At 42.9% G+C, this 144,179-nt stretch overlaps 1 protein-coding gene and 2 pseudogenes across 1 annotated transcript; 1 reads left to right on the forward strand and 2 right to left on the reverse strand.

Moving 5' to 3' along the window:
• Nucleotides 1-1,607: 1,607 nt before the first annotated feature.
• On the forward strand, nucleotides 1,608-33,882 carry LOC134609483 (protein kinase C delta type-like). The gene is made up of 8 exons (XM_063453150.1): nucleotides 1,608-2,147; nucleotides 2,410-2,580; nucleotides 3,471-3,562; nucleotides 9,384-9,446; nucleotides 11,074-11,212; nucleotides 11,331-11,525; nucleotides 13,457-13,585; nucleotides 33,721-33,882. Exons 1-8 carry the CDS (start codon nucleotides 1,608-1,610, stop codon nucleotides 33,880-33,882), a joined length of 1,491 nt encoding a protein of 496 aa, XP_063309220.1.
• Nucleotides 33,883-41,284: 7,402 nt separating this feature from the next.
• On the reverse strand, nucleotides 41,285-59,901 carry LOC134609484 (patched domain-containing protein 3-like; annotated as a pseudogene).
• Nucleotides 59,902-103,233: 43,332 nt separating this feature from the next.
• Nucleotides 103,234-131,780, reverse strand: LOC134609485 (patched domain-containing protein 3-like; annotated as a pseudogene).
• Between the last annotated feature and the right edge of the window lie 12,399 nt (nucleotides 131,781-144,179).

The following is a 144,179-nucleotide window of genomic DNA, read 5'->3' on the forward strand; positions in this document are numbered from 1 at the left end:
CTCCTCATATAATGCTACCCTTACCTCCGCCCTGGATGCTGCAGCCCCGCTCCAAAGATGCACCTCAAGGAAGATGCGCCTCCAACCTTGTTTGTAGCATCATACAAATATATTCGGGGCCAGTACAAACCATTATCTGAAAATCTCTTCACAAACAGGACTATACATAGGACACAATGTCACGCATTAAGGCTGGAAGAAAGAAGATTTCATCTAAGGCAAAGAAAAGTGTTTTTTTTTACAGTAAGAACTATAATTCTCTGCATGAAGAAGTGGTTTTAGCAGAGTGCATACAGATGTTTAAACAGCAATTGGATGAATACGTCCAAAAACAAAACATACAGGGATATCATTTCTAATTAGTGGGGTAATAGCTGCTTGACCCAAGGAGATATCTGACTGCCATTTTGGGGTCAAGAAGGAAGTTTTTCCTCTTTGTTGCAAAATTGAAAGCACTTCAGACTGGGATTTTTGCCTTCTTTTGAATCAAAAGCAAAAAAAATGTGAGGAAGGCCGAACTTGATAGGCACAAGTCTCTTTTCATCTATGTAATTATGTAACTATGTCACATTTATTGTTACATTTCCTGCCTTTCATAATATTATATAGAGCTGCAGAATTAGTTGGTGCTATATAAATACCAATAACAATAATAATGATGGATTTGGCTAAATCTGATATTTCACACGCCTTAAACTTTGCTTTAAATTACCCAATTTTAATTTGGTTAATTTTAGCCCCCACAGAAAATAAATAAAGGGCAAAGGAAATATACATTACTATAAAAAATTCAGATATGATGATAAGTTGCGTTTCTTTCCATAAATATACTATTGGCCTATATATAGAAAAACAAACAACTGAGAAAGACGGGGAGAGAAGAGAAATAATAAATATTACCATCTCTCCTTTTCAACACTACACAACCTCATCCTCATTTCTTACACTAGCTCCCCTTTCCTTAAAACTTTTATTTTTCTTTTCACATCACCTTTTGCTATAGTGATTGAATTTGTTGTTAAATATAGAAAAATATTTTGAATAAAAATGTGAATTATTCACAGATTCCAAAAGAATTCAATACATTTGATGATTAAGAGTAAAAGTTGAACAATTAATAAAAATAAAATTGGTTTATTGGAAAATAAAGACATGGAGACACCATTGACTGGTTTCTCAGATGCTGTTGTCTCGTGTGCTTGTATTGTGCAGACAATGTTTAATTGAGGGAGTAACACCAAATCTAACATAAAGTAACATAGATATCAGATTAATTACAAAATACTGCTAGTTAGTAAAGCATTAAACTAAATCAACAGTGTTAAATATGTAGCCTATATATAAGGCCCTAAGTAGCTGACTATGACATAGAAGCGTCAATGATGTCATGATGAATGTGGCATACATAGCAGGGTTAATGATGTCATGATGAATGTGGCATACATAGCAGAGTTAATGACATCACAGCAGGGTCAATGACATCACAGCAGGGTTAATGATGCATTAATGAATGTTAGAGACACCTGGGCTCATTTCTTCTCAGCTGCCAAGCAAGGAGAAAGCTTTGAGTAGTTTGAGATACATTGCTTTGTCATATAGCATCTAAAATGGGACGTAAAGTCTACAAAAAGAATGGAAGAAAAGGCAAAAAGAGATCTATGCCTGAAAATAATGAATGTTTAAGGAAAAGACAAATAATTAGCAGTTCAGCAACTTCGCGGGAGAATCCAATGGAGACATCAAGACAACATCAGGTAGCAGACAAAAAAAGTCCACTGATGCCACCCATTGACTTCCTATGCAGACTGCAATTGTTCTGTCAAACTGTTGTTGGAAGAATAAAAACAGGATTTAACTATATTGGTGAAATAGGAAGAAGGGGCAAGAAGAGACCTATCTCTGAACGTTATGAATGTCCTAAAAAAAGAATAAAAAGGAGCTCTCCATCTAAAGAGCAACAAAGGGGAATGCTCCCCAAAAAAGCGAAGAGATCTTTCGATGAGGTCGACAGCACCGAGAACGCTCATCCATGTTCAAAGAGAAAAATGACCAAAGTTAACTGCTCCAAACACTCGAGGGTGACAGCCCCTACATCTCTGGTCAGGTTTTCCTTTCATTGTGAACTTGGAAGAGGAAGCTTTGGACAGGTATATATGGCATTCCTGAATTAGGTTCTATTATCAAGCATAATTATTTATTATAGAAATGGGAAATACAAATAGGGGTTTCATGGATAGTTGCGTATGTAAGATTTATAGTGGTTTCCAGATATGTATTTGCATTTACTATTCTATGTAGCTCATTCAAACATGTTTATTTTATAAAAACACCCTTATAAAGCAGGCTTAATCTAGTATACTGCTAACACTCTGCTTGCCATGACTCACCTCTTATTTATGTCTTTTCCAGGTCCTACTGGCCACAGATGTCATCAGCAAACAAAAGATGGCTGTAAAAATGGTAAAAAAGAGATGCCTCTTAAAACAAGATAAGGAGGCTATTCATGTTGAGCGTCGGGTGCTGGAGGTCGCTAGTGGGAGTCCATTCCTTACCCATGCGTTTTCCACATTCCAAACCAAGGTACTAGAGTGACTTATCATCCAAATTATCCTCTTTGTTGCTAGTTAATAAAGCTAGGCATGCTATAATATTACTAGTCAATCTGTAAACATTACATAATTTGAATGTAGAACTAACCACATGTGCAATCAACTATTTCTTTTTTAATATTTTATATATTTTTATATGTATTTTGTACAAACAGAACAGCATCTGCACACACAATAGCACAATAGCACAATAGTGCAAAAATGACACTTGGCTCAACCTGACTTTATTTTACATGTCATATAAAGTACTAACCTGACCAGATTAGACTTGCACATCCTTAGAGAGAAGTCCCTATCTTAATGATATCAATGAAGACTATTAAAATCAAACTTCCCAGCACATTTAAATATGATAACTTAATAATACAAAAAATCAAAAAAATATATATTGATGAGTCTATTCATATTTGGATTATAACTCTATCACATACGTGTATTCTTTAATACAATAGCTAAGCAGCATTGCCGATTATTATTTTGTAACCGACTGAGGCTTTATTAAGTTTAACATATCATTCTGCATTAAATACATTTTACAATGAAAGTAAATAATCACTCTTTCAATCTCCACACATAGCTAGAAGAATATCCTATCTCCATCAGTGTGCTAAACTGTCTAATCTAATCCTTACCAATCCTTGCCTGTTATCATTTCACAATTATCTCTCCTTGCTACCTGAAAGGGCTGCATTAATTGACACAAGGAATATGTGCATTAAAGGGCTTCGATACTGCCCCATTGATCACAGCTTTTTACTAAGTATTCCTAATCACATTTCTAACCCAATCACCTAGGAAAATAACATGACAGTAAAAATCAACTGTGCCCATATTGTAAACTGTACTTTTTTCCTCAAACAGGACTATCTTATATACGTCTTGGAGTATTTAAGTGGAGGAAATCTATGGAATTTAATATCTGAATATAGTCCACTTATAAGGAGCGCCACAAGGTAAGATGTTAAAACTGGAATATATAATTGGTATGAGAGGTAGAATGAGAGATCAAGACCTCATGTTCAAAAATATATTTATTCCTGGCTAATCATGGCAGCATCACTTATGGGTAGCTCCTCCCTTAGCAGTCACAGGACAGGAATTAATTAGATTAATTAATTAATTAGACTGATAGGTATAAAGAGTCCCTCCTCCCCTTACACCACAGTCTTTTTTCCTGTCCTTAGCAAGTTCTACAGGACTTTTTACTTTTTATTTTATGGCCACCTTCCTGCGTTTGTCGTGGGTTCGTTCCAAATGAAGTTCAGCCTCTCTTCATTTGAAGGACCCAGTAAACAGCCTGCATGAGCAGGACTAACTGGGTCAGGTTCAGAGTAAGTACTGAACTGCTGCGTGGGATGTATATCTAGTGTTTGAGGGAGACACTGTTCTAAGCTTCCTGGGGTTGGTTATCCTTAAAAATTTCCCCTTGTTCTGGAAGTGCCCCTAGTAATTGGGGTTGAAATCCCCCCTTACCTTGCTGGCAGTGCTTTGGGGATCCATACTGCTGTCTGCCTAATGAAGGGTGCTGTTGTGTTCTATTGGGAGTTGTGTTTTCTTGCCTGCACGCCCTGGGTTGCCCCTGAGGGCTTTCTGGGAGTTGCTGTCCTTGTGGGGGCTGTGTTCAGCTCTTCCTCGGCCAGCGTTGCTGTTTTGCCGAGGTGTGCGTTCCAGCCGCGGAATTGCCGAACCCGGAAGTGCCTCGCGCCGGCCGCGAGGCTTGGAACGCATGGCGTGCGTTCCAGCGCTCTGCGCATGCGCGGACCGGGCGCAGAGGTATTTAAACAGGGGAATACTGACACTTGCCTGTCAGCTGTTCGGAACTTCTGATTTTCGGTCTGTATTTCGCCAGTTCTCCTTCTTGCTGTCTTTTGGCTGCCTGGAGTGTGTTTTCTGCCGTTATGAGGTAGGATTGCCAGTTTCCATGGTTATTGCTGGGGGCTTTGGGTTTGCTTTCCAGTTTGCACTTTTGGACTTATTAGGAATGTGTTTCTGATTTGCCTTTGTTCCTTTTATAGTATGGATTCTCCCTCTGCCTCTGCTAGATCCCTCTCTAGAAAACATAGGTGAGCCATTTATTTTGTTCAGGGGGGGGTTGTTAAAAGAGTGCCATGCTGAGCCTGTAATATATGTTATATATGGCTTTATTTCAGCCCCAGCAAACAGTTGGATTCTCCAGCGAGAAAATCCAGAGAAAAGACCAACAGATGCATCAATTGTTCATCACCTGCTCCACCTGGAAGGAACCTCTGCAGGGAATGCTTGTCGGAAGCGGCTAATGTCCCCAGTAAGACTTCACCGCAGGACGACCTTAAGCTTTGGATTTCCCGTGCAATTGCTGAGGGCTTTAAGTCTACCACGGGATGTGGCGGCCCTCCTAAGAGACGCAGAGCGGAACCTCAGTCTTCCAGCTCTGAGGAGGATCCGGACCTGTGGGAGGTCTCTGATGAGGGGGAGGAGGAGGCTGACTATGCCTCCAGGTCTCTGGACTCTAAGTCTGTGGATCGGCTTATTACCCTCCTCAGAGACACTCTTAGCCTCACGGAAGAGAAGTCTGAATTGAGAGAGGCTGACAGGTTCTTTGAGGATTTGAAACCTAATAGACCAACGTTCCCAGTGCATTCCTCTATAAAGGACATGATCCTTCAGGAGTGGAATAAGCCGGAGAGGAAGTCCACCTTGAAAAACAAGTTCGCAAGGACTTATCCTTATTCTACCATGGACTGCTGCCTTTGGAATTCGGTTCCCAAGGTTGATGCCGCAGTGATCCATATGGCTAAAAAGACCACGCTTCCTATAGACTCCATGGCATACTTAAGAGAACCTATGGAAAAGCGTATGGATGGTGACCTAATTAAAGCCTATCTGGCGCTAGGCTCTGCCCTTCATCCGGCAGTGGCGCTGACCACTCTCTCCAGGGCCTTACGAGTTTGGCTCGCTAATTTGGAGGAAGATATTGATCAAGGTGTCCGTAGAGAACATCTCCTGGGAAGTCTCAAGGATTTGTGCCTTGCTACTGAATTTTGCTCTGAAGCCTCCCTGGACATCACTCGCATGATTGCCAAAGGTATGGCCCTATCGGTGGCCTCCAGAAGGGCTTTATGGCTTCATTCCTGGGGGGCGGACTATGCCTCCAAAGCGTCCTTGTGTGGTCTACCGTTCCAAGGGGACCTCCTGTTTGGTAAGATCCTGGAGGATGCCATTCAGAAAGCGGCTGATGGGAAAAAAGCGTTTCTTCCACAAGTCAGCAGAAAGGGTTTTTCCTCCTCCTGGAAAACCAGGCGATTTAAGGATCGGTCCTTTCGGGACAGTAGAAGCTACAAGCCCGGAAGGGAGTATTCCAGGAACTCTTCGTGGAAGTCCTTCTCTCACTCCTCTTCCAATAAGGCTTCCAGAGGTAGAGGTGCCAGGACCTCCGGGAAGACCTTCTGAAGGTCCTCGGGCCCATCCGGGTACGGTGGGTGGAAGACTGCAGTTCTTTTACCCGGTGTGGGCCGCAAATGTCACAGACGAGTGGGTCACCTCAATCATAAAAGAAGGCTACAGGATAGAATTTTCCTCTCGTCCACGTGCTGCCCATTTCAGAAAATCAAAAGTGTCAGAAGGTGTCAAACGAAGGGCCATGAGGACTTGCATTTCCACTCTGTTGGGACAGAAGGTGTTGGAGGAAGTCCCTTCTCACGAAAGATTCCAGGGGATGTATTCCACTGTGTTTTTGGCCCCAAAGCCCCAGGGAAAGTGGCGTCTCATCCTGAACCTAAAAGGAGTGAACGCCTTTCTAGACGTAAGGACATTCAAAATGGAATCCTTACAGACTATCCTAAAGTGCGTAAAAGCAGGAGATTGGATGACCTCCATAGACTTAAAAGACGCCTACTACCAAATCCCTGTAAACAGCAATCACATGCAGTTCCTTCGGTTCTGGGCTTTAGGAAGACATTTCCAATTCCGAGGGCTTCCGTTTGGTCTCAGCTTAGCGCCAAGGACTTTCTCGAAGGTCCTTGTCTCTCTGATTGCCGTCATAAGGATGAGAGGTATCGAGATATTCCATTACCTGGACGACATACTCATCGTAGGGCCTTCACAAGGAATAGTGGAGCTTCATACATTAATGGCAATGAACATCCTGCAAGATCACGGGTGGCTTCTCAACATAGAAAAAAGCTCCCTGATTCCATCTCAGACCATCGTGTTCCTCGGAGCGGTGATAAATACAATTTCTGCTCATGTGTTTTTGTCTCCAGAGAGGGTCATGAAGTTACAAGACAAAGTCAAGAAGCTCCAGGTTCTAGAAAAGGCCTCGGCAAGGGAAGTCATGAGTCTCCTGGGTTCTTTGACGTCTACGATAGGTTTGGTGAAGTGGGCCCAATGGAAGTTTCGCCCTGTACAGAGTTGTTTTCTTCTCCAGTTCGACAGAGAAAAAACGGATTGGGATCAGGAAATTTCTCTGCCCCTGCCAGTAAGAAGAGAGTTGGACTGGTGGAGGAACGGGAAGAACCTAGCAAAGGGTTTTCCCTTGGAAGAACCTCCGTGGACCGTTATTACGACGGATGCCAGTTCTTCTGGTTGGGGTGCCCACCTCGATTCCTCATGGACTCAAGGGTGGTGGACTCGAGAAGAAAGTCGGCTTCACTCGAACCTAAGAGAACTGCGAGCTGTTTCCAAGGCCATTCAGGTGTTCCTTCCAAAGATCAGGAATTCCTGGGTGTTGATCAAGACGGACAACCAGCGGTGGCCTCTTATGTAAACAACCAGGGAGGCACAAGGAGCAAGCGGCTCTTAAAAGAGCTAGCTCCTCTAATGGTGATGGCCATGACCTATCTCCAGGGACTGAAGGCTATCTATCTCCCAGGCTCGGAGAACGTAGCGGCGGATTTTCTCAGCAGATCAGAAATTCTCCCGGGAGAATGGAAACTTCACCAGTCAGTTTTTGCTTGGATCACCCGTCGGTGGGGCATGCCCCAGATCGACCTGATGGCCTCGTTCAGGAATCGCCAGGTGGAGAATTACTACTCCCTCCACCCAGAGAGTCAGGCACTGGGCCAGGATGCTCTATCTCTTCCTTGGTCGTTCGATCTGGGGTATGCGTTCCCTCCCCTACCCATGATACCCAGGTTCCTGAGAAAAGTTTGGGCAGAAGGGAAAACGGTTATTGCCGTAATCCCGATTTGGCCTCGAAGGCCGTGGTTTCCCCTACTGTCAACGCTGAGCCAGGAACAGCCTCGGCCCCTGCCTATATTGAAGGATCTGCTAACGCAGGGTCCAATATCCCATCCTCATCCGGAACGCCTCAAATTGGGGGTGTGGGTCTTGAAAAAGAAAGACTTCAACAATTAGGCCTTTCAGAAGCAGTGGTCAATACTCTCTTACACTCAAGGAAGGCTTCTACGTCTTCATGCTACCATAGAATCTGGGATGTGTTTCAGGAATGGGCTTCGGCCAAGCGAGTTGACTTCATACGCCCTCGCAACACTGAAATCTTGGAGTTCCTGCAAGAAGGTCTGGATAAGGGTCTTAGCATCAGCACTCTTAAAGTTCAGTCTTCGGCCCTGTCAGCTTTGTGCAACACCTCTTGGTCATCAGACCCATTGATCTCCAGGTTCTTCAAGGCAGCTTTCAAGTTGAGACCACCTTCGAGATCCACTACCCCTCCTTGGGACCTTCCGCTTGTTCTCGACTACCTGACTGAGGATCTATTCGTTCCTCTTGAGAATTTGGATGCTGTCCTCCTAACTTACAAAACATTGTTCTTAGTAGCAATTACTTCCGCTAGGAGAATTTCAGAGATCAAGGCCTTCTCCACCCTGCCTTCTTGTCTCCAGTTCTACCACAATAGGGTGTGCCTGAAACCTAATCCTGCATTTCTGCCTAAAGTGGTCTCTCGTTTCCATCTATCTCAAGAGGTGGTCCTGCCATCCTTCTACCCCAATCCTTCTTCACCAGAGGAGATCAAGTGGCGACGTTTGGATGTCATGAACTGCCTGTCTATGTACCTTGAACGTTCTGCTCCTTACAGGAAAACTCACCAGCTTTTCGTTTTGCCTTCAGGGGCCAGGAGAGGTGAGGCAGCTTCTCTATCTACATTGAAGCGTTGGATTGCTCTTGTAATCAGAAAGGCTTATCTCAATAAAGATCGCTCTCCTCCGCTGAAGATAAAGGCTCATTCAACCAGAGCATTGTCAACTTCATGGGCTAATTGGGCAGAGGTTCCATACGATGACATTTGCAAGGCAGCCACCTGGTCTTCCCCGATGACGTTCATGAAACACTACAAACTTGATGTGGATGCTCCTTCCACCTCATTTGGGAAGAGTGTCTTGTCTACGGTTTCTTTGTCCCGTGGATATTAAATTCAGTCATAGCATAATAATTTGTTCTGTGTGTTTTTATCATAATTTTATTCCCACCCTAATTTTGTGAGCTTGGGTATTACCCATAAGTGATGCTGCCATGATTAGCCAGGAATAGAGAAAATTTATGCCAAACTTACCGTAATTTTCTTTTCCTGGCTATTTCTCATGGCAGCATCAGGGTTCCCGCCCATTTTTTATTTTCAGCTTTATAATTGGACTGTGGTGTAAGGGGAGGAGGGACTCTTTATACCTATCAGTCTAATTAATTAATTAATCTAATTAATTCCTGTCCTGTGACTGCTAAGGGAGGAGCTACCCATAAGTGATGCTGCCATGAGAAATAGCCAGGAAAAGAAAATTACGGTAAGTTTGGCATAAATTTTCTCTATTTGTCACCATTTTCTCCCAATTTCTCATTCTTTAGGTTCATAGCTGCAGAAATAGTTTGTGGGCTGAAGTTTCTCCACAGCAAAGGCATCCTCCACCGGTAAACACTTAAATTCCTTTCCTTAATTCACGTTTTCTGAACACTCTTATTGCTGATGCTTGTTTTCTGTCCCTATTGTTTATTTATGACCTATAAATCCAACTTTATCCTCTCCATGGACAAAGATGGACCTCTTATTAAAAGTGGAGTTCTCATACAACGTAGATGTCCAGCACTCAGTTTCTCACAATCTGTCTCCATTTTTAGCATATCTATATTAGTAATCAGTGCGCCATTAGAGTGGTATAGCTGGAACCCCATATATAGAGCTTGTCTGCATGGCCTGCACCGCTGGTATGTCCAGAGGCCCTCAGGAGATGAATATAAGCAATATGCATTGTATCTCTCTATTCACTCTGTTGTAGAACAGCATTTGGGGAACACTACAACAGATGCCAGGATAGGTACCTATTGGCAGGGGCCTCATCATTACTGTTTCAGCATGCATTACCGTGAATTAGAGAAATAGGAATATCACTGTGACAGTAGTCACCATCACTAGTGGACGAAGATGGACACTTTGTGTAGATCCCCAGATTACTCTTATGTTTATCATGTGCCCATTATAGGTGCAGGGTGTGCACGATGTAAATTGTTAATTATTGAATTTTTTGAGCGCTCTCCTGTTCTGCTGATTCTCTCAACCAGTTAGGTGGATTTGGCTGGGAAGCCTGTACATCGCCATCTGTTGGTTGTAAGTATCCTAAAACTGCGATATGCTGAATAGCAAGGCTTGTTCATTTGCATATTCTGGTAGATTTGTATATTATGAATTCTGTAGGCAGAGGAGATATTTCTTGTTAGTTATTGCCTTCCATAGCCTCTTAAAAATATGTTTATGTGTTGTGAGTTCCTGTATGTTTTTTCCATGTGATTTGTTATTTGTATTACATTGAGTTTGTCACAGCAAATATAATGTTATGCACATATGGGCTAGCCCAGAGTAAAAATTAAGCTGTGAGTTAGTTCCTTTTAGAACTGTGTGACCTGGTTGGTTTACTCAGGGATCTCAGTAACAGAGTTTTCGGACCTGTTGGCTGGGTGCTTGGTCCCTGAATCCCTGGACAAGTTAAAAAGAACTAGGCCAAAGAGCCACAAGTGCCTTTGCAATGGCAGTAGCTGGTCATAGTACAAGCAGAGTTGTAGATACCTGCCGAGGAAAAGAGACGAATGGCAAAGGCAGAGACGATGATATCTGCCTGGAAGGAAAAAGCTGCAGCCTGATCGGGTGAAAGAGTTCCTGAGAGAGCCCAGTCAAGCTTTGGCGGCTGGGTCTGAAGTGTTCCAGAGTCCCCTATGGCAGTGAGGAAGTGGACTTGGCTGAGGCATTCGGTTGGACTATGGGAGGTCTGTCACAATTTTCACCACATATCCCTGCTCCTCTGTCAGACAAAGCCCTGCATGCCTATGGTTTTCGTTTGAATGAGCATTTTCAGTCCTCGTTTTTAACATCTTGCTGTGGTACATCTACGGGATATGTTGGGTAGAATGGGGAAAGACATAGCTTTCATTTAATTTCTCTATTTTTAATTTATATTATTAATATTATTAAAAACTGTCTACACTGATGTTAAGTCTTCTGTATTGAAATCAAACTATAATGAACATCATATGATTCTCTTTGCAGGGATATCAAGCCGGAAAACATTATGTTAGACGGAGAGGGCCATGTAAAAATTGCTGACTTTGGGTTAGCATGGACAAATGTGTTTGGTGAGAGCACAAAGAGTAGCGTAGGTGGAACCATGGGATATGTTGCGCCAGAGGTGAGATACAAACAGTAGAGTTAATGTCTATTTGTCATTACTCTCGTAGTCTCTGATACTATCATGTTTCTTTATGGACAGTATGACACTTTAATTTCTCCTACTGTTTTCTTGGCAGGCATTCTTAGGCAGGAATCTTAGCGCCTCTGTTGACTGGTTTGCTTTTGGTGCGGTTCTGTATGAAATGTTAACAGGCAATTCACCATTTGATGATGGAGTCACAGATGAACGTAAAATTGTAAGATCAGTGGTATATGGCACGCCAAAATATCCAGAATGGCTTACTGCAGAGGAAAAGGATATCTTACAAAAGGTGGGTATGAGCGGGCATTATACAGTTAAATGTTTATTCATCCAATTAACAGTGTTTTCATAAAAGTTGTTTTTTTAATGAAAAAGTAACTTTTTGTGGCATGTTCCCCCCCTCAAAAAAAAAAAAAAAAAAACGATAAGAAAAGGAAAAGAAAAAGGGAAGCAAAATAAACTTACCTGTGATCCGGCACTGAGTTCGATTTCTACCTGCAGCCCAATCCTACTACCTGCATGGGGAGGGATATCCATGAGGACAGGCAAAGGGAGAACTTGGGGAGGGGAGAACATGGGTGGTCTGGAGCGGGGGTCATGCTTTATTGATTGACTATTATTCTGGGCTGGTAAATGATGCTGCCAATGGTGGAGTTACAAGTCTGGTAGCAAAGGACTTTAACTCTGTATGTGCAGCATTTCAAACTGAAACACTGCACATACAGGCTTCAAGGTGATATCATAAGATGAACAAAATATAGTAACAAAGAGAAAGAAACAATAGAAGGTATAGGAGTTGATGTTATCTGAGGGCCTTTCCAGGTAAGATTACTAGAGCCTTTGCCCTTTGTACATGAAGATATATTAGAAAATATATCTGGTACAGAAGTGGTAAATAAACAGGATTTATTCTTTACAAATTCCATGTAAGAAATTATTTGTATCTATATCAAGGACATATGTACTATATAAAAATATGATAAAAATATGCAATTTCTGGAAGTACAGAGGTTGTTGGCAAACTAACACCATATTGGGCACCACCGTAGAATGTCCAAGGACAGGGGCAGCAAGTAAATAATAAAAACCATAATGTCATCTGAAACAAAAACTGAAGAGTGCCCTACTCAAATGCACTTACAATCTAGAATACTATGACCCAACTCTTGTTATGTACACCAGTCATGCTGTTAGTACATGTTCTCTTATTACTCTATTAGAACAACATTTGAACTTTGTTTTATTAATGTCAGTGTTGCACAACAAGACACTACTGCAGCCCGGTGTCTGATATCATACGCTCAACTGTGGTTTAGCATGATAGTATGCAGCCTGATAAATAAACAGACCAGTACTTTATATATCTGTTGGAGGGTATAGAGTACATTGTGTGGAGCTCATTTTAGAACACCAAATACCCATAGGCTAAGGCTGTTTTGGCTTATAAGTATCATCTACACCACATCCAACCAAACATCACTATATACAAATTATAACCGGATTCATATATATGAGCATTGAACTTTTTAAAAAATATAAAGCTTTCTTAACCGTTACTTTTTAGTTGTTCAATATATAACTTTGTTTGTATGTATATGTACATACCAAAAGAGTTGTGGTGGGGAAAAAAGTGTGGATGTACTTCACTAGTAATGCCAAGCCTCCATAGCAAGCCAGTAACCAACCTCATGCTGATGAGTTGCATTAACAATGAAACAGCTGTCCATGAGTGGTTCACTGGCTTTGCTCCTCTTCCTGAGTTGTGTTTCGAAGCTGTTGTATACAGCAGACACATACTCCAAGGAATCCATGTATGAAGTATTAAAAAATATATCTGGTACGAATTAATAGGCTTGATTCTTTACAATTTATATATATTTATAATTTGTATCTATATTAATGTCATATGAACTATAAAATGATAAAAATAAGCAATTTATATATCTGTTGGAGGGTATATAGAGTAAAAAGTAAGAAGCTCATATTAGAACTCCAAGTAACCCTAGGCTCTGCAGGGACACACAAACACAGTGGAGTAAAATACATTATAGCTAATCCACAGAAACGTGAAATCATTATGAATTATTTCAGTGATGAATATCGCACCTTGCTGCCTTCTGTTTTCAACTGTATTTTTAGCAAATTATATTTTTCAGTTTATTTCCCCCAAAAATATAAATCTTATATTTACTAAACACTTGCTATTATTTCTTTTTTTAGCTCTTGTGTAAAGATCCGTATTTCAGACTTGGAGTGGCCTCTAAAATTGAGTCACATCCTTTCTTCAGCTCAATTGACTGGAATGAAGTTCAGGCCCGGAGAGCCACCCCCCCACCTGAACTACAAGACGTGAGTATATACATAGCTACGATATATCAGAATGGTAGAAAGGGCCAACAAATTCAGGATACCTTCCTAAACAGCATAACGTGGGACAGGATCGTTTAATAGACTATCAGGGATATTTACTAAAGTGAGAACGTAAGGTGAATTTAAAGTGAGTATAACATTTAGGCCAGAGTAACTGAATGGAACCCATTGCTGATTTAGAAAATTATTTCCAGTCCGGCTACTTTGACTTTAACTTTGTAGTTCAATCCACCTTAAATTCTCACGTCAGAGAATAACCCCGTAAGTCTTACAGGTCACTAAAGAGAGAATTTAAAGTGAATTCATAGTGAAGTTCAAATTTCAGGTCAAAAGTCAGCTGTGATTCCAATTCAGCTACTTTGTCCTTAAATGTGAAATGTACTTTGAATTCTAGCTGTATTGAATAACCATGCAAGTTGACATATATACGACCTCACACATAAACACACACATCCCATACAGGCACACGTTCCAAGAAACACAGACATACGTTGGTGAAGTAAGAGCAGGAATGATCAGCATCCGATCGCTCCCATGTGTCTAATTGCATAAAATCAGGTATTCACATAGTGAAACAGAGCTGCACCTATAGAATCCACCCTTGTCTATGTGCGTATTGTTTTGTACAGTACCTTCTAAACTTGTTTTTTACATTTTTTGGTTTTCAGTTTTGCTTGGATCTTCAGACGAACGGCGCAAAGAAATTCAGTGAACATATAAAATCACCGGGAGACTCTGCATCACAACCCATGCTTTCTGGAGACCAGTGGCTTCTCAGTGACTTTTCTTTTCAGACGTCTTTGCCACTCACCACTCCTACCCCTAGAAAATCTCCATGTAAAAGAAAGAGAGAGTGCATCGTTCCTGATAGCTGTACTAAGCCTCCCTGCAAAAGAAAAAGAGATTGCGTTGTTCCTGATAGCTGTACTAAGCCTCCCTGCAAAAGAAAGAGAGAGTGCATCATTCCTGATAGCTGTACTAAGCCTCCCTGTAAAAGAAACAGAGAGTGCATTGTTCCTAATAGCTGTACTAAGCCTCCCTGCAAAAGAAAGAGAGAGTGCATCGTTCCTGATAGCTGTACTAAGCCTCCCTGCAAAAGAAACAGAGAGTGCATCGTTCCTGATAGCTGTACTAAGTCTCCATGTAAAAGAAAAAGAGAGTGCATCGTTCCTGATAGCTGTACTAATCCTCCCTGCAAAAGAAACAGAGAGTGCATTGTTCCTGATAGCTGTACTAAGTCTCAATGTAAAAGAAAGAGAGAGGGTGTTGTTCCTGATAGCTATATTAAGTTTCCCTACAAAAGAAAAATAAATTGTTGAGATATAAAAGATAGAATAATTATTTTATTTATTAATAAACGAGAAAACATTAACAAAAGTGTGTTTTGTTGTGATCATTGGTTTGAAATGCTATTACAATCTGTTGTACTCTTAATAAACCTTCACACATCGTGTCTGTCTGGCCATTTACTTGGGGACACTTTACATCTGTCCACTCACCCTAGGAATTTTCCCATTCAGTCAGTCTGCCTATTCCCTCTGAGTCTCCAAGGATTTGCTAATTCAGTCTGAGAATAAATCCATTCAAGGAATGCTGAGATTTCAACATCCCGTCTTTGCCCCCACATATCTCTGTAATTTGCGCTTTCATCTCTCAAGGCCTAAGAACCTGTGCAACTCTCCTGGAGCCAAGCAAATCTGTCTGTCCAGTCTTTTTTAGTAGCCACAGAAGATGCCAGGCGCCGCACAAACGTTAAGGTGCGCGGAATTCCCGAGGACATTCCTAACGGAGAGCTCCTGCACCTTATGAGAAGGTTGGTGGAATCCCTCTTACAGCCCAAGCAAGCGAAAACCATAACCTTTGAGGGTTTTTTTCGCATACCGAAGCCGAGAGGAGCCCCAGCATTAGCGTCTAGGGACGTAGTGGTTCGCTTCCACTCCCTCAGAGACAAAATGCTGCTACTTACGTCACTGAAAGGCGCCTCACCCTATGTCTTAGAAAACTTGACACTCTCGTTTTATGCAGACCTCACCGGGGACACCATGATGTGGAGAAAGTCCTTGCAACCCCTCACAAGCCAACTTAGAGCCCTGGACATTAACTACCGTTGGAGATCACCGCGAATACTCCAAATACAAAGGGGTGCATTACTTACCAGGTGCAAACCCTGCAACAAGCAGTTGACCTACTGGACACCCTAGGACTCCCAAGAGACTCTCTCACACCACCCGCAGCGAGGGGGGGCTCCGCGACGCAGCACCCGCGGAACCTGACTCGGACCAAGCAGGCAACTTCAATCAAGACAAGAGACATTTCAGCAGCCCCCACATGCAGCATGGAACCAGCCTAATGGGCATCAGACTGTTGCCACCACACAATTTTACACCTTCAAAGGCAGCCGACTCAATGGTGTTTAGCGCCATACTACCTGGCTAAATACCTATGTTCATTTTTATGTTGTTTCTGTTTGGGCATTAGGATCCCACAATACTTTAATGTACGTTTTGTTTTTTACTTAATCCTCCTGACAGGTGGAATTAGCCCGCGTACAATCCGGCCCCTAACCCCCGCCTCTGTACCACTACAGCACCCAAGGGAATCACCAGAGGCGTACCACTTCACCAGTGCTAGGTGCCCACTCACGCACGGAATTGCATAGCCTAGACTAGAATACCGGATAGGGCACGAGCATCCTTTTCTAACATATAGTCTCTTACGCGCGACCGCTCTTTAAGCGGCCATACATATTACCAACCCTCACGACGCCCACTCAATTATAATGGGTCTATTGGCCTCATAGTGAGGGCTCCCGAACACACATCAGAGCATTGACGTAGATGAGCCCCATCATAGGGGATACTCCCCTCACACATATGGGTCAGGCCCACACACGCTGGAACAATCCTGCGAGATATCCCCGGTTACTATCCACATAGACACTCAGGCACACTAGCCAGACATCTCTCCTAGGCTATTTAACTTTTGCTACTAAGGGCTGGAGCTTAGCTGCTTGTCAAAACTGCAATAACTAAAATGTGCGATCACTCATACTAACGTGTACGTATTGTCATTTGTATATGCTGTTGTGGCAAATTGTTGAAAATTTGTACCCACCCGCACAATAAAAATAAAGAATTAAAAAAAAAAAAAGAAAGAGAGAGAGAGAGAGTGCATCGTTCCTGATTGCTATACTATGCCTCCATTTAAAAGAAACAGAGTGCATTGTTCCTGATAGCTATATTAAGTCTCCATGTAAAAGAAAAAGAGAGTGCATCGTTCCTGATAGCTATACTAAGTCTCCCTGCAAAATAAACAGAGAGTGCATTGTTCCTGATAGCTGTACTAAGCCTCCCTGCAAAAGAAACAGAGAGTGCATCGTTCCTGATAGCTGTACTAAGTCTGCATGTAAAAGAAAAAGAGAGTGCATCGTTCCTGAAAGCTGTACTAAGTCTCCATGTAAAAGAAAAAGAGAGTGCATCGTTCCTGATAACTGTACTAAGTCTCCCTGCAAAAGAAACAGAGAGTGCATCGTTCCTGATAGCTGTACTAAGTCTCAATGTAAAAGAAAGAGAGAGGGCGTTGTTCCTGATAGCTATATTAAGTTTCCCTGCAAAAGAAAAATAAATTGTTGAGATACAAAAGATAGAATAATTACTTTATTTATTAATAAACGAGAAAACATTAACAAAAGTGTGTTTTGTTGTGATCATTGGTTTGAAATGCTATTACAATCTGTTGTACTCTTAATAAACCTTCACGCATCTTGTCTGTCTGGCCATTTACCTGGGGACACTTTACATCTGTCCACTCACCCTAGGAATCTTCCCATTCAGTCAGTCTGCCTATTCCCTCTGAGTCTCCAAGGATTTGCTAATTCAGTCTGAGAATAAATCCATTCAAGGAATGCTGAGATTTCAACATCCCGTCTTTGCCCCCACATATCTCTGTAATTTGCGCTTTCATCTCTCAAGGCCTAAGAACCTGTGTAACTCTCCTGGAGCCAAGCATTTCTGTCTGTCCAGTCTTTTTTAGTAGCCACAGAAGATGCCAGGCGCCGCACAAACGTTAAGGTGCGCGGAATTCCCGAGGACATTCCTAACGGAGAGCTCCTGCACCTTATGAGAAGGTTGGTGGAATCCCTCTTACAGCCCAAGCAAGCGAAAACCATAACCTTTGAAGGTTTTTTTCGCATACAGAAGCCGAGAGGAGCCCCAGCATTAGCGTCTAGGGACGTAGTGGTTCGCTTCCACTCCCTCAGAGACAAAATGCTGCTACTTACGTCACTGAAAGGCGCCTCACCCTATGTCTTAGAAAACTTGACACTCTCGTTTTATGCAGACCTCACCGGGGACACCATGATGTGGAGAAAGTCCTTGCAACCCCTCACAAGCCAACTTAGAGCCCTGGACATTAACTACCGTTGGAGATCACCGCGAATACTCCAAATAATAAAGGGGTGCATTACTTACCAGGTGCAAACCCTGCAACAAGCAGTTGACCTACTGGACACCCTAGGACTCCCAAGAGACTCTCTCACACCACCCGCAGCGAGGGGGGGCTCCGCGACGCAGCACCCGCGGAACCTGACTCGGACCAAGCAGGCAACTGCAATCAAGACAAGAGACATTTCAGCAGCCCCCACATGCAGCATGGAACCAGCCTAATGGGCATCAGACTGTTGCCACCACACAAGTTTACACCTTCAAAGGCAGCCGACTCAATGGTGTTTAGCGCCATACTACCTGGCTAAATACCTATGTTCATTTTTATGTTGTTTCCGTTTGGGCATTAGGATCCCACAATACTTTAATGTACGTTTTGTTTTTTACTTAATCCTCCTGACAGGTGGAATTAGCCCGCGGACAATCCGGCCCCTAACCCCCGCCTCTGTACCACTACAGCACCCAAGGGAATCACCAGAGGCGTACCACTTCACCAGTGCTAGGTGCCCACTCACGCACGGAATTGCATAGCCTAGACTAGAATACCGGATAGGGCACGAGCATCCTTTTCTAACATATAGTCTCTTACGCGCGACCGCTCTTTAAGCGGCCATATATATTACCAACCCTCACGACGCCCACTCAATTATAATGGGTATATTGGCCTCATAGCGAGGGCTCCCGAACACACATCAGAGCATTGACGTAGATGAGCCCCATCATAGGGGATACTCCCCTCACACATATGGGTCAGGCCCACACACGCTGGAACAATCCTGCGAGATATCCCCGGTTACTATCCACATAGACACTCAGGCACACCAGCCAGACATCTCTCCTAGGCTATTTAACTTTTGCTACTAAGGGCTGGAGCTTAGCTGCTTGTCAAAACTGCAATAACTAAAATGTGCGATCACTCATACTAACGTGTACGTATTGTCATTTGTATATGCTGTTGTGGCAAATTGTTGAAATTTTGTACCCACCCGCACAATAAAAATAAAGAATTAAAAAAGAAAAAAAAAAAAGAAAGAGAGAGAGAGAGAGAGAGTGCATCGTTCCTGATTGCTATACTATGCCTCCATTTAAAAGAAACAGAGTGCATTGTTCCTGATGGCTATATTAAGTCTCCATGTAAAAGAAAAAGAGAGTGCATCGTTCCTGATAGCTATACTAAGTCTCCCTGCAAAATAAACAGAGAGTGCATTGTTCCTGATAGCTGTACTAAGCCTCCCTGCAAAAGAAACAAAGAGTGCATCGTTCCTGATAGCTGTACTAAGTCTGCATGTAAAAGAAAAAGAGAGTGCATCGTTCCTGAAAGCTGTACTAAGTCTCCATGTAAAAGAAAAAGAGAGTGCATCGTTCCTGATAACTGTACTAAGTCTCCCTGCAAAAGAAACAGAGAGTGCATCGTTCCTGATAGCTGTACTAAGTCTCAATGTAAAAGAAAGAGAGAGGGCGTTGTTCCTGATAGCTATATTAAGTTTCCCTGCAAAAGAAAAATAAATTGTTGAGATATAAAAGATAGAATAATTACTTTATTTATTAATAAACGAGAAAACATTAACAAAAGTGTGTTTTGTTGTGATCATTGGTTTGAAATGCTATTACAATCTGTTGTACTCTTAATAAACCTTCACGCATCGTGTCTGTCTGGCCATTTACCTGGGGACACTTTACATCTGTCCACTCACCCTAGGAATCTTCCCATTCAGTCAGTCTGCCTATTCCCTCTGAGTCTCCAAGGATTTGCTAATTCAGTCTGAGAATAAATCCATTCAAGGAATGCTGAGATTTCAACATCCCGTCTTTGCCCCCACATATCTCTGTAATTTGCGCTTTCATCTCTCAAGGCCTAAGAACCTGTGCAACTCTCCTGGAGCCAAGCAAATCTGTCTGTCCAGTATTTTTTAGTAGCCACAGAAGATGCCAGGCGCCGCACAAACGTTAAGGTGCGCGGAATTCCCGAGGACATTCCTAACGGAGAGCTCCTGCACCTTATGAGAAGGTTGGTGGAATCCCTCTTACAGCCCAAGCAAGCGAAAACCATAACCTTTGAGGTTTTTTTTCGCATACCGAAGCCGAGAGGAGCCCCAGCATTAGCGTCTAGGGACGTAGTGGTTCGCTTCCTCTCCCTCAGAGACAAAATGCTGCTACTTACGTCACTGAAAGGCGCCTCACCCTATGTCTTAGAAAACTTGACACTCTCGTTTTATGCAGACCTCACCGGGGACACCATGATGTGGAGAAAGTCCTTGCAACCCCTCACAAGCCAACTTAGAGCCCTGGACATTAACTACCGTTGGAGATCACCGCGAATACTCCAAATACAAAGGGGTGCATTACTTACCAGGTGCAAACCCTGCAACAAGCAGTTGACCTACTGGACACCCTAGGACTCCCAAGAGACTCTCTCACACCACCCGCAGCGAGGGGGGGCTCCGCGACGCAGCACCCGCGGAACCTGACTCGGACCAAGCAGGCAACTGCAATCAAGACAAGAGACATTTCAGCAGCCCCCACATGCAGCATGGAACCAGCCTAATGGGCATCAGACTGTTGCCACCACACAAGTTTACACCTTCAAAGGCAGCCGACTCAATGGTGTTTAGCGCCATACTACCTGGCTAAATACCTATGTTCATTTTTATGTTGTTTCCGTTTGGGCATTAGGATCCCACAATACTTTAATGTACGTTTTGTTTTTTACTTAATCCTCCTGACAGGTGGAATTAGCCCGCGGACAATCCGGCCCCTAACCCCCGCCTCTGTACCACTACAGCACCCAAGGGAATCACCAGAGGTGTACCACTTCACCAGTGCTAGGTGCCCACTCACGCACGGAATTGCATAGCCTAGACTAGAATACCGGATAGGGCACGAGCATCCTTTTCTAACATATAGTCTCTTACGCGCGACCGCTCTTTAAGCGGCCATACATATTACCAACCCTCACGACGCCCACTCAATTATAATGGGTATATTGGCCTCATAGCGAGGGCTCCCGAACACACATCAGAGCATTGACGTAGATGAGCCCCATCATAGGGGATACTCCCCTCACACATATGGGTCAGGCCCACACACGCTGGAACAATCTTACGAGATATCCCCGGTTACTATCCACATAGACACTCAGGCACACCAGCCAGACATCTCTCCTAGGCTATTTAACTTTTGCTACTAAGGGCTGGAGCTTAGCTGCTTGTCAAAACTGCAATAACTAAAATGTGCGATCACTCATACTAACGTGTACGTATTGTCATTTGTATATGCTGTTGTGGCAAATTGTTGAAATTTTGTACCCACCCGCACAATAAAAATAAAGAATAAAAAAAAAAAAAAAAGAAAGAGAGAGAGAGAGAGTGCATCATTCCTGATTGCTATACTATGCCTCCATTTAAAAGAAACAGAGTGCATTGTTCCTGATAGCTATATTAAGTCTCCATGTAAAAGAAAAAGAGAGTGCATCGTTCCTGATAGCTATACTAAGTCTCCCTGCAAAATAAACAGAGAGTGCATTGTTCCTGATAGCTGTACTAAGCCTCCCTGCAAAAGAAACAGAGAGTGCATCGTTCCTGATAGCTGTACTAAGTCTGCATGTAAAAGAAAAAGAGAGTGCATCGTTCCTGAAAGCTGTACTAAGTCTCCCTGCAAAAGAAACAGAGAGTGCATCGTTCCTGATAGCTGTACTAAGTCTCAATGTAAAAGAAAGAGAGAGGGCGTTGTTCCTGATAGCTATATTAAGTTTCCCTGCAAAAGAAAAATAAATTGTTGAGATATAAAAGATAGAATAATTACTTTATTTATTAATAAACGAGAAAACATTAACAAAAGTGTGTTTTGTTGTGATCATTGGTTTGAAATGCTATTACAATCTGTTGTACTCTTAATAAACCTTCACGCATCGTGTCTGTCTGGCCATTTACCTGGGGACACTTTACATCTGTCCACTCACCCTAGGAATCTTCCCATTCAGTCAGTCTGCCTATTCCCTCTGAGTCTCCAAGGATTTGCTAATTCAGTCTGAGAATAAATCCATTCAAGGAATGCTGAGATTTCAACATCCCGTCTTTGCCCCCACATATCTCTGTAATTTGCGCTTTCATCTCTCAAGGCCTAAGAACCTGTGCAACTCTCCTGGAGCCAAGCAAATCTGTCTGTCCAGTCTTTTTTAGTAGCCACAGAAGATGCCAGGCGCCGCACAAACGTTAAGGTGCGCGGAATTCCTGAGGACATTCCTAACGGAGAGCTCCTGCACCTTATGAGAAGGTTGGTGGAATCCCTCTTACAGCCCAAGCAAGCGAAAACCATAACCTTTGAGGTTTTTTTTCGCATACCGAAGCCGAGAGGAGCCCCAGCATTAGCGTCTAGGGACGTAGTGGTTCGCTTCCACTCCCTCAGAGACAAAATGCTGCTACTTACGTCACTGAAAGGCGCCTCACCCTATGTCTTAGAAAACTTGACACTCTCGTTTTATGCAGACCTCACCGGGGACACCATGATGTGGAGAAAGTCCTTGCAACCCCTCACAAGCCAACTTAGAGCCCTGGACATTAACTACCGTTGGAGATCACCGCGAATACTCCAAATACAAAGGGGTGCATTACTTACCAGGTGCAAACCCTGCAACAAGCAGTTGACCTACTGGACACCCTAGGACTCCCAAGAGACTCTCTCACACCACCCGCAGCGAGGGGGGGCTCCGCGACGCAGCACCCGCGGAACCTGACTCGGACCAAGCAGGCAACTGCAATCAAGACAAGAGACATTTCAGCAGCCCCCACATGCAGCATGGAACCAGCCTAATGGGCATCAGACTGTTGCCACCACACAAGTTTACACCTTCAAAGGCAGCCGACTCAATGGTGTTTAGCGCCATACTACCTGGCTAAATACCTATGTTCATTTTTATGTTGTTTCCGTTTGGGCATTAGGATCCCACAATACTTTAATGTACGTTTTGTTTTTTACTTAATCCTCCTGACAGGTGGAATTAGCCCGCGGACAATCCGGCCCCTAACCCCCGCCTCTGTACCACTACAGCACCCAAGGGAATCACCAGAGGCGTACCACTTCACCAGTGCTAGGTGCCCACTCACGCACGGAATTGCATAGCCTAGACTAGAATACCGGATAGGGCACGAGCATCCTTTTCTAACATATAGTCTCTTACGCGCGACCGCTCTTTAAGCGGCCATACATATTACCAACCCTCACGACGCCCACTCAATTATAATGGGTATATTGGCCTCATAGCGAGGGCTCCCGAACACACATCAGAGCATTGACGTAGATGAGCCCCATCATAGGGGATACTCCCCTCACACATATGGGTCAGGCCCACACACGCTGGAACAATCCTGCGAGATATCCCCGGTTACTATCCACATAGACACTCAGGCACACCAGCCAGACATCTCTCCTAGGCTATTTAACTTTTGCTACTAAGGGCTGGAGCTTAGCTGCTTGTCAAAACTGCAATAACTAAAATGTGCGATCACTCATACTAACGTGTACGTATTGTCATTTGTATATGCTGTTGTGGCAAATTGTTGAAATTTTGTACCCACCCGCACAATAAAAATAAAGAATTAAAAAAGAAAAAAAAAAAAGAAAGAGAGAGAGAGAGAGAGAGTGCATCGTTCCTGATTGCTATACTATGCCTCCATTTAAAAGAAACAGAGTGCATTGTTCCTGATGGCTATATTAAGTCTCCATGTAAAAGAAAAAGAGAGTGCATCGTTCCTGATAGCTATACTAAGTCTCCCTGCAAAATAAACAGAGAGTGCATTGTTCCTGATAGCTGTACTAAGCCTCCCTGCAAAAGAAACAGAGAGTGCATCGTTCCTGATAGCTGTACTAAGTCTGCATGTAAAAGAAAAAGAGAGTGCATCGTTCCTGAAAGCTGTACTAAGTCTCCATGTAAAAGAAAAAGAGAGTGCATCGTTCCTGATAACTGTACTAAGTCTCCCTGCAAAAGAAACAGAGAGTGCATCGTTCCTGATAGCTGTACTAAGTCTCAATGTAAAAGAAAGAGAGAGGGCGTTGTTCCTGATAGCTATATTAAGTTTCCCTGCAAAAGAAAAATAAATTGTTGAGATATAAAAGATAGAATAATTACTTTATTTATTAATAAACGAGAAAACATTAACAAAAGTGTGTTTTGTTGTGATCATTGGTTTGAAATGCTATTACAATCTGTTGTACTCTTAATAAACCTTCACGCATCGTGTCTGTCTGGCCATTTACCTGGGGACACTTTACATCTGTCCACTCACCCTAGGAATCTTCCCATTCAGTCAGTCTGCCTATTCCCTCTGAGTCTCCAAGGATTTGCTAATTCAGTCTGAGAATAAATCCATTCAAGGAATGCTGAGATTTCAACATCCCGTCTTTGCCCCCACATATCTCTGTAATTTGCGCTTTCATCTCTCAAGGCCTAAGAACCTGTGCAACTCTCCTGGAGCCAAGCAAATCTGTCTGTCCAGTATTTTTTAGTAGCCACAGAAGATGCCAGGCGCCGCACAAACGTTAAGGTGCGCGGAATTCCCGAGGACATTCCTAACGGAGAGCTCCTGCACCTTATGAGAAGGTTGGTGGAATCCCTCTTACAGCCCAAGCAAGCGAAAACCATAACCTTTGAGGTTTTTTTTCGCATTCCGAAGCCGAGAGGAGCCCCAGCATTAGCGTCTAGGGACGTAGTGGTTCGCTTCCACTCCCTCAGAGACAAAATGCTGCTACTTACGTCACTGAAAGGCGCCTCACCCTATGTCTTAGAAAACTTGACACTCTCGTTTTATGCAGACCTCACCGGGGACACCATGATGTGGAGAAAGTCCTTGCAACCCCTCACAAGCCAACTTAGAGCCCTGGACATTAACTACCGTTGGAGATCACCGCGAATACTCCAAATACAAAGGGGTGCATTACTTACCAGGTGCAAACCCTGCAACAAGCAGTTGACCTACTGGACACCCTAGGACTCCCAAGAGACTCTCTCACACCACCCGCAGCGAGGGGGGGCTCCGCGACGCAGCACCCGCGGAACCTGACTCGGACCAAGCAGGCAACTGCAATCAAGACAAGAGACATTTCAGCAGCCCCCACATGCAGCATGGAACCAGCCTAATGGGCATCAGACTGTTGCCACCACACAAGTTTACACCTTCAAAGGCAGCCGACTCAATGGTGTTTAGCGCCATACTACCTGGCTAAATACCTATGTTCATTTTTATGTTGTTTCCGTTTGGGCATTAGGATCCCACAATACTTTAATGTACGTTTTGTTTTTTACTTAATCCTCCTGACAGGTGGAATTAGCCCGCGGACAATCCGGCCCCTAACCCCCGCCTCTGTACCACTACAGCACCCAAGGGAATCACCAGAGGCGTACCACTTCACCAGTGCTAGGTGCCCACTCACGCACGGAATTGCATAGCCTAGACTAGAATACCGGATAGGGCACGAGCATCCTTTTCTAACATATAGTCTCTTACGCGCGACCGCTCTTTAAGCGGCCATACATATTACCAACCCTCACGACGCCCACTCAATTATAATGGGTATATTGGCCTCATAGCGAGGGCTCCCGAACACACATCAGAGCATTGACGTAGATGAGCCCCATCATAGGGGATACTCCCCTCACACATATGGGTCAGGCCCACACACGCTGGAACAATCCTGCGAGATATCCCCGGTTACTATCCACATAGACACTCAGGCACACCAGCCAGACATCTCTCCTAGGCTATTTAACTTTTGCTACTAAGGGCTGGAGCTTAGCTGCTTGTCAAAACTGCAATAACTAAAATGTGCGATCACTCATACTAACGTGTACGTATTGTCATTTGTATATGCTGTTGTGGCAAATTGTTGAAATTTTGTACCCACCCGCACAATAAAAATAAAGAATTAAAAAAAAAAAAAAAGAAAGAGAGAGAGAGAGAGTGCATCATTCCTGATTGCTATACTATGCCTCCATTTAAAAGAAACAGAGTGCATTGTTCCTGATAGCTATATTAAGTCTCCATGTAAAAGAAAAAGAGAGTGCATCGTTCCTGATAGCTATACTAAGTCTCCCTGCAAAATAAACAGAGAGTGCATTGTTCCTGATAGCTGTACTAAGCCTCCCTGCAAAAGAAACAGAGAGTGCATCGTTCCTGATAGCTGTACTAAGTCTGCATGTAAAAGAAAAAGAGAGTGCATCGTTCCTGAAAGCTGTACTAAGTCTCCCTGCAAAAGAAACAGAGAGTGCATCGTTCCTGATAGCTGTACTAAGTCTCAATGTAAAAGAAAGAGAGAGGGCGTTGTTCCTGATAGCTATATTAAGTTTCCCTGCAAAAGAAAAATAAATTGTTGAGATATAAAAGATAGAATAATTACTTTATTTATTAATAAACGAGAAAACATTAACAAAAGTGTGTTTTGTTGTGATCATTGGTTTGAAATGCTATTACAATCTGTTGTACTCTTAATAAACCTTCACGCATCGTGTCTGTCTGGCCATTTACCTGGGGACACTTTACATCTGTCCACTCACCCTAGGAATCTTCCCATTCAGTCAGTCTGCCTATTCCCTCTGAGTCTCCAAGGATTTGCTAATTCAGTCTGAGAATAAATCCATTCAAGGAATGCTGAGATTTCAACATCCCGTCTTTGCCCCCACATATCTCTGTAATTTGCGCTTTCATCTCTCAAGGCCTAAGAACCTGTGCAACTCTCCTGGAGCCAAGCAAATCTGTCTGTCCAGTCTTTTTTAGTAGCCACAGAAGATGCCAGGCGCCGCACAAACGTTAAGGTGCGCGGAATTCCTGAGGACATTCCTAACGGAGAGCTCCTGCACCTTATGAGAAGGTTGGTGGAATCCCTCTTACAGCCCAAGCAAGCGAAAACCATAACCTTTGAGGTTTTTTTTCGCATACCGAAGCCGAGAGGAGCCCCAGCATTAGCGTCTAGGGACGTAGTGGTTCGCTTCCACTCCCTCAGAGACAAAATGCTGCTACTTACGTCACTGAAAGGCGCCTCACCCTATGTCTTAGAAAACTTGACACTCTCGTTTTATGCAGACCTCACCGGGGACACCATGATGTGGAGAAAGTCCTTGCAACCCCTCACAAGCCAACTTAGAGCCCTGGACATTAACTACCGTTGGAGATCACCGCAAATACTCCAAATACAAAGGGGTGCATTACTTACCAGGTGCAAACCCTGCAACAAGCAGTTGACCTACTGGACACCCTAGGACTCCCAAGAGACTCTCTCACACCACCCGCAGCGAGGGGGGGCTCCGCGACGCAGCACCCGCGGAACCTGACTCGGACCAAGCAGGCAACTGCAATCAAGACAAGAGACATTTCAGCAGCCCCCACATGCAGCATGGAACCAGCCTAATGGGCATCAGACTGTTGCCACCACACAAGTTTACACCTTCAAAGGCAGCCGACTCAATGGTGTTTAGCGCCATACTACCTGGCTAAATACCTATGTTCATTTTTATGTTGTTTCCGTTTGGGCATTAGGATCCCACAATACTTTAATGTACGTTTTGTTTTTTACTTAATCCTCCTGACAGGTGGAATTAGCCCGCGGACAATCCGGCCCCTAACCCCCGCCTCTGTACCACTACAGCACCCAAGGGAATCACCAGAGGCGTACCACTTCACCAGTGCTAGGTGCCCACTCACGCACGGAATTGCATAGCCTAGACTAGAATACCGGATAGGGCACGAGCATCCTTTTCTAACATATAGTCTCTTACGCGCGACCGCTCTTTAAGCGGCCATACATATTACCAACCCTCACGACGCCCACTCAATTATAATGGGTATATTGGCCTCATAGCGAGGGCTCCCGAACACACATCAGAGCATTGACGTAGATGAGCCCCATCATAGGGGATTCTCCCCTCACACATATGGGTCAGGCCCACACACGCTGGAACAATCCTGCGAGATATCCCCGGTTACTATCCACATAGACACTCAGGCACACCAGCCAGACATCTCTCCTAGGCTATTTAACTTTTGCTACTAAGGGCTGGAGCTTAGCTGCTTGTCAAAACTGCAATAACTAAAATGTGCGATCACTTATACTAACGTGTACGTATTGTCATTTGTATATGCTGTTCTGGCAAATTGTTGAAATTTTGTACCCACCCGCACAATAAAAATAAAGAATTAAAAAAAAAAAAAAGAAAGAGAGAGAGAGAGAGAGAGTGCATCGTTCCTGATTGCTATACTATGCCTCCATTTAAAAGAAACAGAGTGCATTGTTCCTGATAGCTATATTAAGTCTCCATGTAAAAGAAAAAGAGAGTGCATCGTTCCTGATAGCTATACTAAGTCTCCCTGCAAAATAAACAGAGAGTGCATTGTTCCTGATAGCTGTACTAAGCCTCCCTGCAAAAGAAACAGAGAGTGCATCGATCCTGATAGCTGTACTAAGCCTCCCTGCAAAAGAAACAGAGAGTGCATCGTTCCTGATAGCTGTACTAAGTCTGCATGTAAAAGAAAAAGAGAGTGCATCGTTCCTGAAAGCTGTACTAAGTCTCCATGTAAAAGAAAAAGAGAGTGCATCGTTCCTGATAACTGTACTAAGTCTCCCTGCAAAAGAAACAGAGAGTGCATCGTTCCTGATAGCTGTACTAAGTCTCAATGTAAAAGAAAGAGAGAGGGCGTTGTTCCTGATAGCTATATTAAGTTTCCCTGCAAAAGAAAAATAAATTGTTGAGATATAAAAGATAGAATAATTACTTTATTTATTAATAAACGAGAAAACATTAACAAAAGTGTGTTTTGTTGTGATCATTGGTTTGAAATGCTATTACAATCTGTTGTACTCTTAATAAACCTTCACGCATCGTGTCTGTCTGGCCATTTACCTGGGGACACTTTACATCTGTCCACTCACCCTAGGAATCTTCCCATTCAGTCAGTCTGCCTATTCCCTCTGAGTCTCCAAGGATTTGCTAATTCAGTCTGAGAATAAATCCATTCAAGGAATGCTGAGATTTCAACATCCCGTCTTTGCCCCCACATATCTCTGTAATTTGCGCTTTCATCTCTCAAGGCCTAAGAACCTGTGCAACTCTCCTGGAGCCAAGCAAATCTGTCTGTCCAGTCTTTTTTAGTAGCCACAGAAGATGCCAGGCGCCGCACAAACGTTAAGGTGCGCGGAATTCCCGAGGACATTCCTAACGAAAAGCTCCGGCACCTTATGAGAAGGTTGGTGGAATCCCTCTTACAGCCCAAGCAAGCTAAAACCATAACCGTTGAGGTTTTTTTTCGCATACCGAAGCCGAGAGGAGCCCCAGCATTAGCGTCTAGGGACGTAGTGGTTCGCTTCCACTCCCTCAGAGACAAAATGCTGCTACTTACGTCACTGAAAGGCGCCTCACCCTATCTCTTTGTAAACTTGACACTCTAGTTTTATGCAGACCTCACCGGGGACACCATGATGTGGAGAAAGTCCTTGCAACCCCTCACAAGCCAACTTAGAGCCCTGGACATTAACTACCGTTGGAGATCACCGCGAATACTCCAAATACAAAGGGGTGCATTACTTACCAGGTGCAAACCCTGCAACAAGCAGTTGACCTACTGGACACCCTAGGACTCCCAAGAGACTCTCTCACACCACCCGCAGCGAGGGGGGGCTCCGCGACGCAGCACCCGCGGAACCTGACTCGGACCAAGCAGGCAACTGCAATCAAGACAAGAGACATTTCAGCAGCCCCCACATGCAGCATGGAACCAGCCTAATGGGCATCAGACTGTTGCCACCACACAAGTTTACACCTTCAAAGGCAGCCGACTCAATGGTGTTTAGCGCCATACTACCTGGCTAAATACCTATGTTCATTTTTATGTTGTTTCCGTTTGGGCATTAGGATCCCACAATACTTTAATGTACGTTTTATTTTTTACTTAATCCTCCTGACAGGTGGAATTAGCCCGCGGACAATCCACTACAGCACCCAAGGGAATCACCAGAGGCGTACCACTTCACCAGTGCTAGGTGCCCACTCACGCACGGAATTGCATAGTCTAGACTAGAATACCGGATAGGGCACAAGCATACTTTTCTAACATATAGTCTCTAACGCGCGACCATGCGCGCGACCGCTCTTTAAGCGGCCATACATATTACCAACCCTCACGATGCCCACTCAATTATAATGGGTCTATTGGCCTCATAGCGAGGGCTCCCGAACACACATCAGAGCAATGACGTAGATGAGCCCCATCATAGGGGATACTCCCCTCACACATATGGGTCAGGCCCACACACGCTGGAACAATCCTGCAAGATATCCACGGTTACTATCCACATAGACACTCAGGCACACCAGCCAGGCATCTCTCCTAGGCTATTTAACTTTTGCTACTAAGGGCTGGAGCTTAGCTGCTTGTCAAAACTGTAATAACTAAAATGTGCGATCACTCATACTAACGTGTACGTATTGTCATTTGTATATGCTGTTGTGGCAAATTGTTGAAATTTTGTACCCACCCGCACAATAAAAATAAAGAATTAAAAAAAAAAAAAAGAGAGAGAGAGAGAGAGAGAGCATTGTTCCTGATTGCTATACTATGCCTCCATGTAAAAGAAACAGAGTGCATTGTTCCTGATAGCTATACTAAGTCTCCCTGCAAAAGAAACAGAGAGTGCATTGTTCCTGATAGCTGTACTAAGCCTCCCTGCAAAATAAACAGAGAGTGCATCGTTCCTGATAGCTGTACTAAAGAGAGTGCATTGTTCCTGATAGCTGTACTAAGCCTCCCTGCAAAAGAAACAGAGAGTGCATCGTTCCTGATAGCTGTACTAATTCTCAATGTAAAAGAAAGAGAGAGGGCGTTGTTCCTGATAGCTATATTAAGTTTCCCTACAAAAGAAAAATAAATTGTTGAGATATAAAAGATAGAATAATTATTTTATTTATTAATAAACGAGAAAACATTAACAAAAGTGTGTTTTGTTGTGATCATTGGTTTTGAAATTTATTACAATCTGTTGTACTCTTAATAAACCTTCACACATCGTGTCTGTCTGGCCATTTACCTGGGGACACTGTACATCTGTCCACTCACCCTAGGAATCTTCCCATTCAGTCAGTCTGCCTATTCCCTCTGAGTCTCCAAGGATTTGCTAATTCAGTCTGAGAATAAATCCATTCAAGGAATGCGGAGATTTCAACATCCCGTCTTTGCCCCCACATATCTCTGTAATTTGCCCTTTCATCTCTCAAGGCCTAAGAACCTGTGCAACTCTCCTGGAGCCAAGCAAATCTGTCTGTCCAGTCTTTTTAAGTAGCCACTTAGTCACAAACACTGGCCACAGTTAGCATTCATATTTGTTTGTGTGTTAAAAATGCAAAAAACAATTATGAACGCTAACTTTAGCCAGTGTTTGTGACTAAGTGGCTGCTAAAAAAAGGCTGTACATACCCCATTTACAATACCTTGGGTAATCTTCTTTTGCAAATGGTATGCCATCATGGGGGTAATTCTCATTCCTGGGCTACCATAAGCTCTCAAAGGCAACATAACCAATATCTGCAAATTTCAATGAAAAAAAACCAAAAGTAAAATCAAGCCTTATATTTGACCCTGTAACTTTCAAAAACACTATAAAACCTCTACATGTGGGATACTGTTATACTCGGGAGACTTTGCTGAACACAAATATTAGTGTTTCAGAACAGTAAAACCTATCACAGCAATAATATCATCAGTGAAAGTGCCGTTTGTGTGTGAAAAATGAAAAAAACTTCACTTTCACTGACAATATCATCGTTGTGATTTGTTTTACTGTTTTGAAACACTAATATTTGTGCTCAGCGAAGTCTCCCGAGAAAAACAGCACCCCCCATGCACAGGTTTTAGGGTGTCATAGAAAGTTACCGGGTTAAACACAGTGCTAGCAAATTCAATTCTCTGGACTTTTGCAATCAATAAAATGACATAATTATGTAAAAATATTACATAAATATGCACATATAATTTAAATATATATACATATTTATATATTTGAAGTCCACGTGTATATTTATGAAATTATTTATGTGATTATGTATATGGACATATGTATATTTCGTATTATTTTTATTTAGTTATATATACATATATATCATTTCATTTTAAGTATATTTTGATATAATAATATATATTAATATTAAAATACTGTTAGAATAAAATTACACACACATATATATATATATATATATATATATATATATATATATCAATTTTTTTAAATTAGAAATAATTTTTACATTTTTTTATTTACTTATTTATATTTTATAATAATATATATACATGTATTGTATCTATATATATATGTATATATCTTATATAATGATTTTTTTTTACACAGATTGCTTTTTTATTTTATTTGACACATGTCAGTCCCCTTCAGCACAGACAGACCCCTGCAGGCAGATACACAGGCACCTATTGCGGCTGCGGGATCCTAATTTGCCGTGGGGAGACTGTCTGGGCAGACAGGCAGACCTCCCCGGACCGGGAGAAACACAGATCACCGCCGGGGGAACAGCAGTGATCAGGTAAGTACCTAATACCGTTATGACGGTTCAGGACTGTAGAATATTGCATATTCTGTATATTCCTATTCAAATACATATTAAGGTGTGGCTGTATAATGGGTTAAACAGAACAGATGGTGTTTCCTATTCTGTACCATGAGGTCTCTGGAATTTGCTGTATAAGAGATTTGGGGTGGTCTTTATATGGAGAATTTCCTTATATGGCTATTCTAAACTACATGTTATGACGTAATTTGGGCTATAAAGGGCAGAGGACAAAGGACCACGCTCTCTTGCCTTTCCTGCTACGATCCGATGTCCTGAATTGCTGATACAAAGACGACTCTGTAACTCCATTAAGACATACCATCTGTTAAGTATATTATGATTTGCTATTGAAGTAGAATAAATACTTATTTTTATATAAAGAACGTCAGATTGCGTATTAATACTTTTCAATAATATAGACATATATTATTGTGGCGAGCATTTGGCCCAATACTATATATATATATATATATATATATATATATATATATATATATATATATATATATATATATATATATATATATATAAAAGACTTACTAAACTAAATAAACACACAGGCAGTTATTACAAGGACCGTCACCGGTCCTCAAGGGAATGTTTCCGATGACGGTCCTGAACCGCCATCAGTCCCTAAGGGGTTAAAGAGACACTCCTGTAGCGGAGCTCCTATATTCTGACCGAGTACCTTTACCAAGTCAGCTTCCTCACTGCCACCAGGGGATTCTGGAGCACTTTAGACCCAGTCTTCAAAGCTTAACTGGGGACCAGCCAAGAGGTCAGAAAACACTGTTACTGGAATTCTTGAAGAAACCAAAGAGAACACACAGTCCCCAATGGAACTAACACACACTACTTTATTTAGCCTTAGTGACTTGTCCTAAAAAATGTGGTGAAATATATAAATATAAACAAAAATGTATACCTTAAAGAGCAAGAAACATAATAATGCCTCAAATATAGAACACATTTACAACTTTCCAAACTATGAAAAAAAACAGCGATATACAGGTGCAACTGTATTTTTAATTTCCTAATTTTCATATTGTAATTATACAAATCAATGCATTTTCCAGTTTCACCATCAGAAAGCAAGGGAAAGTCATCACAAGTCTGAAAATAAAAAATCCCTTTACAACAACAGTGGCAAACCCAAAGCAGGGGAGAAAGCAGCTCGAAACCCCCCTGTACATGCCTTCCTATCACGAACGTGTGATAACCCAACATGCAGTATGTAAACCCACAGAAAACCCAAACACGTATTACCGAACCTTAGAATGGTCGGGTTTAACGTAGGTAAGAAAGAGCTGTCAAAGAATAGCCAGAAGTCAGGATACCAGAAATCAGGAAGTCAAAATACAAGCAGAGTCAGGGAACCAGAAAACAGGAAAGTCAAAAGCCAAACTGAATCAGTACACAGAAAATACAATATAAACACACAGAGAACTAAATAGCACTAAGGGGAACTCAAGGAACCACAATAGGGCAAGGAACAAAGCAAAAGGCGCCCCTTTTATAACAGAGCATCTTTTGCTTTAAGACCACGCCCCCAATACGTTCTGGGCCGGTATTATTGACACAGGGTTGTATGTGCCGCGTCATGAAAATGGGCGTGATTCCAGCGTGGGACATGCCGAACACCACGAGTGGAGCCAGCATCGGATCCTAAACCACGTGGGCGCGAAGGAATAAGGCCCATTCCAGGCCAAGGCCACAGTCAGTGGAAAGGATGGTAACCTGCAGTCCTCCCCAAGTGCAAAGGTAATGGAAATTACAACTCCAGACCCATAAAGCACGTCAGCTTGTTGAAGTGCTTTATGTGCGAATAGTATGTCCTCTTTTTTTCATTTTACAAAAAGTGCATTTTTCAATGAGAACTGCAGAAAACCAGTTCTGTTACTTCCTGGTTTGGTTAGCTCATTGGAGCTAAATTCAAGAGGCAGGCAATTGCACAGATCCCCTGCCTTGGAAAGACTTTACATTGTGCTGCATTGGAAGTATGTGATTGGACAGCCACAGAAAGTCTGGGCGGGTTTAGAAAGCAAAGGTTTGCAAATGCTGCAGACAAGAGATCTGTAGTTCTCGCAAGCTGATTTTAGAAATATTACAAATGAAAAAAAAATGCAAAATTAAATGTATGCAATGTATGTTTCATTGGGGGTATAACTACTAACGCGGAACCTCCTCGATAGCAGGAACTATTTCAACCGTAGGACTTTCTTTGTGGGACAACGTGAAACAAAAGTTGTGGAATCCTTGTTGGGTAGCTTTCATCTGTTCAGAGTTACTCACTTCCTGCTGCAGAGAACCAGCATCGCATTGTTGAAGGTTCTGCACTGCCATGTTCCCACTGCCGGTGGCCATCTTTGGTAGGTTCTTTCAGATTAGGCTATAGGCACTCTAGTAAACTCAGGTAATCTCTTAAACCACTCCATGTGGGGACCAGAATTACCCCCACAGATCCAAAGGGGTGGATGAATAGGGCACTAAAATGTCGTCACAGGAGCTCAGTTTGCACCAGGATGTGAGATCGGCCGCCTCTCTCGTTCACGCCACGCACTGTGCATCACTGTATACAGTGAATAGCTTCGTCAATCAGTTGTCAACTATTAGGTAGAACCACTCCAATCTCTGTAAGAGTGCTAAACAAAGCGGAAAATAGCAATACAGATAGGTTGGCAAGGAGCTCTTTTACAACATGTCTGTTCAGCATTTATTATTTAAAATGTATTATTTAAACATACTCCATGTTTAATGGCCAGTAAATGATTAGAAGCAGGAGCAATTATTTTCCTAAAACCAAACATATAATTAATCATAATGTAAATCACACACATGCTGGGTGTCCTCATTCCTCGTCCAAACTGACAATTATGTAAGAGTTATTCACTAAGCTCTGCAATGTCCCTGCATAATTTTTTTCCAAATTAGCAATTTGAACCTAGATTTTGCCAATTCAGAATCCAATCAACAACTTGTTGCGTGCGTATGTTTTACACACACATGCAATATATCACCATAGGCTTGATATGGTAAAATAGGTTTATTTAACCTACATACATATATTTATTGAGTGTGCCCTCACCACAAATTTCCTATTTTGTCTTGATAGCTACCAGACACTCAGCATCTCAGGGCTATCTGAGGCTTGTCTAGTATTTCAACATATACATCTAGTGGCTACCAGGAACCCTAGTGATAAATATCCCTATAAATCTCCCCTTATAAATAGCACAGACTACCCACATAGATCACTATCCGTCAAAAACTATATTTAAAGAAGCTCTGTAGCGTTTGGATATCTGCCCCTGCAAACTTTTGTTTTAAATCACTTTTTAGCCCTCAGCACGTCAGTCACGACATGGCCGCCCCACCTCATTTGCTGAGAGCATCCATCTTGACAATATCAGACAATCCAATGATTCCCCATTGGGCACATGTGAGTGGGTGGAGCTCAAGGCCCATCCAGCTGTGATAGGGCCACACTACTGACTAGCCTGTCAGTCTTGTAGCTGGCTCCTCCCTCTCCTGCTGACTGAGCTAAGAGTAAGCTGCAGAGCAGCCAATCAGAGCGCTTGTAGGAATGAGGCTTGTATGGGCATGCTGCTGGAAACTGCAGGGGGGGAGAGACATACAGCTGTCACATGGTACGTTAGAGAAATAATTACTACTACATATTCTTTACATTATAAGGCTCGCTCACCTGCTGTTATCTACACTGTCATCATGATGAGCCTGAATCTGGCTGAGATTAATGAGAGTTGCAAGCCAAATGAGATGCACCGGATGAAGAGTTACCTTAAATTAAAATATGATGGGAATGACAAGTTATGTAAATATATGGAATTAAGAGTGTAGGACTACAGAGCCCCCAGTAATGTACAGCGTGTACTGGGATATTACAGAGCCCCCAGTAATGTACAGCGTGTACTGGGATATTACAGAGCTCCCAGTAATGTGCAGTGTGTACTGGGATATTACAGAGCCCCCAGTAATGTGCAGTGTGTACTGGGATATTACAGAGCCCCCAGTAATGTGCCTCGTGTACTGGGATATTACAGAGCCCCCAGTAATGTGCAGTGTGTACTGGGATATTACAGAGCCCCCCAGTAATGTGCAATGTGTACTGGGATATTACAGAGCCCCCAGTAATGTGCAGTGTGTACTGGCATATTACAGAGCCCCCAGTAATGTGCAGTGTGTACTGGGATATTACAGAGCCCCCAGTAATGTGCAGTGTGTACTGGGATATTACAGAGCCCCCAGTAATGTGCAGTGTGTACTGGGATATTACAGAGCCCCCAGTAATGTGCAGTGTGTACTGGGATATTACAGAGCCCCCAGTAATGTGCAGTGTGTACTGGGATATTACAGAGCCCCCAGTAATGTGCAGTGTGTACTGGGATATTACAGAGCCCCCAGTAATGTGCAGTGTGTATTGGGATATTAGAGAGCCCCCAGTAATGTGCAGTGTGTGCTGGGATAATACAGAGCCCCAGTAATGTGCCTCGTGTACTGGGATATTACAGAGCCCCCAGTAATGTGCAGTGTGTACTGGGATATTACACAGCCCCCAGTAATGTGCAGTGTGTACTGGGATATTACAGAGCCCCCAGTAATGTGCAGTGTGTACTGGGATATTACACAGCCCCCAGTAATGTGCAGTGTGTACTGGGATATTACACAGCCCCCAGTAATGTGCAGTGTGTACTGGGATATTACACAGCCCCCAGTAATGTGCAGCGTGTACTGGGATATTACAGAGCCCCCCAGTAATGTGCAATGTGTACTGGGATATTACAGAGCCCCCAGTAATGTGCCTCGTGTACTGGGATATTACAGAGCCCCCAGTAATGTGCTGTGTGTACCGAGATATTACAGAGCCCCCAGTAATGTGCAGTGTGTACTGGGATATTACAGAGCCCCCCAGTAATGTGCAGTGTGTATTGGCATATTACAGAGCCCTCAGTAATGTGCAGTGTGTACTGGGATATTACAGAGCCCTCAGTAATGTGCAGCGTGTACTGGGATATTACAGAGCCCCCAGTAATGTGCAGTGTGTGCTGGGATATTACAGAGCCCCAAAGTAATGTGCAGTGTGTACTGGGATATTACAGAGCCCCCAGTAATGTGCAGCGTGTTACTCCATCATATAGCTACAATAGACACATTCAGGCTCTTCCTAAAAGGGAGATACAGAAAATGTTTATCAGTGTGCAGTGCATGCTGACAATAGACATAAATAAGCACATACCGTATTTATCGGCGTATAACACGCACTTTTTTCCCCTGAAAATAGGGGAAAAATCGTGGGTGCGTGTTATACGCCGATATCCCATAATTACTTACCTGTCCTGAAGCGTGGGCCGGCTTTACAGCGCGCACCGCGGTACAGGAACTTTAATTTAAGGTTCCGGTTTCCGGCGGGACTGAAAGGAAGTGTGCACAATAGTGTGCACACTTCCTTTCAGTCCCGCCGGAAACCGGAACCTTAAATTAAAGTTCCTGTACCGCGGTGCGCGCTGTGAAGCCGGCCCACGCTTCAGGACAGGTAAGTAATTATGGGAGGGGAGGAAAGTACACTATGGGAGGGGAGGGGAGGGGGAGGAAAGTACACTATGGGAGGGGAGGGGAGGGGGAGGAAAGTACACTATGGGAGGGGAGGGGAGGGGGAGGAAAGTACACTATGGGAGGGGAGGGGAGGGGGAGGAAAGTACACTATGGGAGGGGAGGGGAGGGGGAGGAAAGTACACTATGGGAGGGGAGGGGAGGGGGAGGAAAGTACACTATGGGAGGGGAGGGGAGGGGGAGGAAAGTACACTATGGGAGGGGAGGGGGAGGAAAGTACACTATGGGAGGGGAGGGGAGGGGGAGGAAAGTACACTATGGGAGGGGAGGGGAGGGGGAGGAAAGTACACTATGGGAGGGGAGGGGAGGGGGAGGAAAGTACACTATGGGAGGGGAGGGGAGGGGGAGGAAAGTACACTATGGGAGGGGAGGGGAGGGGGAGGAAAGTACACTATGGGAGGGGAGGGGAGGGGGAGGAAAGTACACTATGGGAGGGGAGGGGGAGGAAAGTACACTATGGGAGGGGAGGGGGAGGAAAGTACACTATGGGAGGGGAGGGGGAGGAAAGTACACTATGGGAGGGGAGGGGAGGGGGAGGAAAGTACACTATGGGAGGGGAGGGGAGGGGGAGGAAAGTACACTATGGGAGGGGAGGGGAGGGGGAGGAAAGTACACTATGGGAGGGGAGGGGGAGGAAAGTACACTATGGGAGGGGAGGGGGAGGAAAGTACACTATGGGAGGGGAGGGGGGGGAGTACACTATGGGAGGGGAGGGAGGGGGAGAATACTATGGGAGGGGAGGGAGGGGGAGAATACTATGGGAGGGGAGGGAGGGGGAGAATACTATGGGAGGGGAGGGAGGGGGAGAATACTATGGGAGGGGAGGGAGGGGGAGAATACTATGGGAGGGGAGGGAGGGGGAGAATACTATGGGAGGGGAGGGAGGGGGAGAATACTATGGGAGGGGAGGGAGGGGGAGAATACTATGGGAGGGGAGGGGGGAGAATACTATGGGAGGGGAGGGGGGGAGAATACTATGGGAGGGGAGGGGGGGAGAATACTATGGGAGGGGAGGGGGGGAGAATACTATGGGAGGGGAGGGGGGGAGAATACTATGGAAGGGGAGGGGGGAGAATACTATGGGAGGGGAGGGGGGGAGAATACTATGGGAGGGGAGGGGGGGAGAATACTATGGGAGGGGAGGGGGGGGAATACTATGGGAGGGGAGGGGGGGAGAATACTATGGGAGGGGAGGGGGGGAGAATACTATGGGAGGGGAGTGGGGGGAGAATACTATGGGAGGGGAGGGGGGGGAGAATACTATGGAAGGGGAGGGGGGAGAATACTATGGGAGGGGAGGGGGGGAGAATACTATGGGAGGGGAGGGGGGAGAATACTATGGGAGGGGAGGGGGGAGAATACTATGGGAGGGGAGGGGGGGAGAATACTATGGGAGGAGGGGGGGGATACTATGGGGGGAGGGGGGGAGAATACTATGGAAAGGGGGGGGACACTATGGGATGAGGGGGGAATACTATGGCATGAGGGGGGAAATTTCCTGGAATTTCTTTCTAAAAATGAGGTGCGTGTTATACGCCTGTGCGTGTTATACGCCGATAAATACGGTAATTGACTTTTGGGAGTCTGGATCAGAGTTCACAACTGCCAAAGTCACTTGTGAGGAGTGTGTAATTAGCTCCCTGCAGAAAAGTGCAAATAACTCTGTATGTGCAGTGTTTAACCCCTAAACCAAACTTCTGGAATAAAAGGGAATCATGACATGTCACACATGTCATGTGTCCTTAAGGCGTTAAGGACACATGACATGTGTGACATGTCATGATTCCCTTTTATTCCAGAAGTTTGGTCCTTAAGGGGTTAAAGCAGAAATACTGCTCATCCAGATTCCTAAAAAGCAGAGGCATTCATTGATGTTGGAATAACCCTTTTTTGGGCTGAACTGCAGCCTTTGTCAAACCCACTGTTATATGTATGAAAAACAAACAAAAAAACTTTTAGATGTTTTAAGTGAACAACTTGAAATTTTTCTTTTCTGTCCAAGTGTATATAGCAAGTAATTCATTCTTAGTAAAAAATAAACTTTTACATTTATAAAATAAACAATTTGTTGTAAAATAAATGACAAATTGCAATATGTCAGGTGATATTTATCAACATGTTAATGGCTGCCAATGAGCTTTTAATTATGTTGAATCGTTCTCTTACCATCGCTAATTTTCTCTGCACCAATCACAAAACCAGTATAAAAAAGAAATAATTACGTTATTAGTAACTGGGAGTTAGATATACGTTGGGAAATGTTACATTCTTATGACCTAGTGAGAGGAAGGATAATAAAATATAGTAAACCAAAAAAAAATCATAAAAGGTTAATTAAAAAAAAAACATTAACAATTTATATAACAGTATTTACTGTCCTTTTATTGTAAGTTCTGGTTTAGTTTCTTGTTAAAAATTACAAAGCGTATGGAATATGGAAATTGTGAATAAGTTGAACACCATCCATCACAGCTCCTGGGATATACATAATAACACAGCTGTCTGTTTTTTGTTTGTTTGTTTTATTAAGTAGTTTACATCTTATGCAGAGTTAATTCTCCTTTACATTGTGAATCTTAACATTTTTTTTTTTTAAACCATTTCCATTTACCATACAGATAACAGACTAAAAGAACTGAATAAAGAACATAGTCCGAGTAAATCCCTGTAAAACAAGCCCTTTACTGGCCTAAACTTTACTTAAAATGATCATTAATGATTTTGCGCAATCACATGATACGATTAAAATGTTTACTTTTACCCTATTTTGATAGGACATTATTAAAAAGTCAACATTTTAAAAGTGAGTCAAATCTCAGATGCTCCTTAAAACATGTTGATTCCCAGGGCCTAGCTATCAAAATATTTCCTCAAATATATACAAGATCATTTAATATTGCTAACTTTACATTTTAGGTAACAAGGCAATTGCGTAAATATGCAAAAAAGTGACCTTCTTATTCAATACTATGCTATGTTATAGTTAAAGGTATTACACAAAAAGGTATGAAACTATGGGCAATCAGGATCTGAATAGAACCGATTTTGTAAGTCACTATTCATATTATTGTACATTTTCCTCTGATAGTTCTCAGAAAAATGTATACAGTTTGCATTCTTTATGGTGCCAGGACTTGTTTGATGACTAGATTTCTTTGCCATTTTTCTGTCACAGCATTTATCGTCAACATTCCCAAAGAAAGTTAAAAAAAACTGGCAGAAAAATCAAGCCGTGGAGCATTCCAAACCCAATAACAAGAAATATGATCTTAAAAAATGTTCTAAAGGGGGGCGTGGCCTGACTCCGCATGGAAGCAGTCGCATAATCTGAGTGCTCCGCCATTCCGTGGACTAACACAGCGTGTAACACAGCATTACACCACCAACAACACGACTGAAAAGCCGAGGAGAGCTCAGGGGAAGTCATGTCGACTAAATCAACGAAAAAAATGAAGCAGAGAACCCTCCACTCGCACCTCACAACGGGTCGCAGTGACAGCCAAGATGGCGCCGACGACCGCAGCCCCACAGCTATAGACTGCGAACCGGGTGAGAGTCAAGACCCAACGGACCCCCCCTGTACCCAACCGGCCACGGATGCCTCCGTGAGCCACATGCTGCAGTCCCTGCAGTCCAATCTCCGCTCCGATTTCTCTAAAATGGCGGCGGACGTCAGGGCAGACATCCAGGCCCTAGGGGACAGGACGGCGCATTTAGAGGAGGCGACAGAAGGGCTAAGGGAAGCCCACAACGACTTAGCAGAAGCACACACTGCACTGCAGCAAAAGGTACAATACTTAGAAGGGAAAATAGCAGACAATGAGGACAGAGACAGAAGAAACAACATAAGACTGAGGGGGGTGCCTGAAGAAGTAGGCCCACAAGACCTGCCTAAATTTGTACAGGACATGTTTAAGGCACTCATCCCAGAGTTAGAGGCCTCAGACCTCCGGCTAGACCGCACGCACAGACTGCCTAAGCCTAAACACCTGCCTTCCTCCACACCAAGGGACGTAATCACCAGAGTCCACTACTTTACAGTGAAAGACCAACTCATGCAGGCCTCCAGGAAGCACCCTCCGCTGCCTCAACAGTTTGCAGACATCAAGTTGTTCATTGATCTATCAGCAGCGACTATGTTCAAGAGAAGAGCATTTGCACCAATAACCCTTGCTTTACGATCGGCTAACATCCCTTACAAATGGGGATTCCCTACGAAATTGCTACTTAAAAGGAATGGAACCGACAAGATAATCTCCACGCCACGTGACGGCGCGAGACTACTCAAAGAATGGGACATTCCTGTACCACCACCACCGGGCATCTCCAGATCCCCGACGACATCGCCACCCCGAAAGCAGACAAAAGGCCACAACTCGCTCCCTTGGCACAACATGAACATTCCAGAAATATACCAGCGACAAGACGACAACTTGGGGCGCACCGTTCCTGCCCATCGTTGATAAACCACAGATATGTATAGGTTAACAGAGGCTACACACGCAAATACCCCCTGTGCACCCTCATACCTGTCTTCACTTTCATGGTGTCGTACAGCCGAGAGTCCACACGAGGCGGCTGATCATATATGATTGTTACAACTATTAGTTATATATTGTTATAATATTGAATATTTCGCTTTCTTTAAGAATTGAGATTTCTGATACAGAGTGTTACCAGTGGAGCACACCCACTAATTTGAGTTATCTTTATTTTAGCTTTTCCCCACGTGTGCACACCCCATTAGTAACGCAACGACAGCGCCCACGGTACCCCACAAGGCTTAAGTACTAAGCCACTTTATTACCCGTCAGCAGATTTCTGCACTAGCCACCTGGCTATCGGGCTTGTATATAGTTCACGTTTTTCTGTCATATAGTGCTACCTAACCCTCCCCCCCCCCCCCCCCACCAGTGTCGCCCACACACTCCGACGACGCTGTCAAAAAGCTCAGGTAGACAACGAGCCTAGAGTTACCACTGGTGACATGTCCCTCAAGGTACTTTCTCTTAATGTAAAAGGGCTAAATACACCCAATAAGAGGAGATTGGCACTGCTAGAGGCCAAAAATCAGAAGGCGCATGTCGCTTTCTTTCAAGAAACCCACTTTAAATGGGGATCTCGCCCCAGATTCAATTCACCCTGGTTTCCTATAGACCATCACTCCTGCTATTCCACAAAAAAGAGGGGAGTGTCCATTTTAATTAGCAAACAAACCACTTTTGAACTGATCCGAAAAATCACTGATAAAAAAGGTAGATACCTGATAATACAATGCCATCTCAACAACAACCCCTTCACCTTAATGAACATATATGGGCCTAACGATAACCAAGAGGAGTTTATGTCAAGAATGTTTGCATTATTGAATCTGTATAAATTTGGGGAGGTAATACTTGGAGGCGACACCAATTTTCTTCTAGATAGCTTTAGAGACTCATCAGCCTCGAAAACAGTGGCAACGACCACCTCCAAGAGGCGGCTCACACAGTCACATAACATTCAAGAAGTCTTAGCAACACATGACTTTGTAGACCCTTGGCGAATCACACACCCCACTGAAACAGATTACACCTGCTACACTGCGGTACATAACAGCTACTCCAGGATAGACAGGTTCTTAATAAAGACCACCTCCCTCACAAAAATACTGGACACAGAAATTGGAGACATCACGTGGTCAGACCACGCTCCTATCACATTAACACTCAAAGAGAGATTCCCTAATACAGGCCAAACATCTTGGAGGCTAGACAACAAATTGCTAACACAGCCACACATAGTCAAACAAATAACAACAGACCTCAAGAACTATTTTACAGACAACGATCAACAGGACATTAACTCAGACTACGTCTGGCTAGCTCATAAAGCGGTCATTAGAGGAAGCTTTATCAAGCACGCTAGCCACACCAAAAAAGTACGCCAAGCGCAATACTTGACTATAGTCAATGAGATTAAAACTCTCACACACGAGAACAAACAATCACCCAATAACACACTACAGAGAAAACTATTGGCACTCCAATCCCAGTTGAGGGATATTGAATTGGCTAAAACTACCTACCTCTTACAAAAATCAAAACACAAATTCTTCGCAGCAGGGAACAGGGCGGGAGCCAAATTAGCAGCACAAATAAAACAAAAAACTGTCGCCTCCAGAATTGCCTACCTACAAGATAGCAACAACCACAAAATCATTGACCCACAGGGGATAGTAAATGCCTTTGCAAAGTACTATGGTCAACTATATAACCTTCAACACGAAGGAACAACTATAGTCCCGACAAAAACAGACATAGACAGCTTCCTATCGGACCTACACCTACCCTCACTGACCCCAACCGCAATAGAGGCCTTGCAGAAGCCTATATCACTGGACGAAATCTCGGCAGTGATCAAGGCGTTGCCCACAGGCAAGTCACCAGGACCTGACGGACTCACAAATACGTACTATAAGCTGTTTGCAGCTGTCCTCTCACCTCATCTGCTAAAATTATATAGGCAGAGTAGCAACAAAGGTGCCTTACCAGAAGAAACTCTCCTGGCCCACATCTCCACACTCCCTAAACCCGGGAAGCCACCTACACAGTGCAAAAATTTCAGACCCATATCATTGCTGAATGGAGACGCCAAAATATACGCCAAAATACTTAGCAATAGAATAGCCCCCTTCCTCACGCAACTAGTGCATAACGACCAATCAGGGTTCGTCCGCGGCCGGCAAGGCTCGGATAACACCCGACGCATTCTAAACACGTTGGCATGTATGGATAGGAGCAACACAGAGGGCCTTCTCCTTGCGCTGGACGCGGAGAAGGCCTTCGATCGCCTTAATTGGACATACATGTCTAGAGTCTTAGAAGAATATGGGTTCCCACCAGAAATGATCACAAGTATCAATGCACTGTATAGCACGCCAGCTGCCAAGGTTTCTAGTGGAGGCTTCATCTCGGACAAATTCCATATCACCAATGGGACACGCCAGGGCTGCCCTCTATCCCCCCTCCTATATATCCTGTCACTAGAACCTTTGGCCCAAAAGATCCGCAGTCATCAAAACATCAAAGGAATACATGTACTAGGCCAGGAACACAAATTGGCTCTATTCGCCGATGATGTCCTAGTGACGTTAACAGACCCGGAACATTCACTGCCCCACCTGGTACATACCCTTAGAGACTTTGGCCTGGTTTCCCACTATAAATTAAATCAGGACAAGACCCAGGCATTACCAGTTAACCTGCCTTCAGGCCGCATAACAGCTCTAAAAGACAAGCACCAATTTGATTGGAGGTCATCCTCTCTTACATATTTGGGGGTTAAAATTGCGCCTTCGGTTGACAAAACTGCCCGCTTAAATTTTTCAACTCTCCCCAACATGTGCAAAACGGAGACACTGAAATGGAAACATACACATATCTCTTGGTTGGGAAGGATTAACGCCTTCAAAATGACCATATTGCCCAAGGTCCTATACATCTTTCGCATGCTTCCCCTAAAGATAGCACAACCCATACTCAAGACCCTACAAAAAACATGTAATGCCTTTATATGGGACAATAAAAGACCTAGGATCCCTGCCAAACTCCTGTACACACAAGTCAAACAAGGGGGTGTGGGGTTACCGAATATAGCCCAATACTACAAAGCGTCTGCGCTAACAGCCGGGATCCTACTACACTCCCCTAAAGGAGAGTTGAGCTGGGTAGATATGGAGAACAAACAGGTTCAGGGAGGGAACATGGTTGACACCCTGTGGACACCCAAACACCTGAGAACCCCCGGACTAGCCCTGTACCCAACCACCACTCTCACACTCAGCATCTGGGACACGTTCATGTCCTCGCTAGGATGTAAAACCTTGTATCACGTCAGGGCACCACTATCGGCTTTAAAAGCCACTTCACCGCACCTACCTCTAACTAGGTGGGTTAAAGCTGGTATCACCAACATACAACACTTGCTGGAGGACAGGGAGGTTATACAGTTCGCTGACATACAAGCGAAATGGCACCTACCACCGGAGGAACTATTCACATTCCTCAGACTTAAAGGTACCATACTGACTCATGTACAAAAACACGACGATACCCGTGAGAAAATCCCTTCAACAGAGGGAATTATAGAAAGATGCTGGGCCGTACCAGGCAAACCCAAGTCTATCTCCCTCTGCTATAAAATGTGGGAAGAAGTGGTCCCCCGTCAAACTCCCCAGTGTAAAAAGCAATGGGAGGAAGATTGCTCCCTCAATTTATCCACTGAGGATTGGGTTCAGGCCCTCAATGGTCTCTCTAAACTCACTAAATGCTACACACACATTGAAGCACATAGAAAACTGCTCTACAGATGGTATATGACGCCACTGAGACTACACAAAATTTACCCTACTGTGCTGCCAACGTGTTGGAGGTGCTCCAAGGAGATTGGAACATTTTTCCATATATGGTGGTCGTGCCCAGTGATTCAGCCCCTCTGGACAGAAGTCCGGAGTTTGCTGGAGTCGCTGGGCGTAGGGAGCCTAACTCCGAATCCCCAAATGTACCTCCTGCTTATATTCCCGACCAGGATTCCTAGGGAACACAAGCAAATAAGTGCTCTCATACTATTGGCTGCTAGGAATCTTATAGCAACTAACTGGAAATCACAAGCCTGCCCATCCAAGTCTCAGTTATGGGACAAGATCCAACAGTATCAGATCTATGAGAGCATAACAGCGCACCAAAGTGCAGACACACAACGGTTCGAAACCGCATGGCAACCATGGCGGACAATGTATGCTAGAGTATTGAACAAACCAAACCCATAACGAATGCTCAGAGGTACGATTGATAACAATACCGACGGACCCCAACGGTCGTCTGGGATGTCCCCAACACACGTTTGAACCGAGGGCTACCCAGGTGGTTGGGGGTGACAAATCCGACAGATTACTTATCAGGTTAATACCAATGTACATGGCCATACCATGAGATGTATAGACACCGACCCACCACTGTTTAACCCTACCTATCCCTCTACCCCTCTTTGCCTTGTAGGCCTTCGCTTCCCTACTACCACCCCACTGTGTCATCCCAAATTGTATAGCAATGCATAATTTGTATCTTATTTTTGTATAACACGTTCGCATATTGTATAACTTGCTGAGATATGTAACCTCGTACCCCCCCTCTCTTTTCTGTACCCCGTAACTTGCAAAACAATAAAAAGTTATATGAAAAAAAAAAAATTGTTCTAAAGATGTAACTCTCAGATGTTGAAAGTACAATCACTCCCAAGATAGACCTCCCTGCAAAATGGGATAACCAAGGGACTGCAAAGCATCGATAATTCGGTCATTTGCATTTGGTTTCTTGTTGGAAACATAAGCGTATGAAATATGAGCTGAGAAGTCAACTGAGAACCCGATACAAATAACAAGGTTGATCATTGATATGCAATCTAAATTTATTCCCCAGAAAGTCATAAAACCAGTGACACCAACTATGATAGAAGCAATTGCAAAAGTCACCCACAGTGCACAGAGTGGATTTGGAATTAAAAGTAACAATATAACAAACATAACGGCGGCAGCCACAAGGATATTTTGAATAGTGTTTTGCATAATGACCGTGTACTGGTCAAAGTATATAAATGCTGAGTGATATACCAATAATGGAATATTGCAGTCCTTCGCAATGTCTCGGAGCTGGTTTAACATATTTTTTTCATCAACTGCAGTGGTTACATTAACAGTTTGGATGAAAAAACGTGATGCCTGAACGACATCTGACTGAATCTGAATATCTTGTTAAAAATCTGGGGAAGATCGAAATAATATGTGCAGATTACTCATAAAAGAAACACGATGATCAATGTTAAATCTTAATTGATCTGCAATAGTAACGTATACATTAAGCCATGACTCAGAAAATGTTTTGCTAACATAGGAATTGTTTGTCTTCAGTGACCGCAACCATAACTCTCGGACCATATTCTGAAAAGTATTCTCTCTTTTTCATAAAATGGAGCTACATAAGAATTGTCAGGGGCTAAATTACTCAGGTTAATTCCTTCCTTTACTTGAAAACATCTATAATTGCTAATGGCTAGATATCCACCATAGAGTATCACCACAATACCTTTGGTCCAAATGTTTGTAAGGAATGGTCCATAATATCTATAAAAGAAGCTGGTAGCAGGGTGTTCTCTCTCTTTACCCGTGGTTTGGTCATATGCTCCCCCAACACAGCATGCTCTGTATAGAACAGAACTTTCATTGTTCACACTTTTTTCTACCTTTGTGCAAGCTAACCAATGTCTATTGCTCTCTTCTCGCCTGCCATTGAGAGCCAAAAATGCCCCAAAACATGTGATATTATAGATGAAGCAAAATAATATGGCAGTTCCAGTATAAATACAAAAAGACTGGACCGATCCAAAGGTTGTCATAATTCCTATGTAGAAAGCAAGAACATCAGTTAAAGTAGTTATAGTTATGGAGACTGCTGCTTCTGCATATGTGTTACCCATTCTTTCTTCAAGTGTACTCTTAACGTTTGTTTGAATCCAACTGGAAATCATTATGAACATATCATCCACTCCAACCCCTAGACAAAAAAAAATACATTTTTAAAAATATGATACATATGGTAAAGGTATAACTTTACACTTCAGTTGCAGATTCATGAGGCATATTAGGGCAAATGAACCCCCAAGAAGACGAAGAACTTATGCCTGGCTGGTAATATGGCAAAGGTTGGTTGCAGGAACCGCACTCACTCCCAACGGCCACGGGTGCTCTGGAACAGGACCAGCAATCCCAACACGATAAGGCAATAAGAAAAATTCACAGGCACTCCAAATGTGAAAGCCGTAGGCAGATTTTTTGCAACAAAATGCACAGCAACGTTTCGACCTAACAAGCTTGACAAAGACCTCTTGTTAGGTCGACACGTTGCTGTGCATTTTGTTGCAATAAATCTGCCTGCGGCTTTCACATTTAGAGTGCCTGTGAATTTTTCTTATTGGCTGGTAATATGAGCTGACTCAACTTCCATCTCCCATACCTAAAGCAATATGGTATTATTGTGATTAGGAATAATTATAATTGTATAAACATGTTTCTTTTGTATAATGGCACATGCAATCTGAGATGCATTTTGGCTTTCACAGTCACAAATATTAAGAATAAACAGATTTAAAGGGGCAGCATCTCCTTAATGGTGCTCTCTATACATTTCTTAATCATGATGTCATGCACTTACCTAGAATAAGAAATGGGGCATTGGGGACACCACACAGTAAGAGCAAGCCAAAACTGCTCAGAACGGCTAACCCTGATGAAATTACTCCAAATGCAGCAACACATACTTTGCTTCTTACACAGTCAAGTCTATAAAAAGGAGACATCAAACAATATACAGTGTGTTAAAGGTGTTTTTAAACCATTCAGTTGAGGACAAAAGGCATACATTTCTTACAAGAAAATACAAACGGAGGGCAAGGAGTCTGTTTACCTTCTTCATACATCCCAACATTGGTAAGTGTGGATGCAGAACTGGTGGTGGCGGTGCCACAAGAGGGATGTTGATGAAGCGCTCAGCTGCCCTGAAATGGGACAGGCCTATAAGGATAGGGGAGTTATGCCGGCCTGGTGAGCATGCATGCAAGGCTGACAGACAGTCTCTTAGATGAACTCACTTAAGGCAGGCTATTAATGAAATCTAATTTTCTCAATGCCCTGAAGTTCACTGCTTGAAGATCTTTATATTCCTCTGTTTGATCAGACAGGGAACTGGAGTGGAGGAGGTGGGAACTGAGCCTTATATACAGCCACTCTGGCCACTTTCTGTGTGCTACTCAGAACTCCCTGTCCGATCAGGAACTCCACCTCCAGGAATATGCTGTCCTCATGAACAGGAAGACCCTCTGAGCAGGCTCAGTCCACTGTCTGGTTTTTCTGAGCCTTTGACTAAGGTTAACTGGTCCACAGCTCCTGTTCCTGACCCAGAACCAGATCGTGCACTTGTTCCTGCAATGCATACCTGGTCCTACCCTGCTCCCAGCATTAATGGATCTTCTGGCTACTTGAACTTGGCTTGGTTTACCCATTATTTACTTTTTTTCTGCCTACCCTGACATTGGACCATATCACAATTTTTTTCTGCTCCTCTTGAACACCTCTCTTAGATTTTGTTTACTTGATAAAGCCGCAATGCCACCACAGATCTCCTAGGATCCTACCCTTACTTCCAGCTTTCCCTAAAGTAGTGCTTGTAAGGGTGTATTGTTTGCTGCTTTTGGGTTCTAGCTCCTAAACTGCTTTCCATGTCAGTGACACATAAAATAATTAAGGAGGTGGTTGAGAGACAATCAAGGGAAAAGAGGGTTAAAAACATGCAGGGGGTAAGAAGGGAATTAGGAGTAACAAAGGATATGGGGGAGTTAAGACACACTATGTATAAGAGTGGGTTAAGAGATGTACAAAGTGTTAAGAGGGGGATAGAAGACACACACAAGAGGAGTCAGGAGATACACACAAGATGATATGGATGGTGCAGAGAAACACAACAGGAGTAGACTGATACACACAAAAATCCCTTCTCGGGTGTCAAATAACCTTGGTACGACTCTGGTCTTTGTTGCTCCCAAGGCTGGCAAGAGGATTTACCCATTTCTTAATTGACATTGTAGGTAAGTCTCAATATAAAATAGTAAGTACGGGTATGGGGGGTCATTCAGCATGAGAGGGCTAGTAAATTTGGGCTGGAGGACAAGTAAAAAATTTTTTATTTTTTGGTATGGTGCACAGATGTTAGGATGTATATGAGGTACCCAGTGCTCTTCTATAAAGAGCATTGTATTGGACCACACCATGGGAGGAGGAGAGGTAAGCAGCAAAGAGAGAGCCCTAGAACTAGAGAAAAGTAAGTAAAGCTTTCTTTAAAAAAACAAACAAAAAAAAACACTTTTACTGTCTATCGGGGGGAGGAGTAGGGGGAGACCTGAATACTCTTTAGTTTTCCGTTAAGGTTATATTTATCCCTTTTTGTTTTAACTTTTTTGCTGTGCCCCCTACATATAAAACAAAAAGTTAAAAGTCACAAAATACTTGTCTCATGTGACTAGTGATCTGCAAAAGGGAGCAAGGCCCCAGAGACCCAATAAAAAAAAAAAATCTGTTAAAATTTCAGTTTGATACATTGAATTTTGCATGTTCCTATTTTGGCCATATAGTCATTTTTAAAACCCAAGAAACTGCAAGCTGGAGAAATAACTAAACTCATTTGTTTCTTCTGTAGTTACACATAATCAGTGAAATAAAAAATAACAAAAAACACAGTCTCACAAGACAACAATTTGCACTCTCTAAAGCTTATTAATGGAATATGCTTTCAGAAAACTATAGTTACCTGAGGCATGATATAATCGAAAACGTTATAGTGACAAAATATGTGATGGAATATAAAGAGATCACGGATGTTGTGGAGCCTTCAAATTCTTGCTGCCTGGACACTAAGGTGAAATAGGAAACCTGGTTTAAAAAAAATAAACAAATATATATAAAGGGTTATTTGCCTATTTTTCCATTATACACTGCAGCATATACGTTCAAATATTTATATAGCCTTTGATTTAATTTTTCAGCTCACAATTTCACTTTTAAAAATGATTTTATATTTTGAAAAATTATTTTTATAATATTTTGACATTTTATTTATATATATTTTTTTATATTTTAATATTTTGAAAAAATAATTTTGATAGTTTATCCAAAGAATATTAAATGATTTGAAAATCTTATCCAAAATATGAAATTGATAGCAAAGGCATAGATTATACAGAAATTTTACTTGTCCAAGAGCTGTTCCTGGGGAGGTTGTGGAACAGGTGCTCTGCAGATAGGCAGGGCGTGCAGGGCTCAGCTCCAACCCCTCAGGTAGATCCCACCTCTCTTGTTAGACCCCACCCCCCAGTGGGGTTGGGGGCATGGCCAAATGAGATCAGTTGGCTATACCTGAGTGGGTGGAGCCTATCTATAGGGCACCTGGACAGTCCGCATCCACCCAGGATCGGCTCTGACGAGTCTTTATTTTACAGTCCATGCATGTAGGGGTAACGAATTTTTGTACAGCATGTATATAAAGAAAGGGTGCTAAAGGTATCTAACCCACTATAAGTGGTATTCGTCACAGTTATATGCTGAATACCCGCACTCCTGTTATCAATATATATAAAAAATTATCTTTACATGATCAATGTATCTAAAAAATTATGTCAATCTATATACACCAGTAATAGTATAATCCATAAATGAAAAAAAAATCAATATAGATGTAATGCATTCATTTACATAGTATCAACAATAATCATACAAGTAAATTATATGTATATACACTGCTCACTTATATACACTGCTCACTTAAACAACACAATGTAACTCCAAGTCAATCACACTTCTGTGAAATCAAACTGTCCACTTAGGAAGCAACACTAAGTGACACTCAATTTCACATGCTGTTGTGCAAATGGGATAGACAACAGGTGGAAATTATAGGCAATTAGCAAGACACCCCCAATAGAGGAGTGATTCTGCAGGTGGTGACCACAGACCACTTCTCAGTTCCTAGCTTCCTGGCCGATGTTTTGGTCACTTTTGAATGCTGGCGGTGCTTTCATTCCAGTGGTAGCATGAGACGGAGTCTACAACCCACACAAGTGGCTCAGGTAGTGCAGCTCATCCAGGATGGCACATCAATGCGAGCTGTGGCAAGAAGGTTTGCTGTGTCTGTCAGCGTAGTGTCCAGAGCATGGAGGCGCTACCAGGAGACCGGCCAGTAGATCAGGAGATGTGGAGGAGGCCATAGGAGGGCAATAACCCAGCAGCAGGACCGCTACCTCCGCCTTTGTGCAAGGAGGAATAGGAGTAGCACTGCCAGAGCCATGCAAAATGACCTCCAGCAGGCCACAAATGTGCATGTGTCTGCTCAAACGGTCAGAAACAGACTCCATGAGGGTGGTATGAGGGCCTGATGTCCACAGGTGGGGCTTGTGCTTACAGCCCAACACGGTGCAGGACGTTTGGCATTTGCCAGAGAACACCAAGATTGGCAAATTCGCCACTGGCGCCCTGTGCTCTTCACAGATGAAAGCAGGTTCACACTGAGCACATGTGACAGAGTATGGAGACACCGTTGAGAACGTTCTGCTGCCTGCAACATTCTCCAGCATGACCGCTTTGGCAGTGCGTCAGTAATGGTGGCATTTCTTTTGGGGGCCGCACACCAGCCTGGAACGCACGCCGCCGGTGAACGACTTTAAGAGGAATTATTACGGGTATAAGAAGCTCTTCTATCAAAAGATACAACATATATCCCTGATATTATTTGGACGAAACGCATTGGATATTGGCCTCTTTGTTATATTTATTTTTTATGTACTTCTTTTTTCCTGCGGCCAAAGTTGGAATTTTTCCCAGGTGCCAGTTTCCACCACGCTGCGGTTTAGTTCAACTTGGAGTGGAGATATGCCTGTTTACATCTTTCTGTTTGTAAGTGCAATCAAACAAATATATTTTGTATTTTTCTTACATACTTCACCATGTATGGTTCTTTTTATCCATTCCTTTGAAGACATCCATATTACTTGAATCTACTATCAAGTTTACATTATCACATATACCCCAGGGGGGTGAGAGGCCTGATTTCTGTTTTTGTTTGTGAGTTTGCAACTAGCACCACATTTCTCACTATTATTATACTGTGTTACGCTATGATTTGTATTTTTATTATTCTAGATTCACTATTATTCTTATATAGAATACTTCAGCTCTGTTTTTTATTCTCCAGGTTGTAGCTCAATTTTGTATGCTTATTGGATGTGGTTCCCACTTTTCTGTTTCACTGTTTACTATTTTGGGTGTTAGTGAGGTACACCTGGGACCCCTTCAATTTAGCAGATTAATTATTTTGTTCTTAGTGTGTATACTATTGTTCTATCACTTTGGAAGTTTGACATCGCCTGTAGCAGAAAATCTGGGACTGTATGCAGGACCACTCTATCCAGATAAGACACAGTATAGTGCTCTTCCGGAGAAAAGGCTTGAATTTCAGAAACCCTTCTGCCTAAAGGGACTGCAAAAATAATGAGGCATTTAAGGGTAAGCAGTTGATTCGTAGTTTCTTGTAAAATTTCAAATGGTGGAAGAGTCAAAGTCTTTAAAACCAAAGGTAGATCCCAAGGTGGAGAAATGAATCTAATAGGAGGCTTCACTTTCTTGATGGCTGTAAGAAAACGGGTTACCATGCTATGCAATGCCCACCTAGTTCCAGTAAGGGCAGATAAGGCTGAAATCTGTAAATGTAAGGAACTTAGATGAGACATTTATCCAAATCTGTTTTAAAGAAGTTCAGAATATTGGAGACTATAGGAGAAAAACAAGAATCTTGTACTATTTAGCCATTCCAAAAATACAGTCCAGATGTGAAAATATGTAGAAGAGGTAGATTTTCAACAAGGTGTTAATTACTGACAGGAAGAAATCCTTAATAGCCAGGCTCCTCCATTTAGTTTCCACTCCGTCAAATGAAGGTTGTTTGGAGATATGCGTACTGTTGGCCATTGAATTAGAAGGTTCTGGATCTTTGGAAGTTTCTATGGGTGGAGCGATTGCCAGGGACTTGAGTAGTGGAAACCAAGGTCTGTGAGGCCAGAATGGGATTATCGCTATAACCTGAAGACGTTTCAGCTTGATTTTCTTTGAGGTTTTCCAGATGAGAGGAAATGGAGGAAAGACATAAGCTAGACTGAAAGACCACCTGTTGGACAGGGCATCTGTGACCAAAGACTTGGAATGGAAGGTTCAGGAGAAGAAAGTTGGAAGTTGAGAATTTGATGTAGTTATCATTGGATCCACCTCTGGAGTGCTCTAACATTATATATCGTTTGGAGGAAGATCTGAGGATTCAATTGCCATTTCGTTGGGATCTACATAATGACGACTGAGGAAACTGCCCTCAAATTTTCTTCGGTTGGAACATACACAGCTACCAGCCCCAATATCATCTTCTGGGCCCATAACATAATGGGTTCTAGCTCCAGAAGGATGGCTTTGCTTCAGATACCTCTTTGTTTGTTTATATAGGGCAGTCATGATTACTATATGACCCAGCACGTAGAATTGTGTTACACAGATGACTAATAGGTAACATATTACCGGGCCTTAGAATGGCCGGACTAATGTACCAAAGAATAGTCAGGGTGCTAGCTGAGGTTAGGGGACACAGATAGGGACACATCAATAAAGGAAAGCCAGAGGTCAGGGATACCAGAAATACAGGGAAGTCAAAATCAAAGTAAAAAAAAACAGAAGAAACTTGAATCAGGAATGCGCTCTCGGATAACCACTAGGGAAACCACGACAGGGCAATGAGGAAAGGTAATTCTAGGTTTTTATACCTGCTTTATCTTTCCGATTGGCCGGGATCGCTCTTTGACCCCAAAACGTGCGCGCGCGGTGCGTGTGTGACGTCATGTGCCCGCCAACGTTGTCATTCACGTGAGCGGACGTGGGGGTATAATTGGCCGTGGATCCGCAACGGCCGACGTCCATTAACATGTCGCAAGTGTTAGTCATGCAGACGCACGGCCGCTGATCGCAAGGTGAGGAAGAATATGTTACAGGCAGTCCGTTTGTCTATTCTAATCTTCACCCGTTTCCCCCTCAGAACTTTTTGAAAAGTAACTGCGCGTAGTTCCAAAAGGTTGTCCGGAAGGTGGGAGGCTTTTTGTTTCCATTTTCATAGTGTATTCCACTGTAGGCTCTGCCCACTTTGTATAAATAGGCTTATCTGCAAATTTAGGCCCTCTAGAAACTTACACAACAGATTTGTGCTAATGCACATGCTCAGGAGGGAATAAAGGACACCAGAATCTAAATTAAATAATTGCATTAAAATTTGAGCTTTAGGAAACACGAATAGCTATCGAATGCACATTCATTCGGACCCCAATATTCACTGTATTTGAATTATTCATGCCTATTACATTTGCATCTTTGAATTCAGAGAATCGAATTTGCCTTTGGAAACCGAATGCGCAAAGGAGCAAGGTGAATTCTGCCAAACGGAAGTAGAAATCATAAAAGTTCGCCAAACAGGATGGCGAATTGGTGTGAAATGCGGCAGAACATAAAGCTGGAAGCAGGAAAGAGGTAATTAACTAGAATGTAATAATGATAAAATAAGGTCCCCCATATAAATTAAATATTGGAATGTATCTAGAATTAAAAAGAGTACATTTCTACATCGTTTTTAACATGAACCAAGCTAAATTTAAGAAAAAAAAATATTCTTCTAAATATCTTATAAATACACTCCAAAATGCTCCACATTTTATACCGCTACCCAAAGGATCATAGCAGAATTATGTTCCCAAATTGCTTAGGTATCACTTAAAACAATGCTACCCATAAGATCACAGCAAATATTTAATTTCCAATGCTGAATGTGTACTACTTAATGCACTGGATTTTACGGGGTTTCTGTAACTAAGGATATTCTTTCCCTCAGGAGCTGTTTCTTAAACGGGCTACATACTGGGGGCTTACAAGAGAGAAAAGCTTAACTCTCCTGGGTTTTGCTAAATAAAAATTAGCCGAGTTAAACTAAAATAAAAATGTATATAGGTAATGTTTTGAACTGATGCCTTCTCCACAACCAAGAGGACAGGAAAAAAGACTAGAGACTTAGAGAGGGTATGTCCTATTTATAATTTATTTCCTGTCCTAAATAGCCAAGTTGGGGGAGCTAACCCTAATGTTATGCTGCCACGGATTAGCCGGAAATATGAACATAAAATGTAAAATAAAAAATGCAACAAATGTTTCTAAAGTGATACAAAAATGTATGAAGTCCTCAAAAAAATCTAATCCTTTTTTTGGAACTAAATGCATTTTTAGGCAAACTAAAAGAATGAGGTAACCAGGAACACAGCATAAAACACTATTAATTTAGTTTTATAAATCCATACTAATTTAATAGTAAGCAAACTATCTTCTCACTAGAAGACAGCTTACTAAATCAGTTTGTATTTGATCACTTTTGTTGCATATTTTTCGGCGATGGTGATTTTTGTCGGTTACTTCTACTTAAATGTCATTTTAAAAAAAATTGTCAACAAACATTTACAATTCATTATGCGCCTCTATTAATTTGACATTACTATTTGTTAATTTGACATTACAGAAGTACATCATCAATGATCATTGTAAAATTTTAAATATTTACTCTAGCAAAGTTGTGCAAATATGTAATATAAATTTCAGATAATATAATTGTATGCATCACAAATATACAGATAATAAAAAAAATATTCCGTGCATGTGTGTACCATATTTATTTATTTTTTTTAAGGACAACTGTTACCTCAAAACTATGTTTTAATATAAAAATCATTCCACCAACTTCTGAAAAGAAATAGATTTTTTCTAAAAGAAGTATATGTAGAACAAAAAAAAAAACCTAATTCCTACCTCTGTCTAGCATATATCTGTGCAGAAGGTGAAGCAGGGAAGACTATAGAGACTGTCGGTTTTCAAATACAGTCTCACCCAAGGTTCATGTATATGGCTAAATGATCCTGTGATATACCAAAGATAAGAATACATTTTTTATAATTTTTTTTACATATACTTCATTGAAAAAAATAAATCTATTTCCTTTAAAAACCTCAAGGATTATTTTATGAAAAACAGTATTTATGTGACAGTTGTTCCTTAAGATAATGGTGTTTCTAAATTCTTATTTCCAAAAATAACCTTACCTGTACATCTTTTAGATTTAATGCTTTTAGTTCATTAGGAATGGATGTGATGAAGTGGTCGATCCATAGCAAGCTGTTATCTCTGTCTTGATCACTGTCCTCTCTCAGCTAATAAACTAATCTCATTGCAATGGCTCTCTGTACAATGTGTTCTGGGCTCAGTGTTACTCCTCCAAGATACGTCCCCAGAAATGTCGTATTCTGGAACATTGGATAGGTCACGTTGATGGTCTCTATCTTGTTGGGGTTACCTTGTACTGCAGCTAACAGCGGGTTAGATGGGAGACATTGATCGCCAGACCTCTGCACACAGCTGGTGAAATTTGAAGTTAATATCATGTCCTGCCTCTGGCATTGTAATAGCCAAAGTTCTCACCTTCTCATCCAACATCAGGAGCTCCACAAATGTGTTTGCATTCATGATATTATTAGATAAGGTGACTGCAATCAAGGAGACAAAAGATCCCTCTGTATAAAGCCGCTGAGCTGAAAATTGCCCAGTGTCATTGACTGGAAAATGCCTTTTTATAAAATCTTGCTCTGATTTAGCAGGACCCCTGATGGGTGTAAACTGATCTTCTATATTGCTAGTTTCTCTTTGTGGTAAAAAATAAAAAAACGTGGGCGGGGCCTGACAGCCAATATGGCCAGTCGCACATCCTAAGAGCTCCTGCTATAACTAGCATAAGTGAATCGAAACCGAGAGACAGGAACATGTTAGCAGCACAGGGTGACCGGGAACAAACAAGGAGCACCAAGCTAAACAAACCGGTACCTGTCCGGCACCAGTGCGACGCTGAGAAACCTCTACCGGTCATGCGGCCTAAATCAGAGCGAAGCCTGAGGCCCAGAGAAAGGCGGCCAACCCCCCGGCACGGGACAAGCTCGCAAAAGAGAACCCGCTACAGCCCTACAGGTAAGAGAACCTCGATGGGGCACATACCCCACTACGCGAGCAAAGCCACTAGACAAGGCATCGGGTGAAAATCAACGGACTGATCCACACAGAGGCCCACGGCCTACGACCCTGTTCGAGACGCAGGGATCATTACCTCACGCAGACTCTCACTAAAAGGACTCTGTGCTTCTCCTAGTCATTTTCTTTGCAGATTACACCGGCTACTGCTGATTCCCCTGGCACTAAAGAGAGGAACATAGAAAAGTATCCCCTTTGCATTGCTCTCATGTGTAAGCTTACACATAACGTTACAACATACAAATGTGCATTGTTTTTTCCTATTGTTAGATGTACCAGTTCACTCTTTATTACTAAGCAAAATGTGCTAGCATGTCTATACAGTTTCTTCTTGTATCTTAGTAACTAGCATGTACAGCACCCACTAGGCAGCAACTCAGTTAGATTGCTACTAAATAGTCGCTCAACCTACTTGTTTGTTAATTGTTAAATGTACACGCACAAGTTACACCAGCATGTTTTATGTCAAGCACTCACATACTCATTCATGTCTATGTATTCCACACCAACCACGAATGCTACTGTACTCAAACCCAAACGTGAACCTAAACTACTGTTCTAGAGATCATATAACTATTATAAAAATGTGCCTGTATATCAAATGCCATAACATGCTATACCAATGGTCACCTATTCTACCGGACGTCACTTTTGTGGCACACGCCGGCTGCTTTGTTCATTCTGTGCACAACCAAAATAAAGAATAAAAAAAAAAAAAAGCTCCTAGCCCAGCAGACATAACAAAAGGAATCAACAGAAACCACCAGGGGTATCTAGCAATGAGCTTCCCAAGTTGGTAGAACCCACGAGAGAGTGGTCTCTCAATACAGTCTGTGTGACAGCGAGCCATTCTCCATTCCACATTACCAGCTTCGTTATACAAGTAGATTCTTGAGATTTAGATATTTTTGTAAGGCAATTGTTATTATTGTTATTAACCAGTTCCACAGCATATTAGACTGAACCCACCCATAGGGCAGTCCAGAATGAAAATGCCAGCAAAATCTCTCTGCGTGAGAGATACAGAAACCCTGGACAATCGATTCTGCATTCTTTGGGCCTCGTCAGCCATGTATAGCCTGTAGGAAGTGAGCACGGGAACCATGTCTGGATTACCCTTTTAACTATGTGAGATCCAAGTTCGTGCAACAAAAACAAAGAATATGAGAACTATGAGAATGGACAAAAGCTTAGAGGAAGAAACTATAGCTTCCCAGTTGCGAGGGAATTATTTGTTTCATTGGTATTCTAAACAGATTAAATACTTAGGCATTCGGGTACCTGCTGACCTTACTTTGTTGTACCAATTGAACTTTGCCCCCTTATTGAATCGGCTGCAGGTGGATCTTAATGCACGGTCTATACTACATATATTGTCTTTGGGAGGTGCAGTGCAGTTTAGATGACTCTACCACGTGCATTATACTTGTTTCAAACAATACCTATAAAGATTCTGAGGGCCTGCTTTGCTGCACTGACACCTGCTATAATTGCATTTATCTGGAAAGCCTAGAAACCTTGGGTTAAAATTTCTTAGCTGTTTTTTCCTAAAGTGTGTGGAGCTAGGATTACCTAGCCTACTTAGTTACTACCAAGCTGCTCACTTGACAAGAATAATTAAATGGCATGCATCCGAGGATACGGTCGGTGATGGAGCTTGAGGGGTCAGGCAGGACAAACCCGAATATGGTATGGCTCGATAGGCAGGGTTCGTTGCACTCTGTTCGCGCATCCATTGAGGCTTTAACCATGTCACCATGTTAATGAGTATAATGAAATAAAGTAATAAAACCCACCAACATTGGATAAATGATCTAAACTGCCTTTACAAAAATTGTGCAGGAAAAAAGATAACATCTTTCTTTTTGTTGCGCAAGAGATGGCCTTACATTTGACTCTAGAATACTTTGGTATACAAAGGAGTTCATGGTCTACTCAATGATTGAAATTTTCCCAAGTCCTGTGGCTGCAAAACAAACCCAAACCATCAAAACTTGACAGTTGGTATGAGGTGTTTGTGCTGGTATAGACAAAGAAAACAGGTTGCATCTTGCGGGTAGAAGTGCGAATAACAGAACTTTTATAAGTGGATATAAAACAAATGTATGATCAAAACCCACACAAATCAGATAAATAACAGTGCAAATCACAAAAAGAATAATATATGGTATGGTATGGCTTCACTTTACCTACAACCCAAGAGAAGCTGAGAGTAAAGGTGGTGGTGTAGGATTTCTGCTTTCACCCCACTGCGCCTTTAATACCCTGCCCACCCCCCTTCCCTTTCTTTCACAAGCTTTGAAATTCACTCAATTCGTCTGTTCAAACCCATGTCTGCTAACATAGCTGTTACCTATTGCCCCCCTGGTTCCCCTAGTCTGTTCCTTGACCATTTCTCTGTTTGGCTTCCCTACTTTCTCTTAAGTAATATCCCTCCCTAAGTCTTGGGGGTTTCAACATTCCCATCAACCTAGCTTCCAAACTCCTTTTTATTACCTCCTCCCTTGGCCTGAAAAAGGGACCTGAATTCTCTTGACCTCCAGCAACTCTCAACTGATCTCCATTCCAAACTCTCCTTTATCCCCACTTTCATCCTGTCCCTCTTTGGCTATCTCCTCATATAATGCTACCCTTACCTCCGCCCTGGATGCTGCAGCCCCGCTCCAAAGATGCACCTCAAGGAAGATGCGCCTCCAACCTTGTTTGTAGCATCATACAAATATATTCGGGGCCAGTACAAACCATTATCTGAAAATCTCTTCACAAACAGGACTATACATAGGACACAATGTCACGCATTAAGGCTGGAAGAAAGGAGATTTCATCTAAGGCAAAGAAAAGTGTTTTTTTTTACAGTAAGAACTATAATTCTCTGCATGAAGAAGTGGTTTTAGCAGAGTGCATACAGATGTTTAAACAGCAATTGGATGAATACGTCCAAAAACAAAACATACAGGGATATCATTTCTAATTAGTGGGGTAATAGCTGCTTGACCCAAGGAGATATCTGACTGCCATTTTGGGGTCAAGAAGGAAGTTTTTCCTCTTTGTTGCAAAGTTGAAAGCACTTCAGACTGGGTTTTTTGCCTTCTTTTGAATCAAAAGCAAAAAAAATGTGAGGAAGGCCGAACTTGATAGGCACAAGTCTCTTTTCATCTATGTAATTATGTAACTATGTCACATTTATTGTTACATTTCCTGCCTTTCATAATATTATATAGAGCTGCAGAATTAGTTGGTGCTATATAAATACCAATAACAATAATAATGATGGATTTGGCTAAATCTGATATTTCACACGCCTTAAACTTTGCTTTAAATTACCCAATTTTAATTTGGTTAATTTTAGCCCCCACAGAAAATAAATAAAGGGCAAAGGAAATATACATTACTATAAAAAATTCAGATATGATGATAAGTTGCGCTTCTTTCCATAAATATACTATTGGCCTATATATAGAAAAACAAACAACTGAGAAAGACGGGGAGAGAAGAGAAATAATAAATATTACCATCTCTCCTTTTCAACACTACACAACCTCATCCTCATTTCTTACACTAGCTCCCCTTTCCTTAAAACTTTTATTTTTCTTTTCACATCACCTTTTGCTATAGTGATTGAATTTGTTGTTAAATATAGAAAAATATTTTGAATAAAAATGTGAATTATTCACAGATTCCAAAAGAATTCAATACATTTGATGATTAAGAGTAAAAGTTGAACAATTAATAAAAATAAAATTGGTTTATTGGAAAATAAAGACATGGAGACACCATTGACTGGTTTCTCAGATGCTGTTGTCTCGTGTGCTTGTATTGTGCAGACAATGTTTAATTGAGGGAGTAACACCAAATCTAACATAAAGTAACATAGATATCAGATTAATTACAAAATACTGCTAGTTAGTAAAGCATTAAACTAAATCAACAGTGTTAAAAATGTAGCCTATATATAAGGCCCTAAGTAGCTGACTATGACATAGAAGCGTCAATGATGTCATGATGAATGTGGCATACATAGCAGGGTTAATGATGTCATGATGAATGTGGCATACATAGGAGAGTTAATGACATCACAGCAGGGTCAATGACATCACAGCAGAGTTAATGATGCATTAATGAATGTTAGAGACACCTGGGCTCATTTCTTCTCAGCTGCCAAGCAAGGAGAAAGCTTTGAGTAGTTTGAGATACATTGCTTTGTCATATAGCATCTAAAATGGGACGTAAAGTCTACAAAAAGAATGGACGAAAAGGCAAAAAGAGATCTATGCCTGAAAATAATGAATGTTTAAGGAAAAGACAAATAATTAGCAGTTCAGCTACTTCGCGGGAGAATCCAATGGAGACATCAAGACAACATCAGGTAGCAGACAAAAAAAGTCCACTGATGCCACCCATTGACTTCCTATGCAGACTGCAATTGTTCTGTCAAACTGTTGTTGGAAGAATAAAAACAGGATTTAACTATATTGGTGAAATAGGAAGAAAGGGCAAGAAGAGACCTATCTCTGAACGTTATGAATGCCCTAAAAAAAGAATAAAAATGAGCTATCCATCTAAAGAGCAACAAAGGGGAATGCTCCCCAAAAAAGCAAAGAGATCTTTCGATGAGGTCGACAGCACCGAGAACGCTCATCCATGTTCAAAGAGAAAAATGACCAAAGTTAACTGCTCCAAACACTCGAGGGTGACAGCCCCGACATCTCTGGACAGGTTTTCCTTTCATTGTGAACTTGGAAGAGGAAGCTTTGGACAGGTATATATGGCATTCCTGAATTAGGTTCTATTATCAAGCATAGTTATTTATTATAGAAATGGGAAATACAAATAGGGGTTTCATGGATAGTTACGTATGTAAGATTTATAGTGGTTTCCAGATATGTATTTGCATTTACTATTCTATGTAGCTCATTCAAACATGTTTATTTTATAAAAACACCCTTATAAAGCAGGCTTAATCTAGTATACTGCTAACACTCTGCTTGCCATGACTCACCTCTTATTTATGTCTTTTCCAGGTCCTACTGGCCACAGATGTCATCAGCAAACAAAAGATGGCTGTAAAAATGGTAAAAAAGAGATGCCTCTTAAAACAAGATAAGGAGGCTATTCATGTTGAGCGTCGGGTGCTGGAGGTCGCTAGTGGGAGTCCATTCCTTACCCATGCGTTTTCCACATTCCAAACCAAGGTACTAGAGTGACTTATCATCCAAATTATCCTCTTTGTTGCTAGTTAATAAAGCTAGGCATGCTACAATATTACTAGTCATTCTGTAAACATTACATAATTTGAATGTAGAACTAACCACATGTGCAATCAACTATTTCTTTTTTAATATTTTATATATTTTTATATGTATTTTGTACAAACAGAACAGCATCTGCACACACAATAGCACAATAGCACAATAGTGCAAAAATGACACTTGGCTCAACCTGACTTTATTTTACATGTCATATAAAGTACTAACCTGACCAGATTAGACTTGCACATCCTTAGAGAGAAGTCCCTATCTTAATGATATCAATGAAGACTATTAAAATCAAACTTCCCAGCACATTTAAATATGATAACTTAATAATACAAAAAATCAAAAAAATATATATTGATGAGTCTATTCATATTTGGATTATAACTCTATCACATTCGTGTATTCTTTAATACAATAGCTAAGCAGCATTGCCGATTATTATTTTGTAACCGACTGAGGCTTTATTAAGTTTAACATATGATTCTGCATTAAATACATTTTACATTGAAAGTAAATAATCACTCTTTCAATCTCCACACATAGCTAGAAGAATATCCTATCTCCATCAGTGTGCTAAACTGTCTAATCTAATCCTTACCAATCCTTGCCTGTTATCATTTCACAATTATCTCTCCTTGCTACCTGAAAGGGCTGCATTAATTGACACAAGGAATATGTGCATTAAAGGGCTTCGATACTGCCCCATTGATCACAGCTTTTTACTAAGTATTCCTAATCACATTTCTAACCCAATCACCTAGGAAAATAACATGACAGTAAAAATCAACTGTGCCCATATTGTAAACTGTACCTTTTTTCCTCAAACAGGACTATCTTATATACGTCTTGGAGTATTTAAGTGGAGGAAATCTATGGAATTTAATATCTGAATATAGTCCACTTATAAGGAGCGCCACAAGGTAAGATGTTAAAACTGGAATATATCATTGGTATGAGAGGTAGAATGAGAGATCAAGACCTCATGTTCAAAAATATATTTATTTGTCACCATTTTCTCCCAATTTCTCATTCTTTAGGTTCATAGCTGCAGAAATAGTTTGTGGGCTGAAGTTTCTCCACAGCAAAGGCATCCTCCACCGGTAAACACTTAAATTCCTTTCCTTAATTCACGTTTTCTGAACACTCTTATTGCTGCTGCTAGTTTTCTGTCCCTATTGTTTATTTATGACCTATAAATCCAACTTTATCCTCTCCATGGACAAAGATGGACCTCTTATTAAAAGTGGAGTTCTCATACAACGTAGATGTCCAGCACTCAGTTTCTCACAATCTGTCTCCATTTTTAGCATATCTATATTAGTAATCAGTGCGCCATTAGAGTGGTATAGCTGGAACCCCATATATAGAGCTTGTCTGCATGGCCTGCACCGCTCCAGAGGCCCTCAGGAGATGAATATAAGCAATATGCATTGTATCTCTCTATTCACTCTGTTGTAGAACAGCATTTGGGGAACACTACAACAGATGCCAGGATAGGTACCTATTGGCAGGGGCCTCATCATTACTGTTTCAGCATGCATTACCGTGAATTAGAGAAATAGGAATATCACTGTGACAGTAGTCACCATCACTAGTGGACGAAGATGGACACTTTATGTAGATCCCCAGATTACTCTTATGTTTATCAAGTGCCCATTATAGGTGCAGGGTGTGCACGATGTAAATTGTTAATTATTGAATTTTTTGAGCGCTCTCCTGTTCTGCTGATTCTCTCAACCAGTTAGGTAGATTTGGCTGGGAAGCCTGTACATGGCCATCTGTTGGTTGTAAGTATCCTAAAACTGCGATATGCTGAATAGCAAGGCTTGTTCATTTGCATATTCTGGTAGATTTGTATATTATGAATTCTGTAGGCAGAGGAGATATTTCTTGTTAGTTATTGCCTTCCATAGCCTCTTAAAAATATGTTTATGTGTTGTGAGTTCCTGTATGTTTTTTCCATGTGATTTGTTATTTGTATTACATTGAGTTTGTCACAGCAAATATAATGTTATGCACATATGGGCTAGCCCAGAGTAAAAATTAAGCTGTGAGTTAGTTCCTTTTAGAACTGTGTGACCTGGTTGATTTACTCAGGGATCTCAGTAACAGAGTTTTCGGACCTGTTGGCTGGGTGCTTGGTCCCTGAATCCCTGGACAAGTTAAAAAGAACTAGGCCAAAGAGCCACAAGTGCCTTTGCAATGGCAGTAGCTGGTCATAGTACAAGCAGAGTTGTAGATACCTGCCGAGGAAAAGAGACGAATGGCAAAGGCAGAGACGATGATATCTGCCTGGAAGGAAAAAGCTGCAGCCTGATCGGGTGAAAGAGATCCTGAGAGAGCCCAGTCAAGCTTTGGCGGCTGGGTCTGAAGTGTTCCAGAGTCCCTTATGGCAGTGAGGAAGTGGACTTGGCTGAGGCACTCGGTTGGACTATGGGAGGTCTGTCACAATTTTCACCACATATCCCTGCTCCTCCGTCAGACAAAGCCCTGCATGCCTATGGTTTTCGTTTGAATGAGCATTTTCAGTCCTCGTTTTTAACATCTTGCTGTGGTACATCTACGGGATATGTTGGGTAGAATGGGGAAAGACATAGCTTTCATTTAATTTCTCTATTTTTAATTTATATTATTAATATTATTAAAAACTGTCTACACTGATGTTAAGTCTTCTGTATTGAAATCAAACTATAATGAACATCATATGATTCTCTTTGCAGGGATATCAAGCCAGAAAACATTATGTTAGACGGAGAGGGCCATGTAAAAATTGCTGACTTTGGGTTAGCATGGACAAATGTGTTTGGTGAGAGCACAAAGAGTAGCGTAGGTGGAACCATGGGATATGTTGCACCAGAGGTGAGATACAAACAGTAGAGTTAATGTCTATTTGTCATTACTCTCGTAGTCTCTGATACTATCATGTTTCTTTATGGACAGTATGACACTTTAATTTCTCCTACTGTTTTCTTGGCAGGCATTCTTAGGCATGAATCTTAGCGCCTCTGTTGACTGGTTTGCTTTTGGTGTGGTTCTGTATGAAATGTTAACAGGCAATTCACCATTTGATGATGGAGTCACAGATGAACGTAAAATTGTAAGATCAGTGGTATATGGCACGCCAAAATATCCAGAATGGCTGACTGCAGAGGAAAAGGATATCTTACAAAAGGTGGGTATGAGCGGGCATTATACAGTTAAATGTTTATTCATCCAATTAACAGTGTTTTCATAAAAGTTGTTTTTTTAATGAAAAAGTAACTTTTTGTGGCATGTCCCCCCCCTCAAAAAAAAAAAATAAAACGATAAGAAAAGGAAAAGAAAAAGGGAAGCAAAATAAACTTACCTGTGATCCGGCACTGAGTTCGATTTCTACCTGCAGCCCAATCCTACTACCTGCATGGGGAGGGATATCCATGAGGACAGGCAAAGGGAGAACTTGGGGAGGGGAGAACATGGGTGGTCTGGAGCGGGGATCATGCTTTATTGATTGACTATTATTCTGGGCTGGTAAATGATGCTGCCAATGGTGGAGTTACAAGCCTGGTAGCAAAGGACTTTAACTCTGTATGTGCAGCATTTCAAACTGAAACACTGCACATACAGGCTTCAAGGTGATATCATAAGATGAACAAAATATAGTAACAAAGAGAAAGAAACAATAGAAGGTATAGGAGTTGATGTTATCTGAGGGCCTTTCCAGGTAAGATTACTAGAGCCTTTGCCCTTTGTACATGAAGATATATTAGAAAATATATCTGGTACAGAAGTGGTAAATAAACAGGATTTATTCTTTACAAATTCCATGTAAGAAATTATTTGTATCTATATCAAGGACATATGTACTACATAAAAAATATGATAAAAATATGCAATTTCTGGAAGTACAGAGGTTGTTGGCAAACTAACAACATATTGGGCACCACCGTAGAATGTCCCAGGACAGGGGCAGCAAGTAAATAATAAAAACCATAATGTCATCTGAAACAAAAACTGAAGAGTGCCCTACTCAAATGCACTTACAATCTAGAATACTATGACCCAACTCTTGTTATGTACACCAGTCATGCTGTTAGTACATGTTCTCTTATTACTCTATTAGAACAACATTTGAACTTTGTTTTATTAATGTCAGTGTTGCACAACAAGACACTACTGCAGCCCGGTGTCTGATACCATACGCTCAACTGTGGTTTAGCATGATAGTATGCAGCCTGATAAATAAACAGACCAGTACTTTATATATCTGTTGGAGGGTATAGAGTACATTGTGTGGAGATCATTTTAGAACACCAAATACCCATACGCTAAGGCTGTTTTGGCTTATAAGTATCATCTACACCACATCCAACCAAACATCACTATATACAAATTATAACCGGATTCATATATATGAGCATTGAACTTTTTAAAAAATATAAAGCTTTCTTAACCGTTACTTTTTAGTTGTTCAATATATAACTTTGTTTGTATGTATATGTACATACCAAAAGAGTTGTGGTGGGGAAAAAAGTGTGGATGTACTTCACTAGTAATGCCAAGCCTCCATAGCAAGCCAGTAACCAACCTCATGCTGATGAGTTGCATTAACAATGAAACAGCTGTCCATGAGTGGTTCACTGGCTTTGCTCCTCTTCCTGAGTTGTGTTTCGAAGCTGTTGTATACAGCAGACACATACTCCAAGGAATCCATGTATGAAGTATTAAAAAATATATCTGGTACGAATTAATAGGCTTTATTCTTTACAATTTATATATATTTATAATTTGTATCTATATTAATGTCATATGAACTATAAAATGATAAAAATAAGCAATTTATATATCTGTTGGAGGGTATATAGAGTAAAAAGTGTGGAGCTCATATTAGAACTCCAAGTAACCCTAGGCTCTGCAGGGACACACAAACACAGTGGAGTAAAATACATTATAGCTAATCCACAGAAACGTGAAATCATTATGAATTATTTCAGTGATGAATAACGCACCTTGCTGCCTTCTGTTTTCAACTGTATTTTTAGCAAATTATATTTTTCAGTTTATTTCCCCCAAAAATATAAATCTTATATTTACTAAACACTTGCTATTATTTCTTTTTTTTAGCTCTTGTGTAAAGATCCGTATTTCAGACTTGGAGTGGCCTCTAAAATTGAGTCACATCCTTTCTTCAGCTCAATTGACTGGAATGAAGTTCAGGCCCGGAGAGCCACCCCCCCACCTGAACTACAAGACGTGAGTATATACATAGCTACGATATATCAGAATGGTAGAAAGGGCCAACAAATTCAGGATACCTTCCTAAACAGCATAACGTGGGACAGGATCGTTTAATAGACTATCAGGGATATTTACTAAAGTGAGAACGTAAGGTGAATTTAAAGTGAGTATAACATTTAGGCCAGAGTAACTGAATGGAACCCATTGCTGATTTAGAAAATTATTTCCAGTCCGGCTACTTTGACTTTAACTTTGTAGTTCAATCCACCTTAAATTCTCACGTCAGAGAATAACCCCGTAAGTCTTACAGGTCACTAAAGAGAGAATTTAAAGTGAATTCATAGTGAAGTTCAAATTTCAGGTCAAAAGTCAGCTGTGATTCCAATTCAGCTACTTTGTCCTTAAATGTGAAATGTACTTTGAATTCTAGCTGTATTGAATAACCATGCAAGTTGACATATATACGACCTCACACATAAACACACACATCCCATACAGGCACACGTTCCAAGAAACACAGACATACGTTGGTGAAGTAAGAGCAGGAATGATCAGCATCCGATCGCTCCCATGTGTCTAATTGCATAAAATCAGGTATTCACATAGTGAAACAGAGCTTAACCTATAGAATCCACCCTTGTCTATGTGCTTATTGTTTTGTACAGTACCTTCTAAACTTGTTTTTTACATTTTTTGGTTTTCAGTTTTGCTTGGATCTTCAGACGAACGGCGCAAAGAAATTCAGTGAACATATAAAATCACCGGGAGACTCTGCATCACAACCCATGCTTTCTGGAGACCAGTGGCTTCTCAGTGACTTTTCTTTTCAGACGTCTTTGCCACTCACCACTCCTACCCCTAGAAAATCTCCATGTAAAAGAAAGAGAGAGTGCATCGTTCCTGATAGCTGTACTAAGCCTCCCTGCAAAAGAAAAAGAGATTGCGTTGTTCCTGATAGCTGTACTAAGCCTCCCTGCAAAAGAAAGAGAGAGTGCATCATTCCTGATAGCTGTACTAAGCCTCCCTGTAAAAGAAACAGAGAGTGCATTGTTCCTAATAGCTGTACTAAGCCTCCCTGCAAAAGAAAGAGAGAGTGCATCGTTCCTGATAGCTGTACTAAGCCTCCCTGCAAAAGAAAGAGAGAGTGCATCGTTCCTGATAGCTGTACTAAGCCTCCCTGTAAAAGAAACAGAGAGTGCATCGTTCCTGATAGCTGTACTAAGCCTCCCTGCAAAAGAAACAGAGAGTGCATCGTTCCTGATAGCTGTACTAAGTCTCCATGTAAAAGAAAAAGAGAGTGCATCGTTCCTGATAGCTGTACTAATCCTCCCTGCAAAAGAAACAGAGAGTGCATTGTTCCTGATAGCTGTACTAAGTCTCAATGTAAAAGAAACAGAGAGTGCATCGTTCCTGATAGCTGTACTAAGTCTGCATGTAAAAGAAAAAGAGAGTGCATCGTTCCTGAAAGCTGTACTAAGTCTCCATGTAAAAGAAAAAGAGAGTGCATCGTTCCTGATAACTGTACTAAGTCTCCCTGCAAAAGAAACAGAGAGTGCATCGTTCCTGATAGCTGTACTAAGTCTCAATGTAAAAGAAAGAGAGAGGGCGTTGTTCCTGATAGCTATATTAAGTTTCCCTGCAAAAGAAAAATAAATTGTTGAGATACAAAAGATAGAATAATTACTTTATTTATTAATAAACGAGAAAACATTAACAAAAGTGTGTTTTGTTGTGATCATTGGTTTGAAATGCTATTACAATCTGTTGTACTCTTAATAAACCTTCACGCATCTTGTCTGTCTGGCCATTTACCTGGGGACACTTTACATCTGTCCACTCACCCTAGGAATCTTCCCATTCAGTCAGTCTGCCTATTCCCTCTGAGTCTCCAAGGATTTGCTAATTCAGTCTGAGAATAAATCCATTCAAGGAATGCTGAGATTTCAACATCCCGTCTTTGCCCCCACATATCTCTGTAATTTGCGCTTTCATCTCTCAAGGCCTAAGAACCTGTGTAACTCTCCTGGAGCCAAGCATTTCTGTCTGTCCAGTCTTTTTTAGTAGCCACAGAAGATGCCAGGCGCCGCACAAACGTTAAGGTGCGCGGAATTCCCGAGGACATTCCTAACGGAGAGCTCCTGCACCTTATGAGAAGGTTGGTGGAATCCCTCTTACAGCCCAAGCAAGCGAAAACCATAACCTTTGAAGGTTTTTTTCGCATACAGAAGCCGAGAGGAGCCCCAGCATTAGCGTCTAGGGACGTAGTGGTTCGCTTCCACTCCCTCAGAGACAAAATGCTGCTACTTACGTCACTGAAAGGCGCCTCACCCTATGTCTTAGAAAACTTGACACTCTCGTTTTATGCAGACCTCACCGGGGACACCATGATGTGGAGAAAGTCCTTGCAACCCCTCACAAGCCAACTTAGAGCCCTGGACATTAACTACCGTTGGAGATCACCGCGAATACTCCAAATAATAAAGGGGTGCATTACTTACCAGGTGCAAACCCTGCAACAAGCAGTTGACCTACTGGACACCCTAGGACTCCCAAGAGACTCTCTCACACCACCCGCAGCGAGGGGGGGCTCCGCGACGCAGCACCCGCGGAACCTGACTCGGACCAAGCAGGCAACTGCAATCAAGACAAGAGACATTTCAGCAGCCCCCACATGCAGCATGGAACCAGCCTAATGGGCATCAGACTGTTGCCACCACACAAGTTTACACCTTCAAAGGCAGCCGACTCAATGGTGTTTAGCGCCATACTACCTGGCTAAATACCTATGTTCATTTTTATGTTGTTTCCGTTTGGGCATTAGGATCCCACAATACTTTAATGTACGTTTTGTTTTTTACTTAATCCTCCTGACAGGTGGAATTAGCCCGCGGACAATCCGGCCCCTAACCCCCGCCTCTGTACCACTACAGCACCCAAGGGAATCACCAGAGGCGTACCACTTCACCAGTGCTAGGTGCCCACTCACGCACGGAATTGCATAGCCTAGACTAGAATACCGGATAGGGCACGAGCATCCTTTTCTAACATATAGTCTCTTACGCGCGACCGCTCTTTAAGCGGCCATACATATTACCAACCCTCACGACGCCCACTCAATTATAATGGGTATATTGGCCTCATAGCGAGGGCTCCCGAACACACATCAGAGCATTGACGTAGATGAGCCCCATCATAGGGGATACTCCCCTCACACATATGGGTCAGGCCCACACACGCTGGAACAATCCTGCGAGATATCCCCGGTTACTATCCACATAGACACTCAGGCACACCAGCCAGACATCTCTCCTAGGCTATTTAACTTTTGCTACTAAGGGCTGGAGCTTAGCTGCTTGTCAAAACTGCAATAACTAAAATGTGCGATCACTCATACTAACGTGTACGTATTGTCATTTGTATATGCTGTTGTGGCAAATTGTTGAAATTTTGTACCCACCCGCACAATAAAAATAAAGAATTAAAAAATAAAAAAAAAGAAAGAGAGAGAGAGAGAGAGAGTGCATCGTTCCTGATTGCTATACTATGCCTCCATTTAAAAGAAACAGAGTGCATTGTTCCTGATGGCTATATTAAGTCTCCATGTAAAAGAAAAAGAGAGTGCATCGTTCCTGATAGCTATACTAAGTCTCCCTGCAAAATAAACAGAGAGTGCATTGTTCCTGATAGCTGTACTAAGCCTCCCTGCAAAAGAAACAGAGAGTGCATCGTTCCTGATAGCTGTACTAAGTCTGCATGTAAAAGAAAAAGAGAGTGCATCGTTCCTGAAAGCTGTACTAAGTCTCCATGTAAAAGAAAAAGAGAGTGCATCGTTCCTGATAACTGTACTAAGTCTCCCTGCAAAAGAAACAGAGAGTGCATCGTTCCTGATAGCTGTACTAAGTCTCAATGTAAAAGAAAGAGAGAGGGCGTTGTTCCTGATAGCTATATTAAGTTTCCCTGCAAAAGAAAAATAAATTGTTGAGATATAAAAGATAGAATAATTACTTTATTTATTAATAAACGAGAAAACATTAACAAAAGTGTGTTTTGTTGTGATCATTGGTTTGAAATGCTATTACAATCTGTTGTACTCTTAATAAACCTTCACGCATCGTGTCTGTCTGGCCATTTACCTGGGGACACTTTACATCTGTCCACTCACCCTAGGAATCTTCCCATTCAGTCAGTCTGCCTATTCCCTCTGAGTCTCCAAGGATTTGCTAATTCAGTCTGAGAATAAATCCATTCAAGGAATGCTGAGATTTCAACATCCCGTCTTTGCCCCCACATATCTCTGTAATTTGCGCTTTCATCTCTCAAGGCCTAAGAACCTGTGCAACTCTCCTGGAGCCAAGCAAATCTGTCTGTCCAGTATTTTTTAGTAGCCACAGAAGATGCCAGGCGCCGCACAAACGTTAAGGTGCGCGGAATTCCCGAGGACATTCCTAACGGAGAGCTCCTGCACCTTATGAGAAGGTTGGTGGAATCCCTCTTACAGCCCAAGCAAGCGAAAACCATAACCTTTGAGGTTTTTTTTCGCATACCGAAGCCGAGAGGAGCCCCAGCATTAGCGTCTAGGGACGTAGTGGTTCGCTTCCACTCCCTCAGAGACAAAATGCTGCTACTTACGTCACTGAAAGGCGCCTCACCCTATGTCTTAGAAAACTTGACACTCTCGTTTTATGCAGACCTCACCGGGGACACCATGATGTGGAGAAAGTCCTTGCAACCCCTCACAAGCCAACTTAGAGCCCTGGACATTAACTACCGTTGGAGATCACCGCGAATACTCCAAATACAAAGGGGTGCATTACTTACCAGGTGCAAACCCTGCAACAAGCAGTTGACCTACTGGACACCCTAGGACTCCCAAGAGACTCTCTCACACCACCCGCAGCGAGGGGGGGCTCCGCGACGCAGCACCCGCGGAACCTGACTCGGACCAAGCAGGCAACTGCAATCAAGACAAGAGACATTTCAGCAGCCCCCACATGCAGCATGGAACCAGCCTAATGGGCATCAGACTGTTGCCACCACACAAGTTTACACCTTCAAAGGCAGCCGACTCAATGGTGTTTAGCGCCATACTACCTGGCTAAATACCTATGTTCATTTTTATGTTGTTTCCGTTTGGGCATTAGGATCCCACAATACTTTAATGTACGTTTTGTTTTTTACTTAATCCTCCTGACAGGTGGAATTAGCCCGCGGACAATCCGGCCCCTAACCCCCGCCTCTGTACCACTACAGCACCCAAGGGAATCACCAGAGGTGTACCACTTCACCAGTGCTAGGTGCCCACTCACGCACGGAATTGCATAGCCTAGACTAGAATACCGGATAGGGCACGAGCATCCTTTTCTAACATATAGTCTCTTACGCGCGACCGCTCTTTAAGCGGCCATACATATTACCAACCCTCACGACGCCCACTCAATTATAATGGGTATATTGGCCTCATAGCGAGGGCTCCCGAACACACATCAGAGCATTGACGTAGATGAGCCCCATCATAGGGGATACTCCCCTCACACATATGGGTCAGGCCCACACACGCTGGAACAATCTTACGAGATATCCCCGGTTACTATCCACATAGACACTCAGGCACACCAGCCAGACATCTCTCCTAGGCTATTTAACTTTTGCTACTAAGGGCTGGAGCTTAGCTGCTTGTCAAAACTGCAATAACTAAAATGTGCGATCACTCATACTAACGTGTACGTATTGTCATTTGTATATGCTGTTGTGGCAAATTGTTGAAATTTTGTACCCACCCGCACAATAAAAATAAAGAATTAAAAAAAAAAAAAAGAAAGAGAGAGAGAGAGAGTGCATCATTCCTGATTGCTATACTATGCCTCCATTTAAAAGAAACAGAGTGCATTGTTCCTGATAGCTATATTAAGTCTCCATGTAAAAGAAAAAGAGAGTGCATCGTTCCTGATAGCTATACTAAGTCTCCCTGCAAAATAAACAGAGAGTGCATTGTTCCTGATAGCTGTACTAAGCCTCCCTGCAAAAGAAACAGAGAGTGCATCGTTCCTGATAGCTGTACTAAGTCTGCATGTAAAAGAAAAAGAGAGTGCATCGTTCCTGAAAGCTGTACTAAGTCTCCCTGCAAAAGAAACAGAGAGTGCATCGTTCCTGATAGCTGTACTAAGTCTCAATGTAAAAGAAAGAGAGAGGGCGTTGTTCCTGATAGCTATATTAAGTTTCCCTGCAAAAGAAAAATAAATTGTTGAGATATAAAAGATAGAATAATTACTTTATTTATTAATAAACGAGAAAACATTAACAAAAGTGTGTTTTGTTGTGATCATTGGTTTGAAATGCTATTACAATCTGTTGTACTCTTAATAAACCTTCACGCATCGTGTCTGTCTGGCCATTTACCTGGGGACACTTTACATCTGTCCACTCACCCTAGGAATCTTCCCATTCAGTCAGTCTGCCTATTCCCTCTGAGTCTCCAAGGATTTGCTAATTCAGTCTGAGAATAAATCCATTCAAGGAATGCTGAGATTTCAACATCCCGTCTTTGCCCCCACATATCTCTGTAATTTGCGCTTTCATCTCTCAAGGCCTAAGAACCTGTGCAACTCTCCTGGAGCCAAGCAAATCTGTCTGTCCAGTCTTTTTTAGTAGCCACAGAAGATGCCAGGCGCCGCACAAACGTTAAGGTGCGCGGAATTCCTGAGGACATTCCTAACGGAGAGCTCCTGCACCTTATGAGAAGGTTGGTGGAATCCCTCTTACAGCCCAAGCAAGCGAAAACCATAACCTTTGAGGTTTTTTTTCGCATACCGAAGCCGAGAGGAGCCCCAGCATTAGCGTCTAGGGACGTAGTGGTTCGCTTCCACTCCCTCAGAGACAAAATGCTGCTACTTACGTCACTGAAAGGCGCCTCACCCTATGTCTTAGAAAACTTGACACTCTCGTTTTATGCAGACCTCACCGGGGACACCATGATGTGGAGAAAGTCCTTGCAACCCCTCACAAGCCAACTTAGAGCCCTGGACATTAACTACCGTTGGAGATCACCGCAAATACTCCAAATACAAAGGGGTGCATTACTTACCAGGTGCAAACCCTGCAACAAGCAGTTGACCTACTGGACACCCTAGGACTCCCAAGAGACTCTCTCACACCACCCGCAGCGAGGGGGGGCTCCGCGACGCAGCACCCGCGGAACCTGACTCGGACCAAGCAGGCAACTGCAATCAAGACAAGAGACATTTCAGCAGCCCCCACATGCAGCATGGAACCAGCCTAATGGGCATCAGACTGTTGCCACCACACAAGTTTACACCTTCAAAGGCAGCCGACTCAATGGTGTTTAGCGCCATACTACCTGGCTAAATACCTATGTTCATTTTTATGTTGTTTCCGTTTGGGCATTAGGATCCCACAATACTTTAATGTACGTTTTGTTTTTTACTTAATCCTCCTGACAGGTGGAATTAGCCCGCGGACAATCCGGCCCCTAACCCCCGCCTCTGTACCACTACAGCACCCAAGGGAATCACCAGAGGCGTACCACTTCACCAGTGCTAGGTGCCCACTCACGCACGGAATTGCATAGCCTAGACTAGAATACCGGATAGGGCACGAGCATCCTTTTCTAACATATAGTCTCTTACGCGCGACCGCTCTTTAAGCGGCCATACATATTACCAACCCTCACGACGCCCACTCAATTATAATGGGTATATTGGCCTCATAGCGAGGGCTCCCGAACACACATCAGAGCATTGACGTAGATGAGCCCCATCATAGGGGATACTCCCCTCACACATATGGGTCAGGCCCACACACGCTGGAACAATCCTGCGAGATATCCCCGGTTACTATCCACATAGACACTCAGGCACACCAGCCAGACATCTCTCCTAGGCTATTTAACTTTTGCTACTAAGGGCTGGAGCTTAGCTGCTTGTCAAAACTGCAATAACTAAAATGTGCGATCACTCATACTAACGTGTACGTATTGTCATTTGTATATGCTGTTGTGGCAAATTGTTGAAATTTTGTACCCACCCGCACAATAAAAATAAAGAATTAAAAAAGAAAAAAAAAAAAGAAAGAGAGAGAGAGAGAGAGAGTGCATCGTTCCTGATTGCTATACTATGCCTCCATTTAAAAGAAACAGAGTGCATTGTTCCTGATGGCTATATTAAGTCTCCATGTAAAAGAAAAAGAGAGTGCATCGTTCCTGATAGCTATACTAAGTCTCCCTGCAAAATAAACAGAGAGTGCATTGTTCCTGATAGCTGTACTAAGCCTCCCTGCAAAAGAAACAGAGAGTGCATCGTTCCTGATAGCTGTACTAAGTCTGCATGTAAAAGAAAAAGAGAGTGCATCGTTCCTGAAAGCTGTACTAAGTCTCCATGTAAAAGAAAAAGAGAGTGCATCGTTCCTGATAACTGTACTAAGTCTCCCTGCAAAAGAAACAGAGAGTGCATCGTTCCTGATAGCTGTACTAAGTCTCAATGTAAAAGAAAGAGAGAGGGCGTTGTTCCTGATAGCTATATTAAGTTTCCCTGCAAAAGAAAAATAAATTGTTGAGATATAAAAGATAGAATAATTACTTTATTTATTAATAAACGAGAAAACATTAACAAAAGTGTGTTTTGTTGTGATCATTGGTTTGAAATGCTATTACAATCTGTTGTACTCTTAATAAACCTTCACGCATCGTGTCTGTCTGGCCATTTACCTGGGGACACTTTACATCTGTCCACTCACCCTAGGAATCTTCCCATTCAGTCAGTCTGCCTATTCCCTCTGAGTCTCCAAGGATTTGCTAATTCAGTCTGAGAATAAATCCATTCAAGGAATGCTGAGATTTCAACATCCCGTCTTTGCCCCCACATATCTCTGTAATTTGCGCTTTCATCTCTCAAGGCCTAAGAACCTGTGCAACTCTCCTGGAGCCAAGCAAATCTGTCTGTCCAGTATTTTTTAGTAGCCACAGAAGATGCCAGGCGCCGCACAAACGTTAAGGTGCGCGGAATTCCCGAGGACATTCCTAACGGAGAGCTCCTGCACCTTATGAGAAGGTTGGTGGAATCCCTCTTACAGCCCAAGCAAGCGAAAACCATAACCTTTGAGGTTTTTTTTCGCATACCGAAGCCGAGAGGAGCCCCAGCATTAGCGTCTAGGGACGTAGTGGTTCGCTTCCACTCCCTCAGAGACAAAATGCTGCTACTTACGTCACTGAAAGGCGCCTCACCCTATGTCTTAGAAAACTTGACACTCTCGTTTTATGCAGACCTCACCGGGGACACCATGATGTGGAGAAAGTCCTTGCAACCCCTCACAAGCCAACTTAGAGCCCTGGACATTAACTACCGTTGGAGATCACCGCGAATACTCCAAATACAAAGGGGTGCATTACTTACCAGGTGCAAACCCTGCAACAAGCAGTTGACCTACTGGACACCCTAGGACTCCCAAGAGACTCTCTCACACCACCCGCAGCGAGGGGGGGCTCCGCGACGCAGCACCCGCGGAACCTGACTCGGACCAAGCAGGCAACTGCAATCAAGACAAGAGACATTTCAGCAGCCCCCACATGCAGCATGGAACCAGCCTAATGGGCATCAGACTGTTGCCACCACACAAGTTTACACCTTCAAAGGCAGCCGACTCAATGGTGTTTAGCGCCATACTACCTGGCTAAATACCTATGTTCATTTTTATGTTGTTTCCGTTTGGGCATTAGGATCCCACAATACTTTAATGTACGTTTTGTTTTTTACTTAATCCTCCTGACAGGTGGAATTAGCCCGCGGACAATCCGGCCCCTAACCCCCGCCTCTGTACCACTACAGCACCCAAGGGAATCACCAGAGGCGTACCACTTCACCAGTGCTAGGTGCCCACTCACGCACGGAATTGCATAGCCTAGACTAGAATACCGGATAGGGCACGAGCATCCTTTTCTAACATATAGTCTCTTACGCGCGACCGCTCTTTAAGCGGCCATACATATTACCAACCCTCACGACGCCCACTCAATTATAATGGGTATATTGGCCTCATAGCGAGGGCTCCCGAACACACATCAGAGCATTGACGTAGATGAGCCCCATCATAGGGGATACTCCCCTCACACATATGGGTCAGGCCCACACACGCTGGAACAATCCTGCGAGATATCCCCGGTTACTATCCACATAGACACTCAGGCACACCAGCCAGACATCTCTCCTAGGCTATTTAACTTTTGCTACTAAGGGCTGGAGCTTAGCTGCTTGTCAAAACTGCAATAACTAAAATGTGCGATCACTCATACTAACGTGTACGTATTGTCATTTGTATATGCTGTTGTGGCAAATTGTTGAAATTTTGTACCCACCCGCACAATAAAAATAAAGAATTAAAAAAAAAAAAAAAGAAAGAGAGAGAGAGAGAGTGCATCATTCCTGATTGCTATACTATGCCTCCATTTAAAAGAAACAGAGTGCATTGTTCCTGATAGCTATATTAAGTCTCCATGTAAAAGAAAAAGAGAGTGCATCGTTCCTGATAGCTATACTAAGTCTCCCTGCAAAATAAACAGAGAGTGCATTGTTCCTGATAGCTGTACTAAGCCTCCCTGCAAAAGAAACAGAGAGTGCATCGTTCCTGATAGCTGTACTAAGTCTGCATGTAAAAGAAAAAGAGAGTGCATCGTTCCTGAAAGCTGTACTAAGTCTCCCTGCAAAAGAAACAGAGAGTGCATCGTTCCTGATAGCTGTACTAAGTCTCAATGTAAAAGAAAGAGAGAGGGCGTTGTTCCTGATAGCTATATTAAGTTTCCCTGCAAAAGAAAAATAAATTGTTGAGATATAAAAGATAGAATAATTACTTTATTTATTAATAAACGAGAAAACATTAACAAAAGTGTGTTTTGTTGTGATCATTGGTTTGAAATGCTATTACAATCTGTTGTACTCTTAATAAACCTTCACGCATCGTGTCTGTCTGGCCATTTACCTGGGGACACTTTACATCTGTCCACTCACCCTAGGAATCTTCCCATTCAGTCAGTCTGCCTATTCCCTCTGAGTCTCCAAGGATTTGCTAATTCAGTCTGAGAATAAATCCATTCAAGGAATGCTGAGATTTCAACATCCCGTCTTTGCCCCCACATATCTCTGTAATTTGCGCTTTCATCTCTCAAGGCCTAAGAACCTGTGCAACTCTCCTGGAGCCAAGCAAATCTGTCTGTCCAGTCTTTTTTAGTAGCCACAGAAGATGCCAGGCGCCGCACAAACGTTAAGGTGCGCGGAATTCCTGAGGACATTCCTAACGGAGAGCTCCTGCACCTTATGAGAAGGTTGGTGGAATCCCTCTTACAGCCCAAGCAAGCGAAAACCATAACCTTTGAGGTTTTTTTTCGCATACCGAAGCCGAGAGGAGCCCCAGCATTAGCGTCTAGGGACGTAGTGGTTCGCTTCCACTCCCTCAGAGACAAAATGCTGCTACTTACGTCACTGAAAGGCGCCTCACCCTATGTCTTAGAAAACTTGACACTCTCGTTTTATGCAGACCTCACCGGGGACACCATGATGTGGAGAAAGTCCTTGCAACCCCTCACAAGCCAACTTAGAGCCCTGGACATTAACTACCGTTGGAGATCACCGCGAATACTCCAAATACAAAGGGGTGCATTACTTACCAGGTGCAAACCCTGCAACAAGCAGTTGACCTACTGGACACCCTAGGACTCCCAAGAGACTCTCTCACACCACCCGCAGCGAGGGGGGGCTCCGCGACGCAGCACCCGCGGAACCTGACTCGGACCAAGCAGGCAACTGCAATCAAGACAAGAGACATTTCAGCAGCCCCCACATGCAGCATGGAACCAGCCTAATGGGCATCAGACTGTTGCCACCACACAAGTTTACACCTTCAAAGGCAGCCGACTCAATGGTGTTTAGCGCCATACTACCTGGCTAAATACCTATGTTCATTTTTATGTTGTTTCCGTTTGGGCATTAGGATCCCACAATACTTTAATGTACGTTTTGTTTTTTACTTAATCCTCCTGACAGGTGGAATTAGCCCGCGGACAATCCGGCCCCTAACCCCCGCCTCTGTACCACTACAGCACCCAAGGGAATCACCAGAGGCGTACCACTTCACCAGTGCTAGGTGCCCACTCACGCACGGAATTGCATAGCCTAGACTAGAATACCGGATAGGGCACGAGCATCCTTTTCTAACATATAGTCTCTTACGCGCGACCGCTCTTTAAGCGGCCATACATATTACCAACCCTCACGACGCCCACTCAATTATAATGGGTATATTGGCCTCATAGCGAGGGCTCCCGAACACACATCAGAGCATTGACGTAGATGAGCCCCATCATAGGGGATACTCCCCTCACACATATGGGTCAGGCCCACACACGCTGGAACAATCCTGCGAGATATCCCCGGTTACTATCCACATAGACACTCAGGCACACCAGCCAGACATCTCTCCTAGGCTATTTAACTTTTGCTACTAAGGGCTGGAGCTTAGCTGCTTGTCAAAACTGCAATAACTAAAATGTGCGATCACTCATACTAACGTGTACGTATTGTCATTTGTATATGCTGTTGTGGCAAATTGTTGAAATTTTGTACCCACCCGCACAATAAAAATAAAGAATTAAAAAAAAAAAAAAAGAAAGAGAGAGAGAGAGAGTGCATCATTCCTGATTGCTATACTATGCCTCCATTTAAAAGAAACAGAGTGCATTGTTCCTGATAGCTATATTAAGTCTCCATGTAAAAGAAAAAGAGAGTGCATCGTTCCTGATAGCTATACTAAGTCTCCCTGCAAAATAAACAGAGAGTGCATTGTTCCTGATAGCTGTACTAAGCCTCCCTGCAAAAGAAACAGAGAGTGCATCGTTCCTGATAGCTGTACTAAGTCTGCATGTAAAAGAAACAGAGAGTGCATTGTTCCTGATAGCTGTACTAAGCCTCCCTGCAAAAGAAACAGAGAGTGCATCGTTCCTGATAGCTGTACTAAGTCTGCATGTAAAAGAAAAAGAGAGTGCATCGTTCCTGATAGCTGTACTAAGTCTCAATGTAAAAGAAAGAGAGAGGGCGTTGTTCCTGATAGCTATATTAAGTTTCCCTGCAAAAGAAAAATAAATTGTTGAGATATAAAAGATAGAATAATTACTTTATTTATTAATAAACGAGAAAACATTAACAAAAGTGTGTTTTGTTGTGATCATTGGTTTGAAATGCTATTACAATCTGTTGTACTCTTAATAAACCTTCACGCATCGTGTCTGTCTGGCCATTTACCTGGGGACACTTTACATCTGTCCACTCACCCTAGGAATCTTCCCATTCAGTCAGTCTGCCTATTCCCTCTGAGTCTCCAAGGATTTGCTAATTCAGTCTGAGAATAAATCCATTCAAGGAATGCTGAGATTTCAACATCCCGTCTTTGCCCCCACATATCTCTGTAATTTGCGCTTTCATCTCTCAAGGCCTAAGAACCTGTGCAACTCTCCTGGAGCCAAGCAAATCTGTCTGTCCAGTCTTTTTTAGTAGCCACAGAAGATGCCAGGCGCCGCACAAACGTTAAGGTGCGCGGAATTCCTGAGGACATTCCTAACGGAGAGCTCCTGCACCTTATGAGAAGGTTGGTGGAATCCCTCTTACAGCCCAAGCAAGCGAAAACCATAACCTTTGAGGTTTTTTTTCGCATACCGAAGCCGAGAGGAGCCCCAGCATTAGCGTCTAGGGACGTAGTGGTTCGCTTCCACTCCCTCAGAGACAAAATGCTGCTACTTACGTCACTGAAAGGCGCCTCACCCTATGTCTTAGAAAACTTGACACTCTCGTTTTATGCAGACCTCACCGGGGACACCATGATGTGGAGAAAGTCCTTGCAACCCCTCACAAGCCAACTTAGAGCCCTGGACATTAACTACCGTTGGAGATCACCGCGAATACTCCAAATACAAAGGGGTGCATTACTTACCAGGTGCAAACCCTGCAACAAGCAGTTGACCTACTGGACACCCTAGGACTCCCAAGAGACTCTCTCACACCACCCGCAGCGAGGGGGGGCTCCGCGACGCAGCACCCGCGGAACCTGACTCGGACCAAGCAGGCAACTGCAATCAAGACAAGAGACATTTCAGCAGCCCCCACATGCAGCATGGAACCAGCCTAATGGGCATCAGACTGTTGCCACCACACAAGTTTACACCTTCAAAGGCAGCCGACTCAATGGTGTTTAGCGCCATACTACCTGGCTAAATACCTATGTTCATTTTTATGTTGTTTCCGTTTGGGCATTAGGATCCCACAATACTTTAATGTACGTTTTGTTTTTTACTTAATCCTCCTGACAGGTGGAATTAGCCCGCGGACAATCCGGCCCCTAACCCCCGCCTCTGTACCACTACAGCACCCAAGGGAATCACCAGAGGCGTACCACTTCACCAGTGCTAGGTGCCCACTCACGCACGGAATTGCATAGCCTAGACTAGAATACCGGATAGGGCACGAGCATCCTTTTCTAACATATAGTCTCTTACGCGCGACCGCTCTTTAAGCGGCCATACATATTACCAACCCTCACGACGCCCACTCAATTATAATGGGTATATTGGCCTCATAGCGAGGGCTCCCGAACACACATCAGAGCATTGACGTAGATGAGCCCCATCATAGGGGATACTCCCCTCACACATATGGGTCAGGCCCACACACGCTGGAACAATCCTGCGAGATATCCCCGGTTACTATCCACATAGACACTCAGGCACACCAGCCAGACATCTCTCCTAGGCTATTTAACTTTTGCTACTAAGGGCTGGAGCTTAGCTGCTTGTCAAAACTGCAATAACTAAAATGTGCGATCACTCATACTAACGTGTACGTATTGTCATTTGTATATGCTGTTGTGGCAAATTGTTGAAATTTTGTACCCACCCGCACAATAAAAATAAAGAATTAAAAAAGAAAAAAAAAAAAGAAAGAGAGAGAGAGAGAGTGCATCGTTCCTGATTGCTATACTATGCCTCCATTTAAAAGAAACAGAGTGCATTGTTCCTGATGGCTATATTAAGTCTCCATGTAAAAGAAAAAGAGAGTGCATCGTTCCTGATAGCTATACTAAGTCTCCCTGCAAAATAAACAGAGAGTGCATTGTTCCTGATAGCTGTACTAAGCCTCCCTGCAAAAGAAACAGAGAGTGCATCGTTCCTGATAGCTGTACTAAGTCTGCATGTAAAAGAAAAAGAGAGTGCATCGTTCCTGAAAGCTGTACTAAGTCTCCATGTAAAAGAAAAAGAGAGTGCATCGTTCCTGATAACTGTACTAAGTCTCCCTGCAAAAGAAACAGAGAGTGCATCGTTCCTGATAGCTGTACTAAGTCTCAATGTAAAAGAAAGAGAGAGGGCGTTGTTCCTGATAGCTATATTAAGTTTCCCTGCAAAAGAAAAATAAATTGTTGAGATATAAAAGATAGAATAATTACTTTATTTATTAATAAACGAGAAAACATTAACAAAAGTGTGTTTTGTTGTGATCATTGGTTTGAAATGCTATTACAATCTGTTGTACTCTTAATAAACCTTCACGCATCGTGTCTGTCTGGCCATTTACCTGGGGACACTTTACATCTGTCCACTCACCCTAGGAATCTTCCCATTCAGTCAGTCTGCCTATTCCCTCTGAGTCTCCAAGGATTTGCTAATTCAGTCTGAGAATAAATCCATTCAAGGAATGCTGAGATTTCAACATCCCGTCTTTGCCCCCACATATCTCTGTAATTTGCGCTTTCATCTCTCAAGGCCTAAGAACCTGTGCAACTCTCCTGGAGCCAAGCAAATCTGTCTGTCCAGTATTTTTTAGTAGCCACAGAAGATGCCAGGCGCCGCACAAACGTTAAGGTGCGCGGAATTCCCGAGGACATTCCTAACGGAGAGCTCCTGCACCTTATGAGAAGGTTGGTGGAATCCCTCTTACAGCCCAAGCAAGCGAAAACCATAACCTTTGAGGTTTTTTTTCGCATACCGAAGCCGAGAGGAGCCCCAGCATTAGCGTCTAGGGACGTAGTGGTTCGCTTCCACTCCCTCAGAGACAAAATGCTGCTACTTACGTCACTGAAAGGCGCCTCACCCTATGTCTTAGAAAACTTGACACTCTCGTTTTATGCAGACCTCACCGGGGACACCATGATGTGGAGAAAGTCCTTGCAACCCCTCACAAGCCAACTTAGAGCCCTGGACATTAACTACCGTTGGAGATCACCGCGAATACTCCAAATACAAAGGGGTGCATTACTTACCAGGTGCAAACCCTGCAACAAGCAGTTGACCTACTGGACACCCTAGGACTCCCAAGAGACTCTCTCACACCACCCGCAGCGAGGGGGGGCTCCGCGACGCAGCACCCGCGGAACCTGACTCGGACCAAGCAGGCAACTGCAATCAAGACAAGAGACATTTCAGCAGCCCCCACATGCAGCATGGAACCAGCCTAATGGGCATCAGACTGTTGCCACCACACAAGTTTACACCTTCAAAGGCAGCCGACTCAATGGTGTTTAGCGCCATACTACCTGGCTAAATACCTATGTTCATTTTTATGTTGTTTCCGTTTGGGCATTAGGATCCCACAATACTTTAATGTACGTTTTGTTTTTTACTTAATCCTCCTGACAGGTGGAATTAGCCCGCGGACAATCCGGCCCCTAACCCCCGCCTCTGTACCACTACAGCACCCAAGGGAATCACCAGAGGCGTACCACTTCACCAGTGCTAGGTGCCCACTCACGCACGGAATTGCATAGCCTAGACTAGAATACCGGATAGGGCACGAGCATCCTTTTCTAACATATAGTCTCTTACGCGCGACCGCTCTTTAAGCGGCCATACATATTACCAACCCTCACGACGCCCACTCAATTATAATGGGTATATTGGCCTCATAGCGAGGGCTCCCGAACACACATCAGAGCATTGACGTAGATGAGCCCCATCATAGGGGATACTCCCCTCACACATATGGGTCAGGCCCACACACGCTGGAACAATCCTGCGAGATATCCCCGGTTACTATCCACATAGACACTCAGGCACACCAGCCAGACATCTCTCCTAGGCTATTTAACTTTTGCTACTAAGGGCTGGAGCTTAGCTGCTTGTCAAAACTGCAATAACTAAAATGTGCGATCACTCATACTAACGTGTACGTATTGTCATTTGTATATGCTGTTGTGGCAAATTGTTGAAATTTTGTACCCACCCGCACAATAAAAATAAAGAATTAAAAAAGAAAAAAAAAAAAGAAAGAGAGAGAGAGAGAGAGAGTGCATCGTTCCTGATTGCTATACTATGCCTCCATTTAAAAGAAACAGAGTGCATTGTTCCTGATGGCTATATTAAGTCTCCATGTAAAAGAAAAAGAGAGTGCATCGTTCCTGATAGCTATACTAAGTCTCCCTGCAAAATAAACAGAGAGTGCATTGTTCCTGATAGCTGTACTAAGCCTCCCTGCAAAAGAAACAGAGAGTGCATCGTTCCTGATAGCTGTACTAAGTCTGCATGTAAAAGAAAAAGAGAGTGCATCGTTCCTGAAAGCTGTACTAAGTCTCCATGTAAAAGAAAAAGAGAGTGCATCGTTCCTGATAACTGTACTAAGTCTCCCTGCAAAAGAAACAGAGAGTGCATCGTTCCTGATAGCTGTACTAAGTCTCAATGTAAAAGAAAGAGAGAGGGCGTTGTTCCTGATAGCTATATTAAGTTTCCCTGCAAAAGAAAAATAAATTGTTGAGATATAAAAGATAGAATAATTACTTTATTTATTAATAAACGAGAAAACATTAACAAAAGTGTGTTTTGTTGTGATCATTGGTTTGAAATGCTATTACAATCTGTTGTACTCTTAATAAACCTTCACGCATCGTGTCTGTCTGGCCATTTACCTGGGGACACTTTACATCTGTCCACTCACCCTAGGAATCTTCCCATTCAGTCAGTCTGCCTATTCCCTCTGAGTCTCCAAGGATTTGCTAATTCAGTCTGAGAATAAATCCATTCAAGGAATGCTGAGATTTCAACATCCCGTCTTTGCCCCCACATATCTCTGTAATTTGCGCTTTCATCTCTCAAGGCCTAAGAACCTGTGCAACTCTCCTGGAGCCAAGCAAATCTGTCTGTCCAGTATTTTTTAGTAGCCACAGAAGATGCCAGGCGCCGCACAAACGTTAAGGTGCGCGGAATTCCTGAGGACATTCCTAACGGAGAGCTCCTGCACCTTATGAGAAGGTTGGTGGAATCCCTCTTACAGCCCAAGCAAGCGAAAACCATAACCTTTGAGGTTTTTTTTCGCATACCGAAGCCGAGAGGAGCCCCAGCATTAGCGTCTAGGGACGTAGTGGTTCGCTTCCACTCCCTCAGAGACAAAATGCTGCTACTTACGTCACTGAAAGGCGCCTCACCCTATGTCTTAGAAAACTTGACACTCTCGTTTTATGCAGACCTCACCGGGGACACCATGATGTGGAGAAAGTCCTTGCAACCCCTCACAAGCCAACTTAGAGCCCTGGACATTAACTACCGTTGGAGATCACCGCGAATACTCCAAATACAAAGGGGTGCATTACTTACCAGGTGCAAACCCTGCAACAAGCAGTTGACCTACTGGACACCCTAGGACTCCCAAGAGACTCTCTCACACCACCCGCAGCGAGGGGGGGCTCCGCGACGCAGCACCCGCGGAACCTGACTCGGACCAAGCAGGCAACTGCAATCAAGACAAGAGACATTTCAGCAGCCCCCACATGCAGCATGGAACCAGCCTAATGGGCATCAGACTGTTGCCACCACACAAGTTTACACCTTCAAAGGCAGCCGACTCAATGGTGTTTAGCGCCATACTACCTGGCTAAATACCTATGTTCATTTTTATGTTGTTTCCGTTTGGGCATTAGGATCCCACAATACTTTAATGTACGTTTTGTTTTTTACTTAATCCTCCTGACAGGTGGAATTAGCCCGCGGACAATCCGGCCCCTAACCCCCGCCTCTGTACCACTACAGCACCCAAGGGAATCACCAGAGGCGTACCACTTCACCAGTGCTAGGTGCCCACTCACGCACGGAATTGCATAGCCTAGACTAGAATACCGGATAGGGCACGAGCATCCTTTTCTAACATATAGTCTCTTACGCGCGACCGCTCTTTAAGCGGCCATACATATTACCAACCCTCACGACGCCCACTCAATTATAATGGGTATATTGGCCTCATAGCGAGGGCTCCCGAACACACATCAGAGCATTGACGTAGATGAGCCCCATCATAGGGGATACTCCCCTCACACATATGGGTCAGGCCCACACACGCTGGAACAATCCTGCGAGATATCCCCGGTTACTATCCACATAGACACTCAGGCACACCAGCCAGACATCTCTCCTAGGCTATTTAACTTTTGCTACTAAGGGCTGGAGCTTAGCTGCTTGTCAAAACTGCAATAACTAAAATGTGCGATCACTCATACTAACGTGTACGTATTGTCATTTGTATATGCTGTTGTGGCAAATTGTTGAAATTTTGTACCCACCCGCACAATAAAAATAAAGAATTAAAAAAGAAAAAAAAAAAAGAAAGAGAGAGAGAGAGAGTGCATCGTTCCTGATTGCTATACTATGCCTCCATTTAAAAGAAACAGAGTGCATTGTTCCTGATGGCTATATTAAGTCTCCATGTAAAAGAAAAAGAGAGTGCATCGTTCCTGATAGCTATACTAAGTCTCCCTGCAAAATAAACAGAGAGTGCATTGTTCCTGATAGCTGTACTAAGCCTCCCTGCAAAAGAAACAGAGAGTGCATCGTTCCTGATAGCTGTACTAAGTCTGCATGTAAAAGAAAAAGAGAGTGCATCGTTCCTGAAAGCTGTACTAAGTCTCCATGTAAAAGAAAAAGAGAGTGCATCGTTCCTGATAACTGTACTAAGTCTCCCTGCAAAAGAAACAGAGAGTGCATCGTTCCTGATAGCTGTACTAAGTCTCAATGTAAAAGAAAGAGAGAGGGCGTTGTTCCTGATAGCTATATTAAGTTTCCCTGCAAAAGAAAAATAAATTGTTGAGATATAAAAGATAGAATAATTACTTTATTTATTAATAAACGAGAAAACATTAACAAAAGTGTGTTTTGTTGTGATCATTGGTTTGAAATGCTATTACAATCTGTTGTACTCTTAATAAACCTTCACGCATCGTGTCTGTCTGGCCATTTACCTGGGGACACTTTACATCTGTCCACTCACCCTAGGAATCTTCCCATTCAGTCAGTCTGCCTATTCCCTCTGAGTCTCCAAGGATTTGCTAATTCAGTCTGAGAATAAATCCATTCAAGGAATGCTGAGATTTCAACATCCCGTCTTTGCCCCCACATATCTCTGTAATTTGCGCTTTCATCTCTCAAGGCCTAAGAACCTGTGCAACTCTCCTGGAGCCAAGCAAATCTGTCTGTCCAGTATTTTTTAGTAGCCACAGAAGATGCCAGGCGCCGCACAAACGTTAAGGTGCGCGGAATTCCCGAGGACATTCCTAACGGAGAGCTCCTGCACCTTATGAGAAGGTTGGTGGAATCCCTCTTACAGCCCAAGCAAGCGAAAACCATAACCTTTGAGGTTTTTTTTCGCATACCGAAGCCGAGAGGAGCCCCAGCATTAGCGTCTAGGGACGTAGTGGTTCGCTTCCACTCCCTCAGAGACAAAATGCTGCTACTTACGTCACTGAAAGGCGCCTCACCCTATGTCTTAGAAAACTTGACACTCTCGTTTTATGCAGACCTCACCGGGGACACCATGATGTGGAGAAAGTCCTTGCAACCCCTCACAAGCCAACTTAGAGCCCTGGACATTAACTACCGTTGGAGATCACCGCGAATACTCCAAATACAAAGGGGTGCATTACTTACCAGGTGCAAACCCTGCAACAAGCAGTTGACCTACTGGACACCCTAGGACTCCCAAGAGACTCTCTCACACCACCCGCAGCGAGGGGGGGCTCCGCGACGCAGCACCCGCGGAACCTGACTCGGACCAAGCAGGCAACTGCAATCAAGACAAGAGACATTTCAGCAGCCCCCACATGCAGCATGGAACCAGCCTAATGGGCATCAGACTGTTGCCACCACACAAGTTTACACCTTCAAAGGCAGCCGACTCAATGGTGTTTAGCGCCATACTACCTGGCTAAATACCTATGTTCATTTTTATGTTGTTTCCGTTTGGGCATTAGGATCCCACAATACTTTAATGTACGTTTTGTTTTTTACTTAATCCTCCTGACAGGTGGAATTAGCCCGCGGACAATCCGGCCCCTAACCCCCGCCTCTGTACCACTACAGCACCCAAGGGAATCACCAGAGGCGTACCACTTCACCAGTGCTAGGTGCCCACTCACGCACGGAATTGCATAGCCTAGACTAGAATACCGGATAGGGCACGAGCATCCTTTTCTAACATATAGTCTCTTACGCGCGACCGCTCTTTAAGCGGCCATACATATTACCAACCCTCACGACGCCCACTCAATTATAATGGGTATATTGGCCTCATAGCGAGGGCTCCCGAACACACATCAGAGCATTGACGTAGATGAGCCCCATCATAGGGGATACTCCCCTCACACATATGGGTCAGGCCCACACACGCTGGAACAATCCTGCGAGATATCCCCGGTTACTATCCACATAGACACTCAGGCACACCAGCCAGACATCTCTCCTAGGCTATTTAACTTTTGCTACTAAGGGCTGGAGCTTAGCTGCTTGTCAAAACTGCAATAACTAAAATGTGCGATCACTCATACTAACGTGTACGTATTGTCATTTGTATATGCTGTTGTGGCAAATTGTTGAAATTTTGTACCCACCCGCACAATAAAAATAAAGAATTAAAAAAAAAAAAAAAGAAAGAGAGAGAGAGAGAGTGCATCATTCCTGATTGCTATACTATGCCTCCATTTAAAAGAAACAGAGTGCATTGTTCCTGATAGCTATATTAAGTCTCCATGTAAAAGAAAAAGAGAGTGCATCGTTCCTGATAGCTATACTAAGTCTCCCTGCAAAATAAACAGAGAGTGCATTGTTCCTGATAGCTGTACTAAGCCTCCCTGCAAAAGAAACAGAGAGTGCATCGTTCCTGATAGCTGTACAAAGTCTGCATGTAAAAGAAAAAGAGAGTGCATCGTTCCTGAAAGCTGTACCAAGTCTCCCTGCAAAAGAAACAGAGAGTGCATCGTTCCTGATAGCTGTACTAAGTCTCAATGTAAAAGAAAGAGAGAGGGCGTTGTTCCTGATAGCTATATTAAGTTTCCCTGCAAAAGAAAAATAAATTGTTGAGATATAAAAGATAGAATAATTACTTTATTTATTAATAAACGAGAAAACATTAACAAAAGTGTGTTTTGTTGTGATCATTGGTTTGAAATGCTATTACAATCTGTTGTACTCTTAATAAACCTTCACGCATCGTGTCTGTCTGGCCATTTACCTGGGGACACTTTACATCTGTCCACTCACCCTAGGAATCTTCCCATTCAGTCAGTCTGCCTATTCCCTCTGAGTCTCCAAGGATTTGCTAATTCAGTCTGAGAATAAATCCATTCAAGGAATGCTGAGATTTCAACATCCCGTCTTTGCCCCCACATATCTCTGTAATTTGCGCTTTCATCTCTCAAGGCCTAAGAACCTGTGCAACTCTCCTGGAGCCAAGCAAATCTGTCTGTCCAGTCTTTTTTAGTAGCCACAGAAGATGCCAGGCGCCGCACAAACGTTAAGGTGCGCGGAATTCCTGAGGACATTCCTAACGGAGAGCTCCTGCACCTTATGAGAAGGTTGGTGGAATCCCTCTTACAGCCCAAGCAAGCGAAAACCATAACCTTTGAGGTTTTTTTTCGCATACCGAAGCCGAGAGGAGCCCCAGCATTAGCGTCTAGGGACGTAGTGGTTCGCTTCCACTCCCTCAGAGACAAAATGCTGCTACTTACGTCACTGAAAGGCGCCTCACCCTATGTCTTAGAAAACTTGACACTCTCGTTTTATGCAGACCTCACCGGGGACACCATGATGTGGAGAAAGTCCTTGCAACCCCTCACAAGCCAACTTAGAGCCCTGGACATTAACTACCGTTGGAGATCACCGCAAATACTCCAAATACAAAGGGGTGCATTACTTACCAGGTGCAAACCCTGCAACAAGCAGTTGACCTACTGGACACCCTAGGACTCCCAAGAGACTCTCTCACACCACCCGCAGCGAGGGGGGGCTCCGCGACGCAGCACCCGCGGAACCTGACTCGGACCAAGCAGGCAACTGCAATCAAGACAAGAGACATTTCAGCAGCCCCCACATGCAGCATGGAACCAGCCTAATGGGCATCAGACTGTTGCCACCACACAAGTTTACACCTTCAAAGGCAGCCGACTCAATGGTGTTTAGCGCCATACTACCTGGCTAAATACCTATGTTCATTTTTATGTTGTTTCCGTTTGGGCATTAGGATCCCACAATACTTTAATGTACGTTTTGTTTTTTACTTAATCCTCCTGACAGGTGGAATTAGCCCGCGGACAATCCGGCCCCTAACCCCCGCCTCTGTACCACTACAGCACCCAAGGGAATCACCAGAGGCGTACCACTTCACCAGTGCTAGGTGCCCACTCACGCACGGAATTGCATAGCCTAGACTAGAATACCGGATAGGGCACGAGCATCCTTTTCTAACATATAGTCTCTTACGCGCGACCGCTCTTTAAGCGGCCATACATATTACCAACCCTCACGACGCCCACTCAATTATAATGGGTATATTGGCCTCATAGCGAGGGCTCCCGAACACACATCAGAGCATTGACGTAGATGAGCCCCATCATAGGGGATTCTCCCCTCACACATATGGGTCAGGCCCACACACGCTGGAACAATCCTGCAAGATATCCCCGGTTACTATCCACATAGACACTCAGGCACACCAGCCAGACATCTCTCCTAGGCTATTTAACTTTTGCTACTAAGGGCTGGAGCTTAGCTGCTTGTCAAAACTGCAATAACTAAAATGTGCGATCACTCATACTAACGTGTACGTATTGTCATTTGTATATGCTGTTGTGGCAAATTGTTGAAATTTTGTACCCACCCGCACAATAAAAATAAAGAATTAAAAAAAAAAAAAAGAAAGAGAGAGAGAGAGAGTGCATCGTTCCTGATTGCTATACTATGCCTCCATTTAAAAGAAACAGAGTGCATTGTTCCTGATAGCTATATTAAGTCTCCATGTAAAAGAAAAAGAGAGTGCATCGTTCCTGATAGCTATACTAAGTCTCCCTGCAAAATAAACAGAGAGTGCATTGTTCCTGATAGCTGTACTAAGCCTCCCTGCAAAAGAAACAGAGAGTGCATCGATCCTGATAGCTGTACTAAGCCTCCCTGCAAAAGAAACAGAGAGTGCATCGTTCCTGATAGCTGTACTAAGTCTGCATGTAAAAGAAAAAGAGAGTGCATCGTTCCTGAAAGCTGTACTAAGTCTCCATGTAAAAGAAAAAGAGAGTGCATCGTTCCTGATAACTGTACTAAGTCTCCCTGCAAAAGAAACAGAGAGTGCATCGTTCCTGATAGCTGTACTAAGTCTCAATGTAAAAGAAAGAGAGAGGGCGTTGTTCCTGATAGCTATATTAAGTTTCCCTGCAAAAGAAAAATAAATTGTTGAGATATAAAAGATAGAATAATTACTTTATTTATTAATAAACGAGAAAACATTAACAAAAGTGTGTTTTGTTGTGATCATTGGTTTGAAATGCTATTACAATCTGTTGTACTCTTAATAAACCTTCACGCATCGTGTCTGTCTGGCCATTTACCTGGGGACACTTTACATCTGTCCACTCACCCTAGGAATCTTCCCATTCAGTCAGTCTGCCTATTCCCTCTGAGTCTCCAAGGATTTGCTAATTCAGTCTGAGAATAAATCCATTCAAGGAATGCTGAGATTTCAACATCCCGTCTTTGCCCCCACATATCTCTGTAATTTGCGCTTTCATCTCTCAAGGCCTAAGAACCTGTGCAACTCTCCTGGAGCCAAGCAAATCTGTCTGTCCAGTCTTTTTTAGTAGCCACAGAAGATGCCAGGCGCCGCACAAACGTTAAGGTGCGCGGAATTCCCGAGGACATTCCTAACGAAAAGCTCCGGCACCTTATGAGAAGGTTGGTGGAATCCCTCTTACAGCCCAAGCAAGCGAAAACCATAACCGTTGAGGTTTTTTTTCGCATACCGAAGCCGAGAGGAGCCCCAGCATTAGCGTCTAGGGACGTAGTGGTTCGCTTCCACTCCCTCAGAGACAAAATGCTGCTACTTACGTCACTGAAAGGCGCCTCACCCTATCTCTTTGTAAACTTGACACTCTAGTTTTATGCAGACCTCACCGGGGACACCATGATGTGGAGAAAGTCCTTGCAACCCCTCACAAGCCAACTTAGAGCCCTGGACATTAACTACCGTTGGAGATCACCGCGAATACTCCAAATACAAAGGGGTGCATTACTTACCAGGTGCAAACCCTGCAACAAGCAGTTGACCTACTGGACACCCTAGGACTCCCAAGAGACTCTCTCACACCACCCGCAGCGAGGGGGGGCTCCGCGACGCAGCACCCGCGGAACCTGACTCGGACCAAGCAGGCAACTGCAATCAAGACAAGAGACATTTCAGCAGCCCCCACATGCAGCATGGAACCAGCCTAATGGGCATCAGACTGTTGCCACCACACAAGTTTACACCTTCAAAGGCAGCCGACTCAATGGTGTTTAGCGCCATACTACCTGGCTAAATACCTATGTTCATTTTTATGTTGTTTCCGTTTGGGCATTAGGATCCCACAATACTTTAATGTACGTTTTATTTTTTACTTAATCCTCCTGACAGGTGGAATTAGCCCGCGGACAATCCACTACAGCACCCAAGGGAATCACCAGAGGCGTACCACTTCACCAGTGCTAGGTGCCCACTCACGCACGGAATTGCATAGTCTAGACTAGAATACCGGATAGGGCACAAGCATACTTTTCTAACATATAGTCTCTAACGCGCGACCATGCGCGCGACCGCTCTTTAAGCGGCCATACATATTACCAACCCTCACGATGCCCACTCAATTATAATGGGTCTATTGGCCTCATAGCGAGGGCTCCCGAACACACATCAGAGCAATGACGTAGATGAGCCCCATCATAGGGGATACTCCCCTCACACATATGGGTCAGGCCCACACACGCTGGAACAATCCTGCAAGATATCCACGGTTACTATCCACATAGACACTCAGGCACACCAGCCAGGCATCTCTCCTAGGCTATTTAACTTTTGCTACTAAGGGCTGGAGCTTAGCTGCTTGTCAAAACTGTAATAACTAAAATGTGCGATCACTCATACTAACGTGTACGTATTGTCATTTGTATATGCTGTTGTGGCAAATTGTTGAAATTTTGTACCCACCCGCACAATAAAAATAAAGAATTAAAAAAAAAAAAAAAGAGAGAGAGAGAGAGAGTGCATTGTTCCTGATTGCTATACTATGCCTCCATGTAAAAGAAACAGAGTGCATTGTTCCTGATAGCTATACTAAGTCTCCCTGCAAAAGAAACAGAGAGTGCATTGTTCCTGATAGCTGTACTAAGCCTCCCTGCAAAATAAACAGAGAGTGCATCGTTCCTGATAGCTGTACTAAAGAGAGTGCATTGTTCCTGATAGCTGTACTAAGCCTCCCTGCAAAAGAAACAGAGAGTGCATCGTTCCTGATAGCTGTACTAATTCTCAATGTAAAAGAAAGAGAGAGGGCGTTGTTCCTGATAGCTATATTAAGTTTCCCTACAAAAGAAAAATAAATTGTTGAGATATAAAAGATAGAATAATTATTTTATTTATTAATAAACGAGAAAACATTAACAAAAGTGTGTTTTGTTGTGATCATTGGTTTTGAAATTTATTACAATCTGTTGTACTCTTAATAAACCTTCACACATCGTGTCTGTCTGGCCATTTACCTGGGGACACTGTACATCTGTCCACTCACCCTAGGAATCTTCCCATTCAGTCAGTCTGCCTATTCCCTCTGAGTCTCCAAGGATTTGCTAATTCAGTCTGAGAATAAATCCATTCAAGGAATGCGGAGATTTCAACATCCCGTCTTTGCCCCCACATATCTCTGTAATTTGCCCTTTCATCTCTCAAGGCCTAAGAACCTGTGCAACTCTCCTGGAGCCAAGCAAATCTGTCTGTCCAGTCTTTTTAAGTAGCCACTTAGTCACAAACACTGGCCACAGTTAGCATTCATATTTGTTTGTGTGTTAAAAATGCAAAAAACAATTATGAACGCTAACTTTAGCCAGTGTTTGTGACTAAGTGGCTGCTAAAAAAAGGCTGTACATACCCCATTTACAATACCTTGGGTAATCTTCTTTTGCAAATGGTATGCCATCATGGGGGTAATTCTCATTCCTGGGCTACCATAAGCTCTCAAAGGCAACATAACCAATATCTGCAAATTTCAATGAAAAAAAACCAAAAGTAAAATCAAGCCTTATATTTGACCCTGTAACTTTCAAAAACACTATAAAACCTCTACATGTGGGATACTGTTATACTCGGGAGACTTTGCTGAACACAAATATTAGTGTTTCAGAACAGTAAAACCTATCACAGCAATAATATCATCAGTGAAAGTGCCGTTTGTGTGTGAAAAATGAAAAAAACTTCACTTTCACTGACAATATCATCGTTGTGATTTGTTTTACTGTTTTGAAACACTAATATTTGTGCTCAGCGAAGTCTCCCGAGAAAAACAGCACCCCCCATGCACAGGTTTTAGGGTGTCATAGAAAGTTACAGGGTTAAACACAGTGCTAGCAAATTCAATTCTCTGGACTTTTGCAATCAATCAAATGACATAATTATGTAAAAATATTACATAAATATGCACATATAATTTAAATATATATACATATTTATATATTTGAAGTCCACGTGTATATTTATGAAATTATTTATGTGATTATGTATATGGACATATGTATATTTCGTATTATTTTTATTTAGTTATATATACATATATATCATTTCATTTTAAGTATATTTTGATATAATAATATATATTAATATTAAAATACTGTTAGAATAAAATTACACACATATATATATATATATATATATATATATATCAATTTTTTTAAATTAGAAATAATTTTTACATTTTTTTATTTACTTATTTATATTTTATAATAATATATATACATGTATTGTATCTATATATATATGTATATATCTTATATAATGATTTTTTTTTACACAGATTGCTTTTTTATTTTATTTGACACATGTCAGTCCCCTTCAGCACAGACAGACCCCTGCAGGCAGATACACAGGCACCTATTGCGGCTGCGGGATCCTAATTTGCCGTGGGGAGACTGTCTGGGCAGACAGGCAGACCTCCCCGGACCGGGAGAAACACAGATCACCGCCGGGGGAACAGCAGTGATCAGGTAAGTACCTAATACCGTTATGACGGTTCAGGACTGTAGAATATTGCATATTCTGTATATTCCTATTCAAATACATATTAAGGTGTGGCTGTATAATGGGTTAAACAGAACAGATGGTGTTTCCTATTCTGTACCATGAGGTCTCTGGAATTTGCTGTATAAGAGATTTGGGGTGGTCTTTATATGGAGAATTTCCTTATATGGCTATTCTAAACTACATGTTATGACGTAATTTGGGCTATAAAGGGCAGAGGACAAAGGACCACGCTCTCTTGCCTTTCCTGCTACGATCCGATGTCCTGAATTGCTGATACAAAGACGACTCTGTAACTCCATTAAGACATACCATCTGTTAAGTATATTATGATTTGCTATTGAAGTAGAATAAATACTTATTTTTATATAAAGAACGTCAGATTGCGTATTAATACTTTTCAATAATATAGACATATATTATTGTGGCGAGCATTTGGCCCAAGACTATATATATATATATATATATATATATATATATATATATATATATATATAAAAGACTTACTAAACTAAATAAACACACAGGCAGTTATTACAAGGACCGTCACCGGTCCTCAAGGGAATGTTTCCGATGACGGTCCTGAACCGCCATCAGTCCCTAAGGGGTTAAAGAGACACTCCTGTAGCGGAGCTCCTATATTCTGACCGAGTACCTTTACCAAGTCAGCTTCCTCACTGCCACCAGGGGATTCTGGAGCACTTTAGACCCAGTCTTCAAAGCTTAACTGGGGACCAGCCAAGAGGTCAGAAAACACTGTTACTGGAATTCTTGAAGAAACCAAAGAGAACACACAGTCCCCAATGGAACTAACACACACTACTTTATTTAGCCTTAGTGACTTGTCCTAAAAAATGTGGTGAAATATATAAATATAAACAAAAATGTATACCTTAAAGAGCAAGAAACATAATAATGCCTCAAATATAGAACACATTTACAACTTTCCAAACTATGAAAAAAAACAGCGATATACAGGTGCAACTGTATTTTTAATTTCCTAATTTTCATATTGTAATTATACAAATCAATGCATTTTCCAGTTTCACCATCAGAAAGCAAGGGAAAGTCATCACAAGTCTGAAAATAAAAAATCCCTTTACAACAACAGTGGCAAACCCAAAGCAGGGGAGAAAGCAGCTCGAAACCCCCCTGTACATGCCTTCCTATCACGAACGTGTGATAACCCAACATGCAGTATGTAAACCCACAGAAAACCCAAACACGTATTACCGAACCTTAGAATGGTCGGGTTTAACGTAGGTAAGAAAGAGCTGTCAAAGAATAGCCAGAAGTCAGGATACCAGAAATCAGGAAGTCAAAATACAAGCAGAGTCAGGGAACCAGAAAACAGGAAAGTCAAAAGCCAAACTGAATCAGTACACAGAAAATACAATATAAACACACAGAGAACTAAATAGCACTAAGGGGAACTCAAGGAACCACAATAGGGCAAGGAACAAAGCAAAAGGCGCCCCTTTTATAACAGAGCATCTTTTGCTTTAAGACCACGCCCCCAATACGTTCTGGGCCGGTATTATTGACACAGGGTTGTATGTGCCGCGTCAGGAAAATGGGTGTGATTCCAGCGTGGGACATGCCGAACACCACGAGTGGAGCCAGCATCGGATCCTAAACCACGTGGGCGCGAAGGAATAAGGCCCATTCCAGGCCAAGGCCACAGTCAGTGGAAAGGATGGTAACCTGCAGTCCTCCCCAAGTGCAAAGGTAATGGAAATTACAACTCCAGACCCATAAAGCACGTCAGCTTGTTGAAGTGCTTTATGTGCGAATAGTATGTCCTCTTTTTTTCATTTTACAAAAAGTGCATTTTTCAATGAGAACTGCAGAAAACCAGTTCTGTTACTTCCTGGTTTGGTTAGCTCATTGGAGCTAAATTCAAGAGGCAGGCAATTGCACAGATCCCCTGCCTTGGAAAGACTTTACATTGTGCTGCATTGGAAGTATGTGATTGGACAGCCACAGAAAGTCTGGGCGGGTTTAGAAAGCAAAGGTTTGCAAATGCTGCAGACAAGAGATCTGTAGTTCTCGCAAGCTGATTTTAGAAATATTACAAATGAAAAAAAAATGCAAAATTAAATGTATGCAATGTATGTTTCATTGGGGGTATAACTACTAACGCGGAACCTCCTCGATAGCAGGAACTATTTCAACCGTAGGACTTTCTTTGTGGGACAACGTGAAACAAAAGTTGTGGAATCCTTGTTGGGTAGCTTTCATCTGTTCAGAGTTACTCACTTCCTGCTGCAGAGAACCAGCATCGCATTGTTGAAGGTTCTGCACTGCCATGTTCCCACTGCCGGTGGCCATCTTTGGTAGGTTCTTTCAGATTAGGCTATAGGCACTCTAGTAAACTCAGGTAATCTCTTAAACCACTCCATGTGGGGACCAGAATTACCCCCACAGATCCAAAGGGGTGGATGAATAGGGCACTAAAATGTCGTCACAGGAGCTCAGTTTGCACCAGGATGTGAGATCGGCCGCCTCTCTCGTTCACGCCACGCACTGTGCATCACTGTATACAGTGAATAGCTTCGTCAATCAGTTGTCAACTATTAGGTAGAACCACTCCAATCTCTGTAAGAGTGCTAAACAAAGCGGAAAATAGCAATACAGATAGGTTGGCAAGGAGCTCTTTTACAACATGTCTGTTCAGCATTTATTATTTAAAATGTATTATTTAAACATACTCCATGTTTAATGGCCAGTAAATGATTAGAAGCAGGAGCAATTATTTTCCTAAAACCAAACATATAATTAATCATAATGTAAATCACACACATGCTGGGTGTCCTCATTCCTCGTCCAAACTGACAATTATGTAAGAGTTATTCACTAAGCTCTGCAATGTCCCTGCATAATTTTTTTCCAAATTTGCAATTTGAACCTAGATTTTGCCAATTCAGAATCCAATCAACAACTTGTTGCGTGCGTATGTTTTACACACACATGCAATATATCACCATAGGCTTGATATGGTAAAATAGGTTTATTTAACCTACATACATATATTTATTGAGTGTGCCCTCACCACAAATTTCCTATTTTGTCTTGATAGCTACCAGACACTCAGCATCTCAGGGCTATCTGAGGCTTGTCTAGTATTTCAACATATACATCTAGTGGCTACCAGGAACCCTAGTGATAAATATCCCTATAAATCTCCCCTTATAAATAGCACAGACTACCCACATAGATCACTATCCGTCAAAAACTATATTTAAAGAAGCTCTGTAGCGTTTGGATATCTGCCCCTGCAAACTTTTGTTTTAAATCACTTTTTAGCCCTCAGCACGTCAGTCACGACATGGCCGCCCCACCTCATTTGCTGAGAGCATCCATCTTGACAATATCAGACAATCCAATGATTCCCCATTGGGCACATGTGAGTGGGTGGAGCTCAAGGCCCATCCAGCTGTGATAGGGCCACACTACTGACTAGCCTGTCAGTCTTGTAGCTGGCTCCTCCCTCTCCTGCTGACTGAGCTAAGAGTAAGCTGCAGAGCAGCCAATCAGAGCGCTTGTAGGAATGAGGCTTGTATGGGCATGCTGCTGGAAACTGCAGGGGGGGAGAGACATACAGCTGTCACATGGTACGTTAGAGAAATAATTACTACTACATATTCTTTACATTATAAGGCTCGCTCACCTGCTGTTATCTACACTGTCATCATGATGAGCCTGAATCTGGCTGAGATTAATGAGAGTTGCAAGCCAAATGAGATGCACCGGATGAAGAGTTACCTTAAATTAAAATATGATGGGAATGACAAGTTATGTAAATATATGGAATTAAGAGTGTAGGACTACAGAGCCCCCAGTAATGTACAGCGTGTACTGGGATATTACAGAGCCCCCAGTAATGTACAGCGTGTACTGGGATATTACAGAGCTCCCAGTAATGTGCAGTGTGTACTGGGATATTACAGAGCCCCCAGTAATGTGCAGTGTGTACTGGGATATTACAGAGCCCCCAGTAATGTGCCTCGTGTACTGGGATATTACAGAGCCCCCAGTAATGTGCAGTGTGTACTGGGATATTACAGAGCCCCCCAGTAATGTGCAATGTGTACTGGGATATTACAGAGCCCCCAGTAATGTGCAGTGTGTACTGGCATATTACAGAGCCCCCAGTAATGTGCAGTGTGTACTGGGATATTACAGAGCCCCCAGTAATGTGCAGTGTGTACTGGGATATTACAGAGCCCCCAGTAATGTGCAGTGTGTACTGGGATATTACAGAGCCCCCAGTAATGTGCAGTGTGTACTGGGATATTACAGAGCCCCCAGTAATGTGCAGTGTGTACTGGGATATTACAGAGCCCCCAGTAATGTGCAGTGTGTACTGGGATATTACAGAGCCCCCAGTAATGTGCAGTGTGTATTGGGATATTAGAGAGCCCCCAGTAATGTGCAGTGTGTGCTGGGATAATACAGAGCCCCAGTAATGTGCCTCGTGTACTGGGATATTACAGAGCCCCCAGTAATGTGCAGTGTGTACTGGGATATTACACAGCCCCCAGTAATGTGCAGTGTGTACTGGGATATTACAGAGCCCCCAGTAATGTGCAGTGTGTACTGGGATATTACACAGCCCCCAGTAATGTGCAGTGTGTACTGGGATATTACACAGCCCCCAGTAATGTGCAGTGTGTACTGGGATATTACACAGCCCCCAGTAATGTGCAGCGTGTACTGGGATATTACAGAGCCCCCCAGTAATGTGCAATGTGTACTGGGATATTACAGAGCCCCCAGTAATGTGCCTCGTGTACTGGGATATTACAGAGCCCCCAGTAATGTGCTGTGTGTACCGAGATATTACAGAGCCCCCAGTAATGTGCAGTGTGTACTGGGATATTACAGAGCCCCCCAGTAATGTGCAGTGTGTATTGGCATATTACAGAGCCCTCAGTAATGTGCAGTGTGTACTGGGATATTACAGAGCCCTCAGTAATGTGCAGCATGTACTGGGATATTACAGAGCCCCCAGTAATGTGCAGTGTGTGCTGGGATATTACAGAGCCCCAAAGTAATGTGCAGTGTGTACTGGGATATTACAGAGCCCCCAGTAATGTGCAGCGTGTTACTCCATCATATAGCTACAATAGACACATTCAGGCTCTTCCTAAAAGGGAGATACAGAAAATGTTTATCAGTGTGCAGTTCATGCTGACAATAGACATAAATAAGCACATAATTGACTTTTGGGAGTCTGGATCAGAGTTCACAACTGCCAAAGTCACTTGTGAGGAGTGTGTAATTAGCTCCCTGCAGAAAAGTGCAAATAACTCTGTATGTGCAGTGTTTAACCCCTAAACCAAACTTCTGGAATAAAAGGGAATCATGACATGTCACACATGTCATGTGTCCTTAAAGGACCACTCTAGGCACCCAGACCACTTCAGCTTAATGAAGTGGTCTGGGTGCCAGGTCCAGCTAGGGTTAACTAATTGTTTTATAAACATAGCAGTTTCAGAGAAACTGCTATGTTTATCAATTAGTTAAGCCTTCCCCCTAATCCTCTAGTGGCTGTCTCACTGACAGCCGCTAGAGGCGCTTGCGTGATTCTCACTGTGAAAATCACAGTGAGAGCACGCAAGCGTCCATAGGAAAGCATTATGAATGCTTTCCTATGTGACCGGCTGAATGCGCGCGCAGCTCTTGCCGCGCGTGCGCATTCAGCCGTCGGGGAGGAACAGAGGCGGAGAGAAGGAGGAGAGCTCCCCGCCCAGCGCTGGAAAAAGGTAAGTTTTTACCCCTTTCCCCTTTCCAGAGCCGGGCGGGAGTGGATCCCTGAGGGTGAGGGCACCCTCAGGGCACTCTAGTGCCAGGAAAACGAGTATGCTTTCCTGGCACTAGAGTGGTCCTTTAAGGCGTTAAGGACACATGACATGTGTGACATGTCATGATTCCCTTTTATTCCAGAAGTTTGGTCCTTAAGGGGTTAAAGCAGAAATACTGCTCATCCAGATTCCTAAAAAGCAGAGGCATTCATTGATGTTGGAATAACCCTTTTTTGGGCTGAACTGCAGCCTTTGTCAAACCCACTGTTATATGTATGAAAAACAAACAAAAAAACTTTTAGATGTTTTAAGTGAACAACTTGAAATTTTTCTTTTCTGTCCAAGTGTATATAGCAAGTAATTCATTCTTAGTAAAAAATAAACTTTTACATTTATAAAATAAACAATTTGTTGTAAAATAAATGACAAATTGCAATATGTCAGGTGATATTTATCAACATGTTAATGGCTGCCAATGAGCTTTTAATTATGTTGAATCGTTCTCTTACCATCGCTAATTTTCTCTGCACCAATCACAAAACCAGTATAAAAAAGAAATAATTACGTTATTAGTAACTGGGAGTTAGATATACGTTGGGAAATGTTACATTCTTATGACCTAGTGAGAGGAAGGATAATAAAATATAGTAAACCAAAAAAAAATCATAAAAGGTTAATTAAAAAAAAAACATTAACAATTTATATAACAGTATTTACTGTCCTTTTATTGTAAGTTCTGGTTTAGTTTCTTGTTAAAAATTACAAAGCGTATGGAATATGGAAATTGTGAATAAGTTGAACACCATCCATCACAGCTCCTGGGATATACATAATAACACAGCTGTCTGTTTTTTGTTTGTTTGTTTTATTAAGTAGTTTACATCTTATGCAGAGTTAATTCTCCTTTACATTGTGAATCTTAACATTTTTTTTTTTAAAACCATTTCCATTTACCATACAGATAACAGACTAAAAGAACTGAATAAAGAACATAGTCCGAGTAAATCCCTGTAAAACAAGCCCTTTACTGGCCTAAACTTTACTTAAAATGATCATTAATGATTTTGCGCAATCACATGATACGATTAAAATGTTTACTTTTACCCTATTTTGATAGGACATTATTAAAAAGTCAACATTTTAAAAGTGAGTCAAATCTCAGATGCTCCTTAAAACATGTTGATTCCCAGGGCCTAGCTATCAAAATATTTCCTCAAATATATACAAGATCATTTAATATTGCTAACTTTACATTTTAGGTAACAAGGCAATTGCGTAAATATGCAAAAAAGTGACCTTCTTATTCAATACTATGCTATGTTATAGTTAAAGGTATTACACAAAAAGGTATGAAACTATGGGCAATCAGGATCTGAATAGAACCGATTTTGTAAGTCACTATTCATATTATTGTACATTTTCCTCTGATAGTTCTCAGAAAAATGTATACAGTTTGCATTCTTTATGGTGCCAGGACTTGTTTGATGACTAGATTTCTTTGCCATTTTTCTGTCACAGCATTTATCGTCAACATTCCCAAAGAAAGTTAAAAAAAACTGGCAGAAAAATCAAGCCGTGGAGCATTCCAAACCCAATAACAAGAAATATGATCTTAAAAAATGTTCTAAAGGGGGGCGTGGCCTGACTCCGCATGGAAGCAGTCGCATAATCTGAGTGCTCCGCCATTCCGTGGACTAACACAGCGTGTAACACAGCATTACACCACCAACAACACGACTGAAAAGCCGAGGAGAGCTCAGGGGAAGTCATGTCGACTAAATCAACGAAAAAAATGAAGCAGAGAACCCTCCACTCGCACCTCACAACGGGTCGCAGTGACAGCCAAGATGGCGCCGACGACCGCAGCCCCACAGCTATAGACTGCGAACCGGGTGAGAGTCAAGACCCAACGGACCCCCCCTGTACCCAACCGGCCACGGATGCCTCCGTGAGCCACATGCTGCAGTCCCTGCAGTCCAATCTCCGCTCCGATTTCTCTAAAATGGCGGCGGACGTCAGGGCAGACATCCAGGCCCTAGGGGACAGGACGGCGCATTTAGAGGAGGCGACAGAAGGGCTAAGGGAAGCCCACAACGACTTAGCAGAAGCACACACTGCACTGCAGCAAAAGGTACAATACTTAGAAGGGAAAATAGCAGACAATGAGGACAGAGACAGAAGAAACAACATAAGACTGAGGGGGGTGCCTGAAGAAGTAGGCCCACAAGACCTGCCTAAATTTGTACAGGACATGTTTAAGGCACTCATCCCAGAGTTAGAGGCCTCAGACCTCCGGCTAGACCGCACGCACAGACTGCCTAAGCCTAAACACCTGCCTTCCTCCACACCAAGGGACGTAATCACCAGAGTCCACTACTTTACAGTGAAAGACCAACTCATGCAGGCCTCCAGGAAGCACCCTCCGCTGCCTCAACAGTTTGCAGACATCAAGTTGTTCATTGATCTATCAGCAGCGACTATGTTCAAGAGAAGAGCATTTGCACCAATAACCCTTGCTTTACGATCGGCTAACATCCCTTACAAATGGGGATTCCCTACGAAATTGCTACTTAAAAGGAATGGAACCGACAAGATAATCTCCACGCCACGTGACGGCGCGAGACTACTCAAAGAATGGGACATTCCTGTACCACCACCACCGGGCATCTCCAGATCCCCGACGACATCGCCACCCCGAAAGCAGACAAAAGGCCACAACTCGCTCCCTTGGCACAACATGAACATTCCAGAAATATACCAGCGACAAGACGACAACTTGGGGCGCACCGTTCCTGCCCATCGTTGATAAACCACAGATATGTATAGGTTAACAGAGGCTACACACGCAAATACCCCCTGTGCACCCTCATACCTGTCTTCACTTTCATGGTGTCGTACAGCCGAGAGTCCACACGAGGCGGCTGATCATATATGATTGTTACAACTATTAGTTATATATTGTTATAATATTGAATATTTCGCTTTCTTTAAGAATTGAGATTTCTGATACAGAGTGTTACCAGTGGAGCACACCCACTAATTTGAGTTATCTTTATTTTAGCTTTTCCCCACGTGTGCACACCCCATTAGTAACGCAACGACAGCGCCCACGGTACCCCACAAGGCTTAAGTACTAAGCCACTTTATTACCCGTCAGCAGATTTCTGCACTAGCCACCTGGCTATCGGGCTTGTATATAGTTCACGTTTTTCTGTCATATAGTGCTACCTAACCCTCCCCCCCCCCCCCCCCACCAGTGTCGCCCACACACTCCGACGACGCTGTCAAAAAGCTCAGGTAGACAACGAGCCTAGAGTTACCACTGGTGACATGTCCCTCAAGGTACTTTCTCTTAATGTAAAAGGGCTAAATACACCCAATAAGAGGAGATTGGCACTGCTAGAGGCCAAAAATCAGAAGGCGCATGTCGCTTTCTTTCAAGAAACCCACTTTAAATGGGGATCTCGCCCCAGATTCAATTCACCCTGGTTTCCTATAGACCATCACTCCTGCTATTCCACAAAAAAGAGGGGAGTGTCCATTTTAATTAGCAAACAAACCACTTTTGAACTGATCCGAAAAATCACTGATAAAAAAGGTAGATACCTGATAATACAATGCCATCTCAACAACAACCCCTTCACCTTAATGAACATATATGGGCCTAACGATAACCAAGAGGAGTTTATGTCAAGAATGTTTGCATTATTGAATCTGTATAAATTTGGGGAGGTAATACTTGGAGGCGACACCAATTTTCTTCTAGATAGCTTTAGAGACTCATCAGCCTCGAAAACAGTGGCAACGACCACCTCCAAGAGGCGGCTCACACAGTCACGTAACATTCAAGAAGCAACACATGACTTTGTAGACCCTTGGCGAATCACACACCCCACTGAAACAGATTACACCTGCTACACTGCGGTACATAACAGCTACTCCAGGATAGACAGGTTCTTAATAAAGACCACCTCCCTCACAAAAATACTGGACACAGAAATTGGAGACATCACGTGGTCAGACCACGCTCCTATCACATTAACACTCAAAGAGAGATTCCCTAATACCGGCCAAACATCTTGGAGGCTAGACAACAAATTGCTAACACAGCCACACATAGTCAAACAAATAACAACAGACCTCAAGAACTATTTTACAGACAACGATCAACAGGACATTAACTCAGACTACGTCTGGCTAGCTCATAAAGCGGTCATTAGAGGAAGCTTTATCAAGCACGCTAGCCACACCAAAAAAGTACGCCAAGCGCAATACTTGACTATAGTCAATGAGATTAAAACTCTCACACACGAGAACAAACAATCACCCAATAACACACTACAGAGAAAACTATTGGCACTCCAATCCCAGTTGAGGGATATTGAATTGGCTAAAACTACCTACCTCTTACAAAAATCAAAACACAAATTCTTCGCAGCAGGGAACAGGGCGGGAGCCAAATTAGCAGCACAAATAAAACAAAAAACTGTCGCCTCCAGAATTGCCTACCTACAAGATAGCAACAACCACAAAATCATTGACCCACAGGGGATAGTAAATGCCTTTGCAAAGTACTATGGTCAACTATATAACCTTCAACACGAAGGAACAACTATAGTCCCGACAAAAACAGACATAGACAGCTTCCTATCGGACCTACACCTACCCTCACTGACCCCAACCGCAATAGAGGCCTTGCAGAAGCCTATATCACTGGACGAAATCTCGGCAGTGATCAAGGCGTTGCCCACAGGCAAGTCACCAGGACCTGACGGACTCACAAATACGTACTATAAGCTGTTTGCAGCTGTCCTCTCACCTCATCTGCTAAAATTATATAGGCAGAGTAGCAACAAAGGTGCCTTACCAGAAGAAACTCTCCTGGCCCACATCTCCACACTCCCTAAACCCGGGAAGCCACCTACACAGTGCAAAAATTTCAGACCCATATCATTGCTGAATGGAGACGCCAAAATATACGCCAAAATACTTAGCAATAGAATAGCCCCCTTCCTCACGCAACTAGTGCATAACGACCAATCAGGGTTCGTCCGCGGCCGGCAAGGCTCGGATAACACCCGACGCATTCTAAACACGTTGGCATGTATGGATAGGAGCAACACAGAGGGCCTTCTCCTTGCGCTGGACGCGGAGAAGGCCTTCGATCGCCTTAATTGGACATACATGTCTAGAGTCTTAGAAGAATATGGGTTCCCACCAGAAATGATCACAAGTATCAATGCACTGTATAGCACGCCAGCTGCCAAGGTTTCTAGTGGAGGCTTCATCTCGGACAAATTCCATATCACCAATGGGACACGCCAGGGCTGCCCTCTATCCCCCCTCCTATATATCCTGTCACTAGAACCTTTGGCCCAAAAGATCCGCAGTCATCAAAACATCAAAGGAATACATGTACTAGGCCAGGAACACAAATTGGCTCTATTCGCCGATGATGTCCTAGTGACGTTAACAGACCCGGAACATTCACTGCCCCACCTGGTACATACCCTTAGAGACTTTGGCCTGGTTTCCCACTATAAATTAAATCAGGACAAGACCCAGGCATTACCAGTTAACCTGCCTTCAGGCCGCATAACAGCTCTAAAAGACAAGCACCAATTTGATTGGAGGTCATCCTCTCTTACATATTTGGGGGTTAAAATTGCGCCTTCGGTTGACAAAACTGCCCGCTTAAATTTTTCAACTCTCCCCAACATGTGCAAAACGGAGACACTGAAATGGAAACATACACATATCTCTTGGTTGGGAAGGATTAACGCCTTCAAAATGACCATATTGCCCAAGGTCCTATACATCTTTCGCATGCTTCCCCTAAAGATAGCACAACCCATACTCAAGACCCTACAAAAAACATGTAATGCCTTTATATGGGACAATAAAAGACCTAGGATCCCTGCCAAACTCCTGTACACACAAGTCAAACAAGGGGGTGTGGGGTTACCGAATATAGCCCAATACTACAAAGCGTCGGCGCTAACAGCCGGGATCCTACTACACTCCCCTAAAGGAGAGTTGAGCTGGGTAGATATGGAGAACAAACAGGTTCAGGGAGGGAACATGGTTGACACCCTGTGGACACCCAAACACCTGAGAACCCCCGGACTAGCCCTGTACCCAACCACCACTCTCACACTCAGCATCTGGGACACGTTCATGTCCTCGCTAGGATGTAAAACCTTGTATCACGTCAGGGCACCACTATCGGCTTTAAAAGCCACTTCACCGCACCTACCTCTAACTAGGTGGGTTAAAGCTGGTATCACCAACATACAACACTTGCTGGAGGACAGGGAGGTTATACAGTTCGCTGACATACAAGCGAAATGGCACCTACCACCGGAGGAACTATTCACATTCCTCAGACTTAAAGGTACCATACTGACTCATGTACAAAAACACGACGATACCCGTGAGAAAATCCCTTCAACAGAGGGAATTATAGAAAGATGCTGGGCCGTACCAGGCAAACCCAAGTCTATCTCCCTCTGCTATAAAATGTGGGAAGAAGTGGTCCCCCGTCAAACTCCCCAGTGTAAAAAGCAATGGGAGGAAGATTGCTCCCTCAATTTATCCACTGAGGATTGGGTTCAGGCCCTCAATGGTCTCTCTAAACTCACTAAATGCTACACACACATTGAAGCACATAGAAAACTGCTCTACGGAGTGTTATTTTGGGGCGTGGCTTGGCAGCCGACGAACATGGCCGCTTAAACTTTCCCTCTCCGCCCGGGTCCCGACTTACCAGCACGATTACCCGCTACGCTGCCGACATGGGGAGATCTAACAGGGCCCCACAGACCGGGAAGACCCCAGAGCCGAAGAAGGGGCAGCTCACCTCGTCCCTGCGCCAGTTCCTGGTGACCCCCGCGGACCTCGCGACGCAGCCGCATGGCGCCGACAGCTCAATGGCGTCGGAAGATTCCGCGCCCTCATCGCCGGCATCCGACCTGCACACGGGAGGTCAGGAAAAACCCCCATGGTTGGACCTCCTAAGAGCTCTGCCCACCAAAGAAGACCTCCGCTTGGCCACCTCGGAGCTGGGAACTAACATAAGGCAAGACATCCAGGCACTGAGGGCTGACATACAAGGCCTGCAAGACCGTGTGAGCCACGTGGAGGCAGCCTGTGACAGCCTGAGAGAGGCTCAGACCACACTAGCTGAGGCTGCAGAAACCTCATCTGAACAGGTACGTGGCATGGCCCTGCATATTGAGGACTTGGACAACAGGGGGCGCCGCAATAACCTAAGGCTGCGCGGCCTCCCTGAGACTGAGGACTCCCCCCAGCAGTTGCAGGACTGGCTCCTGGAAATATTTAATGAGATCCTAGGCCGTGACCACCAGGCACCTATAGAATTTGTAAGAGCTCATAGAGCCCTCCGCCCTAAGGGCCCGCCGGATAGCCCACCCAGGGATGTAATTTGCTGCCTGGCGAATTTTGCCTTAAAGGAGACTATCCTTAAACACGCACGAGGCCAGCAAACGCTCACCTACCGGAATCAAGACCTGCAACTCTTTCCAGATTTATCGCCGGCTACTCTGACCTACCGACGCGCTCTGAAACCACTCACGAGAGTATTGGTGGCACAACAGATCCGGTACAGATGGCAGATGCCCACAGGACTACTTGTCCACACGCCAAGAGGCCCATTCCTGGTCCGCACACACAGCGACTACATAGCACTGGGCACGGAGCTCCAACTGCCCGCCATCAACATGAGATGGCCTGACCCATTGGACATCTATACCACAGCAAGAAACCCCTATCCGAGACCGGCGCTGCCGCAACGCACTCGAGGGGGACGCCAGGAGGCCACTAGGCCTACAGGTACCGCCCGTTAGAGGGCATGACTTTTCCCCCTTTCCCCCCACGCTGCACCCGCCAGGCCGCCTTGCACCGGTTTGGCCCTCTATAAGGCACAAATAGCCCCGCTACAGGACTTGGACACTATCCCCAATTACAAACTTGGCCAACCCACGGATTGGACACTCCATAATGGCACTCTGCCCCTACACCCCTCAGCGCAGCACCCCCTGCCGGGCTGCATGAACAGAGGCTGGGCCACATTCCACCTACAGCCCTCACTTACAAAAGTGTCACCATGGACATGAGGGCCCCGGCTACCCCGTTGGGAAGGGGTGGGTTGGGGGACGTGACCCAAGGGACTGTGGTACCTGGAAGTGCTCACAAAGGCTGGCACTGGCCCACTGGGAGCGCCTACTGCGCTGTGTCTCGTATGGCACCCACGCATGTACATGCTGAAACTGTCCGCTGCATTGTATTTACCCCCACATGTGCTAGCGCATGCTATAGTTATTGGCGGCATGGTACATCCCACATATACCCGCACGCACAGGTTACAATCACCCTCTACGCTGCAAACCACTGCACATACGCCCGCACACACTACAACCGCCCACTGCAGGGCACGTAACATGGCATAGGCGCCCACACATACCAAAACTGTCTACTGCATTGTACCGGCCGCTATATACACGCCTGCGCACGCTCCAGATGCTCCTAGGTGGGTGTATAACCCTGCACACACGCCCGCGCACGCTAACATTGTCAATTGCATGGTATATCTTGTTTAGGAGCTAAGAGCTGGTCCCCCTATTTATAGGGTTTCTTTTGACTCGCTTCTGTACTATCTCTAATTGCTTTACTTCTATATCATTCGGTGCATACGCCTGCTTATGCTAGAATGGCTTACTACGTTGCACGGACCACTGGGTATATGTGCCTACACATGCTACCAGTACCCCCTGGTCCGTAAATCACCCTACATACACTTCTGTGCATGTTACAATTGTCCACGGTACTGTGTATAACATGGTCTATGCCCCTGCACATACTAAACTTGTCCACTATCTACACCACAGATTAGGCACGTACGCAAGTCCAAAATGTCTATTGGCTAGTTTGCAACACAGGTGTCAGAATATACTACTCTAGGGTACAGCTGTATATTTACCATTGTATTAACACCTGCACACGCTGACCCCAGGACGATACAACCCACTTCCAAAAAGATGGGGGAACCCAGAAGGGGACACAGTGACCGGGCTACCCTCAGGGGGGACACTGGCTTTCCATACCGCTTCTGGGGATGGAGGGATGGTGCCACGGGGCTACACTGGTGCACATGGGGGGGCGGGTTGGGGGGAGGGGTTGTCAACATCCTAGGCGTATGAGCTGTCGAAGGGGGGTCCGGCCCTGGGTCGGCTCGTACACCTTCCCTTCAGCCTAGACAAGGTCGGGACCCGGGGGTGAGTTCCCGCAGACACACAAAAGTACCAACGAGAGGTCACAGTTCCGGCTGGAACCTGACCATACTCTGGGGGACTCACACCGGGGACACGACAGAAGTGTTCCCAGGTTTGGGTTACAGTTGTTAGTGTTTGCTGCGATCCGCAGCCACCTCTGTTGGCTGGTCGATAAGGCGCCTTCCACGCCCCGTGAGGTCGGTGTCATCTGTATAGGGAGGCTGTCCCCCGCTCCGGTCCCCGGGCCAGGGATTTCTACCCCCCTGACACCGGTGCCTCTGCTCCATTATTAGGGCGGCCCCCTCTGTGCCCCACCATACAGGGGTACCCACCACCCTGCTCCGCTCTGCCTGCCCCAGACCGAGCTCTACCTACCTGGGCCCTCACCTGCCCCCACAGACCGGGGCGTATCAGACACTCGTGGGACTTGACAATATGGCTACACCCGCACCCAAATACGCACCGGCCCCACTTAACTTCCTATCCCTGAATGCAAAGGGCCTAAACTCCCCCGAAAAAAGGTCACACGCACTACGCCTCTGCCAAAAAAACAGAGCCCATGTGGTCTATTTCCAAGAAACCCACTTTAAAACTGACTCTGCTCCGAAACTCTGTAACCACATATACACCCAAGGCTTCTACAGCAATAACCCAGACGGGAAATCTAAGGGCACAGCAATACTCCTACACAAATCCATACCCTTCATAACCGACGCGACCATGACGGATAACTCGGGCAGATACGTATTTGTTAGGGGTAAAATCCTGGACGAAACCTATACGTTTGCCAACATCTATGCCCCAAACACGCGACAGGACAAATTCCTTCGGGTCACACTCCGGGCCCTCCACGACTTCGCGACAGGCTGTCTGGTCCTGGGAGGGGACTTCAACATCGCCTTACACCCGACGATGGACGCATCCAGGGGCCACTCATCGACACCCCCCCACACACTGCTCAAAATTCGTACACTTCTCCACCATTACAGACTTACAGATTGCTGGAGGGCGACCCACCCGACGGCTAGGGACTACACTTTCTACTCGACCCCGAATGACTGTTACACACGCATCGACTACTTCTTCCTTCCATATTACTATCTACCCAGATTGCGGGACTCCGCCATAGGGGGGACAATGTGGTCCGACCACGCACCACTCACGATTCAACTCACATCGCCACTACACAAACCCAAAACCACGACATGGCGGCTCCACGAAAATCTTCTATCCAACCCGCAGGTGGCCCAAGACGTACAACAAGCCCTGACGAATTACTTCGCCGAGAACCTACCACAAGACACGTCCCCCCTCTTGACATGGGAGGCCCACAAGTGTGTGATTAGAGGGATCCTTATCTCACACTCCTCTGCCCTGAAAAAGGCACGGGAACATACGATCCGAGAACTAACCGCCAAGATAGGGACCCTAACACAAGCCCATAAACGGACACTAGACAACACGCTTCTCCAGGAACTCACAACAGCCCGTGAAGAACTAGCACGGGTCCTGCGGCAATCGTACACTAGGGCCCTCCAACGCACTAAATCTCTTTTCCACATGGAAGGAGACAAGTGCGGCAGGTTGCTAGCCAGAATGATGAATAAAAAACGGTCCATGACATATATTGCACGAATGCGCGACGCCACAGGCCAATTGCACCACATGCCAGACCAAATCGCGACAGCTGTAACCCGTTTCTACACGGACCTTTACGCGATCCCTCCCCACGCCCCTCGAGCAGACCCGAAACTGGGAAAGACCCGCATGAACGCATACCTCACTAAATACACTAAGACAAAACTCTCCCCAGACGCAGCGGAGGCCCTGGAGGCGCCCCTGACGGAGGGGGAACTGGCCATGGCCATCAAAACCTCAAAGATAGGAAAAAGCCCGGGCCCAGATGGCCTCCCCCTCAAATACTATAAAACCTTCCTGGACACACTGTCCCCCCAATATGTCTCGGCCTTCAACTCCATAACAGAGGGAAATGCCATCCCCCAGCAAACACTGGCGGCCAACATTGTCCTATTGCCAAAGGAGGGGGGGGATTCCGAACGGTGTACGGGCTACCGACCGATATCGCTACTTAACTGCGACCTACGCCTGTTCGCTAAAATACTAGCTAGGAGGTTGACCCCACACATACCAGACTTAATCTCTCCCGACCAAGTAGGATTCGTCCCCCACAGGGAAGCCAGGGATAATACGGTCCGGGCCCTTTCTCTGATCCACCACGCGCAGCGCACTCCGGAGAGCCTTCTCCTCCTCTCTACGGATGCGGAGAAGGCCTTCGACAGGGTGGCGTGGGACTACCTATTCTCGGTACTGAAACACGTCGGCCTGGGGACCCATATGCGCCAGTGGATAGAATCTCTTTACTCTTCCCCCACGGCCAGGGTGTGCATAAACGGGGTCTATACAGATGCATTCCCGGTTAGGAACGGAACTAGGCAGGGCTGCCCCCTATCGCCACTCTTATGCATCCTGGCCCTGGAGCCGTTCCTACAAGCAGTAAGGGACAACCCAGATATCTCGGGGGTGACGGTGGGGGCAGACCACCACAAAATCGCAGCATACGCGGATGATATGCTTTTCTTCATCACTAACCCAGAAATCTCCCTCCCAAACCTCATGGCTGAGTTTAAGACATACGGCCAAATCGCCAACCTCAAGATTAATTATGCTAAATCCTCTATCCTCAACATTGGCTCCCCCAGGGGGAGGGCAGACCAAATCCGACGAAACTTCCCCTTCCAATGGCAAGACACCGCGATTAAATACCTGGGCGTGAGGCTCACGGCCGACCTCTCCAAACTTTACCATACTAACTTCACCCCACTGCTGGGAACCATACGGAAGAATCTGACAGAATGGGCCACACCTCACTTTTCCTGGCTTGGCAGGGTTGCCATCGCCAAAATGAACATTCTCCCACGGGTACTGTACCTATTTCAGACAATACCAATCTCACTTCCTACCACCTTCTTCTCAGCACTCCGAACCCTCCTCATTAAATTTATCTGGAAAGGCACTAAACCCAGACTCAAGTACACACAACTCACACTCCCCAAAACGGCAGGTGGCCTGGCAGTTCCTGACCTCAAACTGTATTACCAAGCATGCCACATGCAACGGGCCCTGGAATGGGCAAAGGAGGGAATCAGCAAACCCTGGAAGGCCATCGAAACACATCACGCAGGCAGGCCCCTCGCGGCCCTTCTGTGGTTGGACCCCTCGATTGGTAGGCGGTCAGTGCACCAACAACCCTTCATCGCCGCCACTCTAACCTTATGGCACTCACAAGCGAGGAAACTACGCCTCTCCTCCTTCCCATCCCCACTGCTACCTTTGGTATACAACCCGGACTTTGAACCGGGGGCAAGACCAGGAAACCTCCGCTGCGTCCTCCCACAAAACTTACCCAGACTCCGAGACATGACGGCCAATGGGAAAATCTTGCCCCTACAGACGCTAACGGGCACACCTACCCACCCCTTCATGACGACATTCAGATACACCCAAATTAAGAACTACATCACCGCCATACCACAACACCCCGACGTATACAGGGACCTTACACCATTCGAACAGTTGTGCCAGGACCCGGAGCCCTTGCCCCATAGCGTATCCTTCCTTTACTCTATGCTACAACGACAACAGGGACACCCCCCACCCCCTTTCATGTCCAAATGGGAGACCGCCATAGCAGAAATACTCACCGAGACCCAGTGGCACAAGATCTGTGACCTAGTACACCACTGCGCAATAGCTAGCAAAACACAGGAAACGGCCTACAAGGTCCTCACACAATGGTACCTGACACCAGAACGTTTACAGAGAATGCACTTAGACACGGACGGCCTATGTTGGAGGTGCAGGAGAGGGGTTGGATCCTTCCTCCACATATGGTGGGAATGCTCACTCATAGTACCGTTCTGGGAGAAAATAGCTGCCATAGTGGCCCTGTTCACGGACAACGCCCCACCCTTCCAGCCCGCCCCGTATCTCCTACACCACACGACAACCCCCACGCCACGATACAAACGCTCCCTGACCATCCGAATTCTTAATGTCGCAAAGCACCTAATTCCTTTACACTGGAAAAAAGACACAACCCCACCGCTCTCCCTGTGGTTTACTAGAATGGAGGAGTTACGAGTGACAGAGGAAAGCTGGTATTCAGCCCAAGACCGAATGCAGACATACTTAGACACATGGGCACCCTGGTTGACACGGGTGGGTACAGAGGCATTTCGGACTGTGCATTTACAAATGGGGGGAGGAACTGACGATCCCCAGGAGGAGACACTAGGAGACTAACGGGATAATCCACACTCGGCTCAAAACTCAGTACTTCCTTCCCACACCCTATCCCACCCACCCCACCCCATGTCCGGTCCAGGCGGAGCGAGGGATCGGGGGCCCGGGGAGCTGGGCGGGGACCAGCCCCACGGGGGCGTAAGTGGGGCTACGACGCCCGATGGGGTGCGGCTTTATGCGGTACCCAAAACAGCCTACGGCCTCACGGGGATAGGGGGTGGAAGTGCGCCAGTATCCGTGTACTTTTGAACTAGCTATAAATGATATCTTAGAATGCTAAATGCTAGTTGCTCGTACTTTCTGCAACTTGTTTGCTCTATCAGAACATATATAGAATGCACCATATTTAGGTACTGTGGCCGAAAACAAGTGCCTGTGACTCAGACAGGGTACAGGCCAGTAGAAGTTCTGAACGGTTCTTGTTTCGTTGTATTGGGGGTTTGTTTATCCACTCATTCGGCTCCCCACTCGGTATCCAGACTAATGGATGATTATGCTGCCCCTTCCCCCGAAAATCCATTCATACAAATACAAATACTTTAGTCTAGTATTAAACAATAGTATCCGTGATCCTGCCTCCCAGGTATTTAAGCCTTCGTTCCATATACAAACGGAACGGCACTAGGCCTACAATCCAGAGCGCACTGCGTAGACCTAGAACCTGTATGTTTAACCCTCGATTCATTCACTCTCTCTTAGTAATTACGATGGGGATATAAATATGCCGAATTAGACTTTTGTTCAAAGCCATACGGCTGGTTTCAATTGTTTATCTGCTTATATGTAAACCGACAGCTGGACCTGCGCGTCCATGCAATTTCAGGTGATTCGAGAGACCTGCGAGTCTCACATTGTTCATTGTGGAAAATACCTAAAATGATGATATGCTTTCAATAAAAACATATTTACAAAAAAAAAAAAAAAGAAAACTGCTCTACAGATGGTATATGACGCCACTGAGACTACACAAAATTTACCCTACTGTGCTGCCAACGTGTTGGAGGTGCTCCAAGGAGATTGGAACATTTTTCCATATATGGTGGTCGTGCCCAGTGATTCAGCCCCTCTGGACAGAAGTCCGGAGTTTGCTGGAGTCGCTGGGCGTAGGGAGCCTAACTCCGAATCCCCAAATGTACCTCCTGCTTATATTCCCGACCAGGATTCCTAGGGAACACAAGCAAATAAGTGCTCTCATACTATTGGCTGCTAGGAATCTTATAGCAACTAACTGGAAATCACAAGCCTGCCCATCCAAGTCTCAGTTATGGGACAAGATCCAACAGTATCAGATCTATGAGAGCATAACAGCGCACCAAAGTGCAGACACACAACGGTTCGAAACCGCATGGCAACCATGGCGGACAATGTATGCTAGAGTATTGAACAAACCAAACCCATAACGAATGCTCAGAGGTACGATTGATAACAATACCGACGGACCCCAACGGTCGTCTGGGATGTCCCCAACACACGTTTGAACCGAGGGCTACCCAGGTGGTTGGGGGTGACAAATCCGACAGATAACTTATCAGGTTAATACCAATGTACATGGCCATACCATGAGATGTATAGACACCGACCCACCACTGTTTAACCCTACCTATCCCTCTACCCCTCTTTGCCTTGTAGGCCTTCGCTTCCCTACTACCACCCCACTGTGTCATCCCAAATTGTATAGCAATGCATAATTTGTATCTTATTTTTGTATAACACGTTCGCATATTGTATAACTTGCTGAGATATGTAACCTCGTACCCCCCCTCTCTTTTCTGTACCCCGTAACTTGCAAAACAATAAAAAGTTATATGAAAAAAAAAAAAATGTTCTAAAGATGTAACTCTCAGATGTTGAAAGTACAATCACTCCCAAGATAGACCTCCCTGCAAAATGGGATAACCAAGGGACTGCAAAGCATCGATAATTCGGTCATTTGCATTTGGTTTCTTGTTGGAAACATAAGCGTATGAAATATGAGCTGAGAAGTCAACTGAGAACCCGATACAAATAACAAGGTTGATCATTGATATGCAATCTAAATTTATTCCCCAGAAAGTCATAAAACCAGTGACACCAACTATGAAAGAAGCAATTGCAAAAGTCACCCACAGTGCACAGAGTGGATTTGGAATTAAAAGTAACAATATAACAAACATAACGGCGGCAGCCACAAGGATATTTTGAATAGTGTTTTGCATAATGACCGTGTACTGGTCAAAGTATATAAATGCTGAGTGATATACCAATAATGGAATATTGCAGTCCTTCGCAATGTCTCGGAGCTGGTTTAACATATTTTTTTCATCAACTGCAGTGGTTACATTAACAGTTTGGATGAAAAAACGTGATGCCTGAACGACATCTGACTGAATCTGAATATCTTGTTAAAAATCTGGGGAAGATCGAAATAATATGTGCAGATTACTCATAAAAGAAACACGATGATCAATGTTAAATCTTAATTGATCTGCAATAGTAACGTATACATTAAGCCATGACTCAGAAAATGTTTTGCTAACATAGGAATTGTTTGTCTTCAGTGACCGCAACCATAACTCTCGGACCATATTCTGAAAAGTATTCTCTCTTTTTCATAAAATGGAGCTACATAAGAATTGTCAGGGGCTAAATTACTCAGGTTAATTCCTTCCTTTACTTGAAAACATCCATAATTTCTAATGGCTAGATATCCACCATAGAGTATCACCACAATACCTTTGGTCCAAATGTTTGTAAGGAATGGTCCATAATATCTATAAAAGAAGCTGGTAGCAGGGTGTTCTCTCTCTTTACCCGTGGTTTGGTCATATGCTCCCCCAACACAGCATGCTCTGTATAGAACAGAACTTTCATTGTTCACACTTTTTTCTACCTTTGTGCAAGCTAACCAATGTCTATTGCTCTCTTCTCGCCTGCCATTGTGAGCCAAAAATGCCCCAAAACATGTGATATTATAGATGAAGCAAAATAATATGGCAGTTCCAGTATAAATACAAAAAGACTGGACCGATCCAAAGGTTGTCATAATTCCTATGTAGAAAGCAAGAACATCAGTTAAAGTAGTTATAGTTATGGAGACTGCTGCTTCTGCATATGTGTTGCCCATTCTTTCTTCAAGTGTACTCTTAACGTTTGTTTGAATCCAACTGGAAATCATTATGAACATATCATCCACTCCAACCCCTAGACAAAAAAAAATACATTTTTAAAAATATGATACATATGGTAAAGGTATAACTTTACACTTCAGTTGCAGATTCATGAGGCATATTAGGGCAAATGAACCCCCAAGAAGACGAAGAACTTATGCCTGGCTGGTAATATGGCAAAGGTTGGTTGCAGGAACCGCACTCACTCCCAACGGCCACGGGTGCTCTGGAACAGGACCAGCAATCCCAACACGATAAGGCAATAAGAAAAATTCACAGGCACTCCAAATGTGAAAGCCGTAGGCAGATTTTTTGCAACAAAATGCACAGCAACGTTTCGACCTAACAAGCTTGACAAAGACCTCTTGTTAGGTCGACACGTTGCTGTGCATTTTGTTGCAATAAATCTGCCTGCGGCTTTCACATTTAGAGTGCCTGTGAATTTTTCTTATTGGCTGGTAATATGAGCTGACTGAACTTCCATCTCCCATACCTAAAGCAATATGGTATTATTGTGATTAGGAATAATTATAATTGTATAAACATGTTTCTTTTGTATAATGGCACATGCAATCTGAGATGCATTTTGGCTTTCACAGTCACAAATATTAAGAATAAACAGATTTAAAGGGGCAGCATCTCCTTAATGGTGCTCTCTATACATTTCTTAATCATGATGTCATGCACTTACCTAGAATAAGGAATGGGGCATTGGGGACACCACACAGTAAGAGCAAGCCAAAACTGCTCAGAACGGCTAACCCTGATGAAATTACTCCAAATGCAGCAACACATACTTTGCTTCTTACACAGTCAAGTCTATAAAAAGGAGACATCAAACAATATACAGTGTGTTAAAGGTGTTTTTAAACCATTCAGTTGAGGACAAAAGGCATACATTTCTTACAAGAAAATACAAACGGAGGGCAAGGAGTCTGTTTACCTTCTTCATACATCCCAACATTGGTAAGTGTGGATGCAGAACTGGTGGTGGCGGTGCCACAAGAGGGATGTTGATGAAGCGCTCAGCTGCCCTGAAATGGGACAGGCCTATAAGGATAGGGGAGTTATGCCGGCCTGGTGAGCATGCATGCAAGGCTGACAGACAGTCTCTTAGATGAACTCACTTAAGGCAGGCTATTAATGAAATCTAATTTTCTCAATGCCCTGAAGTTCACTGCTTGAAGATCTTTATATTCCTCTGTTTGATCAGACAGGGAACTGGAGTGGAGGAGGTGGGAACTGAGCCTTATATACAGCCACTCTGGCCACTTTCTGTGTGCTACTCAGAACTCCCTGTCCGATCAGGAACTCCACCTCCAGGAATATGCTGTCCTCATGAACAGGAAGACCCTCTGAGCAGGCTCAGTCCACTGTCTGGTTTTTCTGAGCCTTTGACTAAGGTTAACTGGTCCACAGCTCCTGTTCCTGACCCAGAACCAGATCGTGCACTTGTTCCTGCAATGCATACCTGGTCCTACCCTGCTCCCAGCATTAATGGATCTTCTGGCTACTTGAACTTGGCTTGGTTTACCCATTATTTACTTTTTTTCTGCCTACCCTGACATTGGACCATATCACAATTTTTTTCTGCTCCTCTTGAACACCTCTCTTAGATTTTGTTTACTTGATAAAGCCGCAATGCCACCACAGATCTCCTAGGATCCTACCCTTACTTCCAGCTTTCCCTAAAGTAGTGCTTGTAAGGGTGTATTGTTTGCTGCTTTTGGGTTCTAGCTCCTAAACTGCTTTCCATGTCAGTGACACATAAAATAATTAAGGAGGTGGTTGAGAGACAATCAAGGGAAAAGAGGGTTAAAAACATGCAGGGGGTAAGAAGGGAATTAGGAGTAACAAAGGATATGGGGGAGTTAAGACACACTATGTATAAGAGTGGGTTAAGAGATGTACAAAGTGTTAAGAGGGGGATAGAAGACACACACAAGAGGAGTCAGGAGATACACACAAGATGATATGGATGGTGCAGAGAAACACAACAGGAGTAGACTGATACACACAAAAATCCCTTCTCGGGTGTCAAATAACCTTGGTACGACTCTGGTCTTTGTTGCTCCCAAGGCTGGCAAGAGGATTTACCCATTTCTTAATTGACATTGTAGGTAAGTCTCAATATAAAATAGTAAGTACGGGTATGGGGGGTCATTCAGCATGAGAGGGCTAGTAAATTTGGGCTGGAGGACAAGTAAAAAAAATTGTATTTTTTGGTATGGTGCACAGATGTTAGGATGTATATGAGGTACCCAGTGCTCTTCTATAAAGAGCATTGTATTGGACCACACCATGGGAGGAGGAGAGGTAAGCAGCAAAGAGAGAGCCCTAGAACTAGAGAAAAGTAAGTAAAGCTTTCTTTAAAAAAAAAAACAAAAAAAAACACTTTTACTGTCTATCGGGGGGAGGAGTAGGGGGAGACCTGAATACTCTTTAGTTTTCCGTTAAGGTTATATTTATCCCTTTTTGTTTTAACTTTTTTGCTGTGCCCCCTACATATAAAACAAAAAGTTAAAAGTCACAAAATACTTGTCTCATGTGACTAGTGATCTGCAAAAGGGAGCAAGGCCCCAGAGACCCAATAAAAAAAAAAAATCTGTTAAAATTTCAGTTTGATACATTGAATTTTGCATGTTCCTATTTTGGCCATATAGTCATTTTTAAAACCCAAGAAACTGCAAGCTGGAGAAATAACTAAACTCATTTGTTTCTTCTGTAGTTACACATAATCAGTGAAATAAAAAATAACAAAAAACACAGTCTCACAAGACAACAATTTGCACTCTCTAAAGCTTATTAATGGAATATGCTTTCAGAAAACTATAGTTACCTGAGGCATGATATAATCGAAAACGTTATAGTGACAAAATATGTGATGGAATATAAAGAGATCACGGATGTTGTGGAGCCTTCAAATTCTTGCTGCCTGGACACTAAGGTGAAATAGGAAACCTGGTTTAAAAAAAATAAACAAATATATATAAAGGGTTATTTGCCTATTTTTCCATTATACACTGCAGCATATACGTTCAAATATTTATATAGCCTTTGATTTAATTTTTCAGCTCACAATTTCACTTTTAAAAATGATTTTATATTTTGAAAAATTATTTTTATAATATTTTGACATTTTATTTATATATATTTTTTTATATTTTAATATTTTGAAAAAATAATTTTGATAGTTTATCCAAAGAATATTAAATGATTTGAAAATCTTATCCAAAATATGAAATTGATAGCAAAGGCATAGATTATACAGAAATTTTACTTGTCCAAGAGCTGTTCCTGGGGAGGTTGTGGAACAGGTGCTCTGCAGATAGGCAGGGCGTGCAGGGCTCAGCTCCAACCCCTCAGGTAGATCCCACCTCTCTTGTTAGACCCCACCCCCCAGTGGGGTTGGGGGCATGGCCAAATGAGATCAGTTGGCTATACCTGGGTGGGTGGAGCCTATCTATAGGGCACCTGGACAGTCCGCATCCACCCAGGATCGGCTCTGACGAGTCTTTATTTTACAGTCCATGCATGTAGGGGTAACGAATTTTTGTACAGCATGTATATAAAGAAAGGGTGCTAAAGGTATCTAACCCACTATAAGTGGTATTCGTCACAGTTATATGCTGAATACCCGCACTCCTGTTATCAATATATATAAAAAATTATCTTTACATGATCAATGTATCTAAAAAATTATGTCAATCTATATACACCAGTAATAGTATAATCCATAAATGAAAAAAAAATCAATATAGATGTAATGCATTCATTTACATAGTATCAACAATAATCATACAAGTAAATTATATGTATATACACTGCTCACTTATATACACTGCTCACTTAAACAACACAATGTAACTCCAAGTCAATCACACTTCTGTGAAATCAAACTGTCCACTTAGGAAGCAACACTGAGTGACAATCAATTTCACATGCTGTTGTGCAAATGGGATAGACAACAGGTGGAAATTATAGGCAATTAGCAAGACACCCCCAATAGAGGAGTGATTCTGCAGGTGGTGACCACAGACCACTTCTCAGTTCCTAGCTTCCTGGCCGATATTTTGGTCCCTTTTGAATGCTGGCGGTGCTTTCATTCTAGTGGTAGCATGAGACGGAGTCTACAACCCACACAAGTGGCTCAGGTAGTGCAGCTCATCCAGGATGGCACATCAATGCGAGTTGTGGCAAGAAGGTTTGCTGTGTCTGTCAGCGTAGTGTCCAGAGCATGGAGGCGCTACCAGGAGACCGGCCAGTACATCAGGAGATGTGGAGGAGGCCATAGGAGGGCAATAACCCAGCAGCAGGACCGCTACCTCCGCCTTTGTGCAAGGAGGAATAGGAGTAGCACTGCCAGAGCCATGCAAAATGACCTCCAGCAGGCCACAAATGTGCATGTGTCTGCTCAAACGGTCAGAAACAGACTCCATGAGGGTGGTATGAGGGCCTGATGTCCACAGGTGGGGCTTGTGCTTACAGCCCAACACCGTGCAGGACGTTTGGCATTTGCCAGAGAACACCAAGATTGGCAAATTCGCCACTGGCGCCCTGTGCTCTTCACAGATGAAAGCAGGTTCACACTGAGCACATGTGACAGATGTGACAGAGTATGGAGACACCGTTGAGAACGTTCTGCTGCCTGCAACATTCTCCAGCATGACCACTTTGGCAGTGCGTCAGTAAGGGTGGCATTTCTTTTGGGGGCCGCACACCAGCCTGGAACGCACGCCGCCGGTGAACGACTTTAAGAGGAATTATTACGGGTATAAGAAGCTCTTCTATCAAAAGATACAACATATATCCCTGAAGAAGTCCCCGATATTATTTGGACGAAACGCATTGGATATTGGCCTCTTTGTTATATTTATTTTTTATGTACTTCTTTTTTCCTGCGGCCAAAGTTGGAATTTTTCCCAGGTGCCAGTTTCCACCACGCTGCGGTTTAGTTCCACTTGGAGTGGAGATATGCCTGTTTACATCCTTCTGTTTGTAAGTGCAATCAAACAAATATATTTTGTATTTTTCTTACATACTTCACCATGTATGGTTCTTTTTATCCATTCCTTTGAAGACATCCATATTACTTGAATCTACTATCAAGTTTACATTATCACATATACCCCAGGGGGGTGAGAGGCCTGATTTCTGTTTTTGTTTGTGAGTTTGCAACTAGCACCACATTTCTCACTATTATTATACTGTGTTACGCTATGATTTGTATTTTTATTATTCTAGATTCACTATTATTCTTATATAGAATACTTCAGCTCTGTTTTTTTATTCTCCAGGTTGTAGCTCAATTTTGTATGCTTATTGGATGTGGTTCCCACTTTTCTGTTTCACTGTTTACTATTTTGGGTGTTAGTGAGGTACACCTGGGACCCCTTCAATTTAGCAGATTAATTATTTTGTTCTTAGTGTGTATACTATTGTTCTATCACTTTGGAAGTTTGACATCGCCTGTAGCAGAAAATCTGGGACTGTATGCAGGACCACTCTATCCAGATAAGACACAGTATAGTGCTCTTCCGGAGAAAAGGCTTGAATTTCAGAAACCCTTCTGCCTAAAGGGACTGCAAAAATAATGAGGCATTTAAGGGTAAGCAGTTGATTCGTAGTTTCTTGTAAAATTTCAAATGGTGGAAGAGTCAAAGTCTTTAAAACCAAAGGTAGATCCCAAGGTGGAGAAATGAATCTAATAGGAGGCTTCACTTTCTTGATGGCTGTAAGAAAACGGGTTACCATGCTATGCAATGCCCACCTAGTTCCAGTAAGGGCAGATAAGGCTGAAATCTGTAAATGTAAGGAACTTAGATGAGACATTTATCCAAATCTGTTTTAAAGAAGTTCAGAATATTGGAGACTATAGGAGAAAAACAAGAATCTTGTACTATTTAGCCATTCCAAAAATACAGTCCAGATGTGAAAATATGTAGAAGAGGTAGATTTTCAACAAGGTGTTAATTACTGACAGGAAGAAATCCTTAATAGCCAGGCTCCTCCATTTAGTTTCCACTCCGTCAAATGAAGGTTGTTTGGAGATATGCGTACTGTTGGCCATTGAATTAGAAGGTTCTGGATCTTTGGAAGTTTCTATGGGTGGAGCGATTGCCAGGGACTTGAGTAGTGGAAACCAAGGTCTGTGAGGCCAGAATGGGATTATCGCTATAACCTGAAGACGTTTCAGCTTGATTTTCTTTGAGGTTTTCCAGATGAGAGGAAATGGAGGAAAGACATAAGCTAGACTGAAAGACCACCTGTTGGACAGGGCATCTGTGACCAAAGACTTGGAATGGAAGGTTCAGGAGAAGAAAGTTGGAAGTTGAGAATTTGATGTAGTTATCATTGGATCCACCTCTGGAGTGCTCTAACATTATATATCGTTTGGAGGAAGATCTGAGGATTCAATTGCCATTTCGTTGGGATCTACATAATGACGACTGAGGAAACTGCCCTCAAATTTTCTTCGGTTGGAACATACACAGCTACCAGCCCCAATATCATCTTCTGGGCCCATAACATAATGGGTTCTAGCTCCAGAAGGATGGCTTTGCTTCAGATACCTCTTTGTTTGTTTATATAGGGCAGTCATGATTACTATATGACCCAGCACGTAGAATTGTGTTACACAGATGACTAATAGGTAACATATTACCGGGCCTTAGAATGGCCGGACTAATGTACCAAAGAATAGTCAGGGTGCTAGCTGAGGTTAGGGGACACAGATAGGGACACATCAATAAAGGAAAGCCAGAGGTCAGGGATACCAGAAATACAGGGAAGTCAAAATCAAAGTAAAAAAAAACAGAAGAAACTTGAATCAGGAATGCGCTCTCGGATAACCACTAGGGAAACCACGACAGGGCAATGAGGAAAGGTAATTCTAGGTTTTTATACCTGCTTTATCTTTCCGATTGGCCGGGATCGCTCTTTGACCCCAAAACGTGCGCGCGCGGTGCGTGTGTGACGTCATGTGCCCGCCAACGTTGTCATTCACGTGAGCGGACGTGGGGGTATAATTGGCCGTGGATCCGCAACGGCCGACGTCCATTAACATGTCGCAAGTGTTAGTCATGCAGACGCACGGCCGCTGATCGCAAGGTGAGGAAGAATATGTTACAGGCAGTCCGTTTGTCTATTCTAATCTTCACCCGTTTCCCCCTCAGAACTTTTTGAAAAGTAACTGCGCGTAGTTCGAAAAGGTTGTCCGGAAGGTGGGAGGCTTTTTGTTTCCATTTTCATAGTGTATTCCACTGTAGGCTCTGCCCACTTTGTATAAATAGGCTTATCTGCAAATTTAGGCCCTCTAGAAACTTACACAACAGATTTGTGCTAATGCACATGCTCAGGAGGGAATAAAGGACACCAGAATCTAAATTAAATAATTGCATTAAAATTTGAGCTTTAGGAAACACGAATAGCTATCGAATGCACATTCATTCGGACCCCAATATTCACTGTATTTGAATTATTCATGCCTATTACATTTGCATCTTTGAATTCAGAGAATCGAATTTGCCTTTGGAAACCGAATGCGCAAAGGAGCAAGGTGAATTCTGCCAAACGGAAGTAGAAATCATAAAAGTTCGCCAAACAGGATGGCGAATTGGTGTGAAATGCGGCAGAACATAAAGCTGGAAGCAGGAAAGAGGTAATTAACTAGAATGTAATAATGATAAAATAAGGTCCCCCATATAAATTAAATATTGGAATGTATCTAGAATTAAAAAGAGTACATTTCTACATCGTTTTTAACATGAACCAAGCTAAATTTAAGAAAAAAAAATATTCTTCTAAATATCTTATAAATACACTCCAAAATGCTCCACATTTTATACCGCTACCCAAAGGATCATAGCAGAATTATGTTCCCAAATTGCTTAGGTATCACTTAAAACAATGCTACCCATAAGATCACAGCAAATATTTAATTTCCAATGCTGAATGTGTACTACTTAATGCACTGGATTTTACGGGGTTTCTGTAACTAAGGATATTCTTTCCCTCAGGAGCTGTTTCTTAAACGGGCTACATACTGGGGGCTTACAAGAGAGAAAAGCTTAACTCTCCTGGGTTTTGCTAAATAAAAATTAGCCGAGTTAAACTAAAATAAAAATGTATATAGGTAATGTTTTGAACTGATGCCTTCTCCACAACCAAGAGGACAGGAAAAAAGACTAGAGACTTAGAGAGGGTATGTCCTATTTATAATTTATTTCCTGTCCTAAATAGCCAAGTTGGGGGAGCTAACCCTAATGTTATGCTGCCACGGATTAGCCGGAAATATGAACATAAAATGTAAAATAAAAAATGCAACAAATGTTTCTAAAGTGATACAAAAATGTATGAAGTCCTCAAAAAAATCTAATCCTTTTTTTGGAACTAAATGCATTTTTAGGCAAACTAAAAGAATGAGGTAACCAGGAACACAGCATAAAACACTATTAATTTAGTTTTATAAATCCATACTAATTTAATAGTAAGCAAACTATCTTCTCACTAGAAGACAGCTTACTAAATCAGTTTGTATTTGATCACTTTTGTTGCATATTTTTCGGCGATGGTGATTTTTGTCGGTTACTTCTACTTAAATGTCATTTTAAAAAAAATTGTCAACAAACATTTACAATTCATTATGCGCCTCTATTAATTTGACATTACTATTTGTTAATTTGACATTACAGAAGTACATCATCAATGATCATTGTAAAATTTTAAATATTTACTCTAGCAAAGTTGTGCAAATATGTAATATAAATTTCAGATAATATAATTGTATGCATCACAAATATACAGATAATAAAAAAAATATTCCGTGCATGTGTGTACCATATTTATTTATTTTTTTTAAGGACAACTGTTACCTCAAAACTATGTTTTAATATAAAAATCATTCCACCAACTTCTGAAAAGAAATAGATTTTTTCTAAAAGAAGTATATGTAGAACAAAAAAAAAAACCTAATTCCTACCTCTGTCTAGCATATATCTGTGCAGAAGGTGAAGCAGGGAAGACTATAGAGACTGTCGGTTTTCAAATACAGTCTCACCCAAGGTTCATGTATATGGCTAAATGATCCTGTGATATACCAAAGATAAGAATACATTTTTTATAATTTTTTTTACATATACTTCATTGAAAAAAATAAATCTATTTCCTTTAAAAACCTCAAGGATTATTTTATGAAAAACAGTATTTATGTGACAGTTGTTCCTTAAGATAATGGTGTTTCTAAATTCTTATTTCCAAAAATAACCTTACCTGTACATCTTTTAGATTTAATGCTTTTAGTTCATTAGGAATGGATGTGATGAAGTGGTCGATCCATAGCAAGCTGTTATCTCTGTCTTGATCACTGTCCTCTCTCAGCTAATAAACTAATCTCATTGCAATGGCTCTCTGTACAATGTGTTCTGGGCTCAGTGTTACTCCTCCAAGATACGTCCCCAGAAATGTCGTATTCTGGAACATTGGATAGGTCACGTTGATGGTCTCTATCTTGTTGGGGTTACCTTGTACTGCAGCTAACAGCGGGTTAGATGGGAGACATTGATCGCCAGACCTCTGCACACAGCTGGTGAAATTTGAAGTTAATATCATGTCCTGCCTCTGGCATTGTAATAGCCAAAGTTCTCACCTTCTCATCCAACATCAGGAGCTCCACAAATGTGTTTGCATTCATGATATTATTAGATAAGGTGACTGCAATCAAGGAGACAAAAGATCCCTCTGTATAAAGCCGCTGAGCTGAAAATTGCCCAGTGTCATTGACTGGAAAATGCCTTTTTATAAAATCTTGCTCTGATTTAGCAGGACCCCTGATGGGTGTAAACTGATCTTCTATATTGCTAGTTTCTCTTTGTGGTAAAAAATAAAAAAACGTGGGCGGGGCCTGACAGCCAATATGGCCAGTCGCACATCCTAAGAGCTCCTGCTATAACTAGCATAAGTGAATCGAAACCGAGAGACAGGAACATGTTAGCAGCACAGGGTGACCGGGAACAAACAAGGAGCACCAAGCTAAACAAACCGGTACCTGTCCGGCACCAGTGCGACGCTGAGAAACCTCTACCGGTCATGCGGCCTAAATCAGAGCGAAGCCTGAGGCCCAGAGAAAGGCGGCCAACCCCCCGGCACGGGACAAGCTCGCAAAAGAGAACCCGCTACAGCCCTACAGGTAAGAGAACCTCGATGGGGCACATACCCCACTACGCGAGCAAAGCCACTAGACAAGGCATCGGGTGAAAATCAACGGACTGATCCACACAGAGGCCCACGGCCTACGACCCTGTTCGAGACGCAGGGATCATTACCTCACGCAGACTCTCACTAAAAGGACTCTGTGCTTCTCCTAGTCATTTTCTTTGCAGATTACACCGGCTACTGCTGATTCCCCTGGCACTAAAGAGAGGAACATAGAAAAGTATCCCCTTTGCATTGCTCTCATGTGTAAGCTTACACATAACGTTACAACATACAAATGTGCATTGTCTTTTCCTATTGTTAGATGTACCAGTTCACTCTTTATTACTAAGCAAAATGTGCTAGCATGTCTATACAGTTTCTTCTTGTATCTTAGTAACTAGCATGTACAGCACCCACTAGGCAGCAACTCAGTTAGATTGCTACTAAATAGTCGCTCAACCTACTTGTTTGTTAATTGTTAAATGTACACGCACAAGTTACACCAGCATGTTTTATGTCAAGCACTCACATACTCATTCATGTCTATGTATTCCACACCAACCACGAATGCTACTGTACTCAAACCCAAACGTGAACCTAAACTACTGTTCTAGAGATCATATAACTATTATAAAAATGTGCCTGTATATCAAATGCCATAACATGCTATACCAATGGTCACCTATTCTACCGGACGTCACTTTTGTGGCACACGCCGGCTGCTTTGTTCATTCTGTGCACAACCAAAATAAAGAATAAAAAAAAAAAAAAGCTCCTAGCCCAGCAGACATAACAAAAGGAATCAACAGAAACCACCAGGGGTATCTAGCAATGAGCTTCCCAAGTTGGTAGAACCCACGAGAGAGTGGTCTCTCAATACAGTCTGTGTGACAGCGAGCCATTCTCCATTCCACATTACCAGCTTCGTTATACAAGTAGATTCTTGAGATTTAGATATTTTTGTAAGGCAATTGTTATTATTGTTATTAACCAGTTCCACAGCATATTAGACTGAACCCACCCATAGGGCAGTCCAGAATGAAAATGCCAGCAAAATCTCTCTGCGTGAGAGATACAGAAACCCTGGACAATCGATTCTGCATTCTTTGGGCCTCGTCAGCCATGTATAGCCTGTAGGAAGTGAGCACGGGAACCATGTCTGGATTACCCTTTTAACTATGTGAGATCCAAGTTCGTGCAACAAAAACAAAGAATATGAGAACTATGAGAATGGACAAAAGCTTAGAGGAAGAAACTATAGCTTCCCAGTTGCGAGGGAATTATTTGTTTCATTGGTATTCTAAACAGATTAAATACTTAGGCATTCGGGTACCTGCTGACCTTACTTTGTTGTACCAATTGAACTTTGCCCCCTTATTGAATCGCCTGCAGGTGGATCTTAATGCACGGTCTATACTACATATATTGTCTTTGGGAGGTGCAGTGCAGTTTAGATGACTCTACCACGTGCATTATACTTGTTTCAAACAATACCTATAAAGATTCTGAGGGCCTGCTTTGCTGCACTGACACCTGCTATAATTGCATTTATCTGGAAAGCCTAGAAACCTTGGGTTAAAATTTCTTAGCTGTTTTTTCCTAAAGTGTGTGGAGCTAGGATTACCTAGCCTACTTAGTTACTACCAAGCTGCTCACTTGACAAGAATAATTAAATGGCATGCATCCGAGGATACGGTCGGTGATGGAGCTTGAGGGGTCAGGCAGGACAAACCCGAATATGGTATGGCTCGATAGGCAGGGTTCGTTGCACTCTGTTCGCGCATCCATTGAGGCTTTAACCATGTCACCATGTTAATGAGTATAATGAAATAAAGTAATAAAACCCACCAACATTGGATAAATGATCTAAACTGCCTTTACAAAAATTGTGCAGGAAAAAAGATAACATCTTTCTTTTTGTTGCGCAAGAGATGGCCTTACATTTGACTCTAGAATACTTTGGTATACAAAGGAGTTCATGGTCTACTCAATGATTGAAATTTTCCCAAGTCCTGTGGCTGCAAAACAAACCCAAACCATCAAAACTTGACAGTTGGTATGAGGTGTTTGTGCTGGTATAGACAAAGAAAACAGGTTGCATCTTGCGGGTAGAAGTGCGAATAACAGAACTTTTATAAGTGGATATAAAACAAATGTATGATCAAAACCCACACAAATCAGATAAATAACAGTGCAAATCACAAAAAGAATAATATATGGTATGGTATGGCTTCACTTTACCTACAACCCAAGAGAAGCTGAGAGTAAAGGTGGTGGTGTAGGATTTCTGCTTTCACCCCACTGCGCCTTTAATACCCTGCCCACCCCCCTTCCCTTTCTTTCACAAGCTTTGAAATTCACTCAATTCGTCTGTTCAAACCCATGTCTGCTAACATAGCTGTTACCTATTGCCCCCCTGGTTCCCCTAGTCTGTTCCTTGACCATTTCTCTGTTTGGCTTCCCTACTTTCTCTTAAGTAATATCCCTCCCTAAGTCTTGGGGGTTTCAACATTCCCATCAACCTAGCTTCCAAACTCCTTTTTATTACCTCCTCCCTTGGCCTGAAAAAGGGACCTGAATTCTCTTGACCTCCAGCAACTCTCAACTGATCTCCATTCCAAACTCTCCTTTATCCCCACTTTCATCCTGTCCCTCTTTGGCTATCTCCTCATATAATGCTACCCTTACCTCGGCCCTGGATGCTGCAGCCCCGCTCCAAAGATGCACCTCAAGGAAGATGCGCCTCCAACCTTGTTTGTAGCATCATACAAATATATTCGGGGCCAGTACAAACCATTATCTGAAAATCTCTTCACAAACAGGACTATACATAGGACACAATGTCACGCATTAAGGCTGGAAGAAAGGAGATTTCATCTAAGGCAAAGAAAAGTGTTTTTTTTTACAGTAAGAACTATAATTCTCTGCATGAAGAAGTGGTTTTAGCAGAGTGCATACAGATGTTTAAACAGCAATTGGATGAATACGTCCAAAAACAAAACATACAGGGATATCATTTCTAATTAGTGGGGTAATAGCTGCTTGACCCAAGGAGATATCTGACTGCCATTTTGGGGTCAAGAAGGAAGTTTTTCCTCTTTGTTGCAAAGTTGAAAGCACTTCAGACTGGGTTTTTTGCCTTCTTTTGAATCAAAAGCAAAAAAAATGTGAGGAAGGCCGAACTTGATAGGCACAAGTCTCTTTTCATCTATGTAATTATGTAACTATGTCACATTTATTGTTACATTTCCTGCCTTTCATAATATTATATAGAGCTGCAGAATTAGTTGGTGCTATATAAATACCAATAACAATAATAATGATGGATTTGGCTAAATCTGATATTTCACACGCCTTAAACTTTGCTTTAAATTACCCAATTTTAATTTGGTTAATTTTAGCCCCCACAGAAAATAAATAAAGGGCAAAGGAAATATACATTACTATAAAAAATTCAGATATGATGATAAGTTGCGCTTCTTTCCATAAATATACTATTGGCCTATATATAGAAAAACAAACAACTGAGAAAGACGGGGAGAGAAGAGAAATAATAAATATTACCATCTCTCCTTTTCAACACTACACAACCTCATCCTCATTTCTTACACTAGCTCCCCTTTCCTTAAAACTTTTATTTTTCTTTTCACATCACCTTTTGCTATAGTGATTGAATTTGTTGTTAAATATAGAAAAATATTTTGAATAAAAATGTGAATTATTCACAGATTCCAAAAGAATTCAATACATTTGATGATTAAGAGTAAAAGTTGAACAATTAATAAAAATAAAATTGGTTTATTGGAAAATAAAGACATGGAGACACCATTGACTGGTTTCTCAGATGCTGTTGTCTCGTGTGCTTGTATTGTGCAGACAATGTTTAATTGAGGGAGTAACACCAAATCTAACATAAAGTAACATAGATATCAGATTAATTACAAAATACTGCTAGTTAGTAAAGCATTAAACTAAATCAACAGTGTTAAAAATGTAGCCTATATATAAGGCCCTAAGTAGCTGACTATGACATAGAAGCGTCAATGATGTCATGATGAATGTGGCATACATAGCAGGGTTAATGATGTCATGATGAATGTGGCATACATAGGAGAGTTAATGACATCACAGCAGGGTCAATGACATCACAGCAGAGTTAATGATGCATTAATGAATGTTAGAGACACCTGGGCTCATTTCTTCTCAGCTGCCAAGCAAGGAGAAAGCTTTGAGTAGTTTGAGATACATTGCTTTGTCATATAGCATCTAAAATGGGACGTAAAGTCTACAAAAAGAATGGACGAAAAGGCAAAAAGAGATCTATGCCTGAAAATAATGAATGTTTAAGGAAAAGACAAATAATTAGCAGTTCAGCTACTTCGCGGGAGAATCCAATGGAGACATCAAGACAACATCAGGTAGCAGACAAAAAAAGTCCACTGATGCCACCCATTGACTTCCTATGCAGACTGCAATTGTTCTGTCAAACTGTTGTTGGAAGAATAAAAACAGGATTTAACTATATTGGTGAAATAGGAAGAAAGGGCAAGAAGAGACCTATCTCTGAACGTTATGAATGCCCTAAAAAAAGAATAAAAATGAGCTATCCATCTAAAGAGCAACAAAGGGGAATGCTCCCCAAAAAAGCAAAGAGATCTTTCGATGAGGTCGACAGCACCGAGAACGCTCATCCATGTTCAAAGAGAAAAATGACCAAAGTTAACTGCTCCAAACACTCGAGGGTGACAGCCCCGACATCTCTGGACAGGTTTTCCTTTCATTGTGAACTTGGAAGAGGAAGCTTTGGACAGGTATATATGGCATTCCTGAATTAGGTTCTATTATCAAGCATAGTTATTTATTATAGAAATGGGAAATACAAATAGGGGTTTCATGGATAGTTACGTATGTAAGATTTATAGTGGTTTCCAGATATGTATTTGCATTTACTATTCTATGTAGCTCATTCAAACATGTTTATTTTATAAAAACACCCTTATAAAGCAGGCTTAATCTAGTATACTGCTAACACTCTGCTTGCCATGACTCACCTCTTATTTATGTCTTTTCCAGGTCCTACTGGCCACAGATGTCATCAGCAAACAAAAGATGGCTGTAAAAATGGTAAAAAAGAGATGCCTCTTAAAACAAGATAAGGAGGCTATTCATGTTGAGCGTCGGGTGCTGGAGGTCGCTAGTGGGAGTCCATTCCTTACCCATGCGTTTTCCACATTCCAAACCAAGGTACTAGAGTGACTTATCATCCAAATTATCCTCTTTGTTGCTAGTTAATAAAGCTAGGCATGCTACAATATTACTAGTCATTCTGTAAACATTACATAATTTGAATGTAGAACTAACCACATGTGCAATCAACTATTTCTTTTTTAATATTTTATATATTTTTATATGTATTTTGTACAAACAGAACAGCATCTGCACACACAATAGCACAATAGCACAATAGTGCAAAAATGACACTTGGCTCAACCTGACTTTATTTTACATGTCATATAAAGTACTAACCTGACCAGATTAGACTTGCACATCCTTAGAGAGAAGTCCCTATCTTAATGATATCAATGAAGACTATTAAAATCAAACTTCCCAGCACATTTAAATATGATAACTTAATAATACAAAAAATCAAAAAAATATATATTGATGAGTCTATTCATATTTGGATTATAACTCTATCACATTCGTGTATTCTTTAATACAATAGCTAAGCAGCATTGCCGATTATTATTTTGTAACCGACTGAGGCTTTATTAAGTTTAACATATGATTCTGCATTAAATACATTTTACATTGAAAGTAAATAATCACTCTTTCAATCTCCACACATAGCTAGAAGAATATCCTATCTCCATCAGTGTGCTAAACTGTCTAATCTAATCCTTACCAATCCTTGCCTGTTATCATTTCACAATTATCTCTCCTTGCTACCTGAAAGGGCTGCATTAATTGACACAAGGAATATGTGCATTAAAGGGCTTCGATACTGCCCCATTGATCACAGCTTTTTACTAAGTATTCCTAATCACATTTCTAACCCAATCACCTAGGAAAATAACATGACAGTAAAAATCAACTGTGCCCATATTGTAAACTGTACCTTTTTTCCTCAAACAGGACTATCTTATATACGTCTTGGAGTATTTAAGTGGAGGAAATCTATGGAATTTAATATCTGAATATAGTCCACTTATAAGGAGCGCCACAAGGTAAGATGTTAAAACTGGAATATATAATTGGTATGAGAGGTAGAATGAGAGATCAAGACCTCATGTTCAAAAATATATTTATTTGTCACCATTTTCTCCCAATTTCTCATTCTTTAGGTTCATAGCTGCAGAAATAGTTTGTGGGCTGAAGTTTCTCCACAGCAAAGGCATCCTCCACCGGTAAACACTTAAATTCCTTTCCTTAATTCACGTTTTCTGAACACTCTTATTGCTGCTGCTAGTTTTCTGTCCCTATTGTTTATTTATGACCTATAAATCCAACTTTATCCTCTCCATGGACAAAGATGGACCTCTTATTAAAAGTGGAGTTCTCATACAACGTAGATGTCCAGCACTCAGTTTCTCACAATCTGTCTCCATTTTTAGCATATCTATATTAGTAATCAGTGCGCCATTAGAGTGGTATAGCTGGAACCCCATATATAGAGCTTGTCTGCATGGCCTGCACCGCTCCAGAGGCCCTCAGGAGATGAATATAAGCAATATGCATTGTATCTCTCTATTCACTCTGTTGTAGAACAGCATTTGGGGAACACTACAACAGATGCCAGGATAGGTACCTATTGGCAGGGGCCTCATCATTACTGTTTCAGCATGCATTACCGTGAATTAGAGAAATAGGAATATCACTGTGACAGTAGTCACCATCACTAGTGGACGAAGATGGACACTTTATGTAGATCCCCAGATTACTCTTATGTTTATCAAGTGCCCATTATAGGTGCAGGGTGTGCACGATGTAAATTGTTAATTATTGAATTTTTTGAGCGCTCTCCTGTTCTGCTGATTCTCTCAACCAGTTAGGTAGATTTGGCTGGGAAGCCTGTACATGGCCATCTGTTGGTTGTAAGTATCCTAAAACTGCGATATGCTGAATAGCAAGGCTTGTTCATTTGCATATTCTGGTAGATTTGTATATTATGAATTCTGTAGGCAGAGGAGATATTTCTTGTTAGTTATTGCCTTCCATAGCCTCTTAAAAATATGTTTATGTGTTGTGAGTTCCTGTATGTTTTTTCCATGTGATTTGTTATTTGTATTACATTGAGTTTGTCACAGCAAATATAATGTTATGCACATATGGGCTAGCCCAGAGTAAAAATTAAGCTGTGAGTTAGTTCCTTTTAGAACTGTGTGACCTGGTTGATTTACTCAGGGATCTCAGTAACAGAGTTTTCGGACCTGTTGGCTGGGTGCTTGGTCCCTGAATCCCTGGACAAGTTAAAAAGAACTAGGCCAAAGAGCCACAAGTGCCTTTGCAATGGCAGTAGCTGGTCATAGTACAAGCAGAGTTGTAGATACCTGCCGAGGAAAAGAGACGAATGGCAAAGGCAGAGACGATGATATCTGCCTGGAAGGAAAAAGCTGCAGCCTGATCGGGTGAAAGAGATCCTGAGAGAGCCCAGTCAAGCTTTGGCGGCTGGGTCTGAAGTGTTCCAGAGTCCCTTATGGCAGTGAGGAAGTGGACTTGGCTGAGGCACTCGGTTGGACTATGGGAGGTCTGTCACAATTTTCACCACATATCCCTGCTCCTCCGTCAGACAAAGCCCTGCATGCCTATGGTTTTCGTTTGAATGAGCATTTTCAGTCCTCGTTTTTAACATCTTGCTGTGGTACATCTACGGGATATGTTGGGTAGAATGGGGAAAGACATAGCTTTCATTTAATTTCTCTATTTTTAATTTATATTATTAATATTATTAAAAACTGTCTACACTGATGTTAAGTCTTCTGTATTGAAATCAAACTATAATGAACATCATATGATTCTCTTTGCAGGGATATCAAGCCAGAAAACATTATGTTAGACGGAGAGGGCCATGTAAAAATTGCTGACTTTGGGTTAGCATGGACAAATGTGTTTGGTGAGAGCACAAAGAGTAGCGTAGGTGGAACCATGGGATATGTTGCACCAGAGGTGAGATACAAACAGTAGAGTTAATGTCTATTTGTCATTACTCTCGTAGTCTCTGATACTATCATGTTTCTTTATGGACAGTATGACACTTTAATTTCTCCTACTGTTTTCTTGGCAGGCATTCTTAGGCATGAATCTTAGCGCCTCTGTTGACTGGTTTGCTTTTGGTGTGGTTCTGTATGAAATGTTAACAGGCAATTCACCATTTGATGATGGAGTCACAGATGAACGTAAAATTGTAAGATCAGTGGTATATGGCACGCCAAAATATCCAGAATGGCTGACTGCAGAGGAAAAGGATATCTTACAAAAGGTGGGTATGAGCGGGCATTATACAGTTAAATGTTTATTCATCCAATTAACAGTGTTTTCATAAAAGTTGTTTTTTTAATGAAAAAGTAACTTTTTGTGGCATGTCCCCCCCCTCAAAAAAAAAAAATAAAACGATAAGAAAAGGAAAAGAAAAAGGGAAGCAAAATAAACTTACCTGTGATCCGGCACTGAGTTCGATTTCTACCTGCAGCCCAATCCTACTACCTGCATGGGGAGGGATATCCATGAGGACAGGCAAAGGGAGAACTTGGGGAGGGGAGAACATGGGTGGTCTGGAGCGGGGATCATGCTTTATTGATTGACTATTATTCTGGGCTGGTAAATGATGCTGCCAATGGTGGAGTTACAAGCCTGGTAGCAAAGGACTTTAACTCTGTATGTGCAGCATTTCAAACTGAAACACTGCACATACAGGCTTCAAGGTGATATCATAAGATGAACAAAATATAGTAACAAAGAGAAAGAAACAATAGAAGGTATAGGAGTTGATGTTATCTGAGGGCCTTTCCAGGTAAGATTACTAGAGCCTTTGCCCTTTGTACATGAAGATATATTAGAAAATATATCTGGTACAGAAGTGGTAAATAAACAGGATTTATTCTTTACAAATTCCATGTAAGAAATTATTTGTATCTATATCAAGGACATATGTACTACATAAAAAATATGATAAAAATATGCAATTTCTGGAAGTACAGAGGTTGTTGGCAAACTAACACCATATTGGGCACCACCGTAGAATGTCCCAGGACAGGGGCAGCAAGTAAATAATAAAAACCATAATGTCATCTGAAACAAAAACTGAAGAGTGCCCTACTCAAATGCACTTACAATCTAGAATACTATGACCCAACTCTTGTTATGTACACCAGTCATGCTGTTAGTACATGTTCTCTTATTACTCTATTAGAACAACATTTGAACTTTGTTTTATTAATGTCAGTGTTGCACAACAAGACACTACTGCAGCCCGGTGTCTGATACCATACGCTCAACTGTGGTTTAGCATGATAGTATGCAGCCTGATAAATAAACAGACCAGTACTTTATATATCTGTTGGAGGGTATAGAGTACATTGTGTGGAGATCATTTTAGAACACCAAATACCCATACGCTAAGGCTGTTTTGGCTTATAAGTATCATCTACACCACATCCAACCAAACATCACTATATACAAATTATAACCGGATTCATATATATGAGCATTGAACTTTTTAAAAAATATAAAGCTTTCTTAACCGTTACTTTTTAGTTGTTCAATATATAACTTTGTTTGTATGTATATGTACATACCAAAAGAGTTGTGGTGGGGAAAAAAGTGTGGATGTACTTCACTAGTAATGCCAAGCCTCCATAGCAAGCCAGTAACCAACCTCATGCTGATGAGTTGCATTAACAATGAAACAGCTGTCCATGAGTGGTTCACTGGCTTTGCTCCTCTTCCTGAGTTGTGTTTCGAAGCTGTTGTATACAGCAGACACATACTCCAAGGAATCCATGTATGAAGTATTAAAAAATATATCTGGTACGAATTAATAGGCTTTATTCTTTACAATTTATATATATTTATAATTTGTATCTATATTAATGTCATATGAACTATAAAATGATAAAAATAAGCAATTTATATATCTGTTGGAGGGTATATAGAGTAAAAAGTGTGGAGCTCATATTAGAACTCCAAGTAACCCTAGGCTCTGCAGGGACACACAAACACAGTGGAGTAAAATACATTATAGCTAATCCACAGAAACGTGAAATCATTATGAATTATTTCAGTGATGAATAACGCACCTTGCTGCCTTCTGTTTTCAACTGTATTTTTAGCAAATTATATTTTTCAGTTTATTTCCCCCAAAAATATAAATCTTATATTTACTAAACACTTGCTATTATTTCTTTTTTTTAGCTCTTGTGTAAAGATCCGTATTTCAGACTTGGAGTGGCCTCTAAAATTGAGTCACATCCTTTCTTAAGCTCAATTGACTGGAATGAAGTTCAGGCCCGGAGAGCCACCCCCCCACCTGAACTACAAGACGTGAGTATATACATAGCTACGATATATCAGAATGGTAGAAAGGGCCAACAAATTCAGGATACCTTCCTAAACAGCATAACGTGGGACAGGATCGTTTAATAGACTATCAGGGATATTTACTAAAGTGAGAACGTAAGGTGAATTTAAAGTGAGTATAACATTTAGGCCAGAGTAACTGAATGGAACCCATTGCTGATTTAGAGAATTATTTCCAGTCCGGCTACTTTGACTTTAACTTTGTAGTTCAATCCACCTTAAATTCTCACGTCAGAGAATAACCCCGTAAGTCTTACAGGTCACTAAAGAGAGAATTTAAAGTGAATTCATAGTGAAGTTCAAATTTCAGGTCAAAAGTCAGCTGTGATTCCAATTCAGCTACTTTGTCCTTAAATGTGAAATGTACTTTGAATTCTAGCTGTATTGAATAACCATGCAAGTTGACATATATACGACCTCACACATAAACACACACATCCCATACAGGCACACGTTCCAAGAAACACAGACATACGTTGGTGAAGTAAGAGCAGGAATGATCAGCATCCGATCGCTCCCATGTGTCTAATTGCATAAAATCAGGTATTCACATAGTGAAACAGAGCTTAACCTATAGAATCCACCCTTGTCTATGTGCTTATTGTTTTGTACAGTACCTTCTAAACTTGTTTTTTACATTTTTTGGTTTTCAGTTTTGCTTGGATCTTCAGACGAACGGCGCAAAGAAATTCAGTGAACATATAAAATCACCGGGAGACTCTGCATCACAACCCATGCTTTCTGGAGACCAGTGGCTTCTCAGTGACTTTTCTTTTCAGACGTCTTTGCCACTCACCACTCCTACCCCTAGAAAATCTCCATGTAAAAGAAAGAGAGAGTGCATCGTTCCTGATAGCTGTACTAAGCCTCCCTGCAAAAGAAAAAGAGATTGCGTTGTTCCTGATAGCTGTACTAAGCCTCCCTGCAAAAGAAAGAGAGAGTGCATCATTCCTGATAGCTGTACTAAGCCTCCCTGTAAAAGAAACAGAGAGTGCATTGTTCCTAATAGCTGTACTAAGCCTCCCTGCAAAAGAAAGAGAGAGTGCATCGTTCCTGATAGCTGTACTAAGCCTCCCTGCAAAAGAAAGAGAGAGTGCATCGTTCCTGATAGCTGTACTAAGCCTCCCTGTAAAAGAAACAAAGAGTGCATCGTTCCTGATAGCTGTACTAAGCCTCCCTGCAAAAGAAACAGAGAGTGCATCGTTCCTGATAGCTGTACTAAGTCTCCATGTAAAAGAAAAAGAGAGTGCATCGTTCCTGATAGCTGTACTAATCCTCCCTGCAAAAGAAACAGAGAGTGCATTGTTCCTGATAGCTGTACTAAGTCTCAATGTAAAAGAAAGAGAGAGGGTGTTGTTCCTGATAGCTATATTAAGTTTCCCTACAAAAGAAAAATAAATTGTTGAGATATAAAAGATAGAATAATTATTTTATTTATTAATAAACGAGAAAACATTAACAAAAGTGTGTTTTGTTGTGATCATTGGTTTGAAATGCTATTACAATCTGTTGTACTCTTAATAAACCTTCACACATCGTGTCTGTCTGGCCATTTACCTGGGGACACTTTACATCTGTCCACTCACCCTAGGAATTTTCCCATTCAGTCAGTCTGCCTATTCCCTCTGAGTCTCCAAGGATTTGCTAATTCAGTCTGAGAATAAATCCATTCAAGGAATGCTGAGATTTCAACATCCCGTCTTTGCCCCCACATATCTCTGTAATTTGCGCTTTCATCTCTCAAGGCCTAAGAACCTGTGCAACTCTCCTGGAGCCAAGCAAATCTGTCTGTCCAGTCTTTTTTAGTAGCCACAGAAGATGCCAGGCGCCGCACAAACGTTAAGGTGCGCGGAATTCCCGAGGACATTCCTAACGGAGAGCTCCTGCACCTTATGAGAAGGTTGGTGGAATCCCTCTTACAGCCCAAGCAAGCGAAAACCATAACCTTTGAGGGTTTTTTTCGCATACCGAAGCCGAGAGGAGCCCCAGCATTAGCGTCTAGGGACGTAGTGGTTCGCTTCCACTCCCTCAGAGACAAAATGCTGCTACTTACGTCACTGAAAGGCGCCTCACCCTATGTCTTAGAAAACTTGACACTCTCGTTTTATGCAGACCTCACCGGGGACACCATGATGTGGAGAAAGTCCTTGCAACCCCTCACAAGCCAACTTAGAGCCCTGGACATTAACTACCGTTGGAGATCACCGCGAATACTCCAAATACAAAGGGGTGCATTACTTACCAGGTGCAAACCCTGCAACAAGCAGTTGACCTACTGGACACCCTAGGACTCCCAAGAGACTCTCTCACACCACCCGCAGCGAGGGGGGGCTCCGCGACGCAGCACCCGCGGAACCTGACTCGGACCAAGCAGGCAACTGCAATCAAGACAAGAGACATTTCAGCAGCCCCCACATGCAGCATGGAACCAGCCTAATGGGCATCAGACTGTTGCCACCACACAATTTTACACCTTCAAAGGCAGCCGACTCAATGGTGTTTAGCGCCATACTACCTGGCTAAATACCTATGTTCATTTTTATGTTGTTTCCGTTTGGGCATTAGGATCCCACAATACTTTAATGTACGTTTTGTTTTTTACTTAATCCTCCTGACAGGTGGAATTAGCCCGCGTACAATCCGGCCCCTAACCCCCGCCTCTGTACCACTACAGCACCCAAGGGAATCACCAGAGGCGTACCACTTCACCAGTGCTAGGTGCCCAC

The sequence above is a fragment of the Pelobates fuscus genome, chromosome 4 (genome assembly GCF_036172605.1).
Source record: "Pelobates fuscus isolate aPelFus1 chromosome 4, aPelFus1.pri, whole genome shotgun sequence".
Classification (NCBI taxonomy): Eukaryota; Metazoa; Chordata; class Amphibia; order Anura; family Pelobatidae; genus Pelobates; species Pelobates fuscus.

What these genes read in the sequence shown, in the direction of transcription:
- LOC134609483 (XM_063453150.1), top strand. Translation starts at nt 1,608, where the DNA reads ATGGGACGTAAAGTCTACAAAAAGAATGGAAGAAAAGGCAAAAAGAGA. An exon ending in TTTCCACATTCCAAACCAAG is followed by an intron (nt 2,581 to 3,470) that starts GTACTAGAGTGA and finishes TTCCTCAAACAG; the next exon opens with GACTATCTTATATACGTCTT. An exon ending in AAAAGGATATCTTACAAAAG is followed by an intron (nt 11,526 to 13,456) that starts GTGGGTATGAGC and finishes TTCTTTTTTTAG; the next exon opens with CTCTTGTGTAAAGATCCGTA.